Source organism: Mastigoproctus giganteus, chromosome 11 (assembly GCF_048544385.1).
Source record: "Mastigoproctus giganteus isolate SK-2022 chromosome 11, ASM4854438v1, whole genome shotgun sequence".
NCBI classification, from domain to species: Eukaryota; Metazoa; Arthropoda; class Arachnida; order Uropygi; family Thelyphonidae; genus Mastigoproctus; species Mastigoproctus giganteus.
In genome coordinates, this window is record NC_143585.1 from 11270193 (window position 1) to 11392088 (window position 121896).

Sequence of the window (121896 nt, forward strand, 5' to 3'; positions counted from 1 at the left end):
GGCGTAAGCTATATATAGCGAGTTCAAAACAGCAGTCCCTAGTATGTACATGTATATACAAAGGCTAATTAGTACACCACTCGCTATATCTATACCCTATATTAAAAAACAATAATGATTACATTAAGACCACGGCAATATCCAAAATGTATATAACAGTTTAATAAACTGCCTGCCTAATATTTTCGATAATTTCCAACTGGTTTAAATTATCGTGGTACTTTTTTAGTGCTATGGATAAAGCAGTACTCATATGTTTCAAAATGAAATTATATGGGAAACCGTTATCCAATAATTTATGCTTAAGATCGATAAGCGCATATATAACATCACTTTTATTATTACAAATATATACTCTTCTGATAGTTTGTGTCACTATAATGTTTTTAAGTATACGTACAGAGATATTAGTACCCCAACGGGTTAAGTCTATAGTTTTGAAATTGAATTCTTTGCGTTTGTCAAATAGCTTGGTAGATAGTGTATTATTATTAATCTGAATATCTATGTCCAGATATGCTACTTTAAAAGGGTCACCGTTGTTAGTGACTTCTAGAACCAACTCCTGCGGGTAGTGTTTAACCGCTTCTGTAAGAAAGCTAGTATTGTTGAACACAATTAGGTCATCAATATATCTGAACATATGGATATCTTTAACAAAGTTGTTTTCAAAATGATGCAGATATAAGTTGGCGATGAGACACGAGCTACTCGCCCCCATGGCAATGCCAGCATGCTGTATGAAAATATTACTACCATTATAAATATAGCTGTTGGAAATACAAAGATTAATCAAGTTATCCCAATAATTACGTTGGCAGGGTAAAATTTGGCTATATTCTGTAAAATAATTATTTAACACCAATTTTAGACTATCATGTGGGATGCTAGTAAATAAATTTTTGAAATCATATGTATTTATATGTTTGATGCTATTCATATTGTTCTTTATAAAGGTTAAAATAGGTCTATTGTTATTAATAATTCTGGAGGAATCTATAGCCTTGAAAATCATGCTGAGCAATTCAACTAGCTTACTATGTGGGACTTTTGAGTAGCTATTTCTACAAGATGTAATAAATCTGAAACTAATAGGCGATTTGTGAAACTTGGGAATACCATACAAATACGGAAAATTAGTATTATAGTTACTAATTTTTAACCTTTTTTGTATAGCCAGTAGCTTTTTGGTAATAGTACCAAGGTTACAGTTAGATTTAGTATATGTAGCACTGCTATGTAGTTCATTGTATAATAGTGTGGCATAGAATTTTTTGCAGATGAAACTGTAATTATTAGCGGCCTTATCTATAGTTGTTATGATAAATATATCCTGTAACTCCTTTAAATGTCGTTTGATTAACTGCATATTATATCTTTTGCTATCTCTAATGGTATGATGCTTCCTATGTAAAAGCATACTAAATATATGTTGTTTAAAATCGCTATTAGTAAGAACTAGCCAATTATAGAAGGCCTCTAGTGGTAAATTAAACTTATAGGCCAATTTAAGGCAAAAATGCATAAGGTCAGAATGTATTAGTTTGGTTATAAGATTAGCATTAAGGCTAGTGTTAGGTCTGTATTTAAAACCGTAGGAAAGAACAGATCTCAATTCCTGGTGAGGAACCAGGTTAAGATTACCAGTAATTACATGCCCATGATGTAAGTCAACGAAATCATGGTATTGTGGTAAGTGGCAGTAGCAAATAGCATCCTGGTAGACATTATCTAAGTTGCAGGCTAGCTGCTTATAATTACAAGCAGTAAGCCCAAAAGGTTTATTGTAACTAAACCTAGTTACTATATTCCTATTACTGAGTGGAAAACTGCTAACATGTTTATTTAATATCTCCTTTAACGGTAAGTAGTCAAATATAATGTTACTGAATTTAATATTGATATAGATGTTATGGATAACAGGTTTATTACATAGACGATATTTAAAAATATCCCTAAGTAAGTGGTCAAGATGCTGGTTACGATGTGAATATGTCTGGTTAATTTTTTCTAAGGCTTTTAACTTGCTATGCTTGAGGCCGAATAAGATATCATGTATGAGTTTAATATTTATAACATTTTTATCCCAAGTATCCAGCATGTCGGTAAATTTTCCTAAAGTATGCTTAGTGCGCATTTGAATGCCAGTACCAGTATTGTTAAAAACTTTGTTTCTCATCTTACTACGTGGCAATTTAGGCTGGGATCTATTAGCCATATGAAAAAGTTTATAAACACAAGTATCTAAACTACCAATATTATAATTACGTCCATTAAACAAACTATTGAGACCATAAGGGTACAGGGTTTTATATTTAAGAATATTGCAGTTTTCACGTTGTAATCTAATGCTGTGTCTATGTTCAATATCTAATATAGTAATAGAAATATTATCGAAACTATGTGTTTGGAAGTGCTGCAGTTCAATGTCATTTTTATTAACAAAATTATTAATATGGGATCTGTGCCCATTAATTCTAATATGTAATTCACCTCCTGTTTGTCCAATATACTTAGCCATACACGTATTACATGTAATTAGGTAAATAGCTCCCCTAGAATGGCAGAAAACCGGATCATAGGTATTATGGGAGACATGTTTAATGTTCATGGCCGGGCAAGTTTGACATCTCATATTGTTGCATTTGTTGAATTTTAAGTATAGCTCCGATGCAAAAGTCCTCGTGTCCAAATGTAAGTTATTGTCTATAGTATCATTAACCGGGCGGTTACTTGGTAAGCCTAATACATTAGATGCAACATGGCTATTTTGGTTACTTATCGGATCACTCATAGCCATAGTAGAATCCGCGGTACAGTTTAGCCTACGCGACCGACGTAGTATCTTATGATTATTCAAAGTGTAGTAACTCATGATAGTATTATAAGGTAAAAATAACTAAAAAATGGGGGAAATACAGTTAACCATCGACTATATATCTTACCAAACTCACAGAGTATGATAACTAGCATAATAGTATCCTTATACTTTAATATAGCGAAAACAAAAATATTGATATAAAAAGATGTAGAAATTTAATGTAATTAGATAGCGATAACGATAAGGAGAATCCTTGCAGACCAGTCAATACATAGGCAAACTCCTAATTAATAAAGCATCCATAAAATTACTGAGTTTAGGTTGTAAAGATGTAAAATTATAGTTAAAGTGTAATATATAGAACACCCAATTAATGCCATCAAACGATCGAACATTACATCGGACGTTATGTATATACTAAATAGATACGTTATAGTGTAAAGTTAATATCTTTAAAGTTTGAAAATCCATATAGCCATAGTCCTGCCATATCTCCAGTATACATGAAAACCAAAATATAAATCATATTAAGTAAATTAATAAAATAATAAAATAAAAAACCCAACACAGGAAAATTATTTTGCAAGGAACTTTGTCGAGGGCTAAACCCTTACAAAATAACCAACCCATGCTAGACTGAGCCATCGGTTTCTGTTATCATCTGCCTGTATACTAACGCCAAAATAATATAATAGTGGAAATGTGGAATAATTTAGTATAACATTAACGTAAGATTTGAGACAAATGTAAGTCTAGAATGCCAAAACAACAAGTGTCGTACCGTAATACATAACAACAATTTATAAATGATACAGGCTGGATGATATTTAGCCCGACCGATCGCTACCACATTATAAGCACAACTGAGTAATTATTAAAATTTTTTGCTGAACACAATTTAGCATAAAATTTTTGCAGAAAATAGCTAATAAAGCTAACCGAAGGAGAACGGAAAAATGTATAGTAGAGCAATAGTACCTCACTCCCCCTCGAATTACTCTAATAGTTCGCGAGGTATGAAAAATAAGGCAAGAGGAAAGCTAAAAGCAAAAAGAAAGAAAAGGTCAATTTATCGATAGTACATCGGATATTAACCGGGAGCGTAACTTCCCGACCCTAAAAGTAGGGATCCTGGTTAGGTAGTAAAGGCCTGTAAAAATATATCAATCGAATAAAAAGAAAAAGAAGAAAAAGAAAAAGGAAAAAACGGAATGGCTAATTCCTAATAAAGTTTACTTTAAGTAGGACATAAATAATGTCAGATAAAGTCAAATTGTCAGTAATGCTAAGAGAACGAAAGACGGAACCTGTCAGATAAGGTCGGATTGTCAGTAATGCTTAGAGAACAAAAGAGGGGACATGGTAAAAACCCGGTAAGGAAAACCCGGCAGGACTATGGCTATATGGATTTTCAAACTTTAAAGATATTAACTTTACACTATAACGTATCTATTTAGTATATTTTTTATAATATATATATAATATATATATATTATATATATATATATATATATATTAACTATGGGCAAGTATGGAAACGCAGTCCGTTGATGCTATGTCAGGTGTAGTCCCCCGATGAAATACCTGATTTAGCATCAATATTTATTTTGCTGACATCAGATTTCATTATTTATTAATATTTCATATTTTATTCCCGTTTCGGAATTCTGTATTTAGTAAATTTTTTCCCGCCTTTATCTGATGTAGGCTATCGTAACTTTCTTTTAACGTTTTCATGTAATTTTTTAGGCTTTCCGGAGTTTCGAACTTGCCATCTTTACTTTTATTTATCATATTAATTAAAATATACATATATTTACATTTGCATCCGTTGCTGCTGCTTTGCGCGCTTCGGTGCATTTGCCATATCCAGTTTATTTAACTCTCTGATGTTTTCTGTTTTTACTCTTTAATACAATCTTTTATATATTATATATATATATATATAAATAGTGCATTAAAACCAATAGAGATAACAGAATGATAAAAATCGTTTAGACAAACAAATGCACCAAAGCGCGCAAAGCAGCAGCAAAGGATGCAGATGTATATAAAATAACATAAATGCCAATGCAAGCAACACTAAAGGACACAAGAAAAAAATAGATTAACTATAGAATAAAGATTGAAGCCAGCAAATGGCAAACCGGAGTTAAAAACAAGACCATCTAAAGACTGAATAACAGAGATGGGTGTAATTTAAAGAACAGTATCGCGCAAAGCAGCAGATAACTAATTCTTAAATTGATATAATAATATAATATATAAAAGATTGTATTAAAGAGTAAAAACAGAAAACATCAGAGAGTTAAATAAACTGGATATAGCAAATGTACCGAAGCGCGCAAAGCAGCAGCAACGGATGCAAATGTAAATATATGTATATTATAATTAATATGATAAATAAAAGTAAAGATGGCAGTTCGAAACTCCGGAAAGTTTAAAAAATTATATCAAAATGTCAAAAGAAAGTTACGATAGCCTACATCAGATAAAGGCGGGAAAAATTTGCTAAATACAGTACTCCGAAAATAATAAATAATGAAATCTGATGTCAGCAAAGTAAATATTGATGCTAAATCAGGTATTTCATCGGGGGACTACACCTGACATAGCATCAACGGACTGCGTTTCCCTACTTGCCCATAGTTATGCAAGAGAAAATTTATAAATGTAAATAAATAAATAAATATAAAAAAAAAAAAAACCGGAAAAGTATCTCTTACAAAGTATGGACAAGGTAGTCCCTACGCAGTATTATAATGAAAATATAATTAAGATAAAAGGGTGAATATTATAAAAAGTAGAAGATTAAAATTATTATACCTGAAAATGGCGACGCGAAATTACATGAGGTCAAAACGATAGCTGCAAACAAAACAAATAAAACAGCTACTAACGAAAAAATAGATGACTAGTGACCTCTATAATCAGTTTTTAAAACAGTATTTTAAATACACAGAATAAAGTAAATTTTAGGCAGATAAGAAGAAATGTGGCGAGAAGTGTACCAGACAGGACCATATATATATAAAAAATAAATAAAATACTGTTTTAAAAACTGATTATAGATGTCAGATGAACTAGTGAGACCCATGGCAGAGAAGAGAACATGCATGGGATGCATATATATTATCAAGCAATGCAGAAGCTTATGGTAGAAATAAGCTAGTCTGTAATCAAGTCCCAAAAGAGGTTAGGCAAGAGGAGGAAGATTGCGCGAAATCTTTGGCAAAGAAACCAAAGAAAACCAGCACAGACTTCTTTTCTTATATAAACTCTAGAAGGAAGGGAATGGAACAAGGTGGCCCACTTGATAACGATGCTTAGATTGTTGATGATTCTGGGCAGTTAACTGACAAAGTGAATGAGTATTTTGTATCTACATTCACATATGAGGAATTTTGTAGGGAAGCGAAGGCCAAGTTGTTGTTGTTGTTTGGTTTTCATGAGCATTAGCAACTAAGGCCATATTACTCCTGGGATATGCGGTGGTCATTCCCTGACCTTCCCGCATCCTCCGTATTTCGTGGTCACGGGCTCCAACCCCGGTCTAATCAAGAAGAGTGTGCTACGCACTGCTGCTCCTGCCTACCTGGCTATGGAGGCGCCGAATAGGAGAATACTTGGACGACACACTGAAGCAGAACCTCCTCGCACTCGGCAAGAGACTACACCGATACAAAGAGAGCTCCTAGAGGAAAATAAACAACTGAATTTACGATGAGGACCGAGGAGCTTTCTACAGGAAACTGGGTGAATATGAGAAAGCAGGAAACGGACCACCCGAGAAGAAGACAATCGAAGAATTCTGGGTAAATATCTGGAGCAGTGCAGTAAGACATATCAGCAGAGCACTATGGATAGAAGAAGAACGGAAGAAAACGAAGGACATACAAGAGATGAGAGAGTGGGAAATTCGAGAATAAGAAGTAAAACAGTCGATCAGGAATACCCAGAACTAGCGAACCCCGGGAATTGATAACATCTACAACTAACGGTACAAGAAGCTCACCTGCACACACAAACACCTAGCAGAGCAGTTCACTCGAATGATAAGGCACCAGGAGACAATCCCGAAGTTTCTCACTGAAGGAGTCACATATCTGAAGCCTAAAGATGAAGATACAAGAAACCCGGCAAAATACAGGCCAATCACATGCCTTCCAACGATGTACAAGATCCTGACCAGCTGCATAACCAAGAAGATATCAGACCACTTAGAGAGTCAGAACATAATGGCCGAACAGCAGAAAGGATGCAAGCGGAGGAGCAAAGGCTGAAAGGAGCAATTAACCATAGATGCCGCAGTTATGGAGCAAGCCTTCAAGACGCGCTGCAACCTATATACAGCCTACATCGATTATCGCAAAGCCTTCGACTCCGTACCTCATAGCTGGCTAATAGAGAGAACCCTGAAGATCTACAAGGTCAATCCGATAGTGACAAACTTCCTAGGAGAAATAATGGCAAAATGGAGTACCACCATTAAGGTCAAGAACATCACAACCAGGCCAATCCCCATTAGAAGAGGAATCTTTCAGGGAGATGCTCTGAGCCCACTATGGTTCTGTGCAGTACTCAACCCGCTATCCACCATGTTCAACAGCAGCAAGTATGGACATAACCTCAAAGAAGGAAGAAAGAATCTGTACACCCTCACCCACCTAAGATACATGGATAGCATCAAGCTCTACGCGGCAACCGAGAAGCAACTCCAGCAACTACTTCAATCACCGAAGAATTCAGCAAGGAAATCAGGATTGAATTTGGTCTAGAAAAATGCAAAACCCACACACTGCACCGGGGAAAATTAGTTGGCCGAAACTACCAGCTGCTGACTGGTAAAGAGATCGAAGCTATAACAGAAGGAGAGACCTACAAATACCTAGGGATGATGCAGGCTGAGCAATTAGAACACACAAGTCTCTGATGATATTTTTCGGTCAGTCACATCAAGAAGTGACTGACCGAAAAATATCATCAGAGACTCGGAAACCTGCTGAAAGGAAAATTGAACGGAGGGAACACAGTTAAAGCCATAAACACCTATGCAGCTCCGGCACGACAACCAAGTCAATAGAGTTTACAATAAATCGTCAATACAAATATTTATTGTATTTAGTAGTCACGGGCTTGAACCCCGGTCCACTCAAGGAACGCGTGCTATGCACTCTCAGTCCTGACCACTCGGCTTCGTCAGGTTCCAGTACTAACATACACACTCGGGGTCATAGATTGGACTAACACCGAGCTAGAAGATATCATGCGAAAGACAAAGACAATGATGACTAAGAGTCGCCAACACCACCCGAAATCAGCAGTGGAGAGAATTACAATACCTCGGAAAGAGGAAGGAAAGGGCCTAATAGACCTGATACAAGAAAAGAAAACAGCGATAATTAACCTGAAGAATTACTTCGAGAACACCAGAAACTATAGAAAATACATCGCAGAGCCCGGAATATCAGGCGACACATGTCGACGATGCCACCTGGCCTCAGAAACTATCCAACACATCACCGCGGGGTGCAAGGTGATCACCCAGACTGAGTACACTCATAGACACGACCAGATAGCCTGGATAATACATCAGGAGCTAGCGAGGAAATACCAGCTGACCAAAGAAAGTGTACCATACTACGAATACGAACCCCAGGTAGTACTAGAGACCCGAACCCACAAGCTGTACTGGGACAGCGCCATAATAACGGATAAGACCATCTCACAACAGACCGGACATAACCCTTGTGGACAAGATGGAAAAGGCTACCTACCTGATTGACATCATCATCACCAGCCATTTTCAATCCACTGCAGGATGAAGGCCTCTCCAGCAACTTTCCAGTTCCTTCTGTTTTGTGCAATGGCCATCCATTTACTACCAACAAACTCATGAATTTCATCTATCCCTCTCCGTCCGTTGTCTTTCTGGTTTTCTTCTAGCTCCTCTTCGGTACCATTCTGTTATTTGCTTAGTACATCTGTCATTATGTCTTCGAACTGTGTCCTGCCCAAGACCATTTTAGTTCTTTAGTTTTGATGAGAATATCATTTACTTGAGTTTTCTGCCTAATCCATGTGTTTTTCTTCTTATCTAACAGTCTCATTCCCAATATAATTCGTTCCATTCTTCGCTGTATAGTTCTCATCTTCTCGTCCATTCTTTTGGTGAGTGCCCAAGTTTCACTTCCTTAAGTCATGGTGGGTAATATACATTGATTCATTATTTTACGTTTCAGACAAACTGGGATATTGCTCCTCAGTATGTGACCATATTTCCTGAATGCTATCCATCCAAAATTTATTGTTCTTTTGACTTCAAGGCATTTATCATTATTACAGCTAATAACTTGTCCCAGATAAGTATATGACTCTACCTTTTCAATTACTGCTCCTTCAATCATTATGTCCCTTTCGGTAGAATACTTGCTCATCAATACTTTTGTTTTAGCCATATTCATCTTTAGTCCGAAATCCTAACTCTTCATAACTGATTAAGATTTTCCTCTAATTCATTGGGATCGTGGCTTATGACCACAATGTCAACGGCAAATCGTAAATGGTTTAGGTACTCTCCGTTCGCATTGACTCCTTTCTGCTACCAGTCTAATCTTCTGAAAGCTTCCTCAAGGGCAGCAGTAAACAGCTTCGGAGATATTGTGTCTCCTTGTCGAACTCCTTTTTCGATTTTAAATTTGCTCCTGTCTTTCTTTAGTCTAATAAAGGAGGTAGTGTTCTCATTTTTTCTACAAAATCATAATATTGACATAGCGGTGCCCAACGCTATCAATGTCCAGAAAACCCATGAGGAAAAAAATTAGGAAGTACACGAACCTGAGACATGAGATCAAGGAGATGTGGCATATTTTATTTTATTTTATTTTTTAACATATAATATACACAACAGGCATTCGCCCAGTTAAAGTGTATAACAGAGCAAAGGTTGTACAAACATAAAAATAAGTGGTAGACTAATATACTTTGTACAATGGAAACGGGAAAAGTTCAATTCACAAAAATAAAAAGATATTCATGACGTCAAGTCCAGCGCTATGTAAACTCGCAGAAAGCAGTTTGCTGCAGGAGACATCATCACACACACACACGAATTAATGAGGACATCTTTGGGCCAGAACTCATCCGTCAATCGGTCAATTTACTCCAAATAGATCTGTGAAATTGTTTCTTGTTCACAGCCATATCCAAGTCAAACTTGTTCATGAGTGCCAATGTTCTTTTGAAGAAGGAGTTCCTGGATATCTCTAATCTGGAGTTACCAATGTGGAAAGTAGTCTTCTGTCTAGTAGCCACCACTGGAGCGTGAAGGTCAATATGGCATAGAAGATCCGGCAGGTAAGTTGATCCAGCGAAGATGTGGTACAACAGTTTTAAATCAAGAACAGTTCGCCGAGTTTCCAGAGATTGAAGCTTGAAGTAGGAACAGAGATTCCGGTAGAAGATTCTGTGGTAAAACATGGGGTTACGTCTGGAAAGATAGTGGATAAATTTCATCTGGAGCGATTCTATTTGCTGTATCAAGTATGCATAGTGTGGGTTCCATATAGGAGAAGCAAACTCCACTATAGGGAGTATAGTTGTCTTAAATAGGAGCACAGAGAACTGAGGATCTTGAAATCTGTACGTCTGCCGTTTAATGAAGCCAATTTGTTTTTTCGCTTGGTTCAATATATTCCTAACGTGTGTTTCAAACCCACATGTAGCGGTAAAAGTAACTCCCAGATCTTTAACTTCGTCAACTCTGGAAATCGGCATCTCCTTGATGTAATATTCATTAACTAAAGTCTTAGTTTTCCTCGTAGCGGCAAAGGAAATAGAGCTGCACTTCATAGTATTAACCTCCAAACCATTCAAAGCAACCCAATCAGCAAAAGAGTTGAGAGCAGTCTGAAGGTTAACTGCATCATCTGGACTGCAGATAGGTGAATATAGTTTCACATCATCGGCAAACATTAGTATCTTGATACCACCTCTCTCAACAAATTGCGGTAGATCGTTGATAAAGATGGTGAATAAAAGAGGCCCAAGAGATGATCCCTGTGGTACTCCTCTCGATGGAAAAAATTCCCTTGAGACTTCCTGTCCGATGATCACTGTATGTTTACGATATGAGATATAACTCATCAACCAGGATAATAAAGGGTCAAGTATTCCATAGTGGCTTAGTTTTTGAGCAAGTTGATTATGCGGGACACTGTCGAAAGCCTTAGTAAGGTCTGTGTAGATCACATCAACCTGTCCCCCGCGATCGACGGTGTCTAGAACCTGTTGCCAGATGGTGAGAAGATTAGTGGTAGTTGATCGGCCCCTGGTGAAGCCATGTTGGCAGTCGCTGATGAAGTGATTAAAATATTCCATTAATCGGTGGTGAATGACAGTGTCCAGAATTTTTGCCAGCGAGTTCATAAGGCAGATGGGACGGTAATTCTCTAGTGAGTGGTTTGCACTTCTCTTTGGGATAGGAATAATATTAACAGTTTTGAAGTGAGTGGGGTAGATACCAGACTTAACGGAAAGATTGAATATATGCAATATTATATATTTAAGTTGTGGAAAGCATTTCTTCCACAAGATAAGTGGAATCTTATCTGGGCCTGCAGAAAAATCTTTTGTTAGTTTCCGAAGCGCTTGAATGATATCGTCTGTGTCCACCGAGAGATTATTCAGTGTATCATCCTTAACAACTTGAAATTGATAAGCTGAAGCAGCAGTAGCTGCTGTTTTCTCTGAAAAGGAGGAGAAAAAGGTCGCAAAAAGATCTGCTTTAGTTTTGTCACAGGTTATAGGCTTGCCATCGGAATCAATGATCCTTGTTCCTGTTGAGCAGTTATTAGAATTCTTTAGCATGTTCCAGAATGGCTTTAGGTCTCCATTTACTGTGAAACTGTGTTGAATTGATTGCATATAACGAGCGTACTGATTTCTGATCATCCTTTTAACGTTACTTCTGTGTTCCTTGAACAGTGCCATATATGCTTCATCATGTGTCGTCCTAAAGTGTTTTCTGCACTGTTCTTTGGCTCGTATAATCGCAATTATGTCTGTCGTGATCCAATGAGGGAATCTATTCCTGTAATTTTTACTAAGAGGTACGAACTCTTGAATGATAGAGGTGATTGTGCTAATAAGATGATCGGTGACTGCGTCAAGATCATTAATCCGTGGGAAGGAGAACCAATCAATGCAATCTAGCTCACGCCCTAATAGTTGCCAGTCTGCTCTCCTAAAGTTCAGCTTGGCTGGAACAGGAGTTGTGCATCTATTCTTCTGTGATATGTTTATTTGACAGCTTAAAGCCTTGTGATCAGACGGCAGAAATGAAACTGCTTCTAAAATAAGGATCTGCTTGGATGCAAAAATGAGATCCAGCATTGCCTTGCCTCTAGTATAAGTATTGTTATACTGTTTGAGGCCCAGTTCTGACGTGATGTCATATAGCAGCTTAGTTGTAGCGGTTGACTTCTCGATGCCTAGTGGAGAGTGTTGAGTATTGAAGTCTCCAAACAAGTACACCTCATCCGACTGGTGAAAAAACGTTTCAAACTCACAGAGTGCTTGCGACAGCCTCTCCATAAGAAGAAGATCGACCGGAGGCGGAAGGTAGATAGCTGCAATGAGAACAGTTTTATTATGAACCTTCAGCTGACAAAAGATTCCTTCAATGTTTTGGAAAGTCCTGTGCATTGTAACTGCAAATTGGTTTGAGATAATTATCGCGACACCACCTTCCCTAGATCCCCTGTCTCTTCTGAGGACAGTATAGCCCACTGCTGCCACTTCCGAATCCAGAATCCCATCGTGTAGCCACGTTTCTGTGAAGATATATATATCAAACTCCAGAGAGCAGAGCGAGATTCTAAATTTGTCAATTTTATTCACTAAGCTCCTACAGTTCTGATAATATATGTGAAGAGATTGCTGACAGGCAACATCAGCTCTCCCTATATATACAGGATCAGTAGAGGCCTGGAAAAGAAAAGAACAAGAATTGTTTGTGCACCGTGATTGCTAACTATCATTCTTCTCCAAATTATTTGTACTCTTGTTGTAGATTTTGAATGGCCTGATTATTAATCCGGGAGGCCAATACAGGGAATCCAGTAGTTTTCTTTCATCCAATGCATTGCAGGTCACCAGGAAAGAAGCGTAGGATGGATGTTTAGTTTTAAGTGCACGAACTTCAGCTACCGTTCCGATTTCGTTTCTGATGAATTCATGTAAAACTTCTACTTTTGTGTGTGGACTGAGCCGGGAAATAAATAACTTGGATTTGCGAGGTACTACAGTGAGATTGTATTTGCCTTTGAATAGGCGATCCTCACATTGAGAAGGTGCGTGTGCCGAAGAAAGATAATTGGCTGCACGATAATGGGCTGAAGAGGTGTTGCTATCAATTGGTTCCTTATCATTCTCGTAAGTTCTTCCACCAGTTTTTTTGTTATCATTCCCGTGAGTTCTTCTACTGGATTTTTTGTTATCATTTCCGTGAGTTCTTCTACTGGATTTTTTGTTATTATTCTCGTTAGTACTTCTACCGGTTTCGATGTTTCTATCCTCTAATCTGCCTACGTCGAAATCCACCTGCAGTGCCTTATCCTTTGGAACTTTAGACACCTCAGACTCTGATCTCTTGTTACCAATAGGTATGAGATTACTGATGTTGGCTTCTCCTGCAGAGCCAGTTTGTTGTGGTTTCCTCTGTTTTCCTGCTTTAGCCTGAACATCAGATATTTTCTTCCCTTTGCTGAGGGTACTAACTTTTTCATCAGATCTATCGATCTTGTTTGAGGAGGTCTGCGGTCTATGATCAGTTGATTGCTTAGCTGGCAGATTCCGTTTTTCTACATCGCAAAAATCTCCTCCTGAAGCCAGTGTGGAGTGGCTGTCAGCATGATTACGTGCACAATGAGGGCAGATTGCAATTAAGCTGGATTGGGCATAGTTTTTATAGAATCGGATAAGCTCAGTTGAATTAAGTAAGTTCGTCAGTTTAGCTGGGTCATCAAGATTCCTTAGTTCGATTTTGTTAAATATATCTAGGAGGATAAGTTTGATCTCCTTATTTTCCCTGTGCAGTACCGTGATATAGTCTTTCAGCTCTTGTAATTGAGCTTTAATAAGAACGTTTCCTTGCTCAGGATTAGTAACAAAATCTGAATAAACTTCACCATTGCACTTTCTTTCAGTTTCAAGTATTTTTTTCTCAGTTTGCAGGAACTGAGTGCTATCATCGAGGTTGTTTGTCAGTGGCTTCCCATTATGAGACCCCTGTTTTGTCAACTCCAGAAGTTCAATTAGTTTATTAGCCATAAGATCGGCTCTATTTAAATGATCTTTCTGGAAGTTGCGGAACTCGTTTGAGAGTTGTTTCACAGATGTAGAAATCAGTGTTAATCCTTCGTCACTGCTCGCGCTCCGGGTGCCATTCCATGTTAACGACGGAGGGCATGTTAACTCGGCATCATCTAATGAGTCATCATTTATTGAGTCCTTAGACTGATCGCCACCCTTACATAACTCACATTTCCAGAATTTTTTTACTTTTTTAGCGAGTTTTTTCAGATTCGCGTAGGGAGAACAGGATCCGCAATAATGGGCATGACAGGATGTACATTGAAGTGCATAGTCCACTTGGATGCTACAACTTGCACAGATTAACAATTTCTCCATAGTCTTGTGGAAAAGAAAACAGAAGAACAGAATATGCCAAGCAGCCCTTCCGATGCGATTCGTAGTGACAGTCAGTAATTAACCGTGACCTTTAGCTTGTCCAACATAGCTCTAGGGCTTGAAACGTTTGAAAGCATAACACAGTGTATGTAGGCCGGAAGACGCTAACTGCTGACCTTGACCAGCCAGGTGAATGCAGAAGAAAGCTCTTTGTCTGTATTACTGAAATTCGAAAAATGAATAAAATTACCTGAAATCGTCCAAGAGAATCCCTGTAAGTTGCCCAGAGTAGTCACAGCGAGTAGGTGAAACACTTGAACTCCAAGAAATGGAAACTCCTGAAGTTAGATACTTGTTAAAAGCACACTTTTGAAGAGCACAAAATTAAGACACCTGTATGCAGGCGCGCACGCGCAGTGCGCAGTGGGCAGTGCGCGCAGTGCGCATCACGCAGTGGAATCCCCCAATCAGGGAGAAATAATAATAATAATAATCAGTCATTGTGGAAGCTGAGAGCTAAATAAATTCAAAGGAGAAACTGGACAAACGTTTAGAGGGAGTGGATGGGAATTTTTTTTTTTTTTTTGGTCTGAAGTATCAACATGAAATATTCAAGAAGTATCAACCATCCCAATCATCGTGTCAACCACAGGTATGGTACCAAAGACTCTACATGCAGCCTAGCAGCAATAGGTCTCCCAGAGAACACCTACAAGGAACTCCAGAAAGTCGGAATCCTGACTACCTGTAGGATAGTCAAAGATTTCCTCGACCGACGGTAATACCAGACATTACAACCACCCTTTGTACTTGTTAACAGTACCCATCACGCAGTGGAATCCCCCAATCAGGGAGAAATAATAATAATAATAATCAGTCATTGTGGAAGCTGAGAGCTAAATAAATTCAAAGGAGAAACTGGACAAACGTTTAGAGGGAGTGGATGGGAATTTTTTTTTTTTTTTTTGGTCTGGCTGATGCTGTCTAAACTTGCTTTCTTTCATGATATGTCTCTACTAATACTAATTAATATTAATGCTAATGTTTATTTTCTCTGAAAACAAACATCAATTTGAAATGATGTAATGTGCTGCCATCTATTATCATTGATAAAGAAATTATTAAAATTACTCTGATATATAAATCACGTTGGCTGCTAACTGATGGATGGAATGTTGTGAAAATTAGCATCTATTTTTATTATTTCACTTTGAGTAGCCAATTATATAAATCTTCCATTAGTATGTGTAAAAACATTCATTTAAATATTTAATACTGATTTTATTTTAGCTATGATCCCACTTCGTCTTTGGCCATAATTGGCCCACAAATGAAATAAACAGAAATCAGCAAACAGAAATAAATAAAGCAAACAGTCGAAATGATCATAGTACAACGAATATAAAAATACAATCCTTCAATTTTTCAATTTTTCCAAATGATTTAATGTATCTCCAGAAAAATAATTGTATTAGATTCGTGATCCTTTTACTTTTGATGTTTCTTTATGTCCCGAAATTACTATGCAACAAAAGAAAGATCTTATAGACTTGTCGTCTATCGAACCATTACGTGCTCTTTTCAAGACTACTCTTGGGAAAAATTTTGGCTTTCTCTTCGAGATGAGTATACAGCATTATCGAAAATGGCAATACAAACATTGTTACCTTTCGGGTATGCATATTTATGTGAGGTTTGTTTCTCAAAATTAACAGCTATAAAAAAGCAATAAAGCGTTCAGGACTTTGTCCAGAAGATGACATGAGATTACATTGTGCCAAATATGGACCAAAATTAATGGTTTTGTTTCGTAATTTTTCATTTTTTATTGTTTTGTAATCTTAATTGAAGAATAAGAATTTCATTTGTTGTTTTTGCTGTATCCAATAAAAATACTAAACAATTATTTTAATGTTTAAATTAAAATGGAAACAATTTTTTTTATTCCTTTCTCAGTACTCGAATAAAAGTTTGTACTACATAATTTATAAAATGTCGTTTTTCTTCTCTAAAAATCTAGTCATCCTACCACGGAGTTTACATTGAAGGTTCGCGTCAATTTTATATTTAATAAAGGGGGTCGCGATCGAAATAAGTTTGAGAGCCACTGGTTTATGCAATAGAAAGGCTACTTGTATTTTCGATTTGAATTTTTATCTAATTTCTCTATATTGTCCTCCATCAGAAGATTTTAATTTATCCTTGAATTATCTGGAAACAGCTTTAAATTTCTTGGGTCCACAGAATGTCTAAATCTCCACTTTGGTTTAGTAATGAAAGTGATCGTCGTGGTCATATGTTGGAGGAATTTATTATTAATATCAGCTTAAATGTAATAAACCTACCTCAAGTAATAACTACCTTTTCCAGCTCTGTTGGAGAATCAAATATTAATGTGACATTAACTAATTTTCATTATAAAGCAGTTGTTTGTGATTCGAGTTCTATTTTTTGTTTTTACTGATTTTTCTAAACCTGGAAATCAATTTTTACTACGGCCAGCTTTAGTCAGATTTTTCATAAATCATATAAACTGGGAATTATTTGACTCCTCCATTTCTGCAGATTTCCCTGAAAAAGAATTTTCGTCTCTTCACTCTTTTACAGCTTCTGGAATTGCTGCCTTATTACGCCAGTCATTACTTAAGGCCTCCTACAAATCGGAAAGCAAGAAAAAGATTAGATTAAAGACCTGTTGCTGGTGGACCTCAGAATTGTCTTCTTTAAGGAAAAAGGTACATCAAGCCCGTCGAAAATATCAGCGTCGACCTAAGGATTGGCATTCTGATGAAGTAGCAGTAGTATAAGGTTGAGGTTCTAGCCGAGTACGGCTCTATGAATTTTGGCGACAATTTTCGTGCGTGCTGCCGCGTCGGTCGCTTGTTTTGCCGTTTCGGTTTTGCGCGTGTGCCGGTGAGGCGAGCCGAGGTTTAATCTTAGCTGTTGCGCCGAGGCTTAGTTGCGGAGTCGGAGGAAAAAATATTTTAGTTCTTATTTCGCCCGCTAGATGGCGCCACTTATTTTTCGCATTAAATATATAAATTTTATTTTCGCTTTGCCGAGGTTCGAACCCATGTTGTTGCTACTGGTGGTCCGGTGCTTATCCCCACAGCTACCCTTTCAGTTGTAAGAATAGGTGTAAATGTAGCTCTTATAGTTAAGAGTGGTGTGAGTGTGACATAGGAAGTTCTATTTCGCCGTGTTCTGATTGGAGGGGGATATGAACCGATGTTCTGATTGGTTTGGGGGTATAAACCGACTTCGACTCTGAGTTTACCGGTGATTTTCTGGTCGCTTGATGCCGTAGAAATCGTCTGTTTTTGCCGTGTTGTTTTTCAAGCTACCGTGTTCGCAATGGATTGTGGGTTTGCGCCCGCACGCGCACACACACACACAAGCCCGAGCTCTTGCGCTCGCGCACGCACACACACACAAACACACGCACACACGCACACACAAGCACGCACACACACACACACACACACACACACACACACAAGAAAATAGAGCAGTAGACATTCTTTCCCAAGACAAAGGATTTGGCGGGAAAAACGTGGACGCTGTAGACATACAGGCACTTGGGGGGTCACAAAAGCTCGAGCACGACGATGGCCACGACAACAGAAGCCCACGAAACAGTGCCACCAGCTAGCGAGTCATTCTGAAAGCTGAAATCAAAGATTTTATTTTATTTAAGGTGTTTAAATTTTTTTTTTTCCTAGGCAGCTATGACTTTGCCGTTTAAATATATTTCAGTGGCTTTGCAATATGTGGCGCCATCTGTGGAAGCAATCTGAAAGCTGAAAATTAAAAGATTTTATTTAAATATATATATTTTTTTTTTTTTTTTTTCCCTACATACTTCTTGAATGGAGATTGCCACGACATCGTAACAACCAAGAAACTGTGTCGCCATCTACCGATCCATTCTGCAAGTTGAAAAGCTGAAAAATTAAGTATTTTTATATGTTTAATGTTATGTTATGTGTTTTTTTTGATGGTTAAATTTTTATATGTATATATTTTTACCCATAACTATTTATGATGGTTCCTCTTCAAGTTGAATTTGTATCCTGATGTTTAGAGTCTACCTTGGAAAAAAAAAACCTGAAAAGTAAAATGTATTGATGTGTATATATATTTATTTACCTTCTTCGTGATATGGTGGTGCCATCTTCAGATTCTTTCCACAACTTTGAATTTTTTTTTTTTTTTTAAATCTATATTCGAAATCATTTCTTTCCTAAAAGTAAATTCTCAATTTAAAAAAAAAAAAAAGGTTATTGATTAATGGAAAATTAAAACTTAATTTCTACTTTCTAAGAAAAAAAGACAGACAATATTTTTCAAATAGATATGTTTTTATTGGTAAGTTTTACAGATGTTGTTACTAATCACAAAAAATCAACACAAAAACTTACATATGCACATTGCTTTGATCAGAACGGATACTTCGTATATTTCGTAGTGTAAGCAGTTTGAAGTTCTTCGATCATCGAAACTACAGCATTGTACAAAGCATAATCGTTGAACTCAGTAACTATACCTTCTTTCGAACACTTAGCAGAAAAAATTTTAACACTTGTAGATGGTTGAGCATTCCTAACGAAGTATGCATAAACATCGTTAAACGAAACATCGATAGAGCCAGTAAACACGTCGTTCTTTATACGTTCTCTAACACAATCAAGGTGTTCCAATATAACTGATTGCATTAACAGAAATGCGGGATTTTCGTCTTCTAGACGTTGAAGAAAAGAATCTATGTCTATGATTCTATTAGATATAGCTTCAAGTTCAGAAAGGTGGAGAGTCATTCGTCGTTCTGCAGATAGCGAGAATTGTTTCCAATAGAAATCACAAACACCACCATCTGTATTGATTCGGATCCCCGGTAGTTGGATTTCATCTTTAGATCTGGCTCTTACGGAAAGCAAGATATCAGTTATTTTGTTTTTGAATTCATCCCACTGGTTTCTGGATAGCATCATGTGCGTATTAGCTGTCTCGATCGTAACATGTGGCTCGAATTCATGGCAATAAACACGAACTGTGCTACTATGGCTCAGACGTCTGTAGAAAGTTACGTTTGGTCTTCTTATATCATCAAACATTTCGTGTCTTGACATTCTGGATAAAAAAAAAAAAACTGCAACAGTGGAAAAATTTACAACCACACTGAGAAAGTTCCAAACTGTAAATGCGGTCCAAGGGCTATAACAGCATGTGTTTAGATTCTAGCCGTATTGTTACTGGCTCATAAACTCCTGACGTATCAGTAACAGGTAGAGGCATGTCGTACAAAGGTTATATAGCCTCATATAGTTAGCGCAGGTGTTGCTCCCAAGTCTTTGTTCAGATTTAGAACTCTAATGCAGAAGATAACTCAACTTCAAAAGGCTTCGTTTGGTCACAGCTAGACACAAGACGTACAAAGACTAAAGGAGATACCACCCCTCCAAGTATGCTCTACCGCTCCCAGAGCCTTTGTACGACATGTGCCTGTGCTACCGCTCCCTAGGCTTTGTTCAAAATGTAGAGTGACAAAAAGATGTCGATCGGTCGGTCGGGAACTGGGTAGGCACATGTCATATAACTAAGGGTGATGTCAATCCCGAGTCTTTGTTTAAATTTAGAATAGTAAAAGCTAGCTCAACTTCAAAGGCGATGGTTGGGAACAAATAGAAACATGTAGTACAAAGGTTATATAACAGCACATAGCTTTAGCTGGTATCGTTCCGAAGCCTTTGTAGTAACAAAAACAAAAGATAATTCAGCTTCAAAGATTACCTTCAAAAATGTCACGCCCTTACTGATGATTAAGTATTTCGCTCTCATACCATAGTGATTTCCTATAGACTGTGACTTTCACTCTCATACCGTAGTAATTTCCTATTGGTTGTGACGTTCACATACTCTTGAATCTAAAACACAGATTGGTTGCCGTCAAGTAAAAAGGAGCATGTTAACTAATAAGTTGTTTTAGCAACAGTATTATATACGATAATTCCGATACGCCCGTACTCATCTTCATGAACCCATCTCATTGGTTAAATTTTCACCTTTCCATACCAATCTGATTGGTTGTATTAGATTAACATTTGAACCTGTTTGAGTTTAAAAGGGCTAGTTTTTGTGTTTATTTCTTCATGTTACTCTCACGTTTTTTTCCATACAATGTTGTGTACGTACAGTTTATGCTTATGTTCAGGGTCAGTTGTCACTTCTGATAAAAGTTCAGAGTGTTGTAACCCTTGGGTTTCCGACAGTGATATAGACCTTTGGGAAGTTGCTGACGGTTGTGAGTCCTTTGACTGCAACGACCCAAAATATTTTACGAAAATACGGAGTTCAACTCCCATTAGTACGGGGCAGTCCTTTTGCAATTCATCTCTATCACTGGATGATAGCCTTTATTCTGCAAGTTGGCATCCTTCATACGATGGCGACATATCAGCATCCAACTCCTCACGATCGACATCAGAACTGTCAACAGGATCGGCAAACGTTGATCGTGAGGCTCGGTCACCGGATATAATAGTCGTCGGGGAGTATGAAGAAGAAGAAGAAGAAGACAATGATGTTGGTCCTTGGAATCGCTATGCCGTTGACGAGAGCGGTTTTTCGACGTCCGGTGCTTCCACAGTGCCCATCATCTGGACCGATCAAAGTAACGACGGGTTGACAACAGATGATGGCTACTGCAGCGTGGTTATCTAGATTAGGGAATCTTTAGTAGTAAGTATTTTGTATCTTTCTTTAGTTTTTAAGAATAAAATAGAATATTCTTTTGTAACTTTTATCTGTGTCTCTTTTTTTTCTGTCGAAGTACCGTTTTCTGTCCGGAGAGACAAGCGTACTTCTCGTCTCCTTGAGTCCTCAGTAACAAAAGGGTTTGGCTTTACTTTCGCTAAACGTGTGGTAGGAGATGACACACACACACTCCAAAACACATAGCGAAAGCTAACCACCTAGTCATCATACTATCAACATTAGAAAAAAAACCCAGTGAAATCCCCATGTTTTTGACACTAAGCAGTTTTTTCTATGGCTACCTCTGGTGAAGTCTCCTTTTTTTTCAGGATGTCGGCAAAGTCGATCGGGCATGTCTTCCCCATCCTATTCCCACCGACGTCACATTCGTGACGGCACTCGGATGGGAATCGCAGGGCGCCGGGGCGTGGGGGGAATCGCGGCACCCCTACCACCCATCACGTTGTGATGGGCGTGCGCACGGGGGAATCGCGGCACCCCTCCCACCGATCACGTTGTGATGGGCGCGCGCACGGGGGGATCGCGGCACCCCTCCCACCCGCCACGAAGTGTCGGGCGCGCTTAGATGGAGGAATACCCTTTTTTTTCCGTGTCAAGAATGGTTTCATGGAAAAGACAACTTCCAAAAAAAAACCTTTTTCATAACTCACAGTTTTTTTTTTTAAAAAAGGGGACAATGTTTCGTTTTTCTGGAGACGTCACCTTCTGTCTTTACAGTTGCTAGTCCTACCTCTCGCATTGGCGTGCGAACACACACACACACACACATAAATACTTGGTCCAGACTCGAGCGCGATCATTTACATAATGTTTCACCATCCATTCACAGCGATAGTCTCGGGAGCAACACAGAGTGGAAAGACGTTTGTATTGTCGCTATTAGAAAATAGTGAAAGTTTAATTTCGCCACCACCTCAAAGAATCGTCTATTGCTATTCAGAATTTCAAGATAAGTTTCGGTGTTACTCGCAAATCGAGTTCGTGGAGGGTTTAAACATCCCCGAATTCGATCCATCGGTAAAAAATTTACTTGTTTTAGACGATCTCATCAACCAAGCAAAGGATAGTATTGTCGTTTCTGAGATATTTATAAAAGGATCACATCACAGAAATCTGAGTGTTATTTTGTTAACACAAAACCTGTTTTCGCAAGGATCGCAGTTCCGTACTATTAGTTTGAATTCGCACTATCTGATTGTTTTTAAAAACCCTCGCGACTCAAGACAAATCTCACACCTAGCAAGTCAAGTGTTCCCCAGGAGATCACGTGTTTTAGTCGATATATATAAGCATGCAACACGCGAGCCTCATTCATATTTACTGTTTGATTTTTGTCAGAACACTGATGATAGATTGAGACTGCGCTCACACGTGTTACCAAACGAAGGACATACGATTGTTTACATCCCCATATGCTCTGCGTCTAAAAAACAATGCTAACTTTATAAGGTATCTGTCGGAAGTTCGACCGAAACAGGCAACCGCTTTATCAAGGAGTTCAAATCAAACACAAATAAATTCACTCTGTGAAATATGTAAAAACATAGTCAAAGGTAGCATTCCGTTGACAGAGAGAGTGAAAAACAAGTTACAACGCAAAAAACGTCTGCTCAGAACACTAGCAGATAAAAAAGTAGCATTTAAAACTAGGCGGAAATTAATTCTTCAACAAGGAGGTTCACTGTTCCCCCTGATCGCAAGTATAGTGGTTCCGCTCATTACAAGTTTGATTAGAAGATGAGTGAATCTTTCCGTAACTTCTTGCTTGTAGCTGCACCGCCAGAATAAAAACAGATGCTCTCTTTAGACGAACAAATGTCTGCAATCTTAAAAAGACAGGATTTGCAGCCCGAGTCTAAAGTTAAAATGTATCTTCAGATACTACAGTCATATTTAGGCCTGAAAACTAATGCCGCAAAACAAGCGTCCTCGTCGGCATCAAGCGATATCGAGACCAGCGTATCGAACGTAACGGCGTCGCTACCCACAATCCCCTCCTCCTCTGAAGCGCTGGAGCAACGGTACTCCAAGAGCGAAGTTATAAAGCCTCGTAAGCAGGGCAAGCGCAGATATGCGGGTTTGATATCGCCTCGTCGTTTGAGACGTAAGCATACGTGGATTTCGTTGTGGTAAGTTTTTTTCAATAAAACAGACACTTTTTAAAAATAAACAAAATTTTATTTTGTAAGTAAAGGTTCAATTACACGTAATGTGGCTAACAAATCATTTGCCCACAAATCTTTACAATAATATTTGTTTACAATCTTTGACATAGAAATATTTCTACACCGATGAGTCAGGAAAAAAATACAATGTAGTCCACACGCTATAGATTCTGGATGTTGAATCACCACTTTGTTATAAGTCCATTTCTTACTGTTTTGGTTAAGGAACTCTGCAATGCCCGGTGTCGGCGGTCGTGCAAAGCTGTCGAAATATTGACTGCTGTTTTTTCCCGGGAAAATGCAAACCCAGTGAGTACCGGGCAAATACGAAAAGTCCGTATTAATGACTAACAATGCTGGTTTCCTCTGTATTCTTGACGGTAACTCGTCCCTGGCACAGACACCGATCAGATGTTTCCTCGATTCACTGTCTGCTTCTAAAACCTTCAAAATCTGATCAGTGTTCATAATTCACGAGGATTGAACGGTCTTTAGTCACAGAAAGAATGTTTTCGAATTCGGCATACAAGATCACTGTTACGTTTTCGGGTAGAGGTTCTGCGAATTTCAGTTCAAGTCGAACACCGCCTCGCCGTAAAGAAGTGATGTGCGCGCTGACAGCGTTACTGTCGGGAGTTAGGTCGAAAGCATAAAGCACATTCCCTTCTGTATAATCCAAGATTGATATGTTGTTTCCACAGTCTGAATTCCATTTGTTTAGCGATGTGAAAAGAGACAGGTAGGACCGGGTATAATGTCCATTCTTATAATCGGGTGTTAGCGGAATGGAAGGATGCTGCACACCATCAGCCGTCAGAAGTAAATAGCACAGGTTGTAGTGACCAAAATTGAATGGGTTGGTTTTGAGGGAGCCATTGAAACCATCACTGGACACAATACCGACTATTAAACGAGTGGGGATCTGGCCTAGATATATATTGTCTCGGGTAGAGTCTGACATGCCTTTTGGTATTGAATAGTAACTTACATCAGCTCTGTTAATGGGATATACAAGAGGATGTTTTTCAAGAACACTCATGTGGGCTAACTGTATGCTGGGTTTAAGTTTAACTTTATGCACAAAAAGACAGACTTCGCGTATATGAATTTTAGCAGTATTGTCGAGAGACAACAGACAGAACTCGGGCGAACTGCGAACCATTCTCAGGCGGAACGATAAATTGTTAATAATATATTTGGCCTGATGGCACAAATCTAGTCTGAGACGACCCAGAAGTTCCACAGTTTCGGTTTTCGAAAAAAACTTCATACGTTGATTCATACCACTGTCAGGCTGAGAAAACATTTGCGAAACATCAGAAACATTGTCTTTTACGAACAGTTCTGTAGTGAGTTGGGATTTTTTTGCTCCTCTGTCAAAATTCAAAAGCGTTTCTAAATAAGCTCTATAGGGGTATGTGTCGCTGCTTGGATTAATTAATTTGTCTTGAACAAAAAGATCCACATGTTTAAACATGGAGTGAAAAAAGTTGTTGACAACTCCTAGACTCGACTGTAATTCTTTTCCGTCGCTTTGAGTTAACTGTACTTTGAGTCGCAAATAAGTTTTTCCCAGGTCCAGATATTCTTCTGATGTTCCCGGTACGGAAAATTCTATTGGCCCTGGCGTGTCCACAGATGCTAAAGGCAAGAAAGTAATGTATGAAGATCGTTCGATGCATAGATTAGTGACAGGCTGAGCAAACAGGTCTAGTTCTGACATCATAACTTCACCCATCATTGAAAGATGTCCTGATATTTTTTTTTCTTTCGACGCTTACCTCCACTCTGACTACGAACTTTTTGCTTAATGGCCTGTCCTACTTCAGAAGCTCGATTTATAAACGAGCGTTTCACGGGTGCTCCCGAAATGACATCGTCGATCATATTACGACCTGCCGATAGCACTTGGCGACCGATGAACTTGGCTGCGGGCTTCAGAAGAGGAGAGAGAAATGTAAATGCAGATCTGAATATACTGCCTAAACCTTGACCTCTCTGGATCGCTGCTCCTGCAAAGTAGGGATTTCCCCCCGCTTGCACTGAGTAGTAATCAACGTACGCGTTCATTGGGGTCGAAAATGTAACTTAATTAGAGTTTTACCACCTCTGAATGGAAATAACTGACCACTGTCTGTGCGAATTTGAATAGAAATGGATTGAATGTTTGAGAGCAGTACAGGGTAATAATCCAAATGTAAGAATTCACCACTGCTTCCGAACGGTACTACTCGCAAAAGAGGCGCTCTGATATCACCCGGTCTTCTATCACACTACTATAAACAAAATAAGAGCCTACACCTCTATTTATATCTCCGGGAAATTTCGATCTCGCTGTTCCTTCGAAACCATCAGGCATACGCTCAAAACCGAGTAACTCACCGAGTCCTGTCTCAGGGAAGCGAAGACGCACACCACTTTCTATTTCAAAAGAAACAAAACCACGGGCATTAACAGAACCTTTAATTTCGGGGGCTATAAAAGTCATAACCTTTAGAATTTCGGAGATGCTATCGTAATTACCATAAGGAATTTTATGCTTGCGAACATCACAAGTCGGCTGTTGTACGAGTACAAGCTTCCTATCAGCACACTCACTGTTAGGCTTTAATGGTGGTAACACTATTTTACCTTTAGGTATCCACTTTCCTATGTACTCCCCTTTAAAAGTTCTAGATTTGTCAACAACTTCACTCACTACTACTTTGTGTACTAGTCCTAGAATTCTGGCAGTTCGTAAAGTCATACGCAACTCACAGCCATTTTTAACGCGAATTGTAAATCTCACTTTGAATTCTGTCTCTTCTACTTTAAGCTCTAAATTGGTATTAAGACCACACATATGTTCAATCAATTTAGACGAATTTTCGTACTCATCGTTCAGCATGTAAACCTCAGGGTTCCTAACTGTCGGTTCTTTCTGCAGAATTGCAAACTCGGCCCAACCTTCGGAAATATTGTCCCATGACTTAGGTACGTGTATTTCTGCAAGTGCTACCTCCCACTTGCCTTTGAGAGGTATAGTGTCGGGCAATATAATAGTAAAATTAGCTTGCGTATTCTGGGGATGGAAATCCATGCACGCATTACTCGGTAGTGTTAAGAAGAACATCTTTAGCCGAAACCCAACTGTTGTAGGAAGCAGGGTATCCTAGCCACTTAACACGGAATTGACGTTCTCCTCCCACACGTCGCTCCTTAAGTACTTTTTCAATAAGATACACGTCGATTGGTAACGAGTCGTGAATATTAACAAGCTGTAACTGTTGTTCATAAAAGGTACCTTCGATCATATCGCCTGTTTTGTCTTGTACTCTGTACACAACTGGTTTTCTTCGTTTCAACACTTGAGATATAGTAAAAACCTCGCGAGTCCAATTGCCCCAGAATCCTTTGCGGAAAAGATTCGAACCTGTACTAAGAACGACACGATCCCCCACTTTAAATTTAGGAATCTGTTCTTTGGTTTTTTCAAGTACAATTTCCTGTAGACATCTTCTTCATTATGCAAAGTGACATCGGCAGGTGGCATTCCTATAGCTCGATGTGGCGTTCGATTATAAGTAGCTACAATGTCGGGAAGAACATGCACATATTTCTTACTTTCAGAATAAGTTATCCATTTAAATATTTTTTCTTTCAGAGTTCGAATAAAACGTTCAGCGATTGCAGCCTTTTTCTCCGATCTAGTAGTATAAAAATTAATGTTGAGAGACTTAAATAGGGCCCTCACATCTTTGTTTATAAACTCTTTGCCCTGATCGCTGTTAAGACTGAATGGCGTTTCTTCCTTGAAAATTGATTTGAATGCTTTTACCATCTGCTTCGATGTTTTATTTCTAAGTGTTCTCACCCAGGCGTATCTGGAAAAAGCGTCTATACAGACGAGTAAATAGCACACTCCACCATTAGCATCTGACAGATTGGAAACTTCTGCTAAGTCACACTGAAACGTATGGTGTAGACCAGGAACTATTATTTGGTTTCTAGGAAAATTAACTCTTTGAGGTTTGTGTCTGACATAAGCAGGTTGAGATGACAAATACTCTTTCACGATACGTCTGGGTAATTTTGTATGTTTTTGTAATGCATTAACACCACTAAAACTTCCAACGACGCACGGATCGTAGTAATCTTCTAACATTTCTTTTTTTTTTTTCCAGATGGACTTCTACGAAAACCAGGAATACTTATGGCGCAACCCCTGTTTCTTTGCATCTTATATGGCGGGTTTGGATGCTAATGGTTAAAGATGGGGTAAAACTAGCGATGACCCCACTATCTTGTAATTTATTTTTATTTTTTTTTTTATTATTTATCAATAAACATATCTATTTGAAAAATATTGTCTGTCTTTTTTTCTTAGAAAGTCGAAATTAAGTTTTATTTCGAATATAGATTTAAAAAAAAAAAATTCAAAGTTGTGGAAAGAATCTGAAGATGGCACCACCATATCACGAAGAAGGTAAATAAATATATATACACATCAATACATTTTACTTTTCAGGTTTTTTTTTTTCCAAGATAGACTCTAAACATCAGGATACAAATTCAACTTGAAGAGGAACCATCATAAATAGTTATGGGTAAAAATATATACATATAAAAATTTAACCATCAAAAAAAACACATAACATAACATTAAACATATAAAAATACTTAATTTTTCAGCTTTTCAACTTGCAGAATGGATCGGTAGATGGCGACACAGTTTCTTGGTAGTTACGATGTCGTGGCAATCTCCGTTCAAGAAGTATTGTGACACCAAGTATCCGTATGTGAGAGAAAAAAATATATATTTAAATAAAATCCTTAATTTCAACTTTCAGAATGACTCGCTAGATGGCAACACAGTTTCTTGGTTGTTACGATGTCGTGGCAATCTCCATTCAAGAAGTATGTAGGGAAAAAAAAAAAAAATATATATATATATTTAAATAAAATCTTTTAATTTTCAGCTTTTAGATTGCTTCCACAGATGGCGCCACATATTGCAAAGCCACTGAAATATATTTAAACGGCAAAGTCATAGCTGCCTAGGAAAAAAAAAAATTTAAACACCTTAAATAAAATAAAATCTTTGATTTCAGCTTTCAGAATGACTCGCTAGATGGCGGCACTGTTTCGTGGGCTTCTGTTGTCGTGGCCATCGTCGTGCTCGAGCTTTTGTGACCCCCCCAAGTGCCTGTATGTCTACAGCATCCACGTTTTTCCCGCCAAATCCTTTGTCTTGGGAAAGAATGTCTACTGCTCTATTTTCTTGTGTGTGTGTGTGTGTGTGTGTGTGTGTGTGTGTGTGTGTGTGTGTGTGTGTGTGTGTGTGTGTGTGTGTGCGTGCGCGAGCGCAAGAGCTCAGGCTTGTGTGTGTGTGTGCGCATGCGGGCGCAAACCCACAATCCATTGCGAACACGGTAGCTTGAAAAACAACACGGCAAAAACAGACGATTTCTACGGCATCAAGCGACCAGAAAATCACCGGTAAACTCAGAGTCGAAGTCGGTTTATACCTCCAAACCAATCAGAACATCGGTTCATATCCCCCTCCAATCAGAACAAGGCGAAATAGAACTTCCTACGTCACACTCACACCACTCTTAACTATAAGAGCTACATTTACACATATTCTTGCAACTAAAAGGGTAGCCGTGGGGATAAGCACCAGACCACCAGTAGCAACGACATGGGTTCGTGCCTCGGCAAAGCAAAAATAAAATTCATATATTTAATGCGAAAAAATAAGTGGCGGCATCTAGCGGGCGAAATAAGAACTAAAAAATTTTTTCCTCCGACTCCGCAACTAAGCCTCGGCGCAACAGCTAAGCCTAAACCTCGGCTCGCCTCACCGGCACACGCGCAAAACCGAAACGGCAAAACAAGCGACCGACGCGGCAGCACGCACGAAAATTGACGCCAAAATTCATAGAGCCGTACTCGGTTAGAACCCCAACCTTATACTAGTAGCTTATTTTTACTCTCAATATATTTCACTCAAACAACATTACGTAAAGGCTATTGCCACACGTAAGCGGGAAACATGGAAGGAAGTTGTTCACAGTGCTGGTAATGATAATCCTTGGGGTCTTATTTATAAGATAGCTCGTAATAAGATTCACTCTTTAGATGTATACGGGACGGTGAAGGAAGATTTCCTGGAGACTATTGATTGGATGAATGCAGTTAATGTTATTCTTGACAGCACAGACTATTCCCGGTGGATGATCTAACTACTGATTCTGTTGTACATTCAAATATTCAAGATGCGAATTCGCTTTATACCACCAATATTCAGACAGAAGAATTTATCACTGATGAGTTAACCTCTGTTGCTAAAAAGATTAATATTAAGAAATGTCCAGGGATAGACCTAGTTGAAAATACATTTATTTTGCAATTTTTCAAATTGTTCACAAGTGTAGGTGGTAGATGACTTTCGTCAACCGGTGAAATACCACCACTTTGCTTATTGGAGGCTTGAAGTGGTGAAACCCATGTTTAGTCTCTAGAGCAAAGTTTCCGGTATCCCCCCTCCCCCATACTTCTCCTTCAACCCATGCACGGTACGTTTCGTGTTTGGGGTTTTCATAAAAAAAAAAAAAAAAAAAAAGTGCTGCTGCTTTTCCTTTTTAGCAAATGTCTCCAAGAAGGTCTTTTTCCTCATATGTGCAAAAATTGCACTTTTAAAACTGATTAAAAAAACCCGATAAACACATTAAATCCTAGAACTTATAGGCCTATTGCACTCTTGCAACATCTTGGGAAGTTGCTAGAGAGTCTAACGACTCTGCGTGTTGCTGATCTTCATCAGTCGAAAAATATAGTGTTCTCTAATCAACGTGGGTTTTGTGTAAGTCCTGTGAAGATGCACTTGTTGAATTTTCGAGGGCGCTTTTGGCTCTCTATGATGGCAGAGTTCTCCCAAAGGTTATGATTAGCTGGATGCTCTCAGCAACTATACAAACTGTTCACGAGCTATTTCAGTAATTGTCATATTTTAGTGAAGTCTAAATTTCAGGAGGTGTCTAGAGAAGTTTCACGAGGGGTATCCTCAGGGGTCTCTTGGGGCCTCTTATATGGGATACAGTGTTACAGGATTGGATTTCTCGTTGTTTCAGTAGTACTAAAATCATCGCTTGAGCTGACGATCTTACTATCTTAATTCATGGTTCATCTAGATCTGCTATCGAAAGTAATGCCAATGATGTTTTACAAAATTTATTTCAATGTACAGTGGAATAAATTGACAGTCAGTTCGACTAAGACTAAAATGATGATCTTTGGATCACATTTAAACCCTCAACGACCCCCTTTATTGAAGATTAATAATGACAGGATTCCACTTGTCTCTGAAACTAAATTACTCGGGATTACAATCGACTCAAAGCTTAATTTTGTCTCTGAATTAAATAATGTAACAAAAAGATCAGAAGATTCACTGGTGCTATTGTAAACATTTCTCGTTCTGACTGGGGACTTTCTAGACGTACCATGAGAATCTATTATAACGCCGTATTCCTTCCTATGGCCACTTACGCTGCAGGTGTATGGTTTCACAGGGTTAGAACTGTTATATTTCTATTGAAGTTCGCTACTATGCGACATACAATATTATTATGTAGGTTAAGAGCTTGTCGTGCTGTTTTAACTTCTGCACTACTGGTCCTTGCAGGTATATTGCCATTGGACCTTCACGTAGCTTACAGAGGTCTTTTATAGGTTATAAAACCAAATATCAACTAAATTTATGGGTTCAGTTATGAATATTCATTCAGATGTTAAGGAAGAACGTATTCGTTTGTGGAATGAAATGATAAATCTGTGGCAGACCCGCTTGGATACGTCATAATGTCGCCGTAGCCTAGTGGTCAGGCACGTGCATAAGTACATGCGCTTTGAGTGACCGCGGTTCAAACCCGTGATTGCTAAATACAGTGATGTTTCTTGTATTCTGTATATTTTGTGAACTCCTGACCGTTTGGTCGTCCCGGCGTATAAACAGAAAATTTATTTATTTTTTTAATCTGTCGGATCTGTTACTAGTACTTTTTCCCTGAGGTGACCTTTTGTGTAAAGCAGAAACCTGTTTGGTCCTCTTTAGACTTATATACATCCTTCCTCTTAACGGGACATGGATCTCTTAACGAAAAACTATGTCGCTTTGGTCTTTCTAGAAGGGAAGCTTTTGTGAATGAGGAGAAAATGAAAATTGGAGCCACATTTTATTTGATTGTCCGCTACTTAAGATATCTGTTTATTTGTACAAACCTTGGTTTGATGATAATGTGTTGTCTACTGTGAAGGATGTTAACTGTTATTGGAGCTACGAATAAGAAGTATAATTATTTATTTATTTATTTTATTATTTTTTAAATTATTTATTTATTTATTTATTATTATTATGTTATAATTAATTTATTTATTATTTTTTTAAATTTTATTTATTTATTATTACTTTTTTAAATAAATGTTTATTTATTTTATTATACATATACATATTATTATTATTATTATCATTTTATTTTATTATTTTATTTATTGTTATTTATTCATTTTATTTTTTATTTATTTTATTATTTTATTTATTTATTTTTATTTTATTATTTATTTATTTTTATTTTAACACCACAGGAACTTTTTTTTTCCTCCTCTGCAGTGTGCCCCCAGAGGAATCTGGCCCATCTTTTGCCAACATCAGGTGGGTCAGAGTTTCGAATTGAGACAGTGCGAGCTCCATTGGGACTGGCCCACCTTCCCGTGATGTGTACGGGTACCTAGAATCATCGGTCCAGGTGAGTGATGCTTCTGGTAGCCAAGTGGCCAGAACAGAACAACAGAACACAGAAACATACACTACTCATTTCTGGCCCTTCTACAGTGGTACTGTTCTTTACAGAGATACGAGGCGGAGATGAACTGATGTTACAGGTGCTGCCCATTATAAAAACATGTCCACATGGGGATGCATAACAAGCAAAAGGGTGGGGCGAATTAAGTTTATTAACGGAGCGGTAAATGCACAAACTTGTGCTGCTGTCTTGGAGGAGTGCCTGAAACCCGTTATTAGGGATACCTACGCAGACGTCCAAAAGTGTATTTTTCAACAGGACTTAGCACCTTGCCACACAGCAAGATTGGTAAGTTTTATGCTATTTAGATTTAATAATGAGTTTGTCTTCTCTCACAAGGTTTAAAACACCGATGTTTTCCCTCGTTTTTTCTCCCTTTAGGTGCAGTCATACCTCAGAAATGTTGGCAGTACTGTGGTGTTAGACTGGCCCAGAAACAGACACATTTGAACCGTATTGAAATTTTCTGGTACATAATGTCGTCTAAAATTGCTGAGAAGAAGCAACAAGTAAGATTCAGCTGCAGGACAGCATTATAAGGGTGTGGCACCAAGAAATTGGGCAACCGTATATCCAGAAGTTGATCAACTCTATGCTAAATCGTTGCAAGGCTGTAATTGCAGCTCGAGGAGGAACAACAAACTATTGAGGACTCATTTTGCTGAATTACAGTATATAATATTAAGTTCACCTGCCATTTAAGTCTCTACACGTAAATGGAATAAAAAGTGTTTGGTTGTCATGATTACCATTTGCATTATTTCTCATATTTCCATTAATTACACATTTTATTCTCTGGGAAGTATCTACGGCAATTAGGTATATCAGGTGGAGTCTTTTTATTGAATGTCATTCACAGAGATATATATCCCATCTAACAAATGCATTTCGAACATTTCTGCAACCCACAGTGCAGCGCAAATCGCATTATTTGCAAAATTCACAAGTGATGTAGTTTTTTTGTCCACCACTGTAGGTACACTGCATCACTGCATTCACGTAGACGTTAATTCAATGCCAGTATGAATAAACGCCGTGAGTTAACTGACTTTGAAAGCGGGATGATAGTGGGTATCCGACCTCACTCTCTGGCGTATGTGGTACTGAAATTGCACTGACCCCGTTCAACAATATCAAGAGTGTACACAGAATAACCCATTTCCGGAATAACATCTCATCGTGGTCAGTACTGTGTGCGGAGAAAGGTGATGGATGAACGTGGCCGTCGACGTCTGTCTCACATTGTTTGAGGCAAATGGAGAGGGACAGTGGCATAAATCACCGCCCACTTTAACGAGTGAAGTGCCACAAACTATCAATTAAGGCCACCAGACGATCATTAACCACAACAGGTTATGGGAACCGCCGACCCACGAGAGTCTCTTTGCTAACACCCCGACACAAGAATCTACACCTGCACTGGGCGAAAGAACAGCGGCACTACATCTTGGATGATTGGAGATGGGTCTCTTGTTCGCACGAAGCTATGTACCCGTCATGACTATAGGGAACTGTTCAGGTAGGTGGACGGTCGGTAATGATCTGGGGAGTGTTTAATTGGCACACGTTTGGACCTCTGGTACGTCTAGACGCATCTCTGAACGGTAGAGATTACGTGTCCACCCTTGCAGACCATCTCCATCCTTTCATGGTCATGGTGCACCTACAGGGCAATCGACTCTTCCAGCAGGGCAATGCACCTTCCCACAGAGCTGTGGTGACTAGAACATGGATCGAAGAGCATTGCGCAGATTTTACCATCATGGAATGACCTCCTCTTTCATCGGACATGAACCCTTTGTAGCATCATTAGGATGCTGTGGAAAGGTCCGTTCCAGCTTTGGATTCTCCACTCTGGAATGCGGCGGAATTAAGGACAGCGGCGCAGCAAGCGTTGATAGAAATACCCGTGGAACGCTTTCGTGAACTAGAGGACTCAATGCCATGCCGTGTGATTGCCTTCATCGGGCGATAGGTGGGCCTACCTATTACTAGGTAGGTATCCCATCATTTCTGTGCACTCAGTGTATATATCTTCAATAATTATCTCCTTCGTTATATCAATTGAGACATCATATATAAGTATTGTGGGAAAAGTAAGCTTAGGTTTATCTGATTTTATCCGGACAGCGCTTAAAATAGAGGAGTGTCTTAGAAGTTCTGAGTCCTCATTATTTGTCCTCTCTGCTAATATTCCTTTATTTCGTACTATGAAAAACACAAAAGCAACAACAAAATTCAAAATTAGGCTCACATGCTCTGTAAAAAATATTGTTAAATCTTCAGTTCGAAGAGTTCAGAGCAGTCCACAGCACTTCCACTGAGATATATGTCCTTTTTTTTCAGTAATATTATTTATCTGATAAGTTTTACCAAGTAGAATAGCTGGATTGAAATACCTGGATGAAAAACCCAGTTGCATGAAAGTTTTGAAATAGTTAAAAATAATGTGTTTGTATCTAGTGAATTATCCACTAAGAGGCGTTCAAAAATATCCTGAAAATAAGTAATTTCTTTGTGGTGGTGTAGATACCTCTACTTCCTTCAGAAAGCCAATAGGAACGCTGCTATAAGCTTCTAAATTATAGCCCAAACTAACAATTTTTCCCATTTCAAGATTTTCATATACAAATAGCTTTATCCAATTGAATAACTACCCTAGTGAGAATATAGGCCTAATATTACTCTTTTGATCACAAAAGCAACATTTTTTTGAAGTAAACACTAGGTGGAACTGTATCCAATATGGCCACTTCTTCTGGATTTCACGCCAACATTTGGCACCAATTTTACTTAGGGGAAGTCGGAGCAATGGCCTCAATGGTATTTACCCATAAAGTTATAATCACAAGCGTGAAAATAGTAGAGCAGGGCAGCCATGTTGAAATCATTATATGTTATTTCCAGTGTATGTAGAAAAATTCTAACAATGTGACAATAGTCAGAATACAGATGCATATATTTTTCATTGAAGGGGATGACCGAAAGGCAATTAAAAATAGCACATATTCGGGAGCACGTAATCCAAAGGCACAATACAAATCGATCAAACGCCGCCTATCCACTTACACTTTGCCAAATCCCGTGTACTTTTTTCTGAAAGAATCCCAGTTATCAGTTGATTCAACTACTGCTCATCTCAATTGTCGGAATTATTCGCTGTACGATTCCTTTCGCTTCAAAACGGGTACTTCTGCAAATGTTCGTTCTGATATTCTCTGTCAAAGACTTAATAATTTGGAATCTACTTTTATCGATCTTCTCTGGCTTAAAATCTCTTTACTTCATTCTGTGAAATCCATCTGTTGCCTCTATCGTTCTTCTAACTCCACTAATCACTTGGAAGTTGGAACTCTTTGACTTCCTCCCTTTGAAACTTGACTTTCTCCAGTTCAAACAGTGAAGTGATATTCCTTGGGGAGTTCAATGTTCGCAACTCGATATGTTAAGGCATTTCAATTACTAATGATCTGGCACAAATTGTTCATTTACCTACCAGAAGCCCTTAGGGAGTAATACATTTGGTAGGATCGCCGTCCTCCCTACACCGGTTGCAAAATACCTGAGTTCGAAACCTGTAGACGTTGGGAGGAAGTTTTATGGGTCGTTCTAAGAACATGGCTGAGGTAGTTGGACTCAGGCGAGCGTAGCGCGGTTTCTTCTCCACGAAACTTGACTTTTCGTACAGCAAACAGAAAACCGACCCGCGCAGTTTAAAGACTCTATAGGCAGAGCAACTTGGCCATAGTCCCCGATGCTCCTAAAATCCGACAACAACCAACCTACCAGAATAACAGACAATCCTGACCACACAGCAAACGCGCTTCATCTTTTTCTCACAAACAATCCTAACTACGCGGTCGAGATGAATGGTCCTCTAGGCACCTAAATTCACAACTTGGCGATAGTCTCTTCTCCAATGGAACCTTTCTTTCATAGGCATACCCAACCTCGAATGTAAATTGGGATGATCTGTAAGATTTCTTTTCTTTTGTTGGATTACTGTTTCAAAACGTATGATATCAACGTTTGCTCAGATCGTGTCAGTGAAATTATTCTTGAATGGATGGAATCCTTTAATCCACACTCCACCTTAAAATATCGCCCTTTATTTCAAAGTTGGTTTTTCAATAAATGTTTAAGGTTGTTCAAGAGAAAATTTGTTGCGTATCGTAATTAGTTCACATCCAGGTTCACTTTCTGCCTACACCAACGCCAGCAAAAATTATAACGAAGTTGCTATTTAGTCCAAACTAGATTTCGAACCGGCTAAGAGTAGAAAACTTGCTTCATGTCCAAATGGTAACCAAGCATTCAGGTCTCTTTTTAAAGCTACTGGCCGCAAATTTTACCCATCTTTGTTCCCACCTTTGTCTAAACCACACTAATCGATTGCCACTTCAGCCAAGGATAAAGCTAACCTGAGAGCATCCTATATATATATATATATTTTTTTTTTTCAAACTCATGTATTAATGAATCTGGTAAACCACGTTCCATTCAATGTCATCTGTGGTCGTCCGTCATAAGAAAATGTCAGAAGGATTTTTGAACAATGTTGATGCTAAAAGAGATCCAGGTCCTGATGGTGTTTCTCCCTTTTTTTCTGAAAACATGTACTACTATTCTGTATCGTCTTATTTCACTTTCTTATTCCAAACGTGTTTTTCCTTCTGCTTTGTTCATATCCAGCCATTTCCTAAAAAGGGTGAAAAATCCTTCCCATCCAATTATCGTCCCATGACAATTACTTCTACTCTTTCTAAATTAATGGAGAAATCCATTAACCACCAACTTTTAAGGTATCTCGAAACCTTCCATCTGATCAACGATTGCCATTGTGGATTAAGTCAATAATGATCCACTGGTGATATTCTTGTGATGGTAGATGGCTCTCTGTCTTTTAACATCTCCACTAATGCTGGTATTCCTCAAGGTTCACTTCTTTCTCCCACTAATTTTCCTCTTGTATTGTATATTAATGAACTTCTGCCACTGATAGGAAATCCTATCAATAGTTTTGCTGATGATATCAGTTTGCATTTCACCTTCAAGTTTGAGAAACCTTGCTCTGCTCAGACAGCTTCAGCTTCTCGAATATCCACTACTGATTCTTTATAATGATGATATCCTGGTAATTCTACAATGGAGTGTTCTTCTGAATTGGCTTTCATGGACACTGTTCTTCTGAACTAGCTCCTATAATTCCCACTGTCTCTTTCAAAGCAGTACGAACACGTGCTGCATCGATCAACTTTATTGTCCAACTTCGATCTCACAGGACCAACTTTTCTTCTGCATCATTTATAAATAAATAAATAAATAAATAAATCTTCATTGTGAAGTAGAGTTACAGCACAATATCCCATCATGGCGACGAGCGCCAGGGGTTCACATATAGCAGTTAGGGAAAAGATAAGTACAGCGAACAAATACAAAATGCTACAAAATACAGTTTACAAATTCAAAAGGCTACAAAATACCGCGAACAAATTCAAAAGGCTACAAAAATACAGCGAACAAATACAAAAGGCTACAAAATACCGATCACAAATGCAAAAGCAATACAAATACAGCATAAAAACGCACAGCTAAACATAAATACAGAAATAAATACAAATTGGCCATATATCAGGGTTCAAGGGCTTTGATAAAGTTCTGTCTGTCCTTCTTCTTACTTATTATGCTGTCGATGTCGGCGTCCACACGGTTGAGGGCAGCGAGCATCTGCTTGGGAAGAAATCTGTCAGTGAGTACAAGCCTGTTGTGGTGAGCCACGAGTGCTGGTACCGACCTTAGGCTTGGCTGTGGAATCCTCCAAGAGCAAGCGTTCCAAATATTTGGGGATGATATCTGGCCTGTGATGAGTTTGGCTGTGAAGACCAGCCTCTTTTCCACGATCAGGAATTTCAACCTCGGGATGTCGAGTGCTTGTGCCATCATGGTGGTTCTGGTAGCGGGAGGTAACCGAAGCTTGTTATTGGCCCATTTCAGTAACCAGTATTCAGCGGTGTACACCCGCTTGAGGTTTATAGGTGCAGCAGAGGCCCATATTTCTGCACCATAGAGAATGGCGGGGTAAACGGTGGAGGTGATGAACCTTTTGACAGTGACAGGATGTCGGACATGTAGCAGCTGCTGCTTTGAGATCCACCGTAAACGAGAGAATTTGGTACTGATTTTGTTGATCTGGTTGACAAAGGACATCTTTTGGTCAAACAGAACGCCAAGATCTGTGTGCGAGGGTACATTTGGTATTTGTACCCCTGCGAGTGAAACGTTGAGTACTGTCGGCATGGATTTAAGGGAGAATATAACCTGGGCAGACTTCACTGGGTTGATTTTTAGATTGAAGTTTGCCAGGTGCAATTCTAGATCCTTAAGTTGGGAATTGATCTTGTTGCTGAGCTGAACGGGATTGTCGCCAGGGTTAATTTGAGTCAGCAGTTTGAGGTCATCGGCATAGCATAGGAGACCATTCGTTGAGGCAATAATGGGCACGATGATAGCTGTGAACAGGACACCGGATAGGACACCCCCCCCCTCTGCGGTACTCCAGCAGTAATGTTGCAGGATAGGGTGTGTTGTTGCCGATGGAGAATAAGTATTCTGTGACAGAGAAGCGATTCCAAAAAGCACAGCATATCACCTCGAATGTGAAATTTCTCCTTAAGTAGGAGGAGCAAGGCCGGGATCGACACGGCATCAAAGGCTGCGCTTATGTCAAGATATGTGGTTGCTAGCTCAGCTCTTTGTTCGAATGTTGAGAGGATGCGTTCTGTGGTGGCTGCCAAGTTAGTGACTGATGATTTTCCTGCGATGGCATAGTGGATTTCGGATGGTTTCGTCTGGAGGATTTGGTGAGTGATTGTGGGTAGCAAAGCCTTTTCAAGAGTTTTTAGCAGACAAGAAGCAACTGATATGGGTCTGAACTGATTGACGTTTGTGGCAAATTTGTTTTTAGAGATGGGGCACACTCTGTACTTATTCCACTGGGGTGGGAAATAATGCTCAGTGAAGCATCTGTTGTAGATCGAGAGAAGAGGGTCTATGATGAATGCGCTCAAGCATTTGATCATAAATTGCGGAATTCCATCCTCCCTAACAGTGGCTGTTGTGGGAAGGGAATTGATGGCACGTATGAGCTCCTGTTTCGTGATCTGGATAGTCCCTAGGACATCTGAAGGATTTTCATAGTCAGACTGGACAACTGTGGATGGGACTGTGGTTGTATTTGAAAACCTGGCGATGTATTTTAGCCATTCTTGAGGATCAGGCATATGATTGGATCCACCATGTGGGGCAGCATAGAATGGCTTTCCTTTCCTCAGAGTGCGGTTAAGATTTACTTGGATTGCAGCAGCTTTCTTTCGATTAAAGTGGGCCCTGGCGCGGGAAAAGGCTATTCTGTCTTGACTGCCATTCGTAAGTTTCCATTTCTTATGTAGGCCTTGTTTCATTTTGAAGCTGTTGTTGAGGTCAGCAGTCCACCACGCTCTGGAACGGGGAGTTACTGTTACTCGTTTGGTGGCAGCATAGTCGGTGACGGATTTAATCCAGTTAGACAAGAGTGTCACTGCGAGGCTGAGGTCGCAGTCAATGAGGACATCCCAAGGAATGCAGGATGCTCCTTCTACACAGAGTTGAGGATTGAGGTATTTTGGTGCTGAAACATATTTGATTATTTTGTTGTCAGGGATGTTGAAATTTGGCACCTGCAATGACCACGTCAAAACTATAGGCTGGTGATCCGACAGGAAGAATGCGATGGGATCATCCTCAGCTGTGCACGGTGTTGAAGCAAAAGCGAGATCCAGTAGGTTCAATCCCCTGGTGGGGTTCTCATTGACTCGTGTCATGTCAATGGATTTGAAGAACACACAGAGCCTGATAAAGAGGTGATGGCGGTTTGGAGGCAGGTTAAAATCACCACAAACGAGGCGTTGTGCAGACGGACGAAGATGGTTTAAGAGCCAGTTCCCTAGATCTTCAATAATTTCAATTGTAGGCCCTGGAGGAATATACACAGATGCGATATCAATGTGGCTGGAGTGGAAGCGTAGTGAGACTATAATCGCTTCGAAGGCTTGAGTTGTAGTTGAGGTAGAATTCTCATATGAGAATAGGGAGGTGTTGTACAGTATGGCTACTCCACCGCCTCTAGATTGCTCCCTGGAGGCAGACAGCATATGGTAACCAGCAATAGCTGAGCAGAAGAGTGTGTCTTGATTAGGTTGAAGCCACGTTTCTGCGAGGCAGACCACGTCAGCGACCTGGGAGAGGAAGATCTGTTCTGCAGATTCTAGTTTGTTCCTAATGGACCTGATATTTTGGAAGTACACCCTGATGACAGGTGTTCGACGAACTTCCGTCCTGATTGGAGGTGTCCTGAGTTGGCATGTTCGCGAGCGAATGGCACGACTTCCTATCGACAAATGGACTGGTATTTTATGGGGACCATCACATAGGGGACTCAGGATACTCTTATTATGGCGGAGTGGTGCTTTGATTGTGGCGCTTGGCAGAGCAGTTGTATGAAAGGAGGACTGCTGAGATCTTTGGAGGTTGTCCCGGAATGAGTCCAGTCAGCTGTGGGTGGTGATGTTGCAGACTTGGTTTTAGTGCAGAGGTGGAGGTTGGGGAAGGTGACTGGTTCTCCTATTATAGAAGGGTCGAATAATGGTGCCAATAGGCCAGATAGATTCGGTTCCAACTAAATTGAACAGGTCTTGTGCGCATTCAACCCTGAACGATGCGCAGCGGGGGTTCCTGGTGTGAAGTTGCTGCACCTTTAGTCGAAGGTTTAGTTGATCACGCAGAACCTCGGCAACATGATTTGCTGTGGTATTTGGGGCTAATCGAGATATGAAAAGTCCACTAGAGGGTCTGGACTTCTGCCGTCTCGGAGGTGTGTGGGAAGGCTGCAGTTTGGAGTTGGTCGATGTGCCAATTCGAAGCCATTCACGTGAAGCTATACTTGCTCGTTGGCTCACTCTGAAGTTCATACGTGTACTATCCTCTGGTTGAATAGGATAGGATGGATTTGCATTGGGGTGAACTTGGAGTGGAAATTGTAGTGTGGAAGAATCCGCTGGCTCGAATATTGTATTCGCTCCGACACTGAGTCCCAGGCCTTGTGAAGATGAGCAGTGCGAGTGAGGTATGACGGGACAGGCATTGAGAGAAGTTGCGTGTGAAGGTGGAAATGATGACTTTTGCGTCATTGGCATAGAGGTAGAGAATTCGTTATTGCAGGTAAGAGAGTTTCTATATGCGGTGCCGTTGACCGTTGGTGGAGCCTGCTTCTGTAATTGTGGAATCCTCTCTTTCGTTGAGTGGTGATTAACATCAGTTGCCCCTTTCAGCTTCAACTTGAGCGTCGTGAATGTTGGGCTTTTGTGGGTGGTTTTTGCCCTTTCACATCTGTGTTTGGAAGCTGGCTGGAGCGAGGAGATGGCGCTCGAGGATGTCCAGTGTTTGGCCGTTTTTCAGATTGTTTCCTACCAGGAGCTTCTGATGGAGGACTGGGGATTGATTTTTTGCTGCATTCGGGGCAGACTGATACCGTAATGGCCTTTGGGTAATTTTTATATAATCTACTAAGATCGTCTGAGTTTAGAAGGTTAGTGAGTTTGCTCGGATCTGCTAGCTTACTCAGTTCGATCTTATTATAGATATCAAGGAGTATAAATTTCATCTCTTTGTTTTCTTTGTGTAGCACTGTGATGTCGTCTTGTAGCTCTGCCAGTTGTGCTTTTGAGATTTCATTTCCATGATCTATTTTTGCTATTGCTTCTGATGAGGGTGTCCTGAAGTTTAATATTTCTTTTTCAAGCTGGTTAATTCGGGAGATCAACCGCTCGGTACTCTCAACAACTGCGTCCGTGGTTGCTGAGCATGACACACTGGGTTCAGGTATCCTCAGTTCTAGATGTTCATCAGGTTTCACACCTGTGGTGTCGGTTCTCTGTTGCCCTGAGTCCTTTAACCGTGTAAACTCAGCAGAAAGTTGAGAGATTGCGGTCTGAATTTCGTTTACAGAATTACTTAGCTGAATAAAATCACGGCGGGATACGCACTCCGGATCAGTCTGTAAATTAGATGAAGTGTCATCAATATTCCTCGAGTCATTTTCTGCTTGTTTGCAAAGTTGACATTTCCAACAATTTTTAATTTTCTTTGCGAGTCTTTTCAGGTCAGCGTATGGGCTACATGGCTCACAGAGGCGAACGGCTTTGCACGAAGTGCACACGAGGACATAGTCAACTTGATGACCACACCCTGTGCAAGTAGTAGGTTCGCTCATGTCTGCAGAAACCGTAGGTATTTGCTATTTAAAGGATTAGCAGCGTCCTTGAAGACAAGGAAAAACTGAAAGGCAAATACAGAATACGTGGAAAGTCGCTGAAGGCACCGTGAGTGAGTGAGGAGTGGGTCAATGTGCGCTGAGGCGTAAATTCCAGAAATGTTACGGACAAGCTTTGTGTCGGCAGCTCGTGCAGGCAGGGAGTTCTGTATGTCGTCATACAATCCGGAAAAGCAACGGACAATTGTCTTTATCACTGAGACCAAAATAATATTCAAAATTCAAAATTAACTTGAATCGAATTAAGAGCTGCATCTAGTTATAGGTGTAAGTGCACTTTACTGTCACAGAAAGTTAGGGCTTTCTTTCAGCCTGGGTTTAGCATTGATGGGGGCACCCTCCCCAGTCAAGTGCACTTCATTGAAGTTCCGTTTTCTGGAAGAAACTTCCTTCATACGTATTTTCTGAAAATTACACAGTGTACGCTAGTTGAAGTTTAATGTCAACAAATGTCTTCATTCGTCATCTGAATCTCCAACCTATGTACAGTACTAAGTATATTCTGTGAGTGATAAAATCTGTTCTTTCTTCGAAGGACGACACTAGTTAAGGGCAGAATGGGGATTCTTATCAAGTGTGACTTCAGTTTCGTAAGTTAAAGTGTCTTAACCACATATCTGCCGGGTGACCTCATCGAGGTGTTATGCCAAGAGAATTTTGTGTGCATGGTCACGTGTATGTATTTAGCATAAGGAGGTATAGTGTATATTTTTAGTGGCGCCCAATGTTGATGTGATCCATTGACCACTACTCAGCAGTGAAACCTTGGACCCTATAGTTAATACACCGAGACATACACAAGGTGGCAAACATTTAAAGTGAGAAAAGAATTGCTCACCAGATGCCCGAAAATTTTTCGTCATTCAAAGATTGATTGTTCAAGAAAGCTGTCATCTACTTTTACGGAGGTTGGATTTTTTTTTCTAAATTAAGGAGAACGTGGACCTTTCTGATAAGGAATTCAAAGGCAAAGACAAGTGAAAGGAGGGAAAGTGACATTTCATACTGTTATTTTTTAATTTAATTCAAATTTCTTTTATTTATTTTGTTGGCTGAGCTAATACTACACTGAATGGACAGAAATCAAGGGATATCTACCATGTAACGGGTAGGTCCACCTTTTTGCTCGGATAAGGGCAATTACTCGGATGAGTCCACTAGTTCACGAAGGTGTTCCACAGGTATTTCCACACATGCTTGCTGCTTAGATGTCCATAATTCGGCCGCATTCCTGAGTGGAGGATCGAACGTTGGAAGGGACCTTTCCACAGCATCCCAAATATGCTCCACAGTGTTTATGTCCCATGAACAGGGAGTCCATTACAAAGTGGTAAAATCTGAGGTATACTCTGCGAACCATGTTCTAGTCACCACGGCTCTGTGGGGAGGCGCATTGTCCTGGTGGAAGAGTCCATTGCCCTGTGGGTACGCGACTACCATGAAGGGATGTAGATGGTCTGCAAGGATCGACACGTAACGTGGATGGTTCAGAGATGCGTCTAGACGTACCAGAAGTCCGAATATGTGTGCCAAATGAACATGCCCCAGTCCATTACCGACCGTCCACCTGTCTCAACAGTTCCTTGTTGACGTGACGGGTACATAGTTTCGTGCGGTTTCTGCAAGATACCCATCCTCCCGTCAGCTCGAAATAACTGGAAACGGGATTCATCGCACAGGGGAGATCAGTCTCCAATCATTCAAGGTCCAGTGCCTATGTTCTTTCGCCTAGTTTAAGAGTAGAGTCTTATGTCGTGGTGTTAGCAATGAGACTCTGGTGGATCCTATAACCTATCGCGGGTAATGATCGCCTGATGATCTTGTTGGAGACGTTTCGGATACCTTCCTCGTCGAAGTCGGCGGTGATTTGTGCGACTGTCCCTCTCCAGTTGGCTAAAACAATGCGAGACAGACGTCGACGGCCACATTCATCCACCACGTTTAACGCCCCCCCCCCCACACACACAGCGCTGTCCTCGATAAGATGTTATTCCCGATATCCTCTTGATACTATCGAACGGGGACAGTGCAATTTCTGTTCCACCTTCGCGATAGAGTGACCCATACGTCGGGCACCCACTCTTATCCCTCTTTCAAAGTCGGTGAACTCACGACGTTTATCCATACTGACATCGAGTTACCGTCTATGTGAATGCAATGATGCAGTGTACCTATACAGGGTGTTTTAAAAATATTGGTACAAACGTTTAGGGGAGATAGGTCTAAAGGATTGTGAATCTTATAGGAAACCGTAACCCACAGAAAGAAAGAAAAACGGTACACGGCGCTGTTCATCAGTTCGCGAGAGGAAAAATTTGTGGTTTACTCATTCAAGCAGTAGTCGCCGCACGAAGAGCATGCATCGATATATGAAATGTGAGTTGGCAGACATGCACCTAGTGTATGGATTAGCAGAGGACAATGGACGAGCCACTCAACGAATTTATGGAGAACGCTTCCCAGAAAGACATATACGGGACCCCCGTTTGTTTGCGAGTGTGCATCAAAATTTGTGCGATTATGGGTCATTTAGAGGTAACAGGAGGGGTGCGGGCAGACGACGTTCGACGCGAACTCACACCATGGAAGAATTAAATACAAAATTGTGCAGTACACAGATGAAACCCCATGGGCAACTGTGATAATCAGGAACCCCCATATCACGGTCACAAAAATCCCACAATTCTGTACACCATGGGCAGCATATGCCCACCTTGTCACCTCTCTGGGAAGCCTTTATGTGGTTGCTCTATACTGCAGGCCAGGGGCAGAAATCGACTATGCGATAACATACCTGGAAAATCTTCAAACTGCACTAAGCGGAAACAAGATAATAGTGGGGGCAGACGTCAACTGCAGATCCCCCCTCTGGCACAGTACCACGCCTGAAGGAAGAGGCTCAACAAATGGGCAAAGGCTCGAGGAGCACCTGGCCAACTCCATATTTATTGTTAAAAATCAACCCTTCTGCCTCCCGATCTTCTGCAACACCTTATGGGAAGCAAAGATTGACATAACATTAGCCACAAGAAACATAGACACCCACATCACAAATTGGACGGTTAGAAATGCCTGGACGACTTCGGACCCTCGTACAATAACCTTCACATTAGAAAGGAACTTGACAAGAACAGCTGCCGACAGGCACATGCTAAATAGATTCGCCCCAAGCAAGGCAAACTGGGACACTTTCCGAGAGACTCTACGCACAGCAGGCCAGCAATACCTGCACACACTGAGGGAGCAGGAATGCGGGAGCGAAAACCCGGAACGACTCCAGAAGGATTTAACAAAAATAATAACAGAAGCAGCAGAGAAAGCCATGAAGAGAAGAATCCCCATTGCAGGGGCCACGCCCTGGTGGACTCCAGAGCTCACACGAATGAGGAAAACAGTACAACACAGAAGGAAACAATTTCAGAGGGCTAGGAGGAATTGGCCGCAACAAGAAGTCACTGAACTCAGGAAACAATATAGAATCGCTAGAAATTGTTATACTGAACAGATAAAGAAAAATAAAAGGGAATCATGGGAGAGGTTGGTACAAGGGTCAAGAAACAGCAACCCCTGGGGGGGTGGTATACAAAATTACCACTCACAAACTCCCCAGGGGGGAAGTCGTGACAGCCACCAAAACAGCACAAGGAAATTTAACCATAACCTGGGAGGAGTCGATTGGGAACATCCTGGACAACATCCTTCAGGAGCTACCAACAACGCTAACAGATGAGCAGCAGGCTATCTGCCAAGCAAACAATTCCTATAATAATGACCAAATAGAACTCCCCTTCACCTTACAAGAAATTCAGGATGCAGCAAGCCGCGCGAAAAATAAGAAATGCCCTGGACTGGACCTAATTGAACCGGAGATGGCAAAAGAAGCAACGGAACATATACCTGAATTACTGCTAAAACTATTCAATTGCTGCCTGGAAGCAGGTAAATTTCCACTACAGTGGAAAAAAGCAAATTTAAAACTGATCCTAAAAAACCCAACAAAGCCACCAGAGACACCTAGTTTCTACAGACCCATAGCCCTGCTACCAACCCTCAGTAAAATATTCGAACGGCTGCTACATACAAGAATCACAAGGTATTATAATGAAGCAAATCCTAACATGTCAAAGCAATACGGATTTACTCCTGGCAAATCAACTATCGAAGCAATACAGAACCTCCTCTCTAGAGTCGCCCATTGTAAAAGGAAATACTTCCTCGTCATCGCAGTGGATTTCGCTGGGGCGTTCGACACCCTCTGGTAGCTGAGCGTCTTGGCGAGACTCAGAGCTGCCAACCTTCCATTGAATCTTTATTATTGCATGAAGGATTACCTGGCTGATAGAGCAGTGCAAGTTACCACACCATATAAATGCCTCAGTCGCCCAGTCCGCAGGGGCTGCCCCCAGGGTTCTGTCCTGGGGCCGCTCTAGTGTAACTTTGTCCTGGACGAATTCCTCGCCATGGATCTGGGTGGTGTGGAGGCCCAGGCCTATGCAGATGACTTGATCTTGACCATCGAGGCTGACAGCAGATCTTCCTTAGAAATCCAAGCAAATGATGCCCTGCAAAAGCTGCTAGATTGGACGAAGCTACACTTGCTCAAACTAGCACCCGACAAGACAAATTCGGTGCTGCTAAAAGGTACGCTAGACTTAAGGAGACCACCACAAATTAAGATTGAGAACAAAACAGTTAAGCTGTGCGAACAGATTAAATACCTAGGAATAATCCTGGACAGAAAATTAAATTTCAAGCCACACCTAGAATATATTAAACAAAAGATAAGAAGATATGCGGCCCTCCTCGCTAGAGTCACTGGCAGGGACTGGGGACTCAGACGTACTACCCTGTCTTTGTACTACAAAGCTCTCTTCATCCCTGCCATCACATATGGCTCCCCTGTCTGGTACGCGAGGGCGGCACTAGAAGTGAATAAACGGATCCTCGAAACCATTCAGAGGACCATCCTCCTTACCATGTCGAGAGCAACTAGAGCGACTAGCACGGCTGCCCTCCAAGTCCTGGTAGGAGTTCTACCCCTGGATCTCGAAGCTACCCGCTGTGGTCTGCTCTACCATCTTGCCAGAAACACATCGGCTACGATGTATGACCTCACCACTGACATCACTAATGACAGCAACTATGAGAAGAGAAGAATCACCAACCACCTCATCCAGATTTGGCAGAGGAGATGGAGCAACACAGAAAAAGGTGCAGTGACCAGAAGATTCCTCCCCACCGTCACCAAGCTGTACCCTAATGCGCCAGTGTGGTTTCACCCTGGTCGAAATACCACCTTCCTCCTTACAGGACACGGCCCGTTTAAAGCTAAACTTCACCAACTTGGTATCATAAATAACGCGGACTGTCCCTGTGGCAATCCGGAGTCCTGGAGACACTTAATGTTTGAGTGCGATTTGTATGACGACCTGCGACTACAGCTAATAACGTCAATCCAATATATCCCAGACAACCAAGAACCCAGACTGCTAGACACTCAAGAGGACAACAAGGCACTCAGTCAATATGCCCAAGATCTATTTTCTAGAAGGAAAACAATGATAGAAATATACCAAAGGCAACCCAACTAGGAAGAATGCAGGAGGTCAAACAAGTAAAAAAAAAAAAAAAAAAAAAAACACAAGCAAAAAACTCACCATACCACAGAAAGACAAGACTTTAGGATGATTTGAATGGCCTACTATTGACCCAAAACTGCACTCCCTTGTGCGTTTTTTTTTTTTTTTCGGGGAGGGGGAGGGGGAGGGGGTATTTGTTCTTCTCCTCTCCTCGCCTCCCCATATTTTCACTCTGGTGGGGCATGGGCATGCCCCACTGAAAATGGGGGATCACCTCTCTATCCGACCCCTCTTCTTCCTATTTCATCCCCCCAGTCTTCACCCTCCCCTACCAACACTTTCTCTTGTACAGCGACTGCCCCACATGTCAAAATTTAAATCACATCAAATTTTGCCCGACCTTTTAGGCTCTCTAGAAATAGTTCTTTCAGCGTAAAACCCCACGCAGCGCTTTCTAAATGCAATTTTACTTAAACCGATAACTCCAACTTAACGATAACTCCAACCTTTATTTTAGGTCCTCGTCACCGAAATCCCAGGAAAGTAAGTGGCAGGACCTGCCAGAGTATAATTAGTCTCTTGGTACACCCGGTCGGCGTCCCCGTCGCTAGGTATGGTAACGCCGGGTCCCACTGGGGGCCCGACGGCCAACAGGCCGGATGAACAATGGGCACAACAAACTACATACCACATGACCCATACATTATTTTTAAACCTCTGGCATAGACAGGGTACTGTCACTCGATACAAAGAACATACGCGGAGATGGGAGAAATCCCCGGAGCCGTCAGACCCTCAACATACCTATACCTATACCTATACCATGGAAGAAAGTGTGTTGAATGCCGTCCAGAATAATCCTACAACCAGCACACGTGCCGTTGACTCTGCCATAGGAGCGTCTCGTTGCAGTGTTCAGCGTGTTTGGCACGACGATTCTTTACACCCCTTTCATCTCCAAAGGGTCCAGTTACTGCTCCCCCAAGATCCTCCTGCACGTGTGGCTTTTACGCAGTGGTTTCTCCAAGAAAGTGTTCAAGACTTGAATTTTCCAGCCTATGTTTTGGTAACGGATGAGGCTTATTTCACTCAGGAAGGCTTATTCAATCAGCACACTGCTCATGTGTGGGCTCACGACAACCCAGACGGTGTGCGCCCCCATGCTGCACAACATCGCTTCGCAATAAATGTGTGGGCAGGTATGGTCGGTGACTGCTTAGTCGGCCCATACCTGTTACCATCCAGCATGAACTCCGCTAAATATCGGATCTTTCCTGAACAAGTTCTACCAGGGTTACTTGACGATGATCCAGCAAATGTGAGACGCAACATTTGGTTTTAACATGACGAGGCACCTTTTCGTGACCATTTGAACCGACGTTCTGGGCATCGATGGATTGGCCGTGATGGACCTGTTGCCTGTCCCCCAAGCTCACCTGATTTATCGAGCCTTGATTTCTTTCTGTGGGGGGCACTCAATCTATCGTGTATGAATCGCCTGTGGAGAAGGAAATGGATCTCGTGGCGAGACTCGTCTGCGCTGCTGCTACTGTCAAAGAAACTCCAGGTGTGTTCGACCGTGTCCACCAATCCATGCTGCGTCGGTGTCATGCATGCATCGCGTTTTATGGTGGAACCTTCGAGCATCTGTTGTAACATCATGAAATGCATCCATCTCGTACTCCATCGTTAATATTATGTCAAATAAATGTTTGCCACTAATTACTGTCTTGTGTCATTTCTGCTTCTTGTGCCTCTGCTACTACTTTCCTGTGACGTTTCCGGTTATGGGTTCTTATGCGATTCACATTCCTTTAGATGCTACCTACTTCCCCTAAACGTTTGTACCAATATTTTTGAGGCACCCTGTATATCTGCCAAGCGGTGGGTTCGTCCACTAGCGAGATTTGTAATGAACGGAGGGATGAAATCGGGGCGGTTTTTTTTTTTTTTTTTTTGGCTGATGCTGAATAAGCTTACTTTCTTGCATCAAATGCCTCTACTAATGCTAATGCTAACCAATGCATTCTGTCATTTAAGTGCAATACTAAATGTTTTTAATAAAACAATAGATATACCAATAAAGAGACATGCATTGTTCATTCAATTTCATATAAGTTCTACTAAAGATGTCTATACCAACCGGGCTAGGCATGTGGGTGAAGTGCTTGCCTGCTAACCCACACTTCGTGGGTACGAATCCCACCTCGGGCGTGGATCGCAGTAAAATGTAAAAAATTTGAGAGATCATTATGGCTACAAAAGTTGATTCGCTAAAAAAAAAACTGAATATGTCTATAACTTCTGTTCAACATTTTTTTATTTTTTTTATTTTTTCTGCTCCACACTCTTAAATGAACCAAAGATGACGAAAAGCTTCAAATCCAAACTTCTAGTGACCTTCAAAAGAGGTGTTTACCCTGTTTGTATAAGTAGAATGTTGTTCATCTAGTGAGGAGGTTATCTGTTCAAGTAGGATATTAGCATCCATTAACATTGCCAAAGTAAGACGTACGAAGCTCTCTCCCGGTGTTATTCTCTTTCGCAACACTTTATTCTTCTTCGTGTACCCAGGGTTCGTTCACTGGAGAAGTACAAAGTCTTTCACTAGTTCCATAATTCCAGGTAGACTTCAAATATCTGATTATTTGAAAATTATCTGATTAACCCAACATTTATACTGTAAATAATCGCAATCTACACTAGAAAACTAAACTTTATTTTATATCGGCGAAAAGAAGCAGTTATAAATTCCGAAAATTCATGCGCTGGTGGTAAGTACATAATTTCAATTTTTGAGTTCCTTTGAAATACTTAAAATTAAATAAATTACGGCGGAGAAGAAGGTCCCACCATGTATCTCACCATGGTGCTTCCAGAGTAAGGTACATGGAGGACAGAGACACACATTTATGGACCGAGATTGTACGCACCCGCAAAAAAATGCGTGGAAATTTTCGAATTATTTACAGTGATTGACTATTGAAGTTATGGAGTTGGAATTTTATGTATATTTAAGGTGGGACTGGCGAAATACTTGTATTTAATGGGTAAATTAAAGGGACAAAAAGCCAATTGCTAAAGAACCTTATAAACATTCGTGTATTACAGATTCGTGCAACGGCAGATCGCCTGTTTTCCCACTGAGTGGCAGAACTCAACAGTTCACACTGATCAGGGTAAACCGGTGGCCAGAGAAGGGAAGTCCCTAGTTTTCGCAAAAAACTGACTTATAATCAGAGAAAACAGTAACTTTCTCAACTCCCATTTTTCTACAGGTCATTGTTCAAGAAATCATTGATAGGATACCAGGAACTTCCCTAGCCAACTGTTTTCACCGATCAGAGAACTTGTATATGACGGTATCATAATTCCCAGATCGCTTTTTTCTGTATTGTTTTTAAATTCAAGTGCACCAAGGATATCATTTATTTTGGGCTTGCTGTTCCTCAAGTGTAACACCTTGCATTCTGCTGCACTGAAACTCAGCTGCCACTCTTCTGACTATTCTTGAAGCCTGACCAAGTCATTCTGAAAGAGCACTCTTTGGCACTGATCAGTAATGAATCTCCCAATCTTTAAATCATCTGCAAATTTTGACGTCATGCACCCATCCCTTCTTCGACGTCGTTTATAAAAATCAGAAACAACAATAGGCCAAGAATCGATCTTTGGTGGACTTCAGGTCTAGCGTTATATTTTATTATTATTATTATCATCATCATCAGTTTATTTCTCTTAGGAGAACACCCGGTTACAGCCACTGGCTAGAGGGTGATCATACATATACAACTACGTTACAAAATATACATCGATGTTACAATTATAAAATACATAATATCTGATTTACAAGTACGCTTTATCTGGAATATAGAATATTTGAGTTATTAATTACTCGCAAAGGCTTTTACTACTGTAAACTGGTATGAACATAATACCGTGACAATTGAAGCATACCTTCTGCTTAAATACACCCAAGTGGGAGTTTCGCCATATTTACATAAACACAAATATTTACAGCCAAACAACGTGCAGCATATGAAACAACAGGAATGAACGCGATACAGCAAAATAAAAATTTGAAAGCTCAATTTTCCAGCAGTCGTCTTCTTTTGTGGGGATTAGAGTGGGCTAGGTAGGACAATCCTGACACCTATTTCTTGATGAGGTCGGGTTTCCTAAAGCCCAGTGGCTCGTGCCTGGCCGAACAAGGTGCTGAAACTGTATCCTTACATCTGTATTTGTAAGTAAGAGTTTCTGAGAACTTCCTTTCTGTAGGATTTGCAATTGCAGAGCTTTTCAGGATTGATATTGAGGTTGTTGAATACCTGGATGCTGTTTGCTGGAAAGAATCTTCCGAGGCTATCCAACTGCGTAAATGCCGCTTTTAGTTGCGGTTCCTTATCTGCAACTCGTCTTGGTTTGGTTTTTCGCCTGGTATTATTGTCCACTCTCGGGCTTTCGGTGCATCCAGTCGTCCCGTTAAAAGCTGAGCGAGGGTCATTATGTTTCTTGCCGGGATTATTTGTCTCCAGGGTGTGACCTCTAAATTGGAGTATAGTATAGCTCTTGAGATGGTAAAAGGCTTAGCTGAAATTCTTTTCAGCCATCTCAAGAACCAGTATTCTAATCCTAGAAAGGCTTTGATACCGCTTTCGGGAGCTGAAGACCAGAATATCAATCAATATCAATCTGTAGAATATCCATTAACCATAACCCTCTATCATCTGTCCTCTAGCTACTCTGTTATCCATCTTAGAATCTTTCCAGTAATCACAACATGTTCCGGCTTACACAGTAACTTAATTTCTCATCACAAACTGAGTCGAACGTTAGTTAGAAATCTTTATTGCAATAATAATAATAATAGTAATACAATGGATACATTGCAATAAGCCCTTCACGGCCACAAGGCCAGGGGTTAACAGTGATATTACAATATGTAAAAAGGAAATTAATAAATTAAATATAAAACACATATATGAACGAATCGAAAGTAAATAGGGCTCAACACTCAAAGTATAACACAATTATAAACATCACAATGTACAAAGAATATACAGGTGGAAAACTACTATGTTGGTTGGTAAGCTATCTTCATATCGCATTGCTGGATTGCGGCGTTAAGGCGAGCTTCAAGGAGCAGAATCAGGGACGGGGAAGTACAATTTAAGGATGCGGCGTCTATACTCCTTATCACTAGAAAACTTATTAAGGTTAGCGTCCAAAGACTGGGCACATGAAAGTAGCTGATATGGCAGAAACCTATCGGATAGGTGGAGACGGCTGAGATGTGGGCATAGAGTTTGAGTCGCTCTGACGGAAGGCTGAGGGACTCTCCAAGAGCACAGGTCCCAGAATGATGGTGCCGAGATCTTTCCAGTGATCATTTTTACAGTTGTGGTAAGGCATTTCACCCTAATCAGCGTGGGAAGCCTGTGAATTTTTATCAAACTGGCCATTTCAGTTGTCCTTAACTGTGGAGAAAGTTTATGTTTGTTTATGACCCATTTTAAGAGCCAAAACTGAGTAGAAAAGAGTGGTCGAATTGTGCTAGGGGCGGCAGATGCCCATACTTCTGCAGCATATAGAAGCGGAGAGTGTACCGTGCTTTTTATATATCTTCTGGTGGTCGTTACTTCATTAATATAATGCAAATGCTGTTTGGCCATCCATCGGAGTCGAGCTGCTTGGGTGAGCAGCTTTTACATGTGGTTACCAAAGCAGAGCTCAGGATCAAAAACAACCCCCAAATCGGTATGTTTCTTGACGATGGACGTCTTTCTAGAATCGAAATAAACTATGTCGAAATTGCTCTTTACATCTTGCTCATGAGTAACTCTGCGAAAATACCTCCCCACGTCAGTTAAACATGATATTTTCTTAACAAAATCATGTCCTGTATCCTTTAAAATGTCCCTAGATTGCATTTTAATCATTTCCTCCAAGATTTTCTGCACCAATGAAGTCAGACATAGGTCTGCAGTTAGCGACTAAACATTTGAGAACCTTCTTTATGTACTGGTGATACAATGCCATTTCTACAATCAAAAGGAATCTCTCTAGAATCCGATGATGCCTTCGGAATTAACCTCAATGGTATAATACATTATCTGGCCGCTTCCTTCAAAATTACTGAATAAAATGGGCGAAAAAATTATCAAAATAAACTTTTAATGAAAAGTTTGATGAAGTGTTGGTTGACCATTTTCAACAATAAAATAAAGAATCAAATTCAAGAATAAGGATAAGATTTCCAGACTTAAAATTTCGAGTAAAAGTACCATATTTGGGGGATTTCCTGACTAAAGCAGTTATTCCAAAAATCTACAATATATTTTTGTAATAACCTTCACATCTTTCGGAAACGATGAACCACGAGGCCGTCAGAATGATCGATGGTTCTTTCCAAGGCTAGATTTACGGTCTAAGTTGTTCTCAGACCCCATGGTTGTGTAAGATGCAAAATCTTACAGAATAAAAATAATAAGTTGGTTTTTATTAATTAAGAATTAGGAGTTCTTGTTGCTAGTTGAATAAGATAGTAATATCATTTGATTTCAATAATAAGAATTTTTCAGCATGGAATATAAATTTAATGGGTAGTAAGAAATAAAAGGAGAGCCATTAGCCACCAACTTCCGTTATAAGCGGGGAATAAACGTAGAAAACTACTGTAAAGCAGCTTGGGTCCAAACAACAGACAAATTAAGGTTTATGCGGGGTCGAACTTAGTAGGGGTAGTCAGGTGCAAACAGGAAGTGGTTTCTTGACAAACACACAAGTTTCCAAATAAAGGTGCTGTGGTCAGGACATGTGAGTCCACGGTTTTAGAACGCTACGGGGACAAAGGCGTTATATGAGAGGGGAAGAGTTGTTTTTTTTTGGATAATCCGCAAACATCAAAGGGCACACCGTATGGCAGCAGATCCGGCAAAATAGTAAAAGTGGGTGTATTGAGCACGTGCTACTGAGCAGGCTGAATAAGGATCTTCTTTTTTTTTTTTTTTTTTTTTTTTTATGTGAACCCCAAACACGAGAGGTATTAGAACCTATAGTACTGTACTTAGTACCGTGCTTGAGTTGGAGGTTAAGAAGACGAAAGAAGATATTTGTTGACATTGGACTTGAACTTCTGTAGATTGTAATTTTCAGAAAATACGTATGAAGGAAGGATTTTCCAGAAAACGGCAGTTGAATGAATAAGTGAGGAAGATGAAAAGTTGGTTCTGTGGGTTTGAAGTTGGACAGTAAATGGATGTTGGCTGGTGGCGGTCCGTGTTTGGACTATTTCGAAAGAGAGAGCGGGAATTATAGAAGCCAGTTCAGAAGAACAGTGCCCATGGAAGTATCTGTAGAAGAGGCATGCAGCAGAAACAGTGCGTCTATGAGAAAGCGAGTGGAGAGACTCTGTTAGAGATGAATCATTAATTAACCTAACTGCCCTCTTCTGAATGGAACCAAGAAGCCTGAGAGAGGTTTTGGGGGCACCACCCCAGATGTGGGAACAATATTTCATGGCAGGGCGGATTTGCGATTTATACAGGGTGAGCAGCTGTTTGGAAGAAAAGTAACGCCGAGAGCCAAAGAGAAAACCAAGTTTTTTAGATGCAGAGGAAGCAATATTTGTAATGTGCTTGTGCCAAGAGAGATTAGAAGTCAGGGTAATCGCCAAAAGAGATATATCATTTTGCCTAGAAATCGGAGTGTCACTAAAGATAAGCATAGGAGCAGAAGAATCCTTTTTGCGAGATATAAGACAAGATTGAGTTTTAGAAGGGTTGAAATCAACTAAGTTGTCTTTGCCCCACTGGAGAATTACCTGGAGATCGGCATTTTAGGAATTGGTAGCAGATTTTCGAGAAGTTGAAGCTGATTGAGCAGGACAAGGTTTCTCAAAATGGAAAGTTGAATGCAATGTGCTATCATCGGCAAAACTATGGATAGGATTTCCAGTAAATGAAGAAGGTCATTGATATACAAAAGGAAAAGAGTGGGGGAAAGAACTGAACCTTGGGGGACACCGGCATTAGTGGAGAAGTTAGAAGATAGAGAGACATCTACCATCACCCTGAGTGAGCGATCAGAGAGAAAACTGGATAACCAATTACTAAAAACAGTTGGCAAACCATAAGATGGAAGCTTGTTTAGAAGACCTTTATGCCAAACACGATCAAAAGCCTTTGAGATGTCAAGAGCAACTACTTGTGTTTCACCGAACCTTTCCATTGAATTAGTCCATAAATGGGTAACATAAGCCAGAATATCACCAGTGGATCGACACTGACGGAATACATACTGGTGATCGTTCATCAGACGGAAGGTTTCTAGGTAGTTTAAGAGTTGGCGGTTAATTGATTTCTCCGTTACTTTAGAAAGAGTAGAAGTAATTGCAATGTGACGATAATTGGATGGGAGGGATTTGTCGCCCCTTTTAGGAACTGGCTGGATATGAGCAAATTTCCAAGCAGAAGGAAAAACACCTTTGGAATAAGAAAGTGAAAAAAGGCGACAAAGAATAGGAGTAAGTTCAGGAGCACAGGTTTTGAGAACAAGTGGAGAAATACCATCAGGACCTGGAGCTTTCTTAGCATCAAGATTCATCAGAATCCTTCTGATATCCTTTTGACGGAAGACCACAGGAGGCATTGGATGGAGCGTGTTAGGAATGGCGGGAGGTGTTTTACCAAGATCATTAATACATGAGCTAGAAGAAAAATGGGATGCTAGCAGGTCAGCTTTATCCTTGGCTGAAGTGACAACAGAACCATCTGGTTTGGACAGAGGTGGGAGCAGAGATGGGCAAAAGTTGCGGCCAATAGCTTTGGCAAGAGACCAGAATGCTCGGCTACCATTAGGGCAAGAAGCAAGTTTTCTACTCTTAGCCTGTTCAAACTCTAGTTCTAACAAATGAAAGGAGAAAAAATCCGATGAAGAATATAGGACTGGAAGAAGTCACTTGCAATAGGCGTGGCCAACTCGGGAGCCAGATGTGGGAGGAGATGAACAAGAAAGGGAGTGAAACGGTTGGAGACACACACTAAGTTAAGGTTTTAGTCGTGTAAGGAAATATGAGTTAGGACACACGAAGTTGAGGTTTTTGTCGTGTTAGGAAATATGAGTTAGGAGAACTCAAAGTTGAGATTTTTTGGTGTTAGTGAAAATGGTGTAGAGTAAGGCAAAATTGAGATTTTTGTCGGAATTGGTTAGGATGAGTTTGTAAGAGAGAAAGTGGAGATTTTAGTTAGTGTTAGTGAAATGAGTTAGTCTGTCAGAGTTGAGCAAGTGCTGACCAGTTTAAGATGGTGTAGTTAGTCGAGAAAGGGTAGATAAGTTCTAAGATAGAAGAATTAGTGAGAGCGGCAGTCGAGTAAGTGGAGAGAATAAATTAAGATGTAGCAGTGAGTCAGTCAGTTACTTAGTCAATCCTTCAGTAAGCCAGTAGCGGACAGAGTTTTTTGAATGAGGGAATGGATAAAGGTGCCGTAGAGAAAAATTAAAGTCGTTGGACAATAAAGGAAGCCCGACGTATTGTTCGTAAAGAGCAGAAGGCAACTAAAATAGTTGAGAAAGCAGAATACGGTGAAGTTAGCTCATTGTGTAATCTTGCACAATGACTGAGAAGGAATCAAATCCCGTGGTAATAAACAAGATGCCTGATGCCTAGTAGATATGGTGTGAAGCCGACAGAATCTGGAGCCGGACAGAAGGGAAGACAAACATGATAAAGGATGGAATGAATCGCTTTCAAGGAGCAAAGGAACCTGAGTCCCAGGAAGCAAATCAGAATCACTCCCGTCGAACTTTCCAAGGGTTTATGAGATGCGTTCCAGATAGAACAGGGCTGCTGTTCAACACGAGAAGAATGAAGGACGTGCCGCAAAGCCCCTCAAGATAACTAAGTAAGTGGCTAGTTACATAAGTATTCTCATTCACACAAAGAACTGTGGGAACCCAGAAATTTGATTAGCTGGACTTTTAAAAGATACTGTGAGATAAGTACTAAAAATACCAAGTTGTAAAGATAGGTTGGAGAAGAATCAGGAAGGATAGATATTAACAAAGGGGAAATTATTATTATATGATATTTTGGAAAGGAATAGAAGGGGATTGATATTTGTTATTAACGGTTATAAGTTTTGCATGATCAAATATATGTAGAAAGGAATAGAAAGGGATTGATATTTGTTATTAATGGTTTTAAAAGATGCAGGATTAAACATATGTAGAAAGGAATAGAACGGAACTGATATTAGAGCCGCCGTAGCCTAGTTGTCAGGCGCGCGGGTGCAAAAGTACACGTGTCTTGAGTGACCGCGGTTCAAGCTCGTGACTGTTGAATACAGTGCTGTTTCCTTGTATTCTGTCTATCTTGTGAACTCCTCTGACCGTTTGGTCAACCCGGAGTATAAACAGATAATTTATTTGTTATTAATGATTTTAATTGATGCATGATCAAATATATGTAGAAAGAAATAGAAAGAGATTGGTATTTGTTATTAATGGTTTTAACTGATGCATGATTAAGATATATATATGTATAAGAAGATGAGACTAGATCAAGTGTTTGAGTTCAATCGTTTTGATGTATTTATGTAAATATGTACAATAAACTGAATTTATAGATAACCTTTGTGTGTCTTTTGTTGTTCTGAGTACCAGCCTATCCGAAGGGAATTAAATACATCTAAGAACTTTTCCCCTTGAACCTAAAATTTTCTGTGAAGTTAAGAGTCAGATGCGCAAGTGGGGCGTTATTATTTTAAATGGGAACTAATCAAAAGGGGATAGATAAAGATAAGTAAAGGGATATACAAATATAATTATTTAAATAATAAATAAAAATCCCCACCCCTACAGTTGCAGGGTTCAAGGGCCAATACCATTACTTTAAAGAGTAAAGCATTTTACTTTTTAATATTTATGAGAAACAAGGCCTCACTCTACTTAAATCCGTTATGTGTCTTTCAACATTTGTGGGTTAAACCATTTAAGGCATATGAGCCATGTTTAAGAGCAGTGTTTGTGATATAATGGAATGAGTTTATTGATGATAATAATAATATTCTTACATTCTTGAAATACAGACTGTGAATATGTTCTTTGCATGAAAATACGAAGTCAAGGAACACTAGGAACATGACCAGTTCGTACAGGAATGGGGAGTGTCCCAGAAAGGTATAGATGTTTATCTTTGCATCATCACTCAAACTTATTGAAGAGAATGCACCCAAAACTGTTGGAGAGAATATGAGATATCTTCATTTCTCTTGAATGAAGGTGAGCCCAAAGAATTTGGCATACTTCCAGAATCTCTCATGATAAGAGTTTAAGGTCTGATATTTCGAGCTCCTTTAATCACATTTGGTTATCTATTTGCTAATAAAATTTCCGGAACTTTTTAAACAAAATTTTGGACCCCTATCCATTTCAGTTAACCTTTGTTTGGTATCGATTTAACTACAAAAATTAGTTATTCCTCAGTTATTGTCAGGTTAGTAATTTCTTGGCGAGAAATTCGAAACTTCTTGTATCCAGTATACAAATTTACGTCCAATTTCTTACACAAATGTCACGTTCGCTCTATTTTTCCAAGTTCTTGTGGGTAGTACAGTGGTATAATCACTGTTTTGCCCACCCATGGAGCGAAAATTACCTAAGTTCGAAACCCGTCAATGACGCGAGGAAAAGTTAATCAGTCGCAAGCGAGAGTAGCATGGTTTTTCCCTCGAGTCATTTTTATGGTATAAATTGCTGATTAGCCTAAAACCCTTCAACAACCAACCAGCCATTTTTCCAAATTTAAGTTACAGGCGAAAGTCTGTTGCTAAACCAGGGGATTGCGTTTGGACTTTCTTAAGGCGGCTGCTTAAAAAGTTGCACGATTCCCTATTTTTGTAGTCATACATCTTCCGCGTAGCGTAAATCTAGAGTATGATTCCCTTGGCCTCCTTATCTTACCAGCTTTATTTCCACTGAGCATATCTGTTGTACGGTGATGGTAACCTATAGGTGCATGACTTTACCAACCCAAACCTCAGCTGTTTTATTGGAACAGATAACTCTGAAATGGCGCGATTAACACCAAGAATACGTCAGGAACACATTTTGAATTGAATCAATGTCAAATGCCCATAACGACGTTCATTGCAACGGGACGTGCGGGATGGCTAAAATTTCAATGTGCATAATTAATATGCTGAATCTCCGCTTTAAATATATAATATCCTCTGATTCTTGTTGGAATAATTCTACAGGCGAGGCTTTAACTGGTGTGACATGGGTGGATGTCTTTTTTTCCACCAAGAGCCATCTTGATCCCGTATATCATTTGGGAGTTGGGTGTATCTTCACAGAACTTCGAAAATCATACGCTCATCTAGTTTTCAGAAGTCGTTTCAACATCGACCCCGATGACAATTGATATGACAGGTGAGCTTCACTGTAGTTCATTTTCCAATAGAAGATAGAAAATAAAGTGATTTTGTCCATAGTCGGATGAACCTTAGAATACGTAAACAGACGAAAAATACAATGAAACTAAATCACAAAGACACCATTAATATCTTCAGAAGATTCGCAGAACTATGATAAGAAGAGGAAAAAAAACATCTATAAAAAAAAATACTTCACAGAATGGGTTATCATTCACTTAATATTGGATCTCATGAAGAACTTCAAAATCTTGAATTTTTCATGGAGAAACCCAGGGAATTCGACATTGAAGTTTAAAGCTTTAGTTGGGCAAAACTCCTCGTGGGCGATACATTTCTTTTTATAAAGAAAATGGGTGTGAAATATTGGGTGGAGTATTTTGAGCAGTGACAAGAATGATAAATGGTAATGACAAGTAGCAATTGTTATGCTCTGAAAGTTTCATCTTATTCTTACAGACTCTACTCTTCCGTTTTGTGTTTTCCACCACATCACTTATGATGGCCGGTTGTCCACCCTCAGATTAGCAGTTTGCGTCTACCAGCAAAACATAAATAAATAAAATAACTAACATATCATCCATTAGATGTTAGGTGGGTGTTAGATGTGCGGCTTAAGAGCCAAAGCAAATAACATTATAAAGCATTATTGTGTCTGTAATGGCTTGTACCTTACACTCGCATTAACCAGAATTTCCAAGAGATAAAAAGTGCAGACCATTCTACAAGTCATGGTACTCTAAATTCTAAAAACACATCTACATCTGATGAACCATTTTCGTGTTCATTAGGTGTAGTATTTCGTTGATGTACGTGTTACATTTAGATGTCGCAGCCTGCAACTCTAATTATTCACTTAACATCCTAGTGGATAGGGGAGGATGCGCGTCGTATCAGCCATTTACGAAAATAATCGTTCGGTGGCACTTGTTTATTCATTTGTCCTTGTTCGTATATCATATCAATTTAAACTTGTTTTTCGTTATACGAAGGTCGACCGGAGAAGGGGTTGATACCAACTGATAAAACGGGAAGTGCGCGTGCGCGTCGGTGTAACGGTTGCCTAATCTTGCACTCCTCGAGTTTTCAGTGTATTTTTTTAGCGAGTCTCAGTAATATTTTCGTACAGTGACTTCCTGAGTTATCCCCTGCATCCTTGGTGAAGATGAATACCATGAAAATTTAGGTAATTATTGTTTTTACATGATTTGTTTTTGTCTGTACTGTATTCATATTTGCTGCCATTGCTTGTCTCAAGGCCAGGATGTTACCGCCTTGGATACTAGCCTTCCCTGCTCGCTAACCCTTGCCCAGTACCGGCTGTACCACAAGATCAAGCGTAATCCTACATTTTAGTGTCCTGAGTCACTTCAGCCGGCAAGTCACCGTTAGCTCCAAACTGGCGTGAATCGAAATGCACTGCGTTCGGAGTTATTCGCCAGTTGTAAACGTCGTATTGCACTACGTTTACAACTCCGACCTATTTACGCTCCCGCTCTACTTGTGAGACTGCCTCCGGCAACAAGTTGGAAGAAACTTGGCAATCAAGCGTTTGGAATTTGTCTGCTGTATGCCTGGCAACAAAGTTTTGGAACTTGTCAGATTTTTTGCCTGGACAACTCTCAACAGACCACTTTTACTTTGACTATTAATTGTGAGCCTTCTCGGAATTTATACTGGGCTTCAAGCCGCTAAGTTGGCGAATTGGCATCAAGACGATTTCTTTCGCCCTGCCTTCTCACTTTGATTACTGCTCACCTAGCAAAACCCTTCGTAATCCTACATTTTAGTGTCCTGAGTCACGGTCAGCCGGCAAGTCACCGTTAGCCCCAAACTGGCGTGAATCGAAATCTGACGGAGTTCCGACTTGACTGAGCATGCGCGACACTCACTCTGCCTGTTGCCGCTGTATCTGCCAGCCTGTGCTGGTAATTGTCACGGAGCATGCGCGACACTCACTACATCTGCCTGTCGTGTGTTCGGAAATTTCACGGAGCATGCGCGACACTATCTGGTGGTCTGTATGCTGGCAATGTACTAAGTACTCGCAGTAATATTTTTTTTTTATTTTTTCGTTTTCAGAAAGCATAAAAACAATTTCCTGACTACACAAGAATTTGATAATAAAAATAAAAGCAGATAGATAGTTATAAAAACAATATACGTTTATTTTTTTTTTCTATATACTTTTTTTTTCGTTTTCACAAAGGATAAAAAGGGTCCTTGAGGTTGCCACAGACATTCTCTCAGATATGACAGACAAGCTGTACTTGCTACCTGCGAGTCTAAAACGCTGATGGAACTGATATTCGGGTGACACTCAAGTCAAGTGGACCCAATTTCGGCGAAGTCCGGACGGCCTGTGACAGCCAAATCCTCTGTCTGCACCTTCACAATGGTGGGACTGCTAGTAATCGTGGGTATAACCTCCATGCACAAGTACATGGTGAGTGACCATCCCGGTGTGAATCAACGTAAGCAGGGTTCGAGGTGTGGCGCCCACACCACATGGAGGAACGCCGCCCCTCTATGTTACCAGGCAGTACTAGGTGGTAGATGACTCTCATCAACCGGTGCAATACCACCACTTTGCTTATTGGAGCTTGAAGTGGTGGAACCCATGTTTAGTCTCTAGAGCTAAGTTCCGGTCAACCCTTCCTTGTCTCTTCCATCATGCAGTATGATTGATGACTTTTGAGATTAGGATGAACGTTGTGGCGAGATCCAATATTCCTTACATTTCAAAGGTACGGCTCTAAAACGGTTTTCGCAGGCCGGCCGCTAGTTCGTACACCGGACCGAACATATTGGTAACTCTCTAGGAGGCTTCCGGATCAGCTGGTGTATAATCTTGCTACCTCTACTCTGCCAGATGGTGACTGGAGGAAGTCCGAGTACTGTGGAATGCGGGGAACATTGTCGAGGCTACGTAATGTCAAGGATCTGGGTATATTCTTACCACGTGTACGCCCTATCTAAAAATTTCATTACTTCATACAGCATGTCCCACTCACTTTTCTTACTATTGAATACACCATTAATTGTCAAACTAATAGAGCAAGCTTATCTGCGAAAAGATTTTTTTTTGTTTTTTTTTTTTTTTTTTTTTTTTTTAGGAGCATTAGCAACTAAGGCCATATTGCTCTGGGATATGCGGTGGTCATTCCCTGACCTTTCCGCATCCTCTGTATTTGGTGGTGACGGGCCCGAACCCCGGTCTAATCAAGAAGTGTGTGCTACGCACTGTTGCTCCTTCCCACCTGGCTACGGATGCGCCCTGCGCCTTCCTAATTCATTTCACAAATACGGATGCGCCTTCCTAATTCATTTCACAAATATACGTGGTCTCAAATCTAATCTCAACGATGTCCATTTGCAGTCTGTCAAACCCCATGTATTTTTTACTGACAGAATCTCAGTTATCGGTTGATTCAACTACTGCTCATCTCAGATGCCCAAATTATTCGCTGTATGATTCTTTATTATTATTATTAAAATCAGTTTATTTCCCAAGAAACCTTGGGTCACCCCGGGACGGCTCTGTGCCAGAAGGGTGTGAATACAGACTAAGGTGCGAGGAACACAATGTACAATAAACAATGGTACATTCGTGCTCGACCCGAGACTTTACAGGGTTAAATAAACAATAATGTACAAAATATACAGTGCTATACATGGTTACATGAAGACAGAAAGTCTTTGCCATATACAAATAGGCAAGTTAAAAAAAAAAAAAAAAAAAAAAAGTCTGTCCAGGAGCAGGGGAGTATTATAGGTTCATAATCTGGTAACAGTTCTTGAGGATTTCCTTCCTGTAGGGCTCAGGTTCACAGAACCTATCAGGGTGGATCCTAAATTTATTGAAGATCCGAAGACAATTGGCTGGAAACATGTTCCTCAGGGAATCAATGTTTGACAGAGTAAGACGTAGAGGGAGACAGGAGTCGGGGTGCTTCCCTCTTGCCCTCTTCGGGCCAGAGATTAATGCGGATACTGATGGAACATCAATTCGCCTCGTTATAAGCCGTGCAAGCGTGAGAACATTTTTTGTCATGATGATATGTCTCCAAGGAGTGGTGCCTAGATTTGCTTGTAGGGTAGATCTGGAAATAGTTAGGGGGTGGCCTACCACCCTGTTCATCCATCTAAGCAACCAGTACTCTAAACTAAGATACTTCTGAAGGTATGAGGCAGGGGCAGATGACCAAATTTCTGAAGCATAGAGAGGAATCGGCGTAATACACCTCAGGATGTGCCGAACAAGCAGCGCTGGCTGATGCACACCAACGAGCTCTTGACGCACTGCCCAAAGAGCGGCGTACGTCTTTTGCCTCATCCTGGCAAAGTGAGGCTGAAATGTGAGCCCAACGTCCCAGGTGAGGCCAAGATCAGTATGAGAGGTCACCTTTTGCACCGGTTCCCCACTCACAAAGATTTGGATATCATTTTTGGCTCTCTTCTTGGTTATTGTCAGTTGTGCTGATTTGGAAGGGCTCAGATGCAGCCCTATTGTGGCAAGATAACTTTCCAAGCTCAATTGGAAAGTTATCTTGCCTTTCCTTTCTTTCCGAAATTTGATTCCGAAAGGGAATCAAATTTCCTTTGATTCCGAAAGGAATCAAAAGTTATTTTGATTCCTTTCGCCTCAAAGGTGGTACTTGTGCATATGTCCGTTCTGATATTCCCTGTCAGAGACTTGGCAATTTGGAATCTCCTCTCTTTGATCTTCGTTGGCTTAAAATCTGTGTACCTCATTGTGTCAAATTCATCTGTTGTCTCTACCGTTCTCCCAACTCCACTAATCACTTGGAGCTCTTTGACTTCCTCTCTTTGCAACTTGACTTTCTCCAGTCCAACTTTCCTAACAGTGAAGTAATTTTCCTTGGTGATTTTAACGTTCACAACTCCAGCTGGCTTCCGTTTCTAGTCACACCTACTCAGCAGGTCGAGATGCTGAGGCTTTTGCAATTACTAATGACCTAGCACAGATTGTTCATTTACCTACAAGAATACCGGACAATCCTAATCATACAGCCAGTACGCTTGGTCTTTGTCTCACAAACAACCCTTCTGGCAATGTACCGTATATTGCCAAGTACATTGTCAGTGCCGCGCATGCCCAGTCAAGTCGGAACTGCCGGTCAGAATACGATTCATGCCAGGTTGGAACTGGCGGTGACTTGCGGGCTGACCGTGACTCACGACACTAAAGTGCAGGACATATAGCAAGCCTTTATGAATGATTATAGTACTCGTGTGGTAACGAGAAACAGCGCAATTTTCTCTTTCCGCAGTTCAAATAATACGTTTTCATCCCTTGTTATTTTCTTTTCCTCCCCACTCATACTTTAAATTCATTTCTCTGGTAAAATATGGAAATTTGCTTGTTTTCACCTAAATAAAATTATTTAATTGATAATAAATTTTAATATTTTTATAGGTCATGGCCAAACATCCATAATGTACCTTAGGAGGAGGTTAAGATGCTATTTGCAATAGACACAGATTTTTTTATTTTCACTACTGAGTTCAGGCAACTAATTATAGCAGGTTTCAGTACAATTCTGTGAGTGCAATGAGGCCATTACACCTGTCTCACTCTATTGAAACCTTTTATTTTCACCCACCTCAATCCAGTAGTTTTTGCATAAAATTCTGTATTTATTAATGTTTATTGCAAATGGCGCACATCACTATCATATTGATATCCTTGTAGGCTGCATTTTAGGCAATGTCTGGCCATTATATTTTTAAATATTACTTTTTTGACCTTAACTCCCTAAATTTACATCTGTCATTTCGACTGATCTCAACTGTTGTTTGAGGTTTCGATGTAATGAATGAATTGAACTACTTTTAACTTTGTTCTAATTTTTACTTAATCCTTTTCCTTTATTTGTTCATTGTTTTATGTCTGGCATCCTATGAAGACCGGATCATTTCCCTGCTATTTTTTTGTTTTTTATTCACTTCACAGAAATACGAAGAATCTGGAACGAATGAAAATTTGGAAGACAATTCTGTGTGACTAACTTTTGACTGCTTCTTTGCGGGGTTAGTTATTTTCTTCAACAAAAGGAATTTAGCATTCTTTTATTTAGATCATTATTTGAGTTAATATTACAATGACAAAAAAAAAAAAAAAAAAAAAAAAACTATATAATTGAAATTCTTTTTACTTATTAACCCCACAGAGACCTAACAGAATCCAAACAGGCCTATCAGTTGTATCCCAATGATATACAAGATTATGACCAGCTGCATAACCAAGAAGATACCATTCCACTTGAAGAGCCAGAATATAATAGCCGAACGCAGTATATAGTGTTGGTGCCAAAGACTCTAGCAACACTAGGTTTCCCCAGAGAACCTATACAACGGACTCAAGAAAGTTGCAATCCTGAGTAACACAACACATAGCAGCCACCCTGGGCACTTGGTAGTAATACTCATTGTGGTGTGGATCTACCCCAGGGCTCACATCTGGTGAGTATGGGCTTGCCACATCCAGGGTCCTGAGCTGGATATCATAACTCTTCTCTTTCTTGGTGATTCCCTTCTACTCTCTCTCTCTCTCTCTCTCTCTCTCTCTCTCTCTCTCTCTCTCTCTCTCTCTCTCTCTCTCTCTCTCTCTCTCTCTCTCTCTGTCCTCCAGGGTAACTCGGAATTTTTTTTTAGCTGGTGCAGTATAAGCCTCAGGCTTCCTTGCACTATATGGCTAGTAATACAATACAATACAATTTTATTTATGAAGAGAATTCGTTTACAATAAATGAACTTGTTAAGAAAAGTAAATTTCTTGACAACAAGTTGTAATTCTTCCTTTACAAGATTTGTACAAATTTGTTATCTTACAGAAAAGACTATGAAGTCACTACACATAGTATATTCTGCACTGTAAACAGAGGTAGTTTATCTGCATATCAATTCTAATCTACAGTGTCATTGAGTATCAAGAATTTTCTTATTAGGAATTTTAATTTGGAGATGGGATAACTTCTCCTGAGCCTGAAATCAATGCTAGCCAATAATAATAATAATAATAATAATAATAATAATAATACAATACAATACAATACAATACAATTTTATTTATCAAGAGAATTCATTTACAATAAATAATAATAATAATAATAATAATAATAATAATAATAATAATAATAATAATAATAATACAACAACAATACAACACAATAATAATAATAATAATAATAATAATAATAATAATAATAATAATAATAATAATAATAATAATAGATAGGGTTCCCAGAGAACACAATACATGAATATACACTGAGTTCAATAAAAGGTTCAGATATCACTTGATTGTTAATGACAATGTGGAAACATTGCATTATATAGCTCCTCAGACTCCAGAGAGTAATGTGACCCAACCTAACAGCAATAGGGCTCCTAGAGAACAGACACAAACATATACACAGAGTTGGATAAATGGTTCAGGCTTCACTTGTTGGACGATGACACTGTTCGAACGTATTACACAGTCATAAAAAATGGGTTTTTTATGACTATTTTTATTTTCTTGTTCAATAATATGCCCTGTAGCTTGTCGTCTGTCGTGCCCACCACCAATCATTTCATCGTTTGCCACGCCTACCTATCAATCAATATATCCTTCTCGATTTCTACTCCAGACCAATAACACCCACCGTCTGTTTACCAAGCGAGCAGCGCTAGAGTGCCGTGTCGGGAAACTAATTTTCCAAGTAAGTTATCCGACACATTTCTCGTCGTACTCATGCTGGCGCCCTTTATTAGCCCACTATTCATATAAATTAATGTAGCAAGTTTTAAATTATTTATTAATTAGATATTCAGTATTTTTTTTTTTTTTTATATTTCAGTGAACATTTCCTTCTTCTATAGATTCCGATAAATTACCTTAAACATTCTTTCGGAAATGAGTACAATCGCAGCCACTTTTATTGCACACGAAACACTTATTTCTGTGCATTACAGCAGATACTTATAATAATAGAAAAATAAATACACAAATAATTATAACAATAGTAAAATAAGAATACATGAAACAATTTCTACGTTCAACAAACACTGGAACTCGAGACACAGAAGCAACCACGTAGTAGCAACTTTATTAGCATTGGCAATAAGTAAGTTTTGATGGCCACAAATTTCCCCGTAAGTTTCATATCCTGAAAGTGAGGGCGCTGGAAGGAATTCAACAAGTGTCCACTCTGTATCTTACTTCTCTGTGCCTCTATCACCCTTACCGAAGCAACTCCTTCTGCGTCCTCAGGATTGTTTCAGGTGCTCTGTTCGAATGTCGAAGCTCTACATCATTGTCTGCATTGAGAACGCCTCGTGATGCAAGCTTATGCATTGAGAGAGATGATGACTTTTTGAAACGGGAATACGATTTTGCTCCTGCTGTCTCCACAACGGAATCCCCGGTGAATATCCCCTTAGAAATTTTGGAAATAAAAAACGTTTTAAGCGACAACACCACTACACTCACTCAATACCTTCCCTGACAGTTTCGAGATCAGCTTAGGGTAGATCCTGTGTCCAATAATGGATTCTCTTGCTTAGTGAACAATCAAATCAGAGATTTGAAAATCTTTGTAAGTGAATGCTGTCTTCCTTCTAGTCAGATGTCAGTGATGAACCATCAGGTACCTCATGAGCATTTAAGTGAATTGGATGAAGCCCCTCTGTGATCCTCAGCCCAAACTGTTCAATCCCTGCAAGGGACAACTGATCCAAAAATTTACAGAGTTCACCTCTAGCTGCAGACAGGTTGACTCAACAGATCTTCACTCCTGCCATTCAGCTGAACCCACTGGATACGCATCCCTTGCATTCTGATCCTGTTGAGTTTGATCTGCCCATGGTTGCTGATAGTCAACGTGCCCAGGATCAATGTTGGAATCTGGGTGAACCTAACTCGTATTAACCTTGCAGACTACAACAGAAGAAGCATGGTCGCCTGGTTCTGAATCAACCCAACCACGGTAACAATATGATGGAGATGACAGAACCCCCACAACAAAACAGGAATGGGCAGACCTTTGCTCAGGTGATTGCCTCGAGTCATCTTCATCAATTGAACTCTCAAGAACAATCTCATAGCCATAACCCCGAAAGGGCTATTTCCACCCAAGACATTTTGACAGTGGAACCCCAAGGATACAGATTACCAAAACAGGAGACACGAGTTTCTGTCCCTCGCCAAACGATTTCGGCAATTCAGTCAAGAAGACTGGAAGTGATTTATAATATATCAGCTGTACAGACTAGAGAAAGAATTTTTGTTTCGAGACTGGGTCCTTCAATGCAAGAAGAAAGTATCAAGGCTTTCTTTGCCCATGAACATGGGATTAAGATTGATGCAAAGGCTATCAAAACAAGGTTTCCGACCTACTCTTCCTTTATCATCTGCACAGCGAATGTGAAGTATATCGTCTTGGAGTCTAGCTGCTGGCCCTTAGGCACCATCATTAATCTGCATCAAGGGACGAGTAGACCGATCGCGTACATTGGTCCCAGACAGGATATAGAGGCATAGCGACAAAAGGGCCATATGCAACCAGGTTCACAAGGAGGAAAGCTTTTGTGGTTCATGCAAAATGTATGCAGCATAAAAAACAAGCTTCAGACCCTCTAGCCCTTCTTTTTCTTCATGAGTTTGATATCATTTGTCTTACTGAAACATGGCTATCGGCGGATAGCAGCTTGTTCTTGTGCCTCTTAACACTCCCTACAAGCACATTGGGAATTCAAGAAACATCAGATGGGGTGGTGGTGTTGATATCTTTTTTAAAGGTTGTTTCAAGCCAATAAGCTACAAGAGTAAGCCTGTCGAATAATTTTGATGCAATCTGAACAACGCTGAGGAGTCCTCTTATTCAAATTCAGTGCTGCCTGGTTTACATTCCCCCAGACCACAGTGAAGACTCTAGATCTGAGCTGCTCACCTGGTTGGCAACAAATTTAGTAACTAGAACTCCAACTGTGGTTGCAGGTGATTTGAACTTGCCAATCCATAAGCAAGAGATGCTCTTGTGGCCCACTTGAAATCGCTCTTCGGACCTTTGACGTTACACGGTTCTTAGCGCCAGCTACTACAGGAGACCGAGGGCTCGACCTAATATTCCATAACTTACCAGACATCAAGCTCATGCCTAGCAATTTCCAATTTCAATCGGATCACCTCCAAATGCATGCCAGTTATCCATGCATGGGAATTCCCCTGAGTTACCTGATGATTTGCTGCTGAACTGCCTAGGGTTTCCCCCCTCTACTAAATATCTCGAGCTGGACATCATTTTACAGTGCTTGAGCGGATTTGACTGGGGATACTCCTATTCTGAGTATATAGAGGATGCCACCATTGCCTTGTCCAAACAATTAAAGTTAATTGCACTCCCTGGCGCATCCAAGAAAGTTAGGATTTGTAGGAAGTCGAATCGGTGTCTTAATAAGGAAACCAAGTTGGCCTTCATCAGGAAGCAGAAAGCATAGCGGAAATGGCAGAAATCCCAACTTTCCTCAGCCCTCACTATATTTAAGAAAGAAAGAGCTTACTTCCTAAAAAAGAAAAGTCAAGTCCTAAACGAAACAGTTCTAGATAGGATCAAGAGGGTAGAAGGATTCTATCACACCAGATAAACCACCATATCATTGATAAAAAAACTTGTCCAGGAATGGATACAGTTCAACCTTCTGCAGGCAAATTTTCCAGATCCAGATCCCCACAGGAGGACCGGTTACCTTTGGCACAGATGAATCATATAAAAATATCTAGGGAGACCCTGATTGATGTCATCAACAAATTACCTAACAAAGGTACTGTAGGACCAGACGGTTTCCCAATATTCATAGTAAAAATATGCAGCACCTACATTGTTGACCTTCTACTCCACATTTTCAGCCAAATTTTACAATCGGGAAGAGTTCCATCAATTTGGAGATCTTACCATATCAAGCCCATTCCAAACATTAGGAAACCTAAATCTCTGAAAGATCTTTACTTAAAATCTGAAAAAAGCGATTCAGCCAGCAATTGCCCAGCACTGCTTTGGTCACAGGCCGGAGTACCTTCACACCGTTCTGCACAAGAGATCAACAACTACAAATCTTCTAGATACCCTCTTCAGAATCCAACATGCCATCAATCACAAATCCCAGATTGATATCATCTTCCGGGACATTAATCGGCATACGACAGATTATACCTACCAGCTCTCTTTATTATTCTGAAGCACTGTTTCGGTCTGGCTGATACTTTGCTACAAATCTTAAAATCCATGCTACATCTCAGACATCTGTCTGTTACTATCAACGATTTCCAAGTAATTTTCGACATCACAAGAGGCATCCCGCAAGGGAGTGTGCCGACAACAATTCTCTTTGCAGAAGTTTTGGAACCTTTCTAGCATGTAATTCTAACTTTGTCTTTTATGCCGATGATCCATAGCCGCATAGGCTATGGATCATCGGCATCCCCCTAGCCGCATAGCCGCTAGGGGGATGATTGTGTCCGGCTGTCTGTATGATATGCTCCGTAAACTTTTCTTGTTTTGTGTGTTTTTTATTTAAAGTATTAAGTTCCTATTAGTGCCACCACATAAGGATAGGCAAGTACTGTATTATTTGAACGGACAACAGATAAGTATTAAATGAATTTCTGCATGTTCATTCTGCTACTCCATACAAGCGCTTTCAGCCATTATCTTGTAGTTCAACTTATACATGTGTCCAACAGACACTTGACCTTGACCAGGCATTAGAGTTTTGCCTAGCCGCTCTGTTCTTCTCTCCCTACTTAGTCCCCTGCTCCCTGTGGATTTCACTGCAGGGCAACTAAGGCGACCGGCTGGTCACAGTGCCTATTGCTTGCTAAACCACAACTGTGGTGATATTAAATTATCTAGTAAAACTACAGTAACTGAATTCAATATGACAAATACTACCTCCTGTCAAAATTCTAACGTCTGCACCATCTGTGGGACCAGCTCTGACCCCATTGTCCAATGTATTGAGTGCAAACAATTAATATGCAATCACTGTACACATTCTGACCTGAAAAAATTAAATAAAAGTCGGCGGAAATCATTCTGTTGTGATAGATGTCGACTCAGAAATTCTCAGAAAAGCCCTATAACTGTTGCAACGCCAAACAGCACGGAACCTGAGTCACTTTCCTCCTCTTCGGCTAACAAAGTTGAAATGCCGTACTCTAGTACATTTGAGACAAATATCATGCCAATAACTAGAAATACCGACTCTGAATCGTACATGGATGAAGCCTCTAATCCTTCTTTGTTGTCGCATCAAATCTCAGATGCATCAACTCAAACACATATATCTGTGCTGTCAGAAGATCTCAGCGCTAACTCCTTCCCTACGGAAACTCTGAATCCAACCTTTGGTATTCTGCAATCAACTGAATTCCAGGAACTACTCTTTAACACTATGCAGAAAATCCTCATTCAAACTCATCTAATCAGCGCACCTCACACTGCAAACTCTGAAATTCTCCTGGATTCTAATACACTCAATGAAGGAAACAGCGAGCTATACACGGAGATTTGTGGTATAAAAACAATATTAGCTAATCAACAGGCTGAAATTTCTGACATTAACGCCCAAATTAAAAATCTCACATCAGTTATGTCTTGCCACTTAAGGGAAGCTAGGAAGAATTCTGAACCTACTCTCGACACCAATGGGCTCAAAGTGAATACGAATTCTTCATTAACTGACGATGCCCTCAGTACTGAGACCAGATCTTCACCTTCCACCGGCCTCAATACTTCTACTGCTGCAAATATTAATTTGCCCAAGCCTGCTAACATTCATGATTCAAGTCATTCAACTGAGCAATTTATTGCCAAACAGACTCTGTTAGATGATTCTTCTGATGTAAACAGAACCACTCCTCCCACCTACTCTCCTCTGCGGAACAGTTCTGTCTGTACTTCTATTTCACAAGCTCAGAGTCACCAAGCGGAATCCTCTTCAACATCAGTTAAGGCAACATATGCAAAAATAACTGCTGCCACATCTAATGAGGTCTGCAAACCTGTCTGTAGATCTGCCGCCACAGTGAGTAAACCTGTTTCTGATTGCCAGTCTCAAATATCGCACCAAAGATCAAAACAGAACAAACCGTCAGAAAATATTAAAGCATCTATATCTCAAGGTACTTTCTCCAAGCTTCCAGTCATAACTCATCAAACACAGAATGTAACTACTGCAGAAAAATCTCAGTTACTCAAACACAAGTATAATATCACAATTATTCCCACAAAAGACCGAATTTTTCTTTCTAGACTTGGACCCTCCACTAAATCTGAAAATCTTATCAACCTAATTAAAGAAGAATATGGTTTCGGAGTAGATGTCCGTTCTCTGAAGACACGATGTCCCGCCTACTCATCTTTTATAATAACATGCCTTCCATCACAAACAGAAAAAGTGTTGAATCTAAGATCCCTTTTATCAGGGGCTCTAGTAAAACGCTTCACGGACAGACCATCAAGGGAGTCCAAAATCTCCTCTCCACCGGCATAGCAATCAGATACCCTGCTATCTACACATACTACGTTCTCCTCTCGTCATAGAATCCCCAGATCCCAACTGTTCAGTGTTTACCTTCAGAATTGCAGGAGTATAATTAGCAACCTAAACCACTTCAGAGCAATCCAAGGCTCACATATTTACGACATTTACCTGCTCACTGAAACCTGGCTCTCCATTGATATTGATGATCAGGAGATTATAGATGGTCAATATACAATCCATAGAAAGGACAGAGGATCTCGTGGAGGCGGAGTAGCTATTATACATTCTAACCATATACTCTGTGAAACTGCATCAAATTTCACAAATATTGAATCAGTATACTGCCTTCTTCATCTTGGCAAGTTAAAGGTTTTAATAGTATTGCTTTATTTTCCACCTCCCTTAACTAATATAGACCTCCAGTACTTAGAAAGCTCGCTGGAATCAATCTTCCCACTAATTCAATCTGCCGACATAGCAATGGTTTTGGGTGACTTTAACTGTCAAATGGCCAATTTAGAATCTTCTTCTCCATCACTGCAGACTAGGGCTCTCTTTAATATGCTTCACAGCTATGGTCTGGAACAAATTTGCAACTTTCCAACCAGAGAAAATGCCTACCTCGACCTAATATTTTCCTCTACTCATATAGATGTTCACACCGACAACCCCATATTTCACTCGGATCATTCACCAATTACTTTTGACATCACAGTGACTTCTCATAACTTCAAATGCAGCTCCCGTACTCCTCGATTCAATTTCAGAAAGGCTGACTGGCCTCTGCTCAACCTAGCTCTAAGAAACGTAGACAAGCAGCTCGCTGACGCTATGGATGACATCGATGTGCTCACCAACAACCTGATTAACTGTGTCCATTCAGTTATATCTGACATTGTTCCTCAATCCCATCTTACCACACGCTCTACCTACCCGCACTGGTATAATAGTGAACTAATACGTAAAATTAAATCCAAAGAATTCTACAGAAACAAATATAAGCAAACAGGTGACAGTCAATACTATGAAATATTCAGCCAACTCCGCAAAGAAGTGAAAACTCTCATATTAAACTCCTACAACATGTATACAGAGTCAGTTCAGGATAGTCTGCTTACTCACAGAGATATCAAACCATTCTGGAATTTCATGAAGCATAAGAATATAACCAGTAGAAAGTTACAACTCCGAAACGCAGATGGAATTCTCTTATCTGACGAATTCAGTATTGCTCAAGAGTTTGCCAAACACTTTTCTAGAATTCAAACAAATGATACATTAAGACCTGCCTCATTTCCTGACTTCACACCTGTTAAAGATGATATCCTCATTAATCTCTTTATCACTGATGAAGATTTAAATTCGGCATTAAAAAGCATGAAAAATGAATATACTAGAGGCCCAGATGACATTCCAGGCTTATTTTGGAAAAGGACTATCACTACATTGAAACCCCTCATACTGCGGATCTTCAACCTGTCTCTCAGGCTGGGGAAGTATCCTAAGCACTTTAAGCAGGTCAATATAGTTCCTATTTTCAAAAAAGGTGATAAAAATGACGTATGCGATTACAGACCCATAACCTTGCAAAACAGCCTGGCTAAACTCTTCAACACAGCAGTGCACAAACATCTCTTCGAATTCTTCAAGCCTTTCATCGATCAGAATCAACATGGTTTCTGCAGTGGCAAGTCAGTAGTCACAAATTTACTTCCTTTCTGGCAATACACCTCGGAAGCTCTTGATAACCACCTACAAGTTGATGCAGTCTACACAGACATATCTAAGGCATTTGATAAAGTCCCGCACGAACAGCTTCTGGAAAAACTTAAGCTATATGGCATCCGTGACCCTTTGCTCTCATGGCTACGCAGCTATATTACGCATCGTTCCTTGAGCGTTATCATCGATCAAGTGAACTCAGACTGTTTTATACCACTAAGCGGAGTACCACAAGGCTCTCCCTTAGGTCCTCTTCTCTTCATTGTTTTCGTAAATGATCTTCCTTCTTTCATCTACACCTCCAATGTTCAAGTTGCTCTCTATGCAGATGATCTTAAGATCTACTCAGCAGTGAAGGAGACTACCGATTCTCAACAACTTCGACGTGCTCTCAATAAATTCTCTCTGTGGCTATCTCTGAATGGCTTGTCTGCTAACCCCTCGAAGTGCAAAGTTATCTCTTTCTCATCTTGCAGATCTCCACAACTAATGAATACGGAGTATAGTATTAACTCTGTGATCATCGAAAGGTGTGACCAAGTTAACGACTTAGGGATTCTCTTTTCCAGCAGTGCTAAATTCGATGCCCATGTCCTTAAAATCACCAGCAAAGCATTCAAAACACTGGGATTCATCAAACGGAACACATACAAGTTCAAAAACTACAGATATGCGGTTATCCTTTATAAAACTATTGTTCTGCCAATCCTTGAATTCAGTTCACCCATCTGGAATCCTCACACAAAGACTTTAACTAACAAAATTGAAGCAGTCCAAAAAAACTTTATCCGTTACCTTACGTACCGCAATCCTCTATTCTATCACTCAGTGTATTATGAATCGCTGTGTGATTACTTTCATCTGAGGCCTCTGTGCACTAGAAGAGTTACTGCTGACATCGCCCTCCTAGCCAAAGTAATCACTGGAATTTATGAAGCATCTGATATCCTGAGTAAAATAAACTTCAATGCTCCCTGTAGACAAGTCAGGAACCTTACACCGTTTCGCCTTGACTCTGCCAACACGGACTTAATGAAGTTCAGTCCACTGAACAGAATCAGCAAATCAGCAAATGACTCTCTCATTGACTTCTTTGACAACTCCCAATCACTGATGAACTCCATCCACAAGTTTGCCTCTTCTCTTAAACTGCAAAGTGACTAGCTCACATCTAATTATTGTAGCTTATTATTTGTTATATTATTTTTCTATTCTCTAACGGATTAATTATTACTTGTTTTACCGGTAACTTAACTTAATACAATCCTCTTTTGTACATATGCTTTTATTGTTTGAATCTATATCAATGTTTATCGTCCTGTTAGATTTCATATTATTGTTATTATGTTTATTGATCTGATCTCAGATACACTGTTAATGGTTACCTGTTGTGTATCTTTTTATTAATAAAATAAAATAAAAATAAAATAAAATAAAATCTGAAGTTCTAGGTTAGTGTCAGACAGCACCTGGGATTACTCCCATCTCCGCTCTACGTGAGTTCAAACCATCCTAATCAGATCCTTGATATTAACCAACAGGCCTCTACACAGATAAAGAAACTGGAAAACTATCTAATCATAATTGGGTTCCATCTGAACCTTTACAAATCTGCTCAATTACCAATAACCAAAAAAAAAGATTTAAAAGTGATGTTCAAATCTTCGTTGGCGGCGAAAGGGTGCAAAGTGTAACTTCCCACACAGACCTAGGCCCCACCTGGCATGTTGGACACCTTCCAGCCACACTTTGTCAGGATGAGACAGAAGACGTATGCGGCACTTTGAGCAGTGGGCCAGGAGCTCGTTGGTATGCATCAGCCAGCGTTGCATTCTGTCTTATGCCTCCGAAATCTGGTCTGGCGCTCCTCAAGTTACCGTAAAAATAATTCCTTGCTCTAGAGTATTGGGTTCTCAGATGGCTGAACAATAAACTTCGTTTTCCCCGTACAATATCCAGGCGAGAGCTTTATAAAAACTTAAAAACAAAGCTTCTGCAACAGATGATCAGCGAGTCTGGAGTCATGCTTCTTGCAAAGTTAATTACTTCTGCAACCAGTTCACCAAACCTAGCCAACGTAATAGCTCCCACCAACAGAGAAAACTCAAGAAACCAACAACAATTCAAATCCAGACTCTCCAGACTAAAACAAATGGACAGGATGATCCCCAATGCATCCCTTCACTTCATAAAGTATCACAACATTGATTGTAAGAGGTTGCTCAATTCTGAAGCCTACAGGAGTCTCATTTCCAAACAAATTATGAGAAATACAAACAGCTGTCTGCCTGCTACCCAGTAACTACATCCGAGAGCCAAATGTGATGTTCTGCAATATATATTTTTGATCATTATAATTCATATTCGTTGCTAATGTATATATAGAATATGCTATGTATTTTTTTTTGTTATATATATATATATATATTTGTCTTTTTTGTACTGAATTTATGCCTCTAGCCTAGTGCTGTGATGGGCTTGCTGTAGTTGCAATAAATGAAAATTTATTATTATCATCTATGATGCCAAGTTGGTAACGCTTAGCTTTAAACGGTCCATGTCCTGTAAGGAGGAAGGTGTAATTCCGACCGTGTGTGTGTATATGTACTATGTCAGGGTGGTTCCTAGGCATGTGCCCATCTCCATCATTTCTGTTAACTTCATAAAAAGTTAACAGAAAAACTGTAAAATGGGTCTGATAAATAGATAAGAACTAGAATTTTCAAAACTAGAAAAAATTTGAGATGATGACAATTTTAAGCGAATATCTAAAGTTAATAATAAAATTTTGTATATGAAAGATTAAAAATGTATTAAAGAAATGTTTGTGAGTGTAGTATGTTGTTAATATCAGGTCACTTTGCCATCAGGAAGCAGCTGACACCAAAGCAGCTGCCAACTGATGCCCGTTCCCGGCACCTGCTTCTACTATTTTCAGCTGTAGTTCAAAAGCACAATCCCGCAGCCAACAGAGGAAGTGCAATACTGGTGGGTGCCAGCATTGCCGGTCTCAGGCCGCCCAAACCCGAGAATCGAGAAAAAAAAAAAAAAAAAATACACCTTAGTGGTACATGCTCCGGAGCCACAGACCAAACAAATAATTGCCAGGTCTGAAGCTCTCAAGCCCATATGCATTCGTACGTTGAACACACACGCTGCCAATTCAATATCCGATAGATTTCTTATAATCAGTCTCTTGGCAAATACAGCAGCAGCAAAAGTCTGTAAAGACTGAAAACTAGATACTCCACTAAGAAGAACTTGTACATTTTCCTGAGCAAGATCAGAAATATCTCCAAAAAGCTGACGTCGCTCAGCACTATGAAGAGGTCAAAGAAACACTACATGCGACCAAGACTCCGCCTCACCACAAGAACACCACGGATCCCGCTCCAAGCCTCTAGAACACAGTTTATCACGAAAGGAACCATGTCTTGTCAGCATACAGTTAGTAAACATCGAAGGGTAAAACTATGGCGAAACTGTTTTTGAAATGGCAAGATCCGCCGATGGAATAATTTTCCTTGTTATCTCTCCAACCTCAGAAGAGTTCCAACGAGTTCTCCATAATTCAATTAGACCATTCCAAATTCTGAATTTCTCTTCTTTAATACCAGCAGCCAGGTCAATAGAAATATCCAAATAATGAGTAGGAATTCCTTTTCTCAGTGCATAAAGCATCCCCCGATATAAGTCAAGATAAATGGACCTCACAATCACCTGCAGCACAGCCATTGATACGGTTCTCGGAGCATGCAACGAAGCCAACAACATTGATCTCTGAAGCGACATGAGTTTACTTCTAATTCTATCTTTGATCACTGCTCCCATCCACACTCCTGCAGCATAAGCAACAATTTGCAAAAAGATAGTCTTATAGTACAAGGACATAGTTCTTTTATTAAGTCCCCATTCTTTCTTTTAAGTACGAATCACAGAGGAGGTGAATTTCTTGAGTTTGGCAGACAGATGCAACGCATGCAGATGAAAGCCTAATCTGTCATCCAATAATATTAGACACAAAAGGAACTTGATTTCCATTTAATAGTACTCTGGGAGGACGATTATAGTCAAAATGATTTTTTAATACCATGAACTTAGTTTTCTTAGACGAAATATTAATTTATTAAAGTTAACCCACGCAGAGAGGTACTCCAAAATTTCTTGTATTTTCTGCTCCAATACTATTCTAGATCCTCCAGAAACTTCCACAACCAAATCATCCGCATAAGCCACTTTTAGGCATCGTGAAGCACTCGTTCTGTTTGGCCACTGATCCGAAACCGCATTCCAAAATGTCGGCCCCAGGACGGATCCCTGCGGACATCCTCTACTGAGATATTTACAAAACATCAAATGCTTTGCCCAAACCTTCACTAGCTGATCGCTGAAGTAGGAACGGATAACTCCATAAATATACCTATCACATCCAGCCATTCTCAATGACTTCAACACGCTCTCCCACCAGACAGAATCAAAAGCACCCTCAAAGTCAACAAACACAACCAACACATACTTTTCAGGAGAAGATCTTATGTAATTTATCAATGCTAAAATTGCTTCCTCAGTCGAGTGTCCTTTTTTGAACCCAAATTGACAATCTGATGTAATATGACTTTCGAACAACGTTCTAACAATTCGAGGAGCCAACAGCCTCTCAAACAACTTCCGAAGATTAGCCAGAAGAGAAATAGGTCTATACGCTCGAGGGTCTCATTTAGATTTTCCAGGCTTGTGCAGAATCTTAAGTAGAGCAATCTTCCAAGATCTTGGAAACATCATCTCCAACAAACATTTGTTGTACATTTTCAACAGTATTTGTGGACAAAGATCATAAAATTTCATCAATATTTTGTTTTCAATCAAATCTAGGCCTGGGCATTTTTTAACATTTTGTTTAGCAATGGCGGCTCCAAGCTCCAACAAGGAGAAAAAAAATATATATTTCAGATGAACTCACATACTCCGCATTATTCAAACGTATTCTGGATTGATTTTTCGTATCTAACTCTAGCTCATCCTCAGGAAAAAGTTTTTTAACTATATGCTCCACGGTATTATATCAATTGTCCGTTTCTTCTCCGTCAGATATAACAACGTTGTACATTTCTCCATGCAAGAGCTTATCACGTGAGATCTTATAAATCACTCCCGAGGGGTCTGAATTACCCACCTCTCTAACAAAACTCTGCCAACAATTAATTTTAGTTCGAGTAATTTCCTTATAATATTCACTGCGCAAGGATCTATAATTCTCCCTAAACAGCTGAACATCACACTCCGACAAATGCCTGTTCTGCTGGAACACTCTCCTAGCTCTTTGCACCTGAGACCTCCACACTGTCAACGCCGGAGTCCACCAAGGAACCGGGGTCACCCTGAATTGTTTTCTTTTAGTGCACTGCAGCATTGCGTGATATAAATGATACTCTACATGGGCTACCAACTCTTGAGCGTTAGGATCATTTAGAATTGTTACATTATGATCATTATATGTTGTTTTCAGGTAGCTGCCAAACTTGTCCCAATTCACCTTGTCCATCGAAAATCTTCTCAAATTCCCGACACTGAGATTCTCCTGTGCAGACCCAGGAGAAATAGAAAAGGAAATAGAGTTATGGTCACTTTGTATTAATCATATCTGGATTTACATACCAATGAAGTATTCTCCCGCCATACCCTGAAGAGACAACAGTCACGTCAATGTTTGATTCTCCATTACAAGTAGAGAAAATAAATGGCTTATTAAGTAAATTTTGAACACATAAATTATGTGATAAAATCAGATCTTCCAGAAGAGAACTCCCGAGCATCGATAACATCACTATGCCAAAAATCAAATTTGGCATTAAGATTAGTCACCAGAATGAATCCCCGCTCCGCAAACCTCGAGAAAATTTTGTCGATGTTATGCAGTGAAATTTGAAAATCCTCCATAGGAGAACAGTATGCCGAAATTAAACAAAAATAGTAATTCATTAAGGATACCGAGACACACAACATTGGCAGAACATTCCCCGGTGATTGCAGTTAACACAATGTGTTGATTAAAAACAACTATTGCCGACTTAGGAGGAACATTATAGGACGCAATTACACTACATGACAGGATATATAGTTATTCTATAAACCTATTCTCCTACTTGCCGACCGGGCTAGCCGAGTGGGTAAAGTACCTGCCCGGCAACCCAAGGTGTAAGGTGTAAGGTGTATTTAGTGTCAGACGGCACCAGGGGTTTCCCCCATCTCCGTGTTGCTTTCATTGTGGGTGTACCAGTTCACTGGGAAATGCCAGAGATTTAAAAGTGTGTGGGCTTTGTATCTGTGTGATGTCGTGTACCGTTGTTCATCTGGTCGTTTAGCCGCTGGACCCCTGCTGAGGCCCAACGTTGCCCCACCTTCGCCCCGTGGAGGCAGACCAGGAACCCAGTAGTTTTAGTTTCACTCTGGCAGGTCCTGCCACCTAATTTCCTGAGATTTCAGAGGCTAGGACCTAAAAAAAAAAAAAAAAAAAAGCGCGCGCGCGCTCTTTTATATGCATGTACGTACAGACAGAGACATATATCCATCATCGTCGGTTTGATGATCGTTAGGTGAGGGGGATAATGCTTGCATAATAAAGGCCGAAAGAATGGGCGAACGGGAATTTTGACATAATTACGTTTTTGTGTGTGGGACATTCACTAGCATAAAGATAGAGTGGGTGGGAGACTGAAGGCTGGGGGGGTTAAGGCAGAAATATGGGGATGATAGAGTAGGCAACCCCAGAAGTCAGTGAGGCATGCCCATGCCTCACCAGGAGAAAGTAGGGGGCGCCGGGGGGACCGTCCCACCACCGGCGCAGGGGAGGGGGTGGAAAGGCACCAGGCAAGGGAGCCCGGTGAGCTGAAGAACAGATGTTCTTTGGTTATAATGGTAGTGGGTTGTGGGCTGCGGCCATTTGGTTTCTCCTCGTCGTCCTCCTCGTGAACAGTGCCTGTGCATAATCCGAGAAGGCTTGATACTCCTCCTTCGTGTCTAGGAGGTGATGTTCTTGTCCCTGTGGTAAGTAGTGGATTCTGGTGATGAAAACACCACGTAGGTCTTCATAGAGCCTGCAGTCATACATTAGGTGCTGCCAGCTCTCCAGCCCCCCGCAAGTGCAAGTTGGATCAACCTGAATCCCAAGTAGAGACAGTTTGGCATTTATAGCTCCGTGTCCAGTTAAGAGGTACGTTGCTTGTAGACCTGGGGAGAACCAGTTGGGTGAGGTTGGGTAGTTTTGTTCAATATTGGGTAGAAATTTCTTTGTGATCTCTCCCTTTTGAGAGTTGCTCCACCTTTCCTGCCATGCCTGCTGCAGGTGAGTTTGTATCCTCTTCTTTTCCACATTTCTGTTGCTGGCTAGGTCAATAGTGAACCCCAGAAAAGTCTGTGGGGTGCCTTTGTCTAGGTAGTATAGTAGGCCGCGTTGTATGATTTCTAGGTCCAGCGGGAGAGTGCCTGCGAGCACTTGCAGGGCGTGGGTGCTCACCGTGCGGCAAGCGCGAGTGATGGTTAGGAGGATGGATCTGTGAATTTGGTCCGTGATACGTCTGTTTACTGCTGTTGTAGTTTTTTGAAACCATGCACCGGATGCGTAGGTGACGATCGGAGTGAAGATAGCTTTGTAGAACAGTTTGAGGACTCGCTTTTTCAAGCCCCATTCTTTACGCGTGACCCTGGCAACCATGGCTGCGTAGCGTCTTATTTTTTTACGGAGATATTTCAGATGGTCCTGAAATGACAGGTTTTGGTCCAATATCACGCCTAGGTATTTCAGTTGGTTAGAGAATTTGATTGTTTCCTGCCCAATTTTTATTTGCGGAGGCCGCCTAAGATCAAGGCGTCCCTTTAGTAGGATGGAGTTTCTTTTTGTGGAGGATATTTTGAGTTGATTTCGGTTTGCCCATTCTTGGAGAGTGGTCAGGGCCCGATTTGCGAGGACCTCTAACGCAGCTCTTGAGTTTGCCTGTATCGTGAGAATGAGGTCGTCCGCAAATGCCTGAGATTGTACTTCATTGAGATCGATGTTAAGAAAGGTGTCCAAGACAATATTCCACAGTAGTGGGCCAAGGACCGAACCTTGAGGGCAGCCCCGATGGACATGCCTGGAGAGTGTGCCATAGGGGGCGGTGACTTTGATGGTTCTGTTGCTTAGGTAACTTTTGATGGTGTTATAGAGGTTTTCCGGCATGTTGGCTTCGCGCAACCTCGCCAGGACGCTCGGCCACCAAAGTGAGTCGAACGCCCCAGCGAAGTCGACGGCTATCACTAGGAAGTACTTTGTATTACATCTGTTTACCTTGGTCAGGAGGTGAGTTAAGGCATCCACGGCGGAGGTTCCCCGTCTGAAGCCGAATTGGTTTGCTGAGGCCAGGCCTGCCTCATCATAGTAATGTTGGATCCGTGTGTAAAGTAGTCGTTCAAATAGCTTACTGATAACTGTCAAAAGTGCAATGGGCCGATAGGAGTCTGGAAGGTGTGGTGGCTTTGTTGGATTCTTTAGGATGAGTTTAACGTTTGCCATCTTCCAGGAATTCGGGAAGATACCTTCTCTGAGACAGAGGTTATATAGGTTTAGTAGTAAGTTCGGAGCGTACTCTACCGTTTTTTTGATAATTTCGGGTTCCAGAAGGTCCGGTCCAGGGCATCTATTTCCCTTTATTAGGTCTGCTGCATTGCTGATCTCTTCCATGGTGAAAGGGTGCTCTTTTGTTGCCGTTTGATGAGTCTCGTTGGCTTGGCAAACTCGGCTCTGTTCTGTTGTCATTGTTTGTATCTCTGGATGAAAGGCAGCGTCAAGGATATTGTTGATGGTGTGTTCCCAAGTGATAGTCAAGTTTCCTTCAGGTGTTTTAGTGGCTTCAACTACTTCCCCTCTGGGAAGTTTGTTGGTGACGATCTTGTATACAAGTCCCCAAGGGTCCTTGTTTCCAGTGGTGGAGACCAGGCGCTCCCAGGATTGGTTTTTGCTTTCTCTAATTTGTGCTGTATAGGCGTTTCTTGCCTCTTTGTAGCTCTGTCGTAGGGTTTCAATTTCCGCCATCGGCCAGGAGCGTCTGGCTCGCTGGAAGGCCTTTCTTCTTTCCTGTGCCTCCTTCCTGAGTCGCTGGAGGTTTTGATTCCACCAGGGCACTTTCCCTGGTGTTGGATTTTTCTTCCTGATGGCTGTGTCGCTGGCTTGTTTTATGATTTTAGTCGTTTTAATTTGGAGGATTCTTGGGTCCTCGATACGTTGGAGTTCTCTCTGTCGTTGTTGTATGCTATTCCGTAGGGTGGTCTGGAAGAGTTCCCAGTCTGCCTTTGCTATGGCATATCTATGGGCAGTTTGTCTGTTCACAGGTACTGTGGCCAGTGATTTGTTTAGACAACGTAATGGCGCGATGATCAGATGTTGTCCAAGCCTCACGGACGGTCCATTTGGAAATGTTGTTGGCAGCATTCCTCGTTGCCATGGTAACGTCTATAGTGGCCTCCCATAATGTGTTGCAGAATGTAGGCAGATTGTTGGGTAAGTTTAGTACAGTTAGTGTTGAGGTTGCCAGGAACTCTTCCAACTTGGTCCCGTTTCTGGTACCCTGTCTATCTGGAGTATGGCTGTGCCACATTAGCGACCGGCAGTTAACGTCTGCTCCCACGATGATTTTTGCGTTTGGGAGCATATCACTAGCCAGACTTAGGTACCTTACTGCGAAGTCGATGTCCTCACCCGGACGGCAGTAAAGGGCTATGACATAAACGCGCCCAAGGCCGTAGTGAGTTGGGCACATGCGGCCCAAGATGTGCATAGCTGAGTGATTTTGGTCACCGTTATATCTGGGTTTCTTACCAAAATCGCTGCCCATGGGGTGTCATCCCCCGTTTGGACTACTTTGTATGTTATGGGATAGCCCCTGACAGCCTTCATATGTACATATGGTTCTTGTAATATTACTACATCAATGTTTTCTTCTTCCGCCTTCTTGCGGATTTGGTCGGCGACCGCCTTGGCTCTATGTGCATTTATCTGCATGAATTTAACCTCTGTGATGTTATATTTTTTAGGATGTGTTCCCATAGTTGAGTCTTGATTGGAATAAACTCTTTGCTTTCAGGTATGTAGGACATTGACCATCTCTGATTGAATGCGCGCTATCTAACTTTAAACTCTTGCAGTTTGCACAGGTTGGGTCGGTGTTTTTGTTTGGGCAGTCACGGAAGGCGTGACCTTTTGCCGAACAATGCCCGCACGTAGGAATTATCTGGGTGCATGTGTGGGTTGTATGCCCAAATTTGCAGCACCTGTAGCATTTGGGCACAGTCACATGCTCCCGAAAGCGGTGACTGCCCCAGTTAACATAGATTCTGTTCTGGGTGCTTAAAGCCCTCCATGCCATGGGCGCGAGCTCGACAACCCAGTTTTGGCGGCTTCCGTCTCTTGACTTGGTTATGTACTTGGGCGTCACTAGGTCTTCCTTATTCCTGTCCGGTAAAATGGCCTGTAGATTTCTTTGGAATAGCTCCTCTGATAGGTGATCTGGGGTAAGGTCTTTGGCCAGGTCATATAGTACGATTGAAGGGCCTCGGTTTTTGGGCGCAGCAGCGGTTAGTCCTAGTTCAGGTATCTTCGGATTTTCTATTATTCTTTGTGCTTCCTCTCTGGTTTCCGTTTCTATCAGTAGTCCAACATTCCTTGTTTTCCTTACGGCCTTTATTCTTGTTGTTTTAAATTCTTCGTTTAGGTTAGTCATTATTTGGGATTTGAGTTGTTCACTGGACTGGTTGTCGTGGGGTTTTGTTGGTCGTAGGACCACTAAGTGTGGTTGTTTAGGTAGGATCTTTCTTTCGAGTTCGGGTGCTTTGCCGGCCACTATCGAGTCACTTGGTGGTGTCCTCAACGCTTGTGCATACGACGGAGCGCGCTGTAGCATTTGTTTGTCTCCATCCATGTTTCGTGCTTCCAATATTGCCTCTGCCTTCTGTAGTTGGCCGAATGTGTTCATTAAGATGGCTTCGAGTTTATTCCATTGGTGTACGATTTCTGCTCATAGTACGGATGTTATTTTGCTGCAGTTTTCCTTCATCAGATTTTCTAAGGCCGTTCGCAGCAGTAATGTTTGCTCTGGAACGGTTCCCTTTGGTAGTGTTGGATCGAGTTTAGCATTTTCTGAAGGCTTGGGTTGGTCATCTGTCCCTCCTGGGTGGTCATTGCTGATCCTTTATTTGGCTGGTGCTCCGGGTTTTCCGGTCAGATTTTGGTACTGTTCCATTTTTGATTCTTTTGGCAATTGGTCTATGATCCTCGGCCTCTTCCTGTCTCTCTTCAGTTTGGCTGAGGGTACCAATCTCAATGACTTCCATGTCGTTTTCATGCATTTTATTTGTTTTCCGGATAATCGGAATTTTCTGGTTTATCGAGGTGCTGCTGTTTTCCTACACAGGTCTCTTCGGGAGTCGCTGAAAGATGCCTCACACGAGTCCGTACGTTAATTTGGAGAAGTATACTATTATGTGTGTGTTTTTCCTTCCCCCACCGAAACACATGGGGGGAAACAGCCGAGGGTAGAAATTCCCCTAGGATGATGGGAAATTTTTCCTTAGCGGTTTCTGAGGACGCTAAAGATGATGGTCAGATGAAAAGATCAAAAAAGTTGGGAAATGCACGAGAGAGAAGTTCCACTTCACCATGAAAGTTTATGGCAGAGAGGGGGGGGGAGGGCAGTCACTGAACGCATAGTTTGTAATTAAAAGGTTAACTCAGTCACAAGAAAGTTGGGGCTCTCGTTCAGCCCAGGGTACACACTATTTGGGGGATCCTTCCCCAGTCAAGGGCCAGATCCTAGCGCGGCAGCCGCGTTATACCGGAGCACTTCTCTATTTTCCCTTCGCGAGCCGCATGGTGACCATACAGTCTCGCAAACAAAGGAAAACAGAGAATAACGCTAGTATCTGGCGTAAATCCCAATAGAATAGCAAACTTTTGTCACCAAGGCACTCCAATAAGGTTAGTCTTCTTGTGGATATACATTGTAGCACTTACACTGTTGATTAAATACTTTTTTTTTTTTTTTTTTTTTTCCTAATTTCCAATGTTCAGTTTCTTAGAACGAATGTCACGAAATCTCCTCAGGCACTGTAATCGGCTGATACGTATTTTCCTGGAGTATACAATATTCCCTGTGGGAACGGGGTTATTCTTCAAAGGGACAGTGAAATGAAGGTCAATCTCTGTTGCAGGTGCAAGAACGTAGAGTGTCTTCGTTCGCACGTTAACCCTTCAGGCATTTATTCCAACTGCCCGGCAACCCAAGGTCGCGGGTTCGACTCCCGCCTCGGGCTGGATCAAAGTACTGCAAAAACCTTGGGAGGTGCAATATGGCCACAGAAGCCGATGCACCAACAATTACCAAATCAAAAAAAAAAAAAAAAAAAAAAAATCCTACTCTACTTGAGCAGAATAATAAGGCTCTTGGATGCACACCAGATAAAAGTTATTATCAATGGCTGCCATTCTTATTTCATCAGCAACAACCCAAGATCTTTGTCCATTAATTTTTAATACTCTTAAACATGATTTATTAGATTTCCTGTAGTAATTTCCAAATAATTTGTATTATTCGTTATAAGATCTCCTGTCTGTCATTTCTTGCTCGAATATATTCTGGACATTTGCTGTCTCTTACTGAATGATCACATCCTAGGCCTCTCCTCTTACAATTAATATATTGAGGGCGACTTTCCTTATTTGAACACTCAGCAAAAAACATGACCACTGTTAGCACAGTGGCAACATGAAACTGTATTGTGTGAACATATTTTAGTATTAAATCAGCTCACACCAACCATAAGAATAAGCATTTACTGTAACTAGAATATTTATTTACATATTAAAATAAAATAAATATTTACAAAAAACTGCTATTATATTAAATATACATGTAAAAACATTAAAACTGTGATAAAATCCTTGAGATAAAATACACTAAAATAAACCGGATTAAAAGCGATAAAAACGATAAAAATCTCTGGAGCTTTCGGAAGCTTGCGCTCCCTTCCTCAGCAGTAACAAAACTTCCTGCAGCACGTCCATATATAACAGGCTCACGGTACCTATACACGTGGTGCAGTCGGCGCATGGTCTGAACTGGAAGCGGAAATAGCTCGGGAACGTGTGAAGCAAAACCGTTCATCCGTACTTAGGATAATAGTTTCAAACAGAGGATGCATACGCATACCTCTGTCCCTATTCATAATATTGTGGTCGGATGAACAGATTCGTAGGCTCTCGAGCCATTTACGGTTCCAGAACCCATGCGCTCGATCCATGATAACCGCATCCTCTGGGGAAATTTGATGCTGCTTCTCCCAAAAATGTTCGGCCACAGCAGACTTATTGTAATCAGCGGTTTTTATAGCATTTGCATGCTCCCCCAGACGATCCTTGAGCCGTCGTTTTGTCTCGCCCACATAACATTCCCCACAATCCGGGCATTCTATCCTGTATACTACTCCACTACTCAGGTCCTTTGCTATTGGGTCTTTTACCTGAGACAACACAGTGTGCAACCTCCGCCCGGGAAGCTGCACACAGCGTGTTTTATAGCCCCGCAAAATTCTAGCGAGATGCTCAGTAACGCCCGGATAGTAAGGAATGTATGCGGTAGCGACAGGAACAAACGGTTCCTGACGGTTAGACTCTATTCCTCTACTAAATCTGTCTATGATCCTCTGGGGGTATCCGCATTTTCTAAGGTCTGCTGTGACCCGTCTAATTTCACATTCTTTGTCCTCAGAGGTGGTGAAGTGTGACCCTGCTCTATCTAGTAGAGCTTTCACTACACTATTCTTATGCTGCCCAGCTTGTGCTGAACTATAATGGGTGTACTGGCCTCTGCACATAGGTATAGTGAAAGCTCTACTAGATAGAGCAGGGTCACACTGCACCACCTCTGAGGACAAAGAATGTGAAATTAGACGGGTCACAGCAGACCTTAGAAAATGCGGATACCCCCAGAGGATCATAGACAGATTTAGTAGAGGAATAGAGTCTAACCGTCAGGAACCGTTTGTTCCTGTCGCTACCGCATACATTCCTTACTATCCGGGCGTTACTGAACATCTCGCTAGAATTTTGCGGGGCTATAAAACACGCTGTGTGCAGCTTCCCGGGCGGAGGTTGCACACTGTGTTGTCTCAGGTAAAAGACCCAATAGCAAAGGACCTGAGTAGTGGAGTAGTATACAGGATAGAATGCCCGGATTGTGGGGAATGTTATGTGGGCGAGACAAAACGACGGCTCAAGGATCGTCTGGGGGAGCATGCAAATGCTATAAAAACCGCTGATTACAATAAGTCTGCTGTGGCCGAACATTTTTGGGAGAAGCAGCATCAAATTTCCCCAGAGGATGCGGTTATCATGGATCGAGCGCATGGGTTCTGGAACCGTAAATGGCTCGAGAGCCTACGAATCTGTTCATCCGACCACAATATTATGAATAGGGACAGAGGTATGCGTATGCATCCTCTGTTTGAAACTATTATCCTAAGTACGGATGAACGGTTTTGCTTCACACGTTCCCGAGCTATTTCCGCTTCCAGTTCAGACCATGCGCCGACTGCACCACGTGTATAGGTACCGTGAGCCTGTTATATATGGACGTGCTGCAGGAAGTTTTGTTACTGCTGAGGAAGGGAGCGCAAGCTTCCGAAAGCTCCAGAGATTTTTATCGTTTTTATCGCTTTTATCGCTTTTAATCCGGTTTATTTTAGTGTATTTTATCTCAAGGATTTTATCACAGTTTTAATGTTTTTACATGTATATTTAATATAATAGCAGTTTTTTGTAAATATTTATTTTATTTTAATATGTAAATAAATATTCTAGTTACAGTAAATGCTTATTCTTATGGTTGGTGTGAGCTGATTTAATACTAAAATATGAATTTTCCCAACCTCAGAGGCCTTTTTCAGGATATTGTGTGAACATGTCTGAGTAGAATGATCATACCCAAGACATCTAAAACACTTATTAACCACTGTAAACTTGCGGAAACGGTGTGATCCAAATCCCAGAAAGATGCTGTAATTCTTAAACAGTCATTTGTACAAACGTGGACTAAATCCAATGATCCAATTAGTCACATTGGAGCGAGCCTGAACCCGAATTAAATCTAAAAGAAACTTATTGGTTAACTTCTTGGGTAAAGTCGAAATCTCTAAAGTTTTTATAAAATAAGTCTTCCATAATATCTTCTTTGTAAACTCTTTGGGAACTCCACATATCAATATAGTTGGGTTTGAAAATCTGGGCTTCTCAACAGACAATCCGGCCTGCTTCAGAGATAAAATATCGCTTAATTTATTCGCATCCTTAGAGCAAGTTGTTTCAAGCAAAACTGCTTTATTTCTAAGAAGGCATATATTTTTAACCTTCATATTTTTGTATTCTCTTTTGATTGTTTCTGTTACAGTGGATTTTACATCTTGGCTCGAGGTAATCTCAGAATCCTCAAAAGGAAGAAAGATGACAATATTCTTGGAGTCCCATTGACTCCCAGAAACTTTCTGACCTGACCGGTAAGAATTTCCCCGATCTCCAGAAGACTCCAAAAAAATAGGCTCGTCTGTCTTAGAGGAATCTCCCCTGACAACATCAGCAAATGACTTAGACATGGAAGCTGAACTCCGAGATACGACTGTTTCTTCATCAAAAAGTCAAAATGTCCAGCTCTAATTCCAAGTTCTGCCGAGCGAACTTTCAAACTTGCATTGTCTATAAGTAATGCTGTGGTTACTGCCTCTAAATCCGCTCAGAGACCATAAATACGGTTAGAAGCTGTTTTAGTAACCTTGCTGGAGTCTGTCGACATGAATTCTCCAAGAGCTTTTCTCATTTTAGATACCGTTGAATACACCATTAGAGATGCCTCTAAGGATCAACCTAATTCCAATCCTTCAATAAAAGAGGAGCCCATTGGTATCCTGAATTTTGTCCCCACTTTCCCCTGCCAAAGGAGCTTTAGCCCCGACGTCCGTAGTATCCACAGAAGCGGAGGGCTCCTCAAGAAGAGCGGGGGTATCAGATTCACTGTCCTTAATTAAACGTTTATCAGATGTCACAGCGTGTTTGCCTCTATCCTTTTCTCCATGAGAACCAATCTTAGGGGTCAAAGGAATCTTTCTTTCTTTAAGTGTTTTAAATACTTCTGCGGATTTCGTTTTCCTGACAGAATCCACAGACTCTGAGTCAGAAGATAAGTCATCGTCAGAAGCCTTAACAGCTATCTTATCAACTGTTTTGTTCAGAATATTCTCATCAGTTTTGTGTTACCAGATGCTCTGCTCCTCTAGAGTAGATTGTAGAGGAGGGGGAGTCGCAATACTCTACAATACCACCCTTTTTTCATTGGTAGATTCTGTGGTAAGCCAATCCCTTGCATTTGAAGCTGCCATGGTGTCCCTCTAGCTTAACACCTACTTGATAGACATAGCAACAGTATATATTCCATCAGGCCCAAACAGTGATATCATTGAGGATGTAATCCATTGGCTAGTGAATCACCTCCACCCCTCTGCTAAGCACATTATGTGTGGAGATTTCAATCTTCCACCTACTCTCGCACATCTTAGTAGGACACTCGTTAGCAGTATGGATTCACTGGATATCAGCCTTCTCAACTACCACCCCACGAGAGGACCCAATCGCTTAGATTTGGTATTCTCCTCAGCACCACGCGACCTCGAAGACAACCCTCACAATCTCTTTCAATTCGATCACGGACCTATTGCCATACTCCTGCACTTAGCCACACCTAACTTCAATATTCAAGGCCCAAAAAAGAAAAAAATAAATAACATCCCCCAAATTCATTGATCCAACACGATATCTAGAAGCCGCATCCTCCATCCCTTGGAAAGCTCTCAACAATTGCGATCTCCAGTTGGCTGTGGACCTCATGACCAGCTGGATCCGGACTATTGCCAACTACGGAGCGACAAGGACTGTCTGCATCAAGAGCAAGAGCTTGGTGGACACCTCCACTGGACAAAACCTTCCAAGAAAAACAAAATTTGCATAAGAGATGGAAACAGTCAAGCTCCGTATAAGATCGGATTGCCTTCTCCAGAGCAAGGGCAGTGTTCAACCGCCAGAAATCTGCAATCAAAAAATATCTAAAAGCAACCCTACAAAAACGGAAACCCTTTTATGACTCCCGGCACACGGGAATTCCTAAAACACTTGATCTTGAACTGTGGATGGACCACATTGCACGGTTCTCGAACAATGTGGCCCCGACATATCCAGGCAACTTACCTGTCAAAATCATCCCAACGGATATGCTCGCCATCGTTAGCATCACCAGGAAGCAGCTTATAACTGCTATAAATGGATTGCCACCCACCGCAACTACAGGCCCTGACCTTGTGCCACAATTCATGATCAAGTGTCTCAGCACGTTTATCATCGATCCACTACTCTCAATTTTAACCGTGTCTTAACCCAGTACTACTCCCCCCCCCCCCTCCGGAACAGATATGCTGTGAGGCCACATCCTAAAAGCCAACCTGCATCCCTCATCAAACAGTTCAGGCCAATCTCTCGCTCTTCCAGCCTCTTGAAACTTATGAAGAAGGCATTACTTTCAACCATCACCAATCAAATCATGTCTCACAAACCCACACAAATTCACTATGCCATTCCCGGAAGATCCACAGTCACCAATTTAACATCTATAATCAGCACCATTCTCAGTGCACTAGAAGCTAAAGCAGAACTTGCCATTACGTAGGTTGACCTGGAAGCTGCCTTCGACTCAACAGCATTCCCTCGCTCGTTCACCTCCTAGAAAATTACTTCCATATAAAAGGTGACTTATTGTGGTTTATCGCAACCCTGCTATCAGACAGAATCAAGAAAAATCACTGAAGGAGTTCCCCAAGGCGGAGTCCCCTCAGGAGCATTATTTACTGCAGTGATTATGCCATTTGTTCAAGAGAAAGAAGACATAATCTGCTATGCTCATGATATTAAGCTACACACTCAGATTAACCCGGGCGAACATATCTCAAAAATTAATGAAAAGATCAATTGAAAGCTACACGACTTATAATTCTATCTCCATCAATTTGGACTACTTATTAATCCTGCAAAATCAGCCCAAATTGTCTTTTCGTTGAAGCACCAACCCACTAAAGTCCAGGCTTCTCTAGATGGCATTCTCCTTCCAGTGGTAAATAGACATGCAGACTTGGGAGTAGTTTCGATTGCAAACTGACCTTCACGCCCCACATTGACAAGCTCATAACAAAATTCTGCAAAACACGGTGGATTACCAAACAACTACTTCACATTAAGGATCTGGATGTGACTCGGCGGTTGGTATACATCTCTGTATACTCCGTCGTGTTATACGCCTCAGAAATATGGGCATCTGTAGCCCCCACGATTATCAAGCGTGTATACTCCTCCGAATACTGGCTCCTTCGTTTGATCACACATAAATATCATCGTCCACCCCAGCAAAGAACAACTGCGATGGCAACCGCACTGAACTTTGCCCGACTGCCAAATCCTATAATGGAAAGACCCCTCACCCTAACTGTCAAAATGACTACCGGAATAATCTCGGAGCCAAACATATGGGAACTGTGCAGCTGGAGAATCCCTCAACCCGGACTGAGGTCAGCACCACTTATAGCCAACCATAATTGACTAGCCCTTAGCGACCGCTTTCTCCCCAAGCAGATGCTTATCACAGTCCAAGCAATCGAAGGCGACCCCTACAAATTTGTCAAGGATCGCAAATACCGGAGAGAGATCCTTAATGACCCAAACTCAACCAGGCAAACTGCACAGTAATGTCGTAGTATAATAAATTTAAAATGGATGTCTGTATAATATTGTATATAATGTCAAAAATACTGTATAATATTTTTATGAATATTGTGAATAATTTAACTGAAACTTATTATGTTGTTGGCCCTGGGGAAATGAACCCGAACTTCGATGTGGGCCCGGTCCTCAAGGCCTTTGTCCACCAGCCAATGCGAAGCCCCTGGCATTCCGGCCGTGAAGGATAAATTGTATACATCCTTTGGTACACAATAAAGATTATATATTTATATATTTCATTATGGTTGCTCGGTATTTCTGTTACTAAGTACCCCGGATCCATAATTCAGTTTAATAAATTAATACTTTTTCTTTCTTATTTAGACATTCAGTTATATCGTTATATCCTCTTTTTTTTATCAATATTATATATATATATATATATATATATATATATATATATATATATATATATATATATATATATATATATATATATATATATATTATTACGGATAATATAAAGAAAAGAAAATAAATCCAACAATAATACCATCAGTAAAGTAACTGTAACTAATATTTACATATTAGTTACAGTTACTTTCGTTTTAACTTTCTTTACTTTTTTATCAATAATTATAATTATATATATATATATATATATATGACTTTTTTTTTTTCCTTTTATGTAGATTGGTCCATCATGTCCAACGAAGTTTCATTAAAAAACCGTGCTTTCAGAAAACACGATGATCACAATCTCTCTCCTGCTGATATACAAAAGGCAAAGGAGGAACTTGGTGAGGACCCGAATACGAGAGAAAAATTCATCGAATTGCTCCGGGACAGGTTGAAAGGTATGATAATTGAATTATGTGCCTGTTGTACACTTATTCAGAGACCATTGTGATTAATGGTGTGGAATGACTTCGACAGTGACACTCACTGTATTGTTCCAGGTGGGTTATTATAATCATCTTCCTCCCGACACCTGGTGGAAAAGACCTGTCAGTCAATGGAGCGAGGAATTTTTATAGGCCCTTTTCACAATATGGTTGAGTTAGACGATCTCAGATAAGAGAGTCATTTTTTTTCCCAGAAACTCGGGTTCTTCATACAACAAAAATTTCAACTCAATTTACAGGCAAATTATGTACATCTAAAATAGTACAACAACCAACGTATTGTCCCTAAACCTTTTTTTTATAAATATTAATTTTTCATTTATAATTTATCGACAAGGGAGCAAAGAGAAAGTCAACTGTTGAAAATTCATCGTAGAGGTTGATCCTCAGCCTCCCTAAGTACAAAGTTACTAATAGAACAGAAATATAGGTCACGGGAAAGATACACAGCGATGAAATGTGTTGATGCCCACAACGGCTAAACGGTTATCTGTAACTTTGCTAGTGGGTAAGCTACTGAAGGCGATTTAAATAAATAAATAAATATGCTGATTCTGAGAAAGTACGGTTAAGAGAGTAAAGAACGGGAACATCGCTTTGTTTCTTGAGTAAAAGGAAGAAAAGCATGAACGAATCATTTATGTAATAAAATCGACGGAAATCTGTATCCACACAGCTGGGTTGATTACAACTCAGCTGTGTGGACTAAAATTTAGTTGATGTATCCAAGAGGTACTTCGAATAGATCTTCAGAGACAAAAGGCCTTCCACAGCAAAGAAGCACCATGTGAAAGTATCTGAGAGGTAAGAAATTAGCGACAGAGTTGTTTCTTAGAAAATGTCGAGAGCGTAAAGTTCTGTCAACCCTGGGAATGGCGATAGTCTCTGTAGAATAGATAAAACATGTCAAAGTACACAAGACCTCGTATTCTACAATCTCTGTCAGCACCTCTGTCAGCACCTCATGTCTGCTCGAGTAACACAGTGCTATCGTCATCATCCTCCCTAAACCGGCTGGAAAAAGCCCGGGTTCGAATTCCGTTATTGGTAAGAGCAATTTTGCATTGAACACCTGTTCGGGAACATATCCTTTGTCCGTAATTATTTTTTAATTCAGTCGGGAAACTCTGCAGTCAGAAATCCGCTGATGCGACTCGCCTACAAGTTTCACTTTATGAAGACCATATCGATTTTTAAACCAGCCTCTGCTCGCTGAAAAACTTATCCCACCAATTCTATCACCAGTTTCAGTAGAGTGTGGATTAAGGTGTTTTGGATTTTCACGAATGATGACAGAACTTAACGGAATTTTAAGTTGAGTTCGATCTTCTCTCCACAGATTAAAAACTGTTTCCATGTTTTCTCTTTTAACAACACGAGTTACAGAGCCAATTTTTGAAGCAATTAGAATGTTTTCACATAGTCGAGTGGTGAGGAGCAGTTGTGCGATAGCACATTTTCTTTGATTAGATCGGGGTTTAAGCACCTGACTCCTAAATACGGTAGATCTGCCAACCCGCACTGGACCAGCGTAGCAGATTACGGTCCATTTCCCAACACGAATCGTCGAGGACTCTTCCATCTTGCAGTGGGATGATAATGGCTGCAGTATTACGGACGACTTTTTTCTTCAAATTTCTTGATTGATCGTACCGTTGACTCATTAGTTTTCTGTTTTGCCACTGACGCGACACTTTCACATTAGAATTTTGTAGTGATTCAAACTCAAATCTTTTCCACCAAGTGTTAGGAGGATGTCAAATCTACAACTGTGTTACATGTGAGTGAAATCATAAAACAATTTTACTTATTTAAATGTTTTTTTATATATAATATAAAATTGCAGTTATTTCTATCATGATTGACTCTGATCATTAGCACTGTTTTATTGAACAGCGGAAAAGGACTTTATCTCAAGGAGCGATTCCCCTTTTCTGCTATCTTTCTTGCGGGTGAGGAAGTACAATGTAGAACGAGCTTTCAACACCATAAAGAACTACTACACCTGTCGGAAGAACAATCCAGAGTACTACAAGACTTCAGATGTTGTTGAACTGCAGTCGATATTCTCGAAAAATATTGTCGTTGTCTTGCCCTACCGAACATCGAAGGGAGAAACAGTTGTCATTTTTGACATCGGTGAGAAGCTATTTCAGTTTAAACTTCATAATGAAAGCCTTTTCTAAATATACATATATCTGTGATAAATTTTTGTATAAATTCAGAATTCTGATTTTATGTAAATCTTGCCGTTGTAAGTCTAATTCACTTAGACCTTGACGCAGTCTTCTTCTCAGGTGCTCAAGGTTATTTAAGAGATCAAATCCTCCACATGCAATGAGTTGTGTGGTATAGTTAAACAGCAAATTCAGGAGTTTGCTTACTACTTGCCATTCCAGCAGTAATGTCTAGGAAACTGTTGTGGTTTTCAGTGTCATCAGAACAGTTTCCCCAATAAAAATATTAAACAGACTATTCTGAATGCAGGAGAAAGAATTGTGTATCCTTGAGAAAGTCAGAACTGCCTACCACATTTGGTTTTCCCTTGAAATGCGCATCATCTGAAGTTTGCAGAAAGTGAAGTGTGCACTTTCTGCAAACCTCTTTCAAACACATTCAGACGGTAATTCGGTGTCAAAACAGAAAGTGTTTTGACACCGAATTACCGTCTACGTGAATGCAGTACTTCAGTATAGCTATCTGCTTGACATGCGGTGGGTTCGTCCACTAGAGAGAGGGGTGACAACGTCGTGTTGCCCAGGAACCAGGTATCCCATGAATTCTCTCCTCTCCGTGTAGGATATAGTTTAAATTAATTCAAGGAAATACTAGAAAAACTGGAGGGCATGAATAGATGAAATGAGAGTTGGCTTTTATTTTTTCAGAATTGTATTTTTTGTGGGGGGCGGGGAATGCTGTGTAAGCTTGCTTTCTTGAATGATTTTTAAAGTTGTTATATAAGCACTATATCACTGACTGCGAAACCATCCTCTGCAACCATATGAACTCGTGGGTAACACCAGAGCACTGAGAAACAGAAGTCACTCGCATGAACTCTATCAGTGGATATTTCACTGAAAAATGTACAAACCAACTCGCGTCAACATTCTCTACACTTTCTGCATTTTTTGTAATTTCAGGTTCTGCTGATCCAACCAGTCTATCTTTGGCTATGATCGTACGTGCATTTATGCATGTAATGGAGTGGAGCCTACATTTCCCGCCATGTACAATTAACGGAGTGTCCTTTATTATAAACTTTAAAGGGTTTTCGTGGAGTCATATAAGAGAATATTTTCAATTCGGAAAAGCAAGGAACTCCATAAATATGCTTCAGGTGAGTGATCCACTTTGGTTCATATATTTTTTCTATTTCGCTGATTAATTTCTCTTTAGTTCAATGATTATAGAGTAGAAAAGCACTATTAAATATCCAAAAAATGCAAGAAAACAGCAATTCCCTAATAAAAAAAATGACACCACAGAAATCACCATACAATAGTGCTTTTTAACAGATAATTTGATGGCGAACGGGAATGTTCTAAGACCTGATGGACTTCAAAAGAGTACAGAATGAGAAATGAATGTGCCTCATTATAAAAGACCGTTGGAATGGGCAAGGAGCAGAAGAGTTGGGCTCTAGAACAGCCACGAAAGTTATATGCAATACTTTGATAGATGTCACGGCTTATGACCAGAAAGGGAAAATAGAAATGGGCTCTTCAGTTGTTGTCAGCGCATTTTTCTGCTGCTACTACTTGGTTGTACTACTGCTGATTTCTGGTTGAGTCATTTCCTTTTTATTCTACTCATATATTTTCGTTTTGATTTGAGAGAAGAGTAAGAATGCTCCCGAAAACTGAAGTCAATAAATGAGGGAGAAGAAAAGTTGGTTCTCTGATTTTGAAGTTGGACAGTAACAGGATGTTTAGGTTACGGCACGTGTTCAAACTACTTTTTTAAAAGCGGAAATTATAGAAGCCAATTCAGAAGAACGACATCGATGGAGGTAGCTATAGAAAATATATTCAGCAGAAATAGAATGTTGATGACACAGAGAATGGCGAGATCTATCTCAGATGAGAATCATTGGTTAACCTAAATGATGCACTCTTTTGAATGCTAGCCTGAGGCAGGCAGGTTTTAGGAGCAACACACCAAATGTGGGAACAATATTCCACGGATGGGCGGATTTGAGATTTGTACACAGTGATCAGTTGTTTGGAAGAAAAGTAACGATAAGAGCCTACAAGAGAAAACCTAGTTTTTTTCGATGCAGAGAAAGCTATATGTGTGTACTTAAGCTGTTGTTGTGTTGTTGTTATTGGGTTTAAGAAACATCTGCGACTAAGTCCATGTTGCTCCGTGTATACTGTCTGTAAATTGTGTGTTCTGTGGTCAATTTTCTGTTTCCAGAACGAAAACCCGATTTTTCTGGGAATAAATAGCATGCTACCCTCGCCTGACACCGACTACCTCAGCCACGTTATCAAAAGCTCCATAAAAATCCCTCACGTCATCATCGACAGAATTCGAACTCAAGTCTTTTTTCACCTGGTGCTGGTGCGATCCTATCAACTGTGTTTCCCACGACGGCTGTGCCTAAGTGAAGAGAGATTACAAGTCAAGATAATCCCCAATAGAGGCGAATGTCCTTGAGTAGAAATCAAAGTGTCATCAAACATAAGCAGAACACGTGAGCAGAAGAATTCTCTTTGCGGGGTATAAGACAGGACTGAGTTTTAGAAAGAATTAAATCAACTAAGTTATACTTGCCCAGTTTGTTTGTTTGTTTGTTATTTGGTTTTTAGAAGCATTAGCAACTAAGGCCATATTGCTCCGTGGATATGCAGTGGCCATTCTCTACTCACTACGCACTACTGCTCCTGTCTACGGAGGCGCCTACTTGCCCGGTAAATTCGAGAATTTGAAGCTGTTTGTTCAGAGGGAGGATTCTCAACCTGCAAGGTGTAATGCAATGTCCTACCATTAGCAAAACTATGGATATGATTTCTAGTCAATGGAAGAAAGTCATTAATGTACAAGAGAAAAAGAGTGGAAGAGAGAACTGACCCTTGGAATTCACCAGCATTAGTGGAGAAGTTAGAAGACAAATAGCCATCTACAGTCAACCACAGTGATTCGTCAGAGAGAAAACTAGACAGAGACTAAACTACAAAAGCCACTTAGAAAACTAAAGTTAGAAAACATAACATGCAAGTTTATTTAGAAGATTCTTATGCCAAGCACGATCAAAAGCCTTTGAAAGGTCAAGTGTTAACTGCTGACTGGCACTTACTTGACAATGTTGTGCTTGCCTTTGAGAGATCAAGTGCAAAATTGCATTGCACTTAACCTTATAAAGCCAAGTAGGCATATGATACAAGAAACCAAGCTTATACATCATGAGCCAAAACAAAAAAAAAATACCCTTCGTGTCGCACACATCCATTCGCTCCAAATGTTTGTCTAGTTCTGCCTTGATTTATTTAAGCTGTCAGATTCTACAACAACAAATGGAAGTTGGTTCCAACAATCAGCCATCTGCTAGCTAAAGGCACATTTCCGCATATCTATTCTACGACTGATTCCCCATTTTGAATTTATGTCCCCGCAGGTGAGCAAGAGGAAGAATCCCAACAGCATTGAGCTTGCTCAAACTATTAAACGCCTTATACACCTCAATCAGATCAACTCGCAGGTGCCTAGTTACCAGACACTGTAATTTGAAAATCTTCAGCCTTTCTACAAAACAGCACCCCTTTCTTCCACTCACCAATCTTGTTGTCCTTCTTTATACTCGTTCTAGCAACTCTACATCCTTCCTGAAATGAGGCCTCCAGTCCTGTACACAGTACTCTAGGTGTGGACTGACCATTGCTTTATACAAGGGGTTATACGAGAAAAATTGCTTTTGATCATTGAGAATTGATGAGCTACTCTTGCTGACCATCTGCACTGCTCAGAAAACTTTGTATCTGACTACACAAATACTCCAGGAACTTTTCATTCTCTAACCACCCTGTGTGTAGTACCACACAGTTGATATGTTACACTGCGGTTACTGCTGTCAATATGCAGTACTTTACATTTGTCAATGTTAAACTTAAGTTGCCACCTCTCACCCCATCTGCTCTACATTTCTTGATTCTGGTGCAGTAGCGAACTGTCATTAGAGCCATTAATAACCCTGCCAACCTCGTATCGTCTGCAAGCTTAGACATTAAGCCTGATATACTTTCATCAATAAATACAGAAAACAGCAAAGGACCCAACACTGAACCCTGTGGGACTCCACTAATAACAGTAGTTCACGAAGAGCAATGTCCATTGAATACCACTCTCTCTCTCTTCTCCCACTCAACCATCTCTGTATCCATAGCAGAAATTTGCCTCCAATGCCACACTGCTCCAATTTTTACCGAAGTCTTCCGTGTACAAAAGTATTAAAAGTTTTCCTAAGATCCAAATATATGATATCAAAATATTTTCTTCACATTCAGTTCCTCTGTGACTACATCTTATTATCCAATCAAATTGGTCAGACAAGACTTCCCTTGAACTAATCCACGCTGTGTGCGAGCTATAACTAAGTGTATCTAGACGTTCCAGCAGTGCTTCTTTAACCAGTGCCTCCATTAATTTCCCCGGAACAGAAGTTAATCTGACATGACTGTAATTGCTTGTATCACCCTTTGTGAATTGGGGATACATTTGCACATCTCCAGTCAATGGGAACATCCCCAGAGTCCAAAAAAGTTCTTATAATTATGGCTAAGGGTTTGTTTGCTTACTTCCTTTCCTGTCTCCTTCAATATAACCGGGTTGATCCCATCTACCACAGGTGCCATTTTATGTTTATCTTCAATAATTTTTCCTTCAATCTGCTCTCAGTTATTAAAAAAATCATTGAACTCAATACCATAGTTTAATACACCTCTGGCATTCCCCTCCCTGAATAACGCCTCATGTGTGAATGTAGAAGTAAAATACTCATTTAGTTTGTTAGCCACCTGAGCAGGATCATCAATTTATCTCCTCCTGCTAGAGTTTACATAGCTAAAGAGCTCTTTGCTGTTTTTCTTTGCGTCCTTTGCCAAAGATTTCTCGTAATCTACCTTTGCTTGCCTAACCTCTGTTTGTGACTTGAACACAAACCATAACATGAAGGATCACTACTGATAGTCAGATCAAGAGTATTCCTCCCTCTAGTTGCCTCCCGAACATGCTGATGTAGAAAACAATCATCCAATAAATCCACAAAAGCCTTGCTAATGTGCGAGTGACCAACCCCTAAGTTCCAGTCAATATCTGGGAAACTAAAATCCTCCATTATAAGACTCTGTGATTTACTGGCCCACTCTATTTCTCTGTATAGTTATTTATTATACTCATCACAGTCATAAGCCTATAACACACTCCTACGGTCATTGTCCCTTTACATTGTTTATGTCACGCCAAACAGACTGAATATTGCTCTGTCCACCCTTGTCAACTGGATACACTTCCTTAAATTCTTAACTAACAACATAACCCCTCCCCCCCTTCCTAACTTATCTATCCTTTCTAAACACATTGTACTCCCCAAATTTCAATTCTGCATTCCTCATGTCTGTGTGACACCACGTCTCTGCTATCCCAACAATATCTGCCTTTGATGTTTTGAGCAATACCTCAAATTCATCCAATTTATTTACCAAACTCCTAGCTTTGGTGTACACGCAAGTATACATGCACCTGTACTTATTCACAGCTACCCTAACACAGCCTTTGTATTTTCTTGTTCCGCAATGTCTCCTAGGAGTTTCTCCGAAATCCCCGACTCCTTATTTTCCAAGCTGCTGCTCATTCCAAAAGAAGCAGTACAAAAATCACTTTCACCTCTTCCAGCTTCTACTGTTAATCTTATAATTTGTGAATCCCCTCAAGCTAGCAGTTTTTCGACCCACCTAACACTGCCTCGATAGCATCAGCAAATATTCTTGCACACGTTTAATTTAAGTGTATCCGATCCTTGTAGAAGCAGTCTCTTCTGTTAAAAAGCAAAAACCATGGTGAGAAAAATTATACCCCATGAGCCTTGCACAATCCTCCAGAGCCGAATTGATCGACAAGGCTCTCATCATATACTCCCTCCTATTTTGTCTGGGCAGAATTGCAAACACTTTCAAATTCAAGCGTAACTCGCGGCTTTTTTTCAACATTGACCTGTTGTTGCTGTTAAGTAATTCCTCTATTCTCCTACTCTTAATATCATTGGTGCCAACGTGCACAACAGTATCAAAGTTTATACCCTTAAAAGATGATATCTGCTCTTCAACGCCATCAACTTTTGTCTCTGGCAGACATACCCTTGTCCTGTTCCACCTAGTTGTTAATGTTGGTTTTTATGAGTAAAGGTAAAAAAAAGTATTGACGACTAAAATCATGTTGCCCTGTGTACAGTGCCTATAAATCGCGCGTGTGTTCTCTAGGCGATTTTCTGTTTGCGGGGCGAAAAACCACTAGTGTCAGGGGGAGAAAAAACTATGCTAGCCTCGCCTGAGACCGATGAACGATAATGCAGGAAAACAGGCAAATCAACCAAAGACTACACTCAATTTACAGATACATTACATAAATCGGTATATAGGAGAAATGAAATTCTGGGTGACTCTAATAAAATAAGTTGAAAATTTTGAACGATAATTGGACGGGAGGGCTTTGTCAACCTTTTATTGAACTGGTTTGATAACAAAAAATTTCCAAGCAGAAGAGAAAAGACGCGACACAGAACAAGAGTAAGTTCTGAAACACAGGTTTTAAGAACAAAAGGAGAAACTCAAGCAGTGCGTGGAACATTCTTATCATCAAGATTTATCAAAATCTTTCTGACATACTTTTGAGGAAGACAGCAGGAAGCGTTGAACTGAGTGTACTATATTTTTTTATTATTATATTTAGGCCACCCGAATAATTAAATTCATCTGCCGTGCTGTGTCTTATGTCTGTTAATTGCGGGTTTTCTATGGTCAATTTGTCTGTTTGCTAGACGAAAAACCCCAGTTTCTGGGGGAAACCTTGCAATCTACGCCTGAGACCGACTAACTCAGTCACGGTGTGAAAAAAGCTCATTAAAGTTCCTCGAATCATCGACGGGATTCGAACCCGGGTGTTTTCCACACGGTGTGGGGAAAACGCCCGGTGGCAATACCACTGGACGGTGACAATACCACTGTGCTACCCACTCAGATGAATTGAGTGTACTAAGAATGATGGAGGTGAATTTCCAATATCATCAATACACGAGTTAAAAGAAAAGTAGGATGCTAACTTGTCACCTTTATCTTTTGCTGAATTGGCAATAAAACCGTCTAGTTTAGAGAGAGGGGGAATAGAGATGGACAAAAGATGCGGCCAATAGCTTTGGAAAGAGACCAGATATGCTCGGCTACTATTAGAACAAGAAACAAGTTTTTACTCTTATCCTGTTCGAACTCTAGTTTGGACTGATTAATAACTGCTTTGCAATTGGTGCGAGCTTTGGTGTAAGCAGAAAATGAACTTAGAGATTTGCAAACAAACCAATTACGATATGCAGCGTTCTTCTCTTAAATGGCCTTAGCACATTTATTGGAAAACCACGGTTTAAACAAAGGACAAGATTTTAATGTATAGTGTGGAATAAAGCATTTCATCCCTACAAGAATAGTTTAACTGACACGATCTGAGCAAACGTTGGCATCAGAAGATCTAAAACAGTAATCCAGCTAAAGAAAAGAAGAAATAACATCTAGAATATTATCCCCTTTTGCATTCTTGTTTTAACAAACAACACCATGTTCCGAACAGCTAAGGCAGAAAGACTCCAGCAGAGAAGAGACCATCACCAAGTTGTGAACCCGGGTGTCTAGAGGACCACTCACCTGGACCGTGTATTTGTAATGGTTGTTTGTGGGAGGAAAAGATCAAGGTTGAAGGTGTGTGGATAGGTTTGTCTGATATTTTCGTTGGTAAATGAACAATCTGTGAGAGGTCATTAGTAATCGTAAAAGCCACAGCATCTCGACTAACTACATCCGCGTGACTGTAAAACGGTAGCCATCTGGTGTTGTGAACAGTATAATAACCAAGGAATATTACTTCACCCTTAAGAAGGTTGGACTGGATACCTTCGTTAAATATCGAACCTAGAATGGCCTTCAGTAATACCTCCTTAGTTAAATGGACCTATGGTAAAAAGGGGAACTGAATTCTGTTGAATTGTATCTTGTTGGAAATTTCTGCTAGAAAGTATTTCTTATTATATTGTTTAATAATAGTGGTACATTCTGCCATCTATTTCTAAAACCTGTAATTACTTTAGTCAAAAAATTAGAAAGGTAGATCCATGTGAATGCAGAAGAACTGCTTTCTTCTCACCACAGATCTATTAGCTTGTTTCATAGAAAGGCCAGTTGCATCTTATTTACTGGCAAAGTACATATGAAGTTTGAAGACCGGAAATACACACAGTGGTTCTTTCATTTCATTTCAACCAACCAATTCAAACATTTGAGGCGCCTCCGTAGCCATGTGGGAAGGAGCTGCAGTGCGTAGCACACGCTTCAAGATCAGACCGTGGTTTGAGCCGGTGACCACCAAATACGGAGGAATGACCACCGCATATTCACGGAGCAATATGGCCTTATTTACTAATGCTCTTAAAAACCAAATAACAAACAAAACATACATTGGAATTTCAACAGGTGCCGATTTTGCGTAAAGTCCAACCTCGAAGAAATATAAACAAAAATATCCACTTAAATTACTTACACAATGAGTTAAATTTGCAACGGCAACCTGGGCAACCCTTAGGTATGATTAAAAAGCATATTTTCATTTTTATTAACCCAATTTCAGAACAAAGCAAATTTGAAAGAAAAAAAAACAGTATGGGAAACACAATCAATGTGGAATTATGCTTATTTTGTTTAAAATAATGGAACTTTTGTAATTAAGTTTAATTAAGTCTTTATGTAGCGGCACATGTGATTACCATCACTACTGCTAAACTTCTACCTTTCTTTTAGAATGGCCTTCCATGCCGTGTAAAGAATTTCCACATTATGCATCAATCGACTCTGTTCACTGTTCTCTACAACACTGTTTTGAAGCTCCTGCTTAGCAAGAAGCTCCAGAAAAGAGTAAGCACTCATTAAATTAAAATTTAACATTAAAAATTGGTTCCCATCCCTCAAAACACTGTTATCTGAAAACAGCAAATAAGAACAGAATACTTAAAACTCCCATGATTTCTCTTTTATATTATATGTCTACTTTTTTAATGCACTATTAAGTTTTTCTTTGAATTTTAAATTATTTTAGCTCTCTGTAACTTTTCTGTCTTTTAATCCATTTTTTTTCCTTCTCATTTTCAGTTTGTTCTTCACGGAAGTGACTTCGATTCTTTACATCAATATATCCCACCATGCTGTTTGCCATCAGAGTATGGGGGCACTTTGGAGCCTCTCGATGGAATGGCATTGTATGAAACAATACTGAAATGGTGCAGTGAGTGTAGTTCGTTCGAGAAATATGGCTACCCAACCACCAAGGGTGAATTAGCTACCGATGGCATCGACGATTCGTGAAAATCATTATCGAGTGCAAAACACTCACCATCTTTCCCCGATAGGAAGATCTTTTTCCATTCAGATTTAGCTAAATTATATATAAAGCTAAATTAAAGCCAATAATAAATTATAATCGAGTTGCAAAATCGAATTGAAATTGTTCAGCACAAGCAATTGATCGAAATGCAAACGAGAACATGTACACATAATTTTGTTTATAGGTGTAGGTGCAGTGGTGGATAAAAAAACTGCATCACTTGTAAATTTTGCAAATAATGTCTTTTGCGCTGAATTGTAGGTTGCAGAAATATTCGAAATGCATTTCTTAATTGGGATATATATCTCTGTGAATGAAATCCAATAAAAAGACTCCACCTGCTATACCTACTTGCCATAAATATCTTTTCTAAGTGTAAAATGCGCAATTAATGGAAATATGAGAAATCACGACAACCAAACATACATTTTATTGCATTTACGTGTACAAACTGAAATGACAAATTAACGTGATTGTATTATGTACTGCAAAATAAGTCCTCAATATTGTTGTTCCTACTCGAGCTGCAATTTCAACCTTGCAACGATCTGGCATAGAGTTAATCAACTTCTTGATGTACGGTTGCCCAATTTAGTCGTACGACACCATTAAAATGCTCTTCTTCAGTTGAATCTTACTTGCTGGTTTCTTCTGAGAAATTTTGGACTACATTATGTACCAGCAATTTTCAACGGGGTTCACATGTGGACTGTTGCTGGGCCAGCCCGACACTGTAATACCTGCATTTCTGAGGTATGGCTGCATAGTAGGGAAGAAAAAGGAGGAAAAACATTGGTGTAAGTATGTTTTCAGGCTTGTGAGATCTACCAATAGCATAAAACTTACCAACTTTGCTAAGTCGTAAGGTCCTGTTGTAAAATGCAGTTTTGGACGTCTTGTGATTATCCCTAATCGTGGGTTTCAGGCACTTCTCCAAGATAGCAGTGTAGGTTACTACATTCACCGTTCCGTTAATAAACGTAATTTGCCCCACCAATTTGCTTTTTATGCATCATCAGACCATCTGGCTGGCAGAGAACTTTACATTCGGTTTATTCAGTCAGGATCGTGTACCTCTGATTTTCATCTTCTGAAATATCGCTTACCATCCGAGCCATGAAAGTTAAATTTAGATTCGACAGGGAAGATGATTATGTCCCATTGCCCTTTTGTACATGAAATCATAAAACATGCGATTTAGTCCAAACAAGTTGCTTCTTCCTTATATGTTCGGTCAAAAGAGGTTTCTCCTAGGGTCTATAGGCATGCAGACCACATTCGGAAAGTCGTCTTTGTCTAGTTCGTGCACTTCAGTTTGGTCCTTGAGTTTCCCACAGACATTCTCACAGATATGCCAGACAAGCTGTACTTGCTACCTTGGAGTCTAACACGCTGATGGATCTGATATTAGGGTGTCAATGAAATCAAGTAGACCCAATTTCGGCGAAGTCCGGACGACCTGTGACAGCCAAATTCCCTGTATGCACCATCACGATGGTGGGATTATTAGTAATACTTGGTATAACCCCCATGCACAAGCAAACTGTAGGTGACCACCCACGTGTGAACCAATATAACAGGGGTTGAGGTGTGGTGTCCACACCATAGGTGTCCGCCCTTCAGTGTTACCAGGCAATACAAGGTGGTAGATGACTCTCATCAACCGGTGCAATACAACAACTTTGCTTATTGGAGGCTTGAAGTGGTGGAACCCATGTTTAGTCTCCATAGCTAAGTTCTGTTCAAACCTACCCCATCTCCTCCATTATGCAGCATAACTGATGACTTTTGCGGATATGATGGACATCATGGCGAGATCCAATCTTCCTTACATTTCGAAGGTACAGCTCTAAATCGGTGTTCACATTACAGCCGCTATTTAGTACACCGGACCGAATCTATTGGTAACTCTTTAGGAGGCTTCCGGATCAGCTATTGTACATTCTTGCTACCTCTACTCTGCCAGATAGTGACTGGAGGGAGACCAAGTACTGTGTATGCGGGAGGCATTGTCGCGGCCACGTTATATCAAGGATCTAGGTATAGTCTTACCATGTGTACATCATATCCAAAAATTTCATTACTTCATACAGCATGTCCCTACCACTTTTTCTTATTATTGAATACACCATGAATTGTAAAACCAATAGAGTAAGCTTATCTGCGAAAAGATCAAAACCTCACAAACACTTCCTAGTTTATTTCACAAATATACGTAGTCTTAGTTCTAATCTCAACGATGTCAATTTCCACTTGTAGTCTGCTAAACCCCATGTACTTTTTCTGACAGAATCTCAGTTATCGGTTGATTCAACTACTGCTAATCTCAGTTGCCCAAATTATTCACTGCAGTTGGGCATATCTCCGCTACAAAGGTGGTGGTAGTGCATATCTCCGTTCGGCATTCCCTGTCAGCGATTTGATATTTTTGAATCTCTTCTTTTCGATCTTCTCTGGCTTAAAATCTCTCTACCTCATTTTGTGAAATCCATCTGTTATCTCTGCTGGTTTCCCCACTCCACAAATCACTTGGAGTTCTTTACTTCCTCTCTTTGCAACTTGACTTTCTGCTGTCCAACTTTGCTAACAGTGATGTAATTTTTCTTGGTGAATTTAATGTTCACATCTCCAGCTGGCTTCCGTTTTCTAGTCACACCGACACAGCTCTTCGAGATGATGGGATTATGCAATTACGAAAGACCATGCACAAATTGTACATTTACCTACAAGAATACCGGATAATCCTAACCATACAGCCAACGCGCTTGATCTTTTTCTCAAAAACAACCCTTCTAAGTACACGGTCGAAGTGAGAGGTCCTTTAGGCACTTCAGATAACAACTTGGTGATTGTCTCTTCTCCAATGGCGCCTTTATCTCAAGATTATTACCAGCGTCGTGTTGTTTGGCACGACAAGAATGCAAAATGGAATGACCTGCGAGAATTATTTTCATCTTTTACTTGGTTGGACAACTGTTTTAAAACTTCTGTCAACGTTTGTTTCGATCGTTTCAGTGAAATTATTCTTGTGGGAATGGAAACCTACACTCAACTTAAAAATATCGTCCTTTATCTAAACCTTGGTTTTCAAATAAATGTGCTAAGGCCATTGAGGAGAAAAATGTAGCCTATCGTATTTGCTTTGTTTCCAATTCTTCAGTTTTGTTTTCTGCTTGCACCAAAGCTTGCAACAATTGTAAAGCAGTTATTAACCAGTCGAAACTAGATTTTGAACAGGCTAAGAGTAGAAAATTTGCTTCTTGCCCTAATGGTAGCCGAGCATTCTGGTCTCTTGCGAAAGCTATTGGCCGCAACTTTTGTCAATCTATGCTTTCACCTCTGTAAAATCCAGATGATTCTGTTGTCACTTCGCCAAAGGATAAAGCTGATCTTCTAGCATCCCATTTATCTTCCAACTCATGTATTAATGATCTTGGTAAAACACCTAGCACCATTCCCAACAAGCTCCATTCAAGGCCACCTATCGTCTTTCGTCAAACGGATGTCAGAAGCATTTTACCGAATTTTGATGCTTAGAAAGCTCCAGGTGATGATGGTTTTTCAACACTTGCTCTCAAAACCTGTGCTCCTGAAATTAATCCTGTTCTTTGTAAGTAATGAAGAAATAAATTAACCACCAACTCTTAAACTACCTTGAAACCTTCCGTCTGATCAACGATCGCCAGTATGGATTCCGCCAGTGTCGACCCACTGGTGATATTCTGGCTTATGTTACCCATTAATGGATAAATTAGATGGAAATGTTCTGAGAAACACAAACAGTCGCTCTAGACGTCTCAAAGGCTTTCGATCGTGTTTGGCATAAATGCCTTCTAAACAAGCTTCAATCTTATGGTTATCGAACTGTTTTTGTATTTGTATATCCAGTTTTTCTCTCTGATCGGTCACTTAGGGTTATGGTAGATGGCCCTTTCTCTTCTTACTTCTCCACTAGTGTTGGTGTAGTCCCAAGGTTCAGTTCTATCCAACAATCTTTATCTCTTGTATATTAATGATCCTCTTCCATTGCCAGGAAATCCTATCCAGTTTTGCCAATGACAGCACATTGAATTGCACTTTCCATTTCCGGAAACCGTGTCCTGCTCAATCACCTTCAAATTCTCGAATATCCGTTACCAATTCCTTAAATGCCGATTTCCAGGCAGTGGGGCAAAGAAAACCTAATTTATTTCAACCCTTCTAAAACTCAGTCTTGTCTTATATCACGCAAAAAGGATTCTTCTGCTCCTATGCTTATCTTTAGTGACACTCCGATTTCTAGGCAAAATGATATATCTCTTTTGGGGATTACCCTGACTTCTAATCTCTCTTGGCACAAGCACATTACAAATATTGCTTCCTCTGCATCTAAAAAACTTGGTTTTCTCTTTCGCTCTCGGCGTTACTTTTCTTCCAAACAGCTGCTCACTCTGTATAAATCGCAAATCGGCCCAGCCATGGAATATTGTTCCCACAACTGGGGTGGTGCCCCCAAAACCTCTCTCAGGCTTCTTGATTCCATTCTGAAGAGGGCAATTAGGTTAATTAATGATTCATCTCTAACAGAGTCCCTCCACTCGCTGTCTCATTAACGTACTGTTTCTGCTGCATGGCTCATCTACAGATACTTCCATGGGCACTGGTCTTCTGAATTGGCTTCTATAATTCTCGCTCTCTCTTTAAAAACAGTCCGAACGCGTCCCGCCACTAGCCAACATCCATTTACTGTCCAACTTAAAAAGTAGAAAACCAACTTTTCATCTTTCTCGTTTATTCATTCAACTGCCGTTTTCTGGAACAGCCTTCCTTTATACATATTTCCTGAAACTTACAGTCTACAGAAGTTCAAGTGTAATGTCAACAAATATCTTCTTTCGTCTTCCAAACCCCCAACCCATGCATGGTACTAAGTACTGTATAGGTTTTAATACCCCTCTCGTGTTTGTGGTTTTCCAAGGAAAAAAAAAAAGTTGTTTCAACACCATCTCAAAGTCTAGGTTTGGATCACGAGCACTAGCATGGTGATTACGAAGGCATAGCCAGTTCAAATATCGAACTTGGGAAGGCGTATTCGCTCTCTTGTGGCCTTATCCAAGTCTTCTCCTCATATCTCTGGTTTCACACTTTAATCTCAGCACCTGGGATACTGTTAACTCGTGGTACCCTATGCTATCAGCGATGTCACTCGTAGAAAGACCTTCCTGGGACACAGCAACAGCTACATGTTTTTTTTTTTTTTTTTGTGTTAAGTGAACATATGGAGCCATGCTTACATCTCAGAAAAACAGGATACTAGTGAGTGTGCATACCCTTCCAACGCCATATTTATAGAAATGGCTGATGCAATATCTTGAAATTACTGTCTGATGCAATAGAAGCGTTATCAGGTGCAATACCTTTGCTTTGCGACAAAGAAAATGACTGTAATCAAACAATATCTTATACGTTTCACTACAAGTGTTACTTTTTTCAGGTGATTCAGATTTTTTTGTCCGCCACTGCAGTTTTAAGTAGACTGGTATCGACATACATCATACATCACTGAATTCAGTGGTACAAGAATACCAGGCAAGTCCTATAATTATGTTCTTTTTTGGCCGAATAGCAGAGTCAGCCTATAAGCGATTCACGGCAGTGAACAGCAGCTTGCAGGATGGAACTGATCCAATCATAATGGAAGGTAGCATTGGGTCTGATTTTGGAGAGAGAGATAGAGGCAGCTTAGGAGTCCCGAAGAACTGCACCAATATATATCGATGACTGACTTGAACTCATGGACAACATATGCAAATGACAACACAGAAACTCTCTTCTGAGGTTTCAGCTGCCTCAGGTTGAAATATCTTCCCCCGGAAGATACGAAATACGGAGGATGCGGAAAGGTCAGGGAATGACCACCGTTTATCCAGGAGCAATATGGCCTTAGTTACTAAGGCTCAAAATAACAAACATATTCACAATTATACTACTACCCGTAAGATATTTCAACCCAGAAAAAAAAAAAAAAAAAAAACTAGGTCCGAATCCTCTCAAGGTGTGAAAAAGCTTGCATTACGTTAGTGGTAGTCGTTCTGGAGTAAGGATGGCAAATACTCTTTGTGATAACTGAAAGGAAAGTAGAGGATAAATCGTTGAAGATGGACATACAAAACACACCTGGGATGGATGGAATATATTCAGTTATATTCTGCGTAATTACTTGAAACATAATCGTAAGTTTTTTAAAGGTTATAGATTGTTTGTTATACAGTTTAGAATTTAGCAATGGCCACATGGCGTAATGAAGCCTATGGCTTATGCTACACCAACCGAAAAAAATAAATAAATAAATAAAATAAAATAATAGTAATAAAAGTTTTCAGTAGGTAACTGTCCAGATGGCCATAGCGCAGATGAGTGAAACCACCAGTGGCGCCTGATCCTAAATACTATGCCACACACTATCAAGCTTACCTCTGAATTTCCCACAAACTGTCAGCCTCTTCCACACATGTAAGTTACTTAGCATTTGCATTAGTAGAGGTATACGATGCAAGAAAACAAGCTTATGAAGCATCCGCCAAAAAAAAAACTGCTTCGATTTGACCCCTCCTTTCGATGCAAAAAGCTATCCCGCTCAGCCTTCAATTTATTTAGACTATCAACTTCCACAAAAGAAGATTCAAATTTGTTCTAGCAATCAATCACCCGCTGGCTGAAAGCAAACTACCGCACGTCTATCCTAAAACCACAGGCGCCTCCGTAGCCAGGTAGCAAGGAGCACCAGTGCGTAGCACACACTTCTTGATTAGACCGGGGTTCGAGCCCGTGTTCATTCCCTGATCAAAGGTCAGGGAATGAACATCGCATATCCCCCGAGCAATATGGCCTTAGTTGCTAATGCTCCTAAAAACCAGATAACAACAACAATATCCTAAAAATCGTCTTTCCTCAATTTGAATTTATGACCGCTCAGGCGGTTATTCTAAGCAAGACGAAGAATCCCATCAGCATTGAGCATGTTCAAACCATTCAAGGCTATATACACATCAATCAGATCACCTCACAGGTACCTAGTCTCCGAACACTGTAATTTGCAAAATTTTAGCCTTTCTTCGTAAGAGCAACCCTTTGTTCCATTCACTAATCTTGTTGCGCTTCTCTGTACTCGTTCCAACAGCTTACATCCTTCCTAAAATTAGGCCTTCAGACCTATATACAGCACATAAGGTGTGGCCTATCCATTGACTTGTAGAAGGAGATAATCACCTCCTTATCCCTGCTAGAAAAATTCCTATATATCATTGACAAGTCACAATCAGCTACTCTTGCAGACCGTCTGCGATGCTCAGAAAAATTCTTATCTGCCTGCACAAATACCCCCAGGTCCTTTTCATTCTCTACCACTGCACTGTAGTGCCACAGAGTTGATACGTTACTCTGGGTTTACTGCTTCCCATATATAGTATTTTGCATTTGTCAATGTTAAACTTCGTTTGCCACCTCTCAGCCCATCTGCTCAACTTTTTTTACATCCTGTTGCACCAGCTTACTCTCATTAGTGTCATTAACATCCCTGCCAAATTTCGTAACGTCTGCAAACTTGGACATTAAGCCTGATATACCATCATTTATAAATACGGAAAACAAAAATAGACCCAACAGTGAACCCTGAGGGACTCCACTAATAACATTAAATCACGGAGAGCAGTTTTCATTGATTACCACACTCTGTCTTCTCCCACTCAACCATCCCATTACCCATAGCAGTAATTTGCCTCCAACGCCACACTGCTCCAACTGCTGCAGCAGTCTTCCATGTGCAACAGTATCAAAAGCCTTTCTAAGATCCAAATACATGATAGCAAAGTTATTCCCTGCATCCGGTTGCTTTGTGACCATATCATAGAATCTAACAAAATTGGTCAGGTAAGACTTTCCCTTAAAAAAAAACGTGATGTGTCCGAGCTATAACTGAAGTCTTTTCTAGATGATCCTGCAGTGCTTCTTTAACCAGTGCCTCCATAAATATTCCTCTAACAGAAGTTTAACTAACAGGTCTGTAATTACTAGTGTCGCCCTTTGATCCCCCTTTGTGAATTAGGGTTACATTTTCACATCTCCAGTTCATTGGTACCTCCCCTGTACGAGTCCAAGAAAGTTCTCATAATTATGACAAAGGGTTTCTTACTTCCTTTGCTGCCTAATTTAATGCCTTTGTTATGTTTATTTTCAACAATTTCTTCTCCACTTTCCTCTCAGTTATTACAAAATCATCTAGCTTACTTCCAGAGTTTGGTTCACCTCTGGCTTTCTCCTCTCTGAATAACTCCCCATGTGTGAAAGTAGATGCAAGACACTCATTTAGTTTGTTAGCCACCTCATGAGGATCATCAATAGTTGAACCATCCATATCAAGTGGTCCAATCTGATTCATCCCCTTCCTTCCAGATTTTACATAATATTAAATTATAGGTGAAAACCTCATACATTTTTAGGAGGACTGTTAATCTCTCAACACCCAATCGCGAATGATTACAATATGAACTTACCCAGCGTGCATAGTCATAATTCGATAAAGTTAAAATAGCTATTAATTAAAATAATCATGCCTTAAACTCTCCTATCACTTGAAGGGAATCGGAAAGAATTACGGAGAGACGGAGGCCACCATCCTCAAACAACCAACCAGCATCGCATTTTTCTTCCAACTCATGTATTAATTATCTTGGTAAAACACTTCTCACTATTCCCAGCACGCTCCACTCAATGCCTCCTGTGGTCTTCCGTCAGAAGGATGTCAGAACGATTTTGTCGAATCTTGATGCTAAGAAAGCTCCAAGTCCTGATGGTATTTCTCCACTTGTTCCCAAAACCTGGGCTTCCGAACTTTCTCCTTTTCTTTGCTGCCTTTTTTCACTTTCTTATTCCACAGGTTGGAATAAGAAAGTGAAAAAATTTGCTCATATTCATCCAGTTCCCAAAAAGGGTGACAAATCCCTCCCATCCAATTATCGTCCCATCTCAATTACTTCAGCTCTTTCTAAAGTAATAGAGAAATCAATTCACTCCCAACTTTAGTTGCCTAGAAACCTTCCATCTGATCAACAATCACCAGTATAGATTCCATAGGTGTCGATCCACTGGTGTTATTCTGGCTTATGTTACCCATTTATAGACATATTCAATGGAAAAGTTTGGTGAAACACAAACAGTTGCTCTTGACATCTCAAAGGCTTTCGATCGTGTTAGGCCTAAAGGTCTTCTAAACAAACTTGCATCTTACCGTTTTCAAACTGTTTTTGTACTTGGTTATCCAGTTTTCTCTCGGATAGCTCATTGAGTGTGATGATAGATAGATCTCTGTCTTCTAACTTCTCCACTAATGCTGGTGTCACCCCACTCTTTTCTTTTTGTATATTAATGACTTTCTTCCATTCACTGGAAATCCTATCCATAGTTTTGCCGATGATAGCACATTTCATTCCACTTTCCATTTTGAGAAACCTTGTCCTGCTCAATCAGTTTCAACTTCTCGGATATCTGCTACCAATTCATTGCATGCCGATCTCCAGGTAATTCTCCAGTGGGGCAAAGACAGCTTAGTTGATTTCAACCCTTCTAAAACTCAGTCTTGTCTTATATCTCGCAAAAGGGATTCTTCTGCTCCTATCCTTATCTTTGGTGACACTCCGATTTCTAGCCAAGTTTATATATCTCTTTTGGGGATTACCCTGACTTCTAATCTCTCTTGGCACAAATATAAAAAAAAAAAAAAACTATTATATTTAGCCACCCCGAATAATTAAATTCTTCTGCCGTGCTGTGCCTTGTGTGTGTTAACTGAATGTGTTCTTTAGTCAACTTGTCTGTTTTTCTGGAAGAAAAACTCCAGTTTCTGGGGGAAAAACGTTGCTGACTGCGCCTGACATCAACTAGCTCAGCCAGGGAGTGAAAAAAAAAAGCCTAATAAAGTTCTTCGCGTCATCGAAGGGATTCGAATACGCGCATTTTCCACCCGGTGTGGGGAGGACGGCGATGATACCACTGCGTTACCACGCCAACTGGCACAAGTACATTACAAATACTGCTTCTTCTCCATCTAAAAATCTTGGTTTTCTCCTTCGCTCTCGGCCGTATTTTCTTCCAAAACAGCTGTGCAAATCGCAAATCCGCCTTACCATGGAATGTTGTTCTCACACCAATGCTGATCAAGTTTGAGCATGCTCAAACCATTCAAGGCTATATACACGTCAATCAGATCACCTCACAGGTGCCCCCAAAACCTCTCTCAGGCTTCTTGATTCCATTCAGAAGAGGACAGTTAGGTTAATTAATGATTCATCTCTAACAGAGTCTCTCCACTTGCTATCTCATAGACGTACTGTTTCTGCTGCATGCCTTTTCTATAGATACTTCCATGGGAACTGTTCTTCTGAATTGACTTCTATAATTCTCGCTGTCTCTTTCAAAACAGCCCGAACACGTGTCACCACCAGCCAACATCCATTTACTGTCCAAGTTCAAACTTAGAGAACCAACTTTTCATCTTCCTCGTTTATTCATTCAACTGCCGTTTTCTGGAACAACCTTCCTTATACGTATTTCCTGAAAATTACAGTCTACAAAATTCAAAAGTCATGTGAACAAATATCTTGTTTCATCTTCTCAACCTCCAATCCAATCAGGGTACTACGCACTATAGATTCTAATACCTTTCGTTTTTGGGATTTTCATAAAAAAAAAAAAAAAAAAAAAACTGTTGACAAAAGTTGAAGAAATAGAGGCACTGTTGAAGGAACTAGGCATAGCCTGTAAGCCTTTCAAAATCAATACCAAGCATCCTTATCCCTCCTTCAGGATTCAGATTGACGGGCCCATTTACCAACAATAACTCAAATGCCGAATACTGGCTCAGATGTCTGTTGGTAATGCCATACTATGGGAGTCCGAAGGTTAAAACTCATCAAGCCCCAACCCCATTACACAACAATGCATAGCCACCTGTCAGGCATAACTAACTACCTGTCCTCTCTAGCGCAGTCTCCCAAATTATATCTGGGAGTGGGTGCAATTCGTGGATGTCTAGCATGGAGATGACGAGCGAAAATCAGACTGATCACTTTTCAGTTAGAATATCCAGCAAGAGGGCACGTTGAACGCGACATCGGTCCGTGGTCGAGATTTCAGATCATTATATGAAAAACAAATACTGTTCGGACAGAAATCTGAACATCAGGATAGGCGGAACAGGATCAGGGTATGTCTACCTGGGGCAAAGGTTGATGATGTTGTAGAGCAGATATCATCTTTTAAGGTCACAAAAGGTTATATTGTTGTACACGTTGACACTAATGACATTAAGAGTAGGAGACAGCCGGAATTACTTAACAAGTACAGGTCACTGTTGAAAAAAAGCCGAGAATTAGGGTTCAATTTGAAAGTGTCTGCAATTCTGCCCAGACACCATAAGAGCAAACGAACAGGGTTTCAACAAATCTCTATACCGAAATCGTCTCCTTATGGAGAAAATTGGAGACTATCCTCCTCTCTACACGATCAGAATTTGACAAAGAAACTGCCAAGTTGGAGGGAAGGGCAAATCAAATGCCGCACTGTGCGCCTTCCTACGCACAAGTGCTGAGGACAACACCTTACCAGACGCAGACAGGAGACTCTAGTGCACAAACTGACAAACTGAAAACACTCCTAAAGCAACCACATCTGGTCGTTCTACGCCCTACGACACCGGACGAAATGCAGTCCAGCGAAGAACTCAAGACACAAGTAATCGCCAACCTAAGCAAAGACTTCAAGACAACGAGGATAATTTCTGGTGTTTGTCGTCAAGAAGACGAGAAACACCAGAAATTAGTATGCCTAATAGAGGCGGAAACAAAGGAAGACGCAGAAAAGATCAACAATAACCCAAAAATCCCAGAACTAGGCCTTACTGCGACCTTGACCAGCGAAAAGTACCGTCCATAACAATATACGACTTAGAAAATGACCTGACACCAAACCAGTTGGCAAACGAGATCTAGCAGAGAAATTTCTTCAACGCCCTACCTAACTCTGATGCCCAAAACCTGCTCACCCCAAAGTACTCCTACAAATCTAAAGACGCTAGATCCACCAACTGGATTTTTTTTTTTTTTTTTTTTTTGTTCGTGTCAGACGGCTCCTGGGATTTCTCCCATCTCCGCTCACCAACTGGATTAGTGTAAGTGTAAGTGTAAGTGTGTGTTGTTGTCCTACGGCACCAGGGGTTTCCCTCATCTCCGTGTTGCTTTCATTGTGGTGAACCAGTTCACTGGGAAATGCCAGAGATTTAAAAGTGTGTGGGAATTGTTCATGTGTTGTGTTCTGTACCGTTGTTCATCTGGTCATTTAGCTGTTGGACCCCTATTGAAGCCCAACGTTGTCCCACTTACGCCCCGTGGAGGCAGATCAGGAACCCAGTAGCTGTAGATTCACTCTGGCAGGTAATGCCGCTTAATTTCCTGGGATTTCGGCGGCTAGGACCTTAAAAAAAAAATTAAAATAAAATAAAATAAATAAAAAAAATAATAATAATAATAATAAATAAAAAATAATAAATAAAAATATAATAAAAATAAAAATAATAATAAAAAATATATAAAAATAAAATAAATAAATAAAGAAAAAATAAATAAATAAAAAATCTGCGCTGTTGTAGGAGTAATGTCGCTTTGGTTTGCTAGGCCGAGTTTTGGGATAAGATAATTTTATCATTTTAAGTTTTTGACGTGTGGGGCTTTCGCTATGATGAAGGTAGAGAGGGGAGGGAGACCAAAGATTGGGGGGGAAACCAACTGGATTAGTGTAAGTGTGTAAGTGTGTTTAGGGTCAAACGGCACAAGGGGTTCCCCCCCATCTCCGCGTAGTTTACATTGTGGGTGAACCAGTTGACTGGAAAAGCCAGAGATTTAAAAGTGTATGGACTTTGTATATGTGTGATGCCTTGTACCGTTGTTCATCTGGTCATTTAGCCGCTGGGCCCCTATTGAGGCCCAACGTTGCCCCACTTACGCCCCGTGGAGGCAGACCAGGAACCCAGTAGTCTGTTTCACTCTGGCAGGTCCTGCCACTTAATTTCCTGAGATTTCGGCGGCTAGGACCTTAAAAAAAAAATAAATAAAAATAAATAAATAAATAAAAAAAATAAAAAAAGAAAGACAGAAACGCGTCGACGTAGGGGTAGAATCGCTTAGTTTTGCTAGGCCAAGTTATGGGCGTAAGGTAATTTAGATATGTTAAGTTTTTGGGTAGGGCTTTCGCTAGCGTATAGATAGAGAGGGGGGGAGGCAGAAGGCTGGGGGGAGAAAGACAGAAATATGGGGCCAATAGAGTAGGTAGCCCCAGTTTTCAGTGGGACATGCCCATGTCCCACCAGAGTAGAAGATATAGGGTGGAGAGGAGAGGAGGACGAAAATGTCCCCCCTCCCCCCAAGGAAGTAGGTTTAAAGGTGAAGGGGGCTAGAGTGCCCTCTTCAGATCGCCATATGGCTATTGGCAGCTATTGTTTCAAGTTTCTTTACTCATGGGGCAAGCTCCGTCCTTGTGCTTGTGTCACTCATCTTTAGTTGCAGCCTTTACATTGTGCTGGCTGGTGTCTCAATAGTAGTACTTGATGTCAGTCATTGTAGATGGTGATTAATGTCCTTCTCCTGATGAAGAGGTCTTGTGCGAACTGGGACAATGCTCTATATTCATCCTCAGTATCTATGAAATGGGATTCCAATCCTTTTGGTAGGTATCTTATTTTTGTTATAAGTACCCCTCTGAGGTCTTCATATTGTGGGCACTCGTACACTATGTGATTCCAGCTTTCTGTCTCCCCGCACGTACAGTTTGGGTCCTCTGTGAGTCCGAATCCGTGCAGCTTCTCATTGTAGGGTCCGTGTCCTGTTATTAGAGATGTCAAATGGTACCCTGGGAAGTACCAGGTCGGCTGTTTTGGGTAGATTTTCTGGAGGTCAGGCAGATATCTTCTGGTTATCTCACCCTTGGTGGTCTCCGTCCATCTTCTCTGCCATAATTTTAGCAGGTGGTTCTGTAATCTAGTTTTTTCCGTTTTTAGGTTGTTCGTTGGGTCAGTTGTGTAGTCCAGATGTGTGGCCGCCACTCCCCTGGATAGCAAGTATAGCAGACCTGTGCGAACAACCTCCAGGTCCAAAGGAAGCGCTCCAGCGAGTACCTGTAGTGCTGGAGTACTCACTGTGCTACACGCACGCGTCGTAGTTAAGAGTATGGTCCTTTGGATCATGTCCAGAATTCTTCTATTCACTGCCAGTGCAGTTTTTGGGAACCAAATTGCTGAGGCGTAAGTAATTGCTGGGAGAAACGTTGTCCTGTAATATAGCGTCAGGGCTCTTTTTTTGAGTCCCCAATCTTTCCTAGTAACTCTGGCTACCAGTGCAGAATAGCTCCTGATTTTTTTTCTTATGTACTTTAGGTGCAGCTGGAACGAGAGGTTATTGTCCAGTACCACGCCTAGGTACTTAAGTTGGTTTACAAACTTAATGGTGACATTGTCAATTTTTATTTGCGGTGGTCGTCGCAATTGCAGGGTTCCTTTAAGC

At 40.5% G+C, this 121896-nt stretch overlaps 1 protein-coding gene across 2 annotated transcripts; it reads left to right on the forward strand.

The window, feature by feature from the left end:
* The first annotated feature begins 61760 nt into the window (after window positions 1-61760).
* On the forward strand, window positions 61761-107657 carry LOC150077709 (alpha-tocopherol transfer protein-like). Of its 2 annotated transcripts, XM_090384240.1 has the most exons (7): window positions 61761-61859; window positions 66868-67159; window positions 95468-95632; window positions 97577-97819; window positions 98821-99017; window positions 106732-106845; window positions 107080-107657. In XM_090384240.1, exons 3-7 carry the CDS (start codon window positions 95479-95481, stop codon window positions 107290-107292), a joined length of 921 nt encoding a protein of 306 aa, XP_090240366.1. In that variant the 5' UTR covers window positions 61761-61859; window positions 66868-67159; window positions 95468-95478; the 3' UTR covers window positions 107293-107657. The 2 variants fall into 2 exon arrangements, with proteins under 2 accessions (XP_090240366.1, XP_090240365.1); XM_090384239.1 differs by lacking the exon at window positions 66868-67159.
* The last annotated feature ends 14239 nt before the right edge of the window (window positions 107658-121896 follow it).

Bases quoted from the DNA above. Each gene is read 5' to 3' on its own strand.
- LOC150077709 (XM_090384240.1), top strand. From the start codon at position 95,479: ATGTCCAACGAAGTTTCATTAAAAAACCGTGCTTTCAGAAAACACGAT. The intron at 95,633-97,576 runs GTATGATAATTG...TTTATTGAACAG, and splicing joins GCTCCGGGACAGGTTGAAAG to CGGAAAAGGACTTTATCTCA. The intron at 99,018-106,731 runs GTGAGTGATCCA...CCTTTCTTTTAG, and splicing joins ACTCCATAAATATGCTTCAG to AATGGCCTTCCATGCCGTGT.